The sequence below is a fragment of the Budorcas taxicolor genome, chromosome 7 (genome assembly GCF_023091745.1).
Source record: "Budorcas taxicolor isolate Tak-1 chromosome 7, Takin1.1, whole genome shotgun sequence".
In the NCBI taxonomy this organism is placed as follows: domain Eukaryota; kingdom Metazoa; phylum Chordata; class Mammalia; order Artiodactyla; family Bovidae; genus Budorcas; species Budorcas taxicolor.
This window is the reverse complement of record NC_068916.1, coordinates 40,649,909-40,794,087: the sequence shown is the minus strand read 5'-3', so window position 1 is coordinate 40,794,087 and position 144,179 is coordinate 40,649,909. Positions and strand designations below refer to the sequence as shown.

General features: G+C 39.4%; 5 protein-coding genes across 5 annotated transcripts; 2 read left to right on the top strand and 3 right to left on the bottom strand.

Annotated features, from left to right (window-relative positions):
- Positions 1–15,274: 15,274 nt before the first annotated feature.
- On the bottom strand, positions 15,275–16,228 carry LOC128050982 (putative olfactory receptor 2W6). The gene has a single exon (XM_052643493.1). It carries the CDS (start codon positions 16,226–16,228, stop codon positions 15,275–15,277), a length of 954 nt encoding a protein of 317 aa, XP_052499453.1.
- A 16,167-nt stretch (positions 16,229–32,395) lies between these two features.
- Positions 32,396–33,343, bottom strand: LOC128050380 (putative olfactory receptor 2W6). Its single transcript, XM_052642620.1, has one exon. It carries the CDS (start codon positions 33,338–33,340, stop codon positions 32,396–32,398), a length of 945 nt encoding a protein of 314 aa, XP_052498580.1. The 5' UTR covers positions 33,341–33,343.
- Positions 33,344–61,506: 28,163 nt separating this feature from the next.
- Positions 61,507–62,463, top strand: LOC128051162 (olfactory receptor 2B11). Its single transcript, XM_052643656.1, has one exon. It carries the CDS (start codon positions 61,507–61,509, stop codon positions 62,461–62,463), a length of 957 nt encoding a protein of 318 aa, XP_052499616.1.
- Positions 62,464–90,391: 27,928 nt separating this feature from the next.
- LOC128051101 (olfactory receptor 2H1-like) lies at positions 90,392–91,330 on the top strand. Its single transcript, XM_052643589.1, has one exon. It carries the CDS (start codon positions 90,461–90,463, stop codon positions 91,328–91,330), a length of 870 nt encoding a protein of 289 aa, XP_052499549.1. The 5' UTR covers positions 90,392–90,460.
- A 7,766-nt stretch (positions 91,331–99,096) lies between these two features.
- On the bottom strand, positions 99,097–143,083 carry NLRP3 (NLR family pyrin domain containing 3). The gene is made up of 9 exons (XM_052644024.1): positions 142,801–143,083; positions 139,098–139,202; positions 136,837–138,592; positions 131,062–131,229; positions 125,078–125,248; positions 123,875–124,045; positions 102,716–102,886; positions 102,075–102,245; positions 99,097–99,196 (listed from the first exon to the last, which is right to left on the bottom strand). Exons 1-9 carry the CDS (start codon positions 143,081–143,083, stop codon positions 99,097–99,099), a joined length of 3,096 nt encoding a protein of 1,031 aa, XP_052499984.1.
- Between the last annotated feature and the right edge of the window lie 1,096 nt (positions 143,084–144,179).

Genomic DNA, 144,179 nt, shown 5'->3' with positions numbered 1-144,179 from the left:
CTCCCACAGAGTCCAAAAGACTGTTCTATACATCTGTGTCTCTTTTGCTGTCTCACATACAGGGTTATTGTTACCATCTTTTTAAATTCCATATATATGCATTAGTATACTGTATTGGTGTTTTTCTTTCTGGCTTACTTCACTCTGTATAATCGGCTCCAGTTTCATCCACCTCATTAGAACTGATTCAAATATATTCTTTTTAATGGCTGAGTAATACTCCATTGTGTATATGTACCACAGCTTTCTTAGCCATTCATCTGCTGATGGACATCTGCATGTATAATATCATATAAGAAACGAATTGCCAGTCTAGGTTCGATGCAGGGTGCAAGATGCTTGGGGCTGGTGCACTGGGATGACCCAGAGGGATGGTGTGGGCGGGGGTAGGCAGGGAGGTTGGAGGGGTGTTTGGGATTGGGAACACGTGTACACCCATGGCAGATTCATGTTGATGTGTGGCAAAACCAATACACTATTGTAAAGTAAAAAAAAAAGAAAAAAGAAACAAAGAAAATTACATGCTGTTATCACTGATGAACATAGATGCAAAAATCCTCAACAAAATAGTAGAAGAATCCAACAACACAATAAAAAAATCATATACCATGATCAAGTGGGATATATCCCAGGGATGTAAAGATTCTTCAATATAAAAACCAATACAATATTGTGAAGTAATTAACCTCCAATTAAAATAAATAAATTTATATTTTAAAAAAAGAAAGGTATCTTGGGATATAGGGCATGAAAGGAGTTATTGAAGATTGAGGGCCATTTAAAAAAAATCAACCAATATGATACACCATATAAAAATTAAAGGATTAAAAACTATATGATAATCTCAATAGATACCAAAAAAGCTTTCAACAAAATTAAAAAGCCATTTATGATTAAAAAAAAAAAACTTTCCAGAAAAAGGGCATAGAAGGAACCTCCCTCTACATAACAAAGATCATATATGACCATATATGAAAAACTCACATCAAACATAACTCTTAATGGTGAAAAAATGAAAGCATTTGCTGTAAGATCAGGAATAAGACAAGAGTGTCCACTCTCACCACTATTATTTAACATATTTTTGGAAGTGATAGCCACGGCAATCAGAGAAGAAAAAGATATAAAAGTAATCCAGATTGGAAAAGAAGTAAAACGTCTCTGGTTGCAAATGACATAATACCATACTTAGAAAATCCTAAAGATGCCACCAGAAAATTACTTAACCCAATATAAAAAATCAGAAAGAGAAATTAAAGAAACAACCCTATTCACCATTGCAACAAAAAGAATGAAATACCTAAGAGTGTCTACCTAATGAGAAAAAAAGATCTGTATGCAGAAAATTATAAGACACTGATAAAAGAAATCAAACACGACAGTAACAGAAGGGGAAATGCACTATGTTCCTGAATTCAGTTCAGTTCAGTTGCTCAGTCATGTCCAACTCTTTGAGATTCCGTGTACTGCGGCATGCCAGGCTTCACTGTCCATCACCAACTCCAGGATCTTACACAAACTCACGTCCATCAAATCAGTGATGTCTTCCAACCATATCATCTTCTGTCATCCCCTCCTCCTCTCACCTTCAAACTTTCCCAGCATCAGGGTCTTTTCCAATGAGTCAATTCTTCCCATCAGATGGTCAAAGTATTGGAGCTTCAGCTCCAGCATCAGTCCTTCCAATGAATATTCAGGACCGATTTCCTTTAGGATGGACTGATGGATCTCCTTGCAGTCCAAGGGACTCTCAAGAGTCTTCTCCAACACCACAGTTCAATGGCATCAATTCTTCGGCATTCAGCTTTCCTTATAGTCCAGCTCTCATATCCATACATGACTACTAGAAAAACCATACCTTTGACTAGACAGACCTGTGTCAGCAAAGTGTCTAGATTGGTCATAGATTTTCTTCCAAGGAGCAAGTGTCTTTTAATTTCATGGCTGCAGTCACCATCTGCTGTGATTTTGGAGTCTGCACCCCACTCCCCCTCAAAAAAAAAAAAACTAAAGTCTGTCACTGTTTCCATTGTTTCCCCATCTACTTGCCATGAAGTGATGGGACTAGATGTCATGATCTTAGTTTTCTGAATGTTGAGTTTTAAGCCAACTTTTTCATGCTCCTCTTTCACTTTCATCAAGAGGCTCTTTAGTTCTTCTTCACTTTCTGCCCTAAGGGTGGTGTCATCTGCATATCTGAAGTTATTGATATTTCTCCCAGCGATCTTGATTCCAGCTTGTGCTTCATCCAGCCCAGCATTTCACATGATATGCTCTGTGTATAAGTTAAATAAGCAGGGTGACAATATACAGTCTTGATGTACTCCTTTCCCGATTTGGAACCAGTCTATTGTTCCATGTCCAGTTCTTACTGTTGCTTCCTAACCTGCATACAGATTTCTCAGGAGATGGGTCAGGTGGTCTGGTATTCCCATCTCTCAGAATTTTCCACAGTTTATTGTTATCCACACAGTCAAAGGCTTTGGTATAGTCAATAAAGCAGAAATAGATGTTTTTCTGGAACTCTCTTGCTTTTTCAATGATCCAGCAGATGTTGGCAATTTGACCTCTGGTTCTTCTGCCTTTTCTAAATCCAGCTTGAACATCGGGAAGTTAATGGTTCACATACTGTTGAATCCTGGCTTGGAGAATTTTGAGCATTACTTTGCTAGCGTGTGAGATGAGTGCAATTGTGGGATAGTTTGAACATTCTTTGGCATTGTCTTTCTTTGGAATTGGAATGAAAACTGACCTTTTCCGGTCCTGTGGCCACTGCTGAGTTTTCCAAATTTGCTGGCATATTGTGTGCAACACTTTCACAGCAGCATCTTTCAGGATTCCTGGATTGGAATAATCAATATTTTGAAAATGACTATGCTACTCAAAACAATCTACAGATTCACTGCAATCCCAAGCAAACTGCCAATGGCATTTTTCACAGAACTAGAAAAAAATTTCACAATTTTTGTGGAAACACAAAAGACCCTGAATAACTAGAGCAGTCTTGAAAAGAAAAACAGAGCTGGAGGAATCAGGCTGTCTGACTTCAGATTATACAAAAAAGCTACAGCTTTGTAATCAAAGCTGTTTATTACCAAACAGTAGGGTACTGGTCCAAAAATAGAAACGTAGATTTTTTTTTGAATGATGTAGAAAGCCCTACACACCTATGGCCATCTTATATTTGACAAATTGGGCAAAAATATACATTGGAGAAAAAACAACCTCTTCAATAAGTGGCACTGGAAAAACTGAACCGATATGTATAAAAAATGAAATTAGAACATCTCCTAACTCAATACATAAAAATAACCTCAAAATAGATTAAAATACCTAAATGTGAGGCTAGAATCTATAAATCTCTTAGAAGAAAGCAGGCAGAACACTCTGTGATGTATGACAGCAAGATGCTATTAGATCTGCATCCTAGAGTAACAGAAATAAAAACAAAAATAAACAAATGAGACCTAATTAAACATAAAAGTTTTTGCACAGCAAAGCAAACCATAAACAAGTAGAAAATACAACCCTCAGAATGGGAGAAAATATTTGCAAATGAAGCAACCGAAAAGAATTAATCTCCAAAATATACAAGTAGCTCATGCAGCTCAAAATCAAAAAACAAGCAACCCAATGAAAAACTGGGCCAAAGACCTAAAGAGACATTTCTCCAAAGAAAACATACAGATGACTGACAAACACATGAAAAGATTTCAACATTGTTCATTATTAGAGAAATGCAAATCAAAGCTAAAATGAGTTATCAACTTACACCAATCAGAATGGTAATCATCAAAAAATCTACAAACAGTAAATGCTGGAGAGGATGTAGACAAAAGGAAATCCTCTTGCACTCTTGGTGGAAAGGCAAATGGACACAAACACTATGGAGAATAGTATGGAGAGTCCTTAAAAAATTAAAAATAGAATTACCATATGACAGTAATCCCATTACTGGGCATATACCCTGAGAAAACCATAATTCAAAAAGACACATGCTTATTTAAAGCAATTATCCTTCATTTAAAAAATAAATTTTAAAAAAAGAGACACAGGCACCCCAATGTTCATTGCAGCACTATCTACAATAGTGACGATGTGGTAGCAATCTAGATGTCTATCAATAGAGGAACTGATAAAGAAGTTGTGGCACAAATACATAATGGACTATCACTCAGACATAAATGTAGGAGACAGGAAGAATAGAAGAAAAACAGGCCCCAGCAAGGGCTGCAGAAGGAATTTATAATTAATGATAAACTGGATGCTTTAAGGCATGAGACTCTTGGAACAAGTCCAGAGGGAACAGTTCATAATCTTGAAAACAGGATAGGATCCTGGGGTCAGAAAACAGACCCCAGACTGTTTTCCAACTGGAGTCTCAGAGTCACATTTTTTACATATCTGGAGGAAAATCTATAAATAAGAATATTAGTCTTAGTTACTGATTTGTTATTGATTACTGTTTCTTGGTTACTCAGTGGCTAATGATCACTTTGTTTTTGGCCCTGAAGGCCACAGGAGTTATGGCTTAACTCCCTGCACAATCCTTCCTTCACAGCTGAGAGTAAAATATAGCTGGCATGGATTCAGTTTCAGCACCTTCACCTTGGAGTGGTGATGGTCCCCTGATCCTCATCTTTTACTGGAAAAAGTTGGTTTAAAGCTCAACATTCAGAAAACAAAGATCACGGCATCCAGTCCCATCACTTCATGAGAAATAGATGGAGAAACAGTGGAAACAGTGTCAGACTTTATTTTTTTGGGCTCCAAAATCACTGCAGATGGTGATTGCAGCCATGAAATTAAAAGATGCTTACTCCTTGGAAGAAAAGTTATAACCAACCTAGATTCAAAAGCAGAGACATTACTTTGCCGACTAAGGTCCATCTAGTCAAGGCTATGGTTTTTCCTGTGGTAATGTATGGATGTGAGAGTCGGACTGTGAAGAAGGCTGAATGCCAAAGAATTGATGCATTTGAACTGTGGTGTTGGAGAAGACTCTTCAGAGTCCCTTGGACTGCAAGGAGATCCAACCAATCCATTCTGAAGGAGATCAACCCTAGGATTTCTTTGGAAGGAATGATGCTAAAGCTGAAACTCCAGTACTTTGGCCACCTCATGGGAAGAGTTGACTCACTGGAAAAGACTCTGATGCTGGGAGGGATTGGGGGCAGGAGGAGAAGGGGACGACAGAGGATGAGATGGCTGGATGGCATCACTGACTTGATGGACGTGAGTCTGAGTGAACTCTGGGAGTTGGTGATGCACAGGGAAGCCTGGCGTGCTGCGATTCATGGGGTCGCAAAGAGTCGGACACGACTGAGCGACTGAACTGAACTGAGCTGAACTGTGTCTTGTTTTTCATTCTCCCACCACATCTTACTTTCAGAAACCCTGCTTGTTGAGCCAGACTCAACACATAAAAAGGAACAAAATTTGGTCATTTGTAGATGAACTTAGAATCTGTCATACAGAGTGTGAAGTAAGTCAGGAAGAGAAAAGCAAATACCATATATTCATCTATTCATATATGTATATGGAAACTAAAAAATGGTACTAATGAACCTATTTTAGGACATGAATTGAGATGCAGGCATAGAGAATGGGCTTCTAGACACAATGGGGTAAGGAGAGGGTGGAACAAATTGAGAGGGTAGCATTGACATATATACACTACTATTTGTAAAACAGATAGCTAGAGACAAGCTGTTGTATAGCACAGGGAACTCATGGCGGGGGTGGGGGAGGGAGGCTCAGAATGGAGGGAATATATGTGTAAATACAGCTGGTTCAGGAGAAGGCAATGGCGACCCACTCCAGTACCCTTGCCTGGAAAATCCCATGGGTGGAGGAGCCTGATAGGCTGCAGTCCATGGGGTCGCTAAGAGTCAGACACGACTGAGCGACTTCACTTTCACTCTTCACTTTCATGCATTGGAGAAGGACATGGCAACCCACTCCAGTGTTCTTGCCTGGAGAATCCCAAGGACAGAGGAGCCTGGTGGGCTGCCGTCCCGTCTATGGGTCGCACAGAGTCGGACACGACTGAAGTGACTTAGCAGCAGCATAGCTGGTTCAAGTTGTTGTACAGCAGAAATTAACACAACAGTGTAAAACAATTATACTTCTATTTAAAACAATAAATTTAAAAAAATTTTAAGGTTTTGGTGCAAGGAATAAGACTTTATTCAAAAAACCAACAAAATATGATTATGGCCTAGTGCCCTAAAAAGCCAGCTCAACTCAGAGTAAAATCCAGGCTTCTTCTATGCTATGAGAAATACAGAAGCAGGAGGACCCAAGATTAAAGGGTACAGGTGTATTGCCTCCTGACCTTCAAGGGAAGCATAATCTTTCTTTGTTATTCACAAACCTGAATTTGTTTGTGAATAACAAAGTCTTTGTTGTTCACAAACCTGAATTTAAAAACTCCTGTGACTGAAAGGGAATAGAACCTAAAAAAGAATTTAAATATATATATATAGTATATATATATAATGGGCTCAGTTTGCTATATAGCAGAATCTAACACAGCATTGTAAATCAATTATACTTCAACAGCAAAATAATTTTTAAAAAGACTCCTATGAAACTTCAAGTTATTGGCAGTTATTTTACTTGACCTTCTTATCTCTTGCTATTTGCAAGGTTTCTAGACTAAAAGAGCATTTATCTACAAGAAGTAATGCTGTGTTACGCTTAGTCGTTCAGTCGTGTCCGACTCTTTGTGATCCCAGACTGTGGCCTGCCAGGCTCCTCTGTCCATGGGGATTCCCCAAGGAAGAATACTGGAGTGGGTTGCCATACCCTCCTCCAGGGGATCTTCCCAACTCAGGGATCCAACCCAGGTCTCCCACACTGAAGGCAGATTCTTTATTGTCTGAGGCACCAGGGAAACCCAAAAACACCGGAGTAAGTAGCCTATCCCTTCTCCAGGGGAATCTTCCCAACCCAGGATTTGAACGAGGGTTTCCCCTATTGTGGATGGATTCTTTGACAGCTGAGCTACCAGAGAAGTCCAAATGCATGCACATAGACAAGCAACTGTCAACAAAGAGAGCAAGAATACATGATGTAAAAAGGGCAGTGTTTTAAGTAAACAGTTTGGGGAAAACTGAATATCCACATGCAAAAGAATAAAATTGAAGCCCTAGCTAACACCATACACGTAAATAAACTAAGAATAGATTAAAGACTTACATGTTACTTCTGAAACTCCTAGAAGAAACATGAAGGAAAGCCTTCATGGCATTGGTCTTGGAGATGGGAAGCCCCAAGACATAATAGTCATCACTAAACTGGAACTGAGGTTTGGGAACTTTCTTAAGGAAACTAAATGAGTTATTTGAGTACAAGCAACATTTTTCTAATGTTTAACTCAACATGAAGGGCTAAAGTAAAAGAATACTTAGGTTAAAGAATGAGAAAGGCAATTTCCACACAGTGTTAATTCTTTCTCTGTTACATATGCTTAACAGTGAAGACATCCTCCCAGAACCCAGAGATACAGTTGAAGTGTGATTTTTTGCCTCAGAATGAAGTTAAGACTGAAAGGACACCAGTGATTCTACGCAATTTCTGGCCTCATGTCCAGTAGAAGTGTCACAAACCCACAAATAGAACCATCTGGAGGAAGTGCAGCCAGAGGGATAGTGAGGGAACGTCTTCCTAAATAGAGTGAATTTCTGTCCTATTTGAGAGTAAGTCCTTAAGTTACAGTGAAAAGGAAAAAGATGCTTACATGACCTGTTCGAAACTAGCCACTTATCTTTTTGTATCATGTGCCTTTCCTGCCCAATATATCAGAATCTTCTAGTGGAGACTAGAAGACGACCCTTGTCACCTTTGCACCCTTTTGTAGCAAACAGTTGCACACAGGTTTTGATGCCCTCTCACCCAAGCAAACAGACCCTGAGTCAACCCAAGCTCCCTTTGTGAACTCCCCAGTTTTCCCGCAGGGTCTCCTCACATGCTTAAGCATGCACAGTCTGGAAATGAAGCCACATCTCCCACAGGGATGGAAGCCAGTGGAGATGCTTCCCTTCCATCTATCAGGAAACTGATCTGAGATGCATTTCTGTGTGGGTGTTTTTTTCACATCAACCAGTTCTCTGATGCAAGTTGAATATCCTTACAATTTAATTGACACTATCTGCCAGGAGATAGTGTTAGATTTCACAAGTTAAAGAATAGGTCCCACAAGACTGCACCCTACTTCAGACACCAATTATAAGTCCACTTGTCTAATTATACCAGTTATAAATAGGAGGTTACCATGACTTCCTTCTCAGGTTTGATTAATTTGTTAGAATGGCTCACAGAATTCAGGAGAACACTTTAATCACTGAATTATTCATCCATCCCAAAGGATAATAAAGATTATAAATAAATACTCAGATAAAGAGATATACAAGGTGGAGCCAGATACGTCTCAAACATAGGAACTTCACCCTAATGGAGTTTGGGGTGTTCCACTCTCATAACACATGGATTTATTCTTGTTCACCAACCTGGAAACTCCAAAAAGCCTATACTTCTGAGTTTTTATGGAGGCCTCACAACAAAGGCATTGTTGATTAAATCTATGAACTTTAGTGATTGATTCAACCTCCATCCTCACTGTTCTCCCCTGAGTTCAGGGGGTTGGGTGGAGGATGGGAAGGGCAAAACTAAATTTTTCAATTCTATAATCACTTAGTCGTTTCCTCTGGGAATTAGCCCCAATCTAGTGGTTATTTCCAAAAGCCACCCCATTAACATAAACTCAGGTGTGGCTGAAAGGGGTTATTTTTTATTATTATTAATAGAAAATCACATCCATTTTATCTTTATTGCTCTAAAATCATTTTAGAAACTGGATTCTTTACCAGCTGAGCTACCAGAGAAATCTAGAAATAACTAAATATTATAACAAAAGATGTTTCTATAGGTCTAATAATTTAGGAAATTATAAAAGTTTGGGAAGTTATGTGCCAGTACCTATTATGGACTGGGAATGAAGACTTACACATATATCTCACTTTATATCAAAATATCCACAATTTCATACAGCTACCAGTTCCCTGCTAAATGGAACACTAATACCCTCAGTTCAGTTCAGTTCAGTTCAGTTCAGTAGCTCAGTCGTGTCCAACTCTGTGACCCCATGAATAGCAGCACGCCAGGCCTCCCTGTACCCATCACCAACTCCTGGAGTTCACTCAAACTCACGTCCATTGAGTCGGTGATGCCATCCAGCCATCTCATCTTCTGTCGTCCCCTTCTCCTCCTGCCCCCAATCCCTCCCAGCATCAGAGTCTTTTCCAATGAGTCAACTCCTCACATGAGGTGGCCAAAATACTGGAGTTTCAGCTTTAGCATCATTCTTTCCAAAGAACACCCAGGACTGATTTCCTTTAGGATGGACTGGTTGGATCTCCTTGCAGTCCAAGGGACTCTCAAGAGTCTTCTCCAACACCACAGTTCAAAAGCATCAGTTCTTCTGCACTCAGCTTTCTTCACAGTCCAACTCTCACATCCATACATGACCTCTGTGGTCATGTATGGATGTGAGAGTTGCCTTGACTAGACAGACCTTTGCTGGTAAAGTAATGTCTCTGCTTTTGAATATCCTATCTAGGTTGGTCATAACTTTCCTTCCAAGGAGTAAGCATCTTTTAATTTCATGGCTGCAGTCACCATCTGTAGTGATTTTGGAGCCCCCCAAATAAAGTCTGACACAGTTTCCACTGTTTCCCCATCTATTTCCCATGAAGTGATGGGACTGGATGCCATGATCTTCATTTTCTATGTTTCACATGTTTATAGACACTTTGAAATTTCCTTTAAGAAACTACCAATTTATTCTCTTACAACAACATGTAGAAAGGCAGAGTCTCACTATTGGATGAATGTTGAGCTTTAAGCCAACTTTTTCACTCTCCTCTTTCACTTTCATCAAGAGGCTTTTTAATTCCTCTTCACTTTCTGCCATAAGGGTGGTGTCATCTGCATATCTGAGGTTATTGATATTTCTCCCAGCAATCTTGATTCCAGCTTGTGCTTCTTCCAGCCCAGTGTTTCTCATGATGTACTCTGCATAGAAGTTAAATAAGCAGGGTGACAATATACAGCCTTGACGTACTCCTTTTCCTACTTGAAACCAGTCTGTTGTTCCATGTCCAGTTCTAACTGTTGCTTCTTGACCTGCATATAGGTTTCTCCTGGTCACGGCCAAACTCACCTCTGCCTTTGCCCTGCTTTCCCTTTAATTGATATTATAAGCCAGATATACTAGGCATCCTCTGTATTGCAGACACAGAGGATAAAGTGATTTCCCCAATCTCAGAAAACTCTACTGTCTTCCACTTGGGTTGGGACAATTGTTAGGACAATTGTTAGGAGCTAGATAGTTGGGTAAATTGTTAGGAGCTAGATAGTATCCAAAATATGAAGGTTAAAACCTGTAAATACACTCAGCATGGCAAGCTGCTTAGTCCAAGACAATAATAAAAGATTTGAGAAATCAACCCAGAATAGTGCAGACTCAGAACTTTCTGGCAAGTTCTTTCACTAAGTATTTTATAGATATTTTTTTTGTCAACATGTACTATGTACATGTATATTCATTTTTGAAGAAAGTGATGTTTCACATGTTTATAGACACTTTGAAATTTCCTTTAAGAAACTACCAATTTATTCTTTTACAACAACATGTAGAAAGGCATACGGTCTCACTATTGGATGGATTATACTAACATTGGATTCTGTAGATCATTTCAGTCTTTGCTTGTCTATCTTACCTGTTTATTTTGCAATATTTGATCATTAGTGAGTTTTAACACCTTTTGAAATGTTTTGGGGGCTATTTGTTCTTTTGCACTAAATTTTTTCCCTTATTTTCATTGTTGTTTTTGTTGTTCTTTTACTTTGCTTATTGATTTAAATGAACATTTTATATATGAATTTATTTCCCTTTGTAATTATAAGTGGTGAATAATTTTTCCAGTTAGATGTTACCTCTTTGGTATTTTTTGTTTATTTGTTTCCTTTATGGAATAAAAGTTTTAAATTTCATGTATTAAATTCCAACAATCATGTATTTATGCTTTCTTAAATTCATTATTTCATTTAATGAAATTAATTATAATTTTAATATGTTTTACACGTATAATCTGTTTTGGGGGGCTGGGGCTGTAAAACAAGGAAATGATGTCATCAATTTCATGACGTGTTCAAGTTTATCAAATAAGCAAGCCAATAGCGAGTATAGATTAGAACAAGACAGGACTAACAATCAAGCAGGATCTGTCTGGAAGACATGACAGAAGGTCTGGAGTTGCCATAACAGTAGAGTTTATACCTCTCTTTTTTGCACACAATTCTTTTATTTCTTTGGAAAATATTTCTTTATCTCACTGTTTACTAGTATTCACAGTAAGATGCACTGTTGTAACAGAAACCAACAATATAGTGACTCAAAGGAGATAAAGTTTATACAGGTGTAAGGTGCATCTCTGCTGTAGAAGATTGGCAACCATCGGTTGAAGAGCAAAGACTACTGACAAACAATAGATTTATTTGTTAACTGGCAATTAACCCTGTATATGAAATATAAACTTAGATGTGATCACCATCAGTTTGCTCTTAGACTCAGAAAGATCACTTGATGCTTGCTTAAATCATATACCCCTACAGCTCATCTAATCTGGAGTTCATGCTCCCATGGGCCAGAGGCTTTCTAAATGCAGAACCCAAAATATGAGATTTGTGCTGTCAAGAAAGAAAAAGAAAAAAATGTGTAGTCTTCATATTTAGAAAGACTGTTAATCAGTGTTAAAATATGATCATCATCATCTTACTCTTCTTCAGCATCTTTGTCATAATCACCATTATCACTAAATCAGACTTTATTTAAGTAAGGTTTCTGAATGGGTAGCTGTTCCCTTCTCCAGGGGATCTTCCCAACCCAGAGATTGAAACTAGGTCTCCCTCATTGCAGGCAGGAAGCCCTTCTGATATTAATAAAAGGGAAACAAAGACAAAAAATGATGGAATTGTATGCAATGAAGTTATTATATGCTTTAGTTAGAATTCTATTTTGAACCACATCTACAAACTGGAATCATATTTAATGGTGAACCTTGTTGACATGAAAGCCTTCATTATGGAAAAATGGCTTAGAGATATGTTTCTCTTTATAAAGGAAAGGGGTGCATTAAAGGAATTCAGCTATTCAAATTCTGTGTCATCATAATGAAGAACAATTTCTGTCTACATATAATTACTTAAACACCTTTAAGGACATCTTGGTAAAATACAGAGGTTTTAATATTTCTCTCCTATAGGTGGATTCTGTTTGCTAGCTTTGTGAAGCTGCGTTTGCTAGAATATATATTAGAGAAAGATGTGTTCACTAAAAATCAAATTATGGTTTTCATAAATCATTGAAAATGCTTGCAATCTTATCCTAATTGACTTTTATCGATCTTGATATACTTAACACTTCAGTTTTATTTTTTTTTTAATAGGTACATTAGAAGTGCTTATCAAGCTGTTTTCTTTCAGAAAAAATGAGCAAATATCATTTTGAATGATTAATTATTCTGTATGATTTATTTCAATATAGCATAAAATCTTGTTCTAAAACTGTTGTTTATATAAAGTGAAGTGAGTGACTGAAAGTCAATCAGTGGTGTCGACTCTTGGCTACCCCATGGACATCCATGGACATCCATGGAATTCTCCAGGCCAGAATACTGAAGTGGGTAGCCTTTCCCTTCTCCAGAGGACCTTCCCAAACCAGGGATCCACCCAGGTCTCCTGCATTGCAGGTGGGTTCTTTGCCAGCTGAGCCACTAAGGAAGCCCAAGAATACTGGAGTGGGTAGCCTATCACTTCTCCAGCGGATCTTCCCAACCCAGGAATTGAACCAGAGTCTCTTGCATTGCAGGTGGATTCTTTACCAACTGAGCTATCAGGGAAGCCCTGTTGTTTATACAGGCCCACACTAAATGCATTTGATGTACCAAAAGCTACCAAGAGATGGTATACAAAGCCTGGAATATACAAGTATAAATGTATCAAAACATTAGACAAAACAGTGAAAAAAATTCAGAGACTTTACAAGAGACACAAAAAAAGAAAAATTGAAACAAACTTCCTTTTACTTGGAGAAATCAAAAAATAAAAATAGTACTTTAGATGTAGGCTCACTTGTCCTCTTTATTTTCTGCAGTACCCAGTTAACTTCTGACAATTCAAAGAGAAAATCTGAGCAAAAAAAAAAAAAAAAAAGACAAATTTTATTTTGTCTGAGGAAACAACTATTTGAATATGTGGGAAAAACAAGAAATTGAGTATAAACCTAAAGAATTGAGGGTTTAAAAGTTAGATAAAGCTTATGCAAAGGTTAATTGAGACATATTTAATTTTATATAAGATTTTTGGAAAGTACTGATAGAGACTGTATTAGTCAGGGTTCTCAGAGAAAGAGAGCCAATAGGATATGTAGAGGTAGGGAGATTTATAGATCTTCAGATAGACAGATATTTAGAGAGGGGGTGAGAGAGAAAGAGAGATTATATATGTACATAAGAAAGAGAAATTAGGAATTGGCTCATGGGGTATAGGGGGCTGGCAAGTTTGAAATCTATAGAGCTAGCTGAAAACCCAGGAAAGAGGTGATGTTGTAACTAGAGTGCAAAGGCATTTTGGGAGCATAATTCCCTCTTCCTCTTCCTCTGGTGACCTCTTTCTAAGACCTTCAAGTGATCAGATAAGACCTATTCTATTTTAGGTACTATGACCTAGTCAAGTGGACACTTGTTAACACAAGTTAACCATCATAAAGACTAACTAGTTCCTGGAAATAGTTGACATTTTAATATTTTAAAACTTATTCAAAGTTTCTTATTTTCACTTTACACTGTCAAGTCTAGGAAAAAACAATGTGAAGCGAACTATGACTTGCCGTTAAATCTTGAATCACTTTTACTTCAGAAATGTCAAAAGTGAAAATGCATGAGTTGACAAAACACAGCTCTATTTTCATAATAATTAGTTTCATTGTCAGCATTGTCATCATCATCATCATAATTTGTCCTGGAAAATTCTTTTATATCAAGCAGTTGTGTTTCCCTTGTTTCCCAGACTCCTCCTGTCCATGTGCTAGCACACCACTATTCCCCTTCAATGACCCTCTGTTTTTGAATTATTGAAACTTGTATCCCTAATGCTTTCTCCAGTGAAGACATATGGCTTGCTTAGGAGCTTTTTCCAATAAAGACTCTTTAAGGAGGTGACTTTCAGACTTTTTTGTCCATGGTTCACAGTAAGACACATATTTAACAGACATACACACTCACACAATTGATTCACCTTACTCTGTGTGATCCTCTGAAATTTTCTAATCTATTTTATGTTAACTCACTTTTAAATGCTTGTTAAAATTCATTGAATTGATTTCATGATCAGTAAGGGACATATGACCTAATATTAAAAGAAATACTGCTCTAACTGAAGCAGCTACAAATTGCTTACACAAGACAGAAGAAGGCAAGCAATGGCCTGAAGAATCAACAGTATCATATCCATGGGGGTCAGAAAAATTCAGAAATAAAGGGTATATGAAATAGAACAAGTGTACCCCTAAATAGAACAAGTATACCCCTAAAAAAAGGAAAAGAAAGGGATGACAGGAAATGAGATGGTTGGATGACATCACCGATTCAATGGACATGAGTTTGAGCAAACTCCAAGAGATGGTGAAGGACAGGGAAGCCTGGTGAGCTACAATCCATGGGGTCTCAAAGACACACATGACTTGGTGACTGAACAACAACAAACACAAAATAATGGTCATTCTCTCTCACATACACACACACACAATCATATATGTCGTCATCACACATGTATTGTTCTGACATGATGCCTCCTTTCCTGTGTATCTGACCTGAAATTGACATTACAAATCTCTGGAATCAGAGTCACAAGTTAGCTGCAAAGAAACAATTACCTCCCTGTAAAACTCCACTGAGTAGTACATTATCCTTTGTGATTAGCTGGCATGTTATCTTTTGTAACTATAATAACTCTGTCATTTTGCAGAAAATAGAGGGTCTGTACATCTGCAAGCAAGGAAACAAGTTATTGAGTAAAGGGCCCCTGAAAGAGAGAAGACCCTGCTTTATAACATTTCAGCATTATACAAGGAATTGTGCATTGTTATTGTCCTGGAAAAGAGCAGTTTTCATGGGTGAAAGAACCTCAGGATGAGTACTGCCTGCCTACATCAGTGCCCTCCTGCATCCAACGGGCTGCAGTCTTTCCCAAGAACCTTCCGCATGGCCCACTTCACATCCTTGTTTCTCAGCGTGTAGATGAAGGGATTCAGAGTGGGGGTCACTAGGCAGTAGAAGAGGGTGAGAAACTTACCCTGGTCCTGGCTCGCTATATTCCCAGGTTGCATATACATGTAGATAATGCTGCTGTAGAAAAGAGATACCACAACCATGTGGGAGGAGCAGGTGTTAAAGGCCTTTTGCCTCCCTGCTGCAGACTGGATCCGCAGCACCGCAGCTGCAATATAACTGTAGGAGACAAGTATCATTGTGAGAGGCACAAGAACGATGGGAATGGCCAGGAAGAAAGCCAAGCCTTCAACCCAACTGGTGTCCACACAGGAGATTCGAATGATAGCAGGCATCTCACACACAAAGTGGTTGATGCGGCGGTGACCACACCTCCCCAGGGACATCGTCAGTGGGGACATCAAGATGGAGTTGGCAATCCCACTAAGCCATGCGAAGGCTGCCAGCTGCAGGCACAGCTGCGGGTGCATGATGGTCGTGTACTGAAGCGGCTTGCACACAGCCGCAAAGCGGTCATAGGCCATGACAGAGAGTAGAATGCATTCAATGCCCCCCACAGAGAGGAAGGCAAAGAGCTGGATGACACAACCCACATAGGTGATGGTTTTGTATGGGCCCCAGAGGTTGACCAACATCTGGGGAATGCTGCTGGTTGTGTAGCAGAGATCCAGGAGAGACAGGTTGCTGAGGAAGAAGTACAGAGGGGTATGCAGTTGAGGGTCCACCAGGGAGAGAAAGATGATCGTGGAGTTGCCAGCAACAGCCAGAAAGTAAAAGATCATGTTGACAGAAAACAGGACCATCTCCAGCTTCGGCCGGTCAGAGAACCCAAGCAAAATGAAATTTCCTCCAGAGCTCTCATTGTTTCTCTCCATCACCTTTGGCTTGATAAACCTATTTTAATATGTTTTCTATTATCCATACAGAAAAGGTGCATCTTATTTTATCCCCACAGTAAGAACGCTTTTTATTTTGATACCCACACTATTTAAATGGACTGTATTTCCAGCTGATTACTGGGAATTTCAGGGCAAGGCATTAAGTAAAGATGCGTGCGTGCATGCTAAGTCACTTCAGTCATGTCCGACTCTTTGTGACCCTATAAAGCTGACCATGCTTCCTTGTCCATGGGATTCTCCAGGCAAGAATACTGGAGTGGGTTGCCATGCCCTCCTCCAGGGGATCTTCCAGACCCAGGGATCGAACCCACATCTCCTGTGGCTCCTGCAATGCTGGCAGATTCTCTACCACTGAGCTACCAGGGAAGCCCTTAAACAAAGACATTTGGCTGTAAAGGAATGGAAGTTATAACTTTTGCTTCAGTAGCCTCTAATATGGTCAAGTGAGTTAAGTGAATAAATCTTTTAAATATATATATATATTGATATAATCAGAAATAAAGTAATTCAAGGGGCAGCAAGCATACTTTTGTCAGACTCTGCTAACACTGAGCCCATTTCCTCTTTACTAACTGATAAATTCCCCCCTCAAATTTATGGACAATAGCTTCAATTAATATTATCAGTGCTCATATTTTCATAACTATATTTAAAATCAAATTTTAAAATGTATTTGTGACTGACCATGGGCCAGATGCTGCACTGTAAGCTACAAGTATAGCTGATACTCAGACACAGTACCTATTTACAAGATACTCACAATACCAATACATTGTAAGGGAAGTAACAATATGGGGGTGGGGGGGTCGACAGAGACTTGAAATAGGAGAGCCCCAAATTTACTTGCTTCTGAATTGTTCATAATTTGGTCCAATCTCTTGAACCAGTGATTACAGTGACATTATCCATGAGACCAAAAGCAGCTTTGTTTGTGCAAAGGTAAGGGGTTTTGTTTGTTTTTTTTCCCTGCCAAGCGTGTTCACAAAATGGGCTGAAAGATGAGACATGTTCTTGTTTAGAGATGCATATTAAAGTATGAAACAGAAATGATCTAATGTCTAAGAGTTTGTTTCCAAATACTCCAGGAAATGAATAAAAGAAATGGATAAAGGGAAACAAGTGAGAGGTGTCCTTCTGTGCATTCCAGCTCAATATAATACTATGCACAGAGATCAATTAAAAGGAAAAATCGGGATAATTGTGCAAGGTTACTTTTGCAGTAGGTTTGTTTTCTGACCTGCATTGGTAGAGTGAGAGTTAACTGAATGCTTACTTTGTCAAATAGACACCAGTCAAGTGTTTGGCCTGGAAATATAGAACTCCCCTAAGATTTAGAAATTAATAGGAAAAAATGTCTCCATGTCAACCATTAAATGTTAGCTGTATGGATATAATTTTCTACATCAGCACATTTGGAGTTGACAAGGACCCAGTGGCTACAGAAACTGGGATACAGTTTAAATGGAGAGTAAATGCATCACTGTGGTCTTCCACAGCTCTGCTGTCCACATGTGGAGAGTGTTCACTTGTGGTTCAATCAGAAATGGCTGTAGCCTCAGAAAAGAATTATCGTCTGAAATGAATCTATTTGCAAAGAACAATTAGAGTCAGAGTTTTTAAAAAAATTAACCTGAAAATTGTAGCAAACCAACCTAAGGGATGGTCTATTATGAGTGCATCATATTCACAGACCTCCTAGTGAGTATACATACTGAGAGTGAAACTAGGTCAGCACAAATTGCAAGCTTGAAAATTGTAACATGGACAGGACAAAATTTTTTTCTAGTAGAAGAATCATTAACTGCATTTCAAAAAAAAAAAACCCACTTTGTAAGGAAACTTGTGATTTGTAAACACTGTATATAAAAGAGCAACATTTCTTTTTCTTTCTTATTTTTGACTGAAGAATGATGCCCTGCAGGCAAGGGCCTTTTAGTTCATTTCTTAATTACTTGAAAACAATCCTTATCATAAGAACAATATGTGTTTGTTACAGAAAAACAAGAAAGCAAAGACGATTGAAGAAAATAAATTCCATAATCCCATTCACTCATAGACAATTATAGCTAATTATTTCATGTGTATACTTGTATACTTTTTTCCCTACTTTATTATTCCAGATTTGTTTAATACATACGTGTATTATATGTATAATCATATATAGTGCAGCTGCTATGGAAAATATATAAAGGATCCTCCAAAAATTAAGAATACAAATTTAATATGATTGAGCAATTGCACTTTTGAGACTATATCCACAGAAGATGAAAAGAATAACCCTGATGGAGACATATATATATATACTGCCACAATTATTGCAGCATTATTTACAAGAAAAAAGATGTAGAAATAACCAAAGTGCCCATCAATGGATGAAAGAATAATGAAGTTGTCAATATTATTCAGTCATAAAACGAGGAAGTCCTACCATTTGTGACAACATGGATGGACCTCAAAGGCACTGAGCTAAGTGAAATAAGTCACAGAGAAAGACATATACTCTATGATCTACTTGCATGGGGAATTAAACAAACAAACACATGCATAGAAAAAGAGATCAGGCTTGTGGTTACCAGAGGTGGAATGTAGTAGGAGACAAAATTGGAGGAAGGTGGTCAAAACATATAAACTTCCACTTACAAAATAAATAATAAGTACTAGGGATATAAGTTTCAACATGAAGACTATAGCTAACACTGCTATATGATATACAGGTAAGTTGTTAAGAGAATAAATCCTGAGTGTTCTCATCACAAGGAGGTTATTTTTTTTCTCTTATTTTTTTCTTCCTTTTTTAATTTTAATTGTACCTGTATGAGAAAATAGATGTTTTCTGAGCCTATCTTGATAATCAATTCACAACATATATAAATCAAACTTGTATGCCTTAAAAATGCTGTATGCCTTAAAGTTACCCTGTGATATATGTCAATTATTTCTCAGCAAAACTGGAAGAAGATGAAAATAAAACAGGGTGGGAGAACTAAATGTGGGAAAAGGACCATTGTGACTCAGGAGAAATATGGTATCTGGAAGGGAGATAATCTACACATTTCTCAGATGACAGCGTGCTTCCTAAGAAGGAGCCCCTATTGTCAGATATTTGTTATGATGCTTTAGGCACTGGAAATGGAACTGAGCGTCTAAGTCACCTGGGACAATTTACCATATCTTAGAGATCACGGCTGTTTAAACAAGTTTCTTTGCTGCTGCTGCTGCTGCTGCTAAGTCGCTTCAGTCGTGTCCGACTCTGTGCGACCCCATAGATGGCAGCCCAGTAGGCTCCCCCATCCCTGGGATTCTCCAGGCAAGAACACTGGAGTGGGTTGCCATTTCCTTTTCCAATGCATGAAAGTGAAAAGTGAAAGTGAAGCCGCTCAGTCGTGTCCGACTCTCAGCAACCCCATGGACTGCAGCCTACCAGGCTCCTCCGTCCATGGGATTTTCCAGGCAAGAGTACTGGAGTGGGGTGCCATTGCCTTCTCCGCAGAAGGACTGCCGCTGCTGTTGGTGCTAAGTCGCTTCAGTCGTGTCCGACTCTGTGCGACCCCATAGACGGCAGCCCACCAGGCTCCTCCATCCATGGGGTTTTCCAGGCAAGAGTGCTGGAGTGGGGCACCATTGCCTTCTCCGGAAGTTTCTTTGAGTGAATTTTAATTCTTTGCAGCTACATTTCCTTCACCAAGGAACAGAATTAATAAGACCAGATTTGCATTTTGTCAGGGCTTTCTGATTACTATGTTACTTTGCACTGATTTCTAATCAGGTGAGTTTTCTGGGACCTATGTTCAAACAGAGACTATTAAATGTTGAGAAAAGTATGTAGAAAGCTAGAAAGCTTATTCTGAAAAAAATATTCTTTTCTAACCATAGAGCTCCCTCATTATCCATTATAGTGATAACTTACTAGTCAGATCTATGAGACTGCAATAGGGCTTGAAGCCGTTTATCCTAGGATCTGAAATGTACATCCACACAGCCCAAGACCTGAGTATAATCATGAGAGTTAATTTAATCATACAAGAAAATATTAATGATTGTATCACAGTGTTTTTCAAAGCAGTCTCTGAAATACTGCTATTGAAAAACACTCAAATGTTTTCATGAACCTAGATGTCCATCAACAGATGAATAGATAAAGATGTGTGACATATATACAATGAAATATTACTCAGCCATAAAGAGGAACAAATTTGAGTCAGTTCTACTGAGGTGGATGAACCTAGAACCTGTTATACAGCGTGAAGTAAGTCAGAAAGAAAAAAGCAAATATTGTATAAAAATGGTAGTGATGAACCTATTCATAGCAGCAATGAGGATGTAAACTTGAGTACAGATTTGTGGACAAAGTGGAGGAAGGAAAGGGTGGGACGAATTGAGAGAGTAACAATGGAAACATATATATTACCGTATGTAAAATAGATAGCCAGTGGGAATTTGCTGTATGATACAGGTGCTCAACCTAGTGCTCTGTGACAGTCCAGAGAAGTGGGATAGGATGGGAGGAAGGAGGGGGTTTTAAGGCAGAGGGGATATATGCATACCTATGGCTGATTCATGTTGATGTACAGCAGAAACCAATACAACATTGCAAAGTTGATAGTAATAAAAGGGAAACAAAGTCAAAGAATGATGGAGTTGTATGAAATAAAGTTATTACATGCTTTAGTTAGAATTCTATTTGAAACCACATCTACAAATTGGAATCATATTTAATGATAAAACTTGTTGACATAAAGGCCTTTGTTATGGAAAAATGGCTTTGAGATCTCTTTCTCTTTATAAAGAAAGGGCTACATTTAGGGAATTCAACTATTCAGCTATTCTAATTCTATATCTTATCATAATGAATTTCTGTCAAAATTCTCACAAATTTATAATTTCTGACTATATGTAATTACTGAAAAATCTTTAAGTACTTTTTGGTAAAATACAAAATATATTTTGGTAAAATAATATTTATCTCCTAAAGCTAGACTGCATGTTAGCTATGGGAAGCATTTGTTAGAATATTTATTAGAGAAAGTTGTAGCCACTAAAAGTCAAATTATGGTTTTTGTAAGTCACGGAAAATAGTAGGAGGGTTATCCTCCAATTAAAAATAAATGCAACTTTGTAAATGTTTTGATGAAAATCAGAACATATATTAAGAAAAATAGCAATATAATTTCCAAATTATGTTTAAAAGATTCAAAACTTGCAACAGCATCAGTATTCTGGGACTTTGTTCTGGGACCCCATGATCTCACATTGCATACATCTGCCAGCGAGTCTTTGGGGGAAATATTCTGTCATCACTGCAGCAAAATCATACATTTATGCTGATCTTCATGAAGTTCTCAGAAAAAAAATAACAAGTAGGTATGGATTCAGAGATGGTCCTTGGGTTGTTGAAATAGCTTCCCAGAGTTATCCTCCTGTATTAGGGGGCAGGTGGTAGACCTAGGGAACCAGGGCATTTCTCTAAGAATTTTCAAGGTACAGCACATGCTCAGCGCTCACAGCTCTTGATTGCCCTTATCCTCATCAAGATCTTGTAAAAGAATTTCAACTATTAATAAGTTCATGTGTTACAAAAGCCAGCAGCTGATTTCTTGCTCATCCTGTTATGTTGGCAGACCAAGAACAGCTTGCTACTTGCTGGCATACATCAAAACAAAGCAAAAAGCAAAAAAGAGGCATTTTGATTAAGGTAGATTTTTAAGTCCTCTAACTAGAGATGGTCAAAAGAAACATAAGCCATAGCGCTGATGGAGGTAATGCTTTGATCAATCCTTGTCTTAGGAAAAACAAACTGCAAAATCATTTAAAATAAGATGTTTGTAATACTTTGCACATTGTACAAAGCACAGCTCTTCGAAAAATTGCCACACAAATAAAATTAAAGGATTCAATATGTTGCTAGTGGTATAAACACATATACGGATCATTTTTATAGCAGTATTTAGTGTAACCTGAGAGAATGTACTCAGCAGTTCATGCTGAAGTTAATGAGTTTGGGGAAGAATGGGTGGGTAAATCTGGGAAACAAGAAAATAGAGATAAGAAGGTTTTCTGAAACAATGATTGCATATTAACAGGGAAGCCTAATTTTATAGTTAAAATAACAAATGTCTAGGGATTTAAAATGCAAATGGACAAACTATTTGCATGATCAAATTGTTTGAGCAATTCAGTACTGGCATAGGCTTTAATATTACCTTCCAAATACAGCCTAAAAATGAAGAGAGAAAATAAAATTAACTTTCTCTGAAACATAGAACCAGAGGAAGAAGTAAGTATGTAGGTGTTCAACAAGCTCAGTTACAAAGGGATTATGAGCTCATAATACTTACTGAAATGGGGTGACGAAATTCTATCACTCTGGAAAATATCATCTCTCCACTTGCTCCCTAGACTGGGGACTCACTGACAGTAATCTTCCACCCCCATCCCAGAGTTCCTTTCACATATTACACTGGAAGGTATTTTAAAACTTCTCGAGTTGTCAGGAAACTATCATTAAACCCCTGTAGATTTATTAGTACCAAATTATGCTTATGCTATTAAATTGCCTGAGTTCTTAGGTCTCCTTCTTTTCCCTAGAGATTCAAGAAATGTCTCCCTAGAGATTCAAGGGAAAGAGATCTCGTGACTTTTTTTGGTGGGTACAGAAGAAGGCAAATAGCATAAGCAATAATTTTATTTCAAATCAATCACTAAAATGACTCAAATTTAAAGATGAGGGAGAAATAATTTCTCTTAGTTCAGTTCAGTTCAGTCGCTCAGTCATGTCCGACTCTTTGCAACCCAGTGAATCGCAGCATGCCAGGCCTCCCTGTCCATCACCATCTCCCGGAGTTCACTCAGACTCACGTCCATCGAGTCCGTGATGATATCCAGACATCTCATCCTGGGTCGTCCCCTTCTCCTCCTGCCCCAAATCCCTCCCAGCATCAGGGTCTTTTCCAATGAGTCAACTCTTCGCATGAGGTGGCCAAAGTACTGGAGCTTCAGCTTTAGCATCATTCCTTCCAAAGAAATCCCAGGGTTGATCTCCTTCAGAATGGACTGGTTGGATCTCCTTGCAGTCCAAGGGACTCTCAAGAGTCTTCTCCAACACCACAGTTCAAAAGCATCAATTCTTCAGCGCTCAGCCTTTTTCACAGTCCAACTCTCACATCCATACATGACTACTGGAAAAACCATAGCCTTGACTAGACGGACCTTAGTCGGCAAAGTAATGTCTCTGCTTTTGAATATGCTATCTAGGTTGGTCATAACTTTTCTTCCAAGGAGTAAGCTTCTTTTAATTTCATGGCTGCAGTCACCATCTGCAGTGATTTTGGAGCCCCAAAAAATAAAGTCTGACACTGTTTCCACTGTTTTCCCATCTATTTCCCATGAAGTGATGGGACCGGATGCCATGATCTTCGTTTTCTGAATGTTGAGCTTTAAGCCAGCTTTTTCCCTCTCCTCTTTTACTCTCATCAAGAGGCTTTTGAGTTCCTCTTCACTTTCTGCCATAAGGGTGGTGTCATCTGCATATCTGAGATTATTGATATTTCTCCCGGCAATCTTGATTTCACCTTGCATTTCTTCCAGTCCAGCATTTCTCATGATGTATTCTGCATATAAGTTAAATAAGCAGGGTGACAATATACAGCCTTGACGTACTCCTTTTCCTATTTGGAACCAGTCTGTTGTTCCACGTTCAGTTCTAACTTTTGCTTCCTGACCTGCATACAGATTTCTCAAGAGGCAGGTTAGGTGGTCTGGTATTCCCATCTCTTTAGGAGAAAAGGAAAGATATAAGCATCTGAATGCACAGTTCCAGAGAATAGCAAGAAGAGATAAGAAAGCCTTCTTCAGCAATCAATGCAAAGAAATAGAGGAAAACAATAGAATGGGAAAGACTAGAGATCTCTTCAAGAATATTAGAGATACCAAGGGAGCATTCCATGCAAAGATGGGCTCGATAAAGGACAAAAATGGTATGGACCTAACAGAAGCAGAAGATATTAAGAGGAGGTGGCAAGAATACACAGAAGAACTGTACAAAAAAGATCTTCATGACCCAGACAATCACGATGATGTGATCACTCATCTAGAGCCAGACATCTTGGAATGAGAAGTCAAGTGGGCCTTAGAAAGCATCACTACGAACAAAGCTAGTGGAGGTGATGGAATTCCAGTGGAGCTGTTTCAAATCCTGAAAGATGATGCTGTGAAAGTGCTGCACTCAATATGCCAACAAATTGGGAAAACTCAGCAGTGGCCACAGGACTGGAAAAGGTCAGTTTTCATTCCAATCCCAAAGAAAGGCAATGCCCAAGATTGCTCAAACTACCGCACAATTGCACTCATCTCACACACTAGTAAAGTAATGCTCAAAATTCTCCAAGCCAGGCTTCAGCAATACATGAACCATGAACTCCCTGATGTTCAAGCTGGTTTTAGAAAAGGCAGAGGAACCAGAGATCAAATTGCCAACATCCGCTGGATCATGGAAAAAGCAAGAGAGTTCCAGAAAAACATCTATTTCTGCTTTATTGACTATGCCAAAGCCTTTGACTGTGTGGATCACAATTTCTCTTAAGTACTGGTTAATTACAAAAGACTGATTGAACACTTATTCATCCAGAGTTACAAAATAATTTGGCTAACGTTGCCATTGCATTTGTACTTGAATTCTGTTGTATTTGAAAATGCTACATTGTGTTTACAGGGAGAATAAAAAAGTACTGAATCTTTAAATTAGCAAGCCTTAATCTTGACCCAATACTCAACACTTAGGAAAGGAGCAATGACCCCACAATAGACTGACCCAGACTTGCCCGTGAGTGTCCAGGAGTCTCTGGCAGAAGTGAGGCTCGTCTGTGGCCTCCTGCAGGGTCAGGGGCACAGGGTGCTATATAGGACCTTTTGAAAGAGATCGCCATAATCTTCATTACCTCCAGGATAGTTTGGCCTCAGGTCAAACAACAGGTAGGGAACACAGCCCCTCCCATCAACAGAAAATTGAATAAAAGATTTACTGCAAAATGGTGGTCTGGGGAGGCCTTTCAAATAGCTGTGAAAAGAAGAGAGGTGAAAAGCAAAGGAGAAAAGGAAAGATATAAGCATCTGAATGCAGAGTTCCAAAGAATAGCAAGAAGAGATAAGAAAGCCTTCTTCAGCTATCAATGCAAAGAAATAGAGGAAAACAACAGAATGGGAAAGACTAGAGATCTCTTCAAGAAAATTAGAGATACCAAGGGAACATTTCATGCAAAGATGAGCTCAATAAAGGACAGACATGGTAGGGACCTAACAGAAGCAGAAGATATTAAGAAGGGATGGCAAGAATACTCAGAAGAACTATACAAAAAAGATCTTCACGACCCAGATAATCACGATGGTGTGATCACTCATCTAGAGTCAGACATCCTGGAATGTGAAGTCAAGTGGGCCTTAGAAAGCATCACTACGAACAAAGCTAATGGAGATGATGGAATTCCAGTGGAGCTATTTCAAATCGTGAAAGATGATGCTGTGAAAGTGCTGCACTCAATATGCCAGCAAATTGGGAAAACTCAGCAGTGGCCACAGGACTGGAAAAGGTCAGTTTTCATTCCAATCCCAAAGAAAGGCAATGCCAAAGAATGCTCAAAGTACCGCACAATAGCACTCATCTCACACACTAGTAAAGTAATGCTCAAAATTCTCCAAGCCAGGCTTCAGTAATACATGAACCGTGAACTTCCTGATGTTCAAGCTGGTTTTAGAAAAGGCAGAGGAACCAGAGATCAAATTGCCAACATCCGCTGGATCATGGAAAAAGCAAGAGAGTTCCAGAAAAACATCTATTTCTGCTTTATTGACTATGCCAAAGCCTTTGACTGTGTGGATCACAATAAACTGTGGAAAATTCTGAAAGAGATGGGAATACCAGACCACCTAACCTGCCTCTTGAGAAATCTGTATGCAGGTCAGGAAGCAACAGTTGGAACTGGACATGGAACAACAGACTGGTTCCAAATAGGAAAAGGAGTACGTCAAGGCTGTATATTGTCACCCTGCTTATTTAACTAATATGCAGAGTACATCATGAGAAACGCTGGGCTGGAAGAAGCACAAGCTGGAATCAAGATTGCCAGGAGAAATATCAATAACCTCAGATATGCAGATGACACCACCCTTATGGCAGAAAGTGAAGAGGAACTCAAAAGCCTCTTGATGAAAGTAAAAGAGGAGAGGGAAAAAGCTGGCTTAAAGCTCAACATTCAGAAAACGAAGATCATGGCATCCGGTCCCATCACTTCATGGGAAATAGATGGGAAAACAGTGGAAACAGTGTCAGACTTTATTTTTTGGGGCTCCAAAATCACTGCAGATGGTGACTGCAGCCATGAAATTAAAAGAAGCTTACTCCTTGGAAGAAAAGTTATGACCAACCTAGATAGCATATTCAAAAGCAGAGACATTACTTTGCCGACTAAGGTCCGTCTAGTCAAGGCTATGGTTTTTCCAGTAGTCATGTATGGATGTGAGAGTTGGACTGTGAAAAAGGCTGAGCGCTGAAGAATTGATGCTTTTGAACTGTGGTGTTGGAGAAGACTCTTGAGAGTCCCTTGGACTGCAAGGAGATCCAACCAGTCCATTCTGAAGGAGATCAACCCTGGGATTTCTTTGGAAGGAATGATGCTAAAGCTGAAGCTCCAGTACTTTGGCCACCTCATGCGAAGAGTTGACTCATTGGAAAAGACCCTGATGCTGGGAGGGATTTGGGGCAGGAGGAGAAGGGGACGACCCAGGATGAGATGTCTGGATATCATCACGGACTCGATGGACGTGAGTCTGAGTGAACTCCGGGAGATGGTGATGGACAGGGAGGCCTGGCGTGCTGCAATTCATGGGGTTGCAAAGAGTCGGACACGACTGAGCAACTGAACTGAACTGGGCAGAGGAGCCTAGCAGGCTACAGTCCATAGCATCACAACTTAGCATAGCACATCGTTATGCTCTCAGATTTCAGTCACTTGCATCTGATTCTGTGTGATCTCACAGGAATTCAGGGCAGGAACCAGAGCAAAAACAGTCCTTTTCATGAGAAAAAGAACTTGTAAAAACACAAGATACTTCTCACATAAGATGCTTTTCTATTAATGTTTCTCCTTCCCTACTGGCTGGTTTCCTTTACTTATTCCTCTGGCTCACCCAAGTACCATCCTAACAAATACATATCCCATGTTGCTAATCTCACTCTTATCTCTGATTGACTTTTTTCTGCATCATAATGTGTCTGCTTCAGCACTTATTCACTGCTATATTAGTTCCTCAAATTCTTAATTCTAAATGTACATGAAAATAGTAAGAATGTTTAAGCTCAGATCATTTTTCAGGCCACATCATATTTCCAAGAGGCTGCTAGCTAGGAGTTCATCAATCTAAACCTGGGTTCATGTTCATTCTTTGTTCAGAGCTGTGAGTAAAGCCCTGTGGTGCTAGGATAAAGAACCCAGCTGCCAATGCAGGAGACATAAGATATGTGTATTTGATCCCTAGGCCAGGAAGATCCCCTGAAGGGGGCATGACAACCCCGTATTTATGCATGGAGAACGCCATGGGCAGAGGAGCCTAGCAGGCCACAGTATATAGGGTCGCAAAGAGTCGGACATGACTAAAGCAGCTTAGCACTCAACTTAGTAAAGCATGAAAGCAGCTCAGAGTCAAGCGCATGAACTCGAGCTAGATACTCTGGAACATGGCCCTGGCTCCAGATTTTACAAGCTGTGTGACCTATGCTGAGACTCAGCATAGGTCTCCTTCTCTTCTCCATGTCTTCTCAAGGTAGTTTTAAGGATCTAAGTGAGGAATAGAAGGCAAAATGTTTGAGTGCCTGGCAAATAGTAAACACTAGTCAGGTGTTAGATATTGTTCATTGTCAGAGACTGATCATTTTAAATCAAATTCCTGTTATTTGCTTTACGTGTTGACCAAGCCACTCTCTGATAATTTTGCTTCGTCATTTAACTTCCCAAAAGGAATAAAATCTACACTGGAAAAGACCCTGATGCTGGGAAAAATTGAGGGCAGGAGGAAAAGGAGGAGACAGAGGATGAGCTGGTTGCAAGGCATCACTGACTCAGCGGACATGAACTTGAGCAAACCCTGTGACATAGTGGAGGACAGGGAAGTCCAGCATGCTGCAGTCCATGGGGATACAAAGAGTTGGACATGACTTAGCAACTGAAAAACAAAAACAAAGTGGCAGGAAAGACTGGTAACATTGAAAGAGAGTTTTCTCTCATCATTAAGCAGCACACTGATATTCTGGTATGATATACTAAGGCTTTTATTAAGTTGATAGAAGTGATCGAAGTGAATCTGCATCTCTGAGCCTGCATAGTGTCATAGACTACAAGTCACTATGGAGGTCCAAAGGGTATTCTGTAAGGTGGGATCTCAGTCCTTAAATCACAGCACACTCCAATGCAAATCCAAACATGTGGTGTACTAGCTGCTGCCAAGAGAGTTTTCCTCCAGCAAAAGTTTATCTTACTAATATCTTTTTTTTTAACCTGAAAACTTTGTATCCATGATTTAGGACTATTTACAGGCAATCTTACTCTACCTGTACTGCCATAAAGAAACTCTCTCTCAGGGGAAATGTCTATTTCCATATGCTACTAACTTTTTTCTGCTCTTTCCAAATATTTTTTACAGATTTTCAGAATCCTACAATTTCTAGCTATTCTAATTCAACTCTCGGGTCAAACATTTTATCACTATTTGATTTCCTCTCTTCTTCATTTTATTTTTTTTATATTTTCTTATATTAGTAGTTTATTCCAATTTATTTCCAAATGATGTCATTTTGGCTGAACATCTCTGTGACAACCTAGAGGGGTGAAATAGGAGGGTGAGAGGGAGGGGATATATGTATACATATGGCTGATTCGTGATGTAGTACAGCAGAAACTAATGCAACCTTACAAAGCAATTACATCCCAACAACAACAACAACAACAAAGAATCAGTTTCCTAAGTCCCTAAAGAGACAGTACAGAAATCACAGGCCAATTTATGGATGGACTAATTGATTTCCCACTCCATCTCCTGAAACTTCCTTTCACCATTAACTATATATAAGAATGAGGTTTTGTTGAAACAGAATCTTTCCACTGCTGCAGTGTCAATGCCAGGACAAATGTCACATTTCTGAGTGGAGTTATACCCAAAGAGGTGTGAATGAATGGGCTTCCTACAACTGTATCATTTTATTTGATTTCCTTAAAATTTCTGGAGTATATATGTGTGTGTGTTTATAAAGTACTTGCTGACCCACTGAAATTTATCACAGTAATATTATGACTACAGGAGGTTTTAGGCAAAAGAATAAACCCTTTTGGGAAATGATGTTCACAGCTGTTGCCAGAGCCCCAGTTGAGATAAACAGGAAATACACTCATTTTATCTGTGTGTGTTAGGGGAAGCACACTGACTGAAACCACCCAGCCTGGCCAGGCACCATAGTCACCATTTGTATGAGTTGTTTTACCACAGAAGGTCCTGGTAAGGAACACGGAACTAATAAGCCACCACCAACTGGAAGAGTTCAGGACAGGTCAAAAGGAAACACCACGTGTCTGACTACCTCCCAGAATCCTTCTCGCTGGCATCCATCTTGGCTGAACAAGGCGTGCACCACCAGAACTCTGAGTCAGAATGATTGGCTAAAGACAACCTGGAAACTAATCCCATCCCTGTAAAACCCGAGACTGTGAGGCACATGGCAGAGCAGTTCTCCTGGGTTCCCTTACCCTCCTGCTCTCCACCCGGGCACCCTTTCCAGTAAAATCTCTTGCTTTGTCAGCACGTGTCTCCTTGGACAATTCATTCCAAGGGTTAGACAAGAGCCCAGTTTCGGGCCCTGGAAGGGGTCCCCCTTCCTGCAACATATGGATGATTGGTTTGTGGTTGTAATATCACAGAGATGCAACAAGGAGAAGAAGAAAAAAGAAAAGAACTGGCATTGGGGGAAATAAACCAAACTTCTTCAACACTTTATTTCCAAGACAATGTGCCCTGTGGGTGATTTCTTAATCTTAAAATGAAAACTTAAATATTCTGTTTTAGCAAATAGGCCACATTTGGCTACTAGATAGTCAAAATTTTAACTTTGTAGAACCCAGATTCACAGGAGGGAAATTATGAAATGGAAAAACTCAATGGGAAATGGAAAATGCTTAACAGATATTAAGTACTAATTTGGGTACTCTTTTGCCTTGTAATTCTAAGCAAATTCCTTAGCTTCTCTGTGTTTTGTCATGTAATTTGCTTCCATATGTCTGTGATCATTTACATAATACAGGAAGATTACAGAAGCAAATAAGTTTTACTTTGTTCCTAATATCTCCTAGATGTATATTTGAATAACTTGGAAATAGTTTTTCCATTTCCATCTGGATATTTTGTTATCGCAGATTTGACTTCTTTCATAGTCTATGAATCCACTCTCACCATAATCCCAACAGCCTGAACTTGTATTATCCATTAACAATATAGAATCATAACACTTATCCTGAGTCTTCACCCTGAGACCTCACATTTAGCACTAGGGTGCTAACTTATACAGCAAAGTTCTCTGAGAGTTTATAAAGGACCCTATTTACTTAATATAAAAGAAGCAAGCAAGGGGTGTTTCCTATAACTAAAAGAAAGCATTTTTTACCTTGCAGATATTCACTGAAAATACTAAAGTCAGTTTTTACTAAAAAAAAAAATTATAAATAACAAAATTGAATCTATTCCAAAAGGAATAGATTCCCAATGACTGCAAATATTATTGAGAGGCTGTTTACCTCACATTTGTCATCTCTAACCTTATTTAATCTCTATTGTTCTTAGTCACTCAGTCATGTCCAACTCTTTGTGGCTCCATGGACGGTAGCCCACCAAGCTCCTCTGCCCACCAGGCTCCTCTGTCCATGACATTTCCCAGGCAGGAATACTGTAGTGGGTTGCCATTTCCCTCTCCATTAACCTCTGCTACAATCTTGTAAAATTAGGATTATTTACCCTATATGATACAGATGAAAAACCCTAGACTCCAAGATATAACTGGTAAGAGGATAAACCAGTTCCAAGCACAGATATGGGTGATATCATCTCCTGTATCTGCTTTGTAGCATCATTCATGCCCAGTGAAGGTGGCCAAACATTCAAAATGCTCTAGGAGGATTTCTGGTTGATGTAAGAAGTTGGATTTAGGGTATTTCTAAATAACAATGATTTCCAAATTTGGCTGTCATCAGTAACATCTAGAGAACTTTTTAATAACAGAAATGCCTAGACCCCACACTTGGAGTTTCAACTACAAGAAATCTAATGAGTTCTTACAAAACCAAGTGTGGTAATACTGCTCTTAGTAACTTCCAGCCCCAATAACTTTGGCCACCAAAAAAATTTTTTGAGGTGGCAATAATCAATCTGACTATAAAACAGCTTTTTTAAAAAAGAAATATTTGCAACTGTTTAAAGTAGCCTGCTAAAGATTCCAAAGTGTTTCATTCTAATAGTTTCCTCTTGCTCTATTCTCTACAAAGTCTTGAATGCCTAAATCTACTCAACTATCTTGTAAATGCTTTGGCTATGAGATAAGGTCAAGGAAAAGTACAAATGACCACCAAAAAAAAAAAAAAAAAATACTTCCTTCCTTTTCAAAAAGCAAATCAAAGAACACTCCTTAGTTGTAGAGAACTAACATATATCTAAGACAGCATACTATGATTTTACTGATGCTGACTCAACCCTCTCTGAAAAAACACTGTCATCATAAATAAAGGAGCTTCCAGAGGAAGCCATTCATGTTGTCTCCTTTTTATTTGACATCTCATGACATCGTCTGCAGACTGTGTGATCTGAATTCATTCTACATATCCCCTGCAGTTCTAAATAAAGCCCAAAGATGGATAAAATGCAAATGCACTAAAGATCTTCTAAAGTAGACACCTTTAAACAGAAGAAAGGCACTTCACATCCAGAGAGCAGAGCATGGGGTCAAACTCAAAAGCCCATTGTGCCTATCCATGTTCCCTTCACTCTTTACATATTAGCTTTCCACACAGTTAAGATATATGTAAGACAGCAGAACACCAAAGTATTATTCCAAAATTTCTCTTAGGTTTCCTTATTCTCTTTCTCCCACCCCAAGAGTTTCCTCATTGCCCCTTTCACATCTTTGTTCCTTAAAGTATAGATGAGAGGGTTGACACTGGGAGTGACAATGGTATAGAAGAGAGTGAGGAACTTGCCCTGATCTTGGGAGTAGCTGTTGGCTGGCTGCAGGTACATGTAAATGATGGTTCCATAGAAGAGAATGACCACAGTTAGGTGAGATGAGCAGGTGTTGAAAGCCTTCTTGCGCCCTGCTGCTGACTTGATCCTCAGCACAGCAGCAGTGATCATGCCATAGGAGATGAGGATCAGAGAAAGGGGTACCAGGAGAAGAGCAACCCCCAGGACAAAGGCAAATGCTTCCACCAGCATTGTATCTTCACAGGACATGGCAATAAGAGCAGGCATCTCACACAGAAAGTGGTCCACTTCGCGATGCCCACATCGGGACAGGTGCATCGTCTGGGGACACATAACAAAGGAGTTTAGAAAGCCACAGCACCAGGCCACAGTCACCAGTTGCAGGCAGAGATGTGAGTGCATGACCGCGGTGTAGTGCAGTGGCCGGCAGACAGCCACGTAGCGGTCGTAAGACATGACAGCTAGGAGAACACACTCAGTTGAGCCCAACACCATATAGATATAGAGTTGGGCCACACAGCCATGGTAGGTGATGGTCTTCTCTGGACCCCAAAGGTTCCATAGCAGCTGGGGAACAATGCTCGTTGTAAAGCAGAGGTCCAAGAAAGATAGGTTCCCAAGAAAGAAGTACATGGGTGTGTGGAGCCTGGAGTCCACGATAGACAAAAGAATGATGGCTGTGTTGCCCACTAAAGTCAGGATGTAGAAGATTAAGATAAACACAAAGAGAATTATTTCCAGTTGAGGCCGGTCAGAAAAGCCCACCAAGATGAATGCCTGAAGGTAGCTGTCATTGTCCCTTCCCATAATCTTCACCAGTTGTTATGGAGACACAGAGAAAAGAACTAGGTAAGATAGCAGGTGAAGACTACCCAACACTCTCCAATTTCCACTTATGGGTCTGTGAATTTTGGAAGGTCATTTGCCCTTCCATTACTTTTTTAGCATACACTTATGTATTTATTTCTTATGCAAAGCAGTGTGCTTGATACTGCTGAAGATTAAAGGGTGAATTGACTTGGGAGTTGTTCTCCCTAGTGAATAATATATGCAAATAATGACAAAGAAAGGACAAAAGTGGAAGTTCTCTAAAAGAAAACTTGTTTAAAAGCTGAGTGCTTTGCAAGTTATTTCCAATTGATCAGGAAAGAACTTATAGAAGTGTGTATATTACAAGAAGGGCTTCCCAGTTGGCGCAGTGGTAAAGAATTGGCCTGCCAATGCAGGAGATGCAAGAGACACAGGGTTGATCCCTGGGTCAGGAACAAGCCTTGGAGTAGGAAGTGAAAACCACTCCAGTATTCTTACCTGGAAAATTCCATGTACAGAGGAGCCTGGCAGGCTGGAATCCATAGAGTCACAAAGAGTCAAACAAAACTAAGCACACATACACATTGCAAGAAACTGTTTTACCTGAGAGGTTCTCGTTTTTGGCTGTTTTTCAAATAACAAATAAGAATTTTACATGTGGTAGATTGAACAATATGTTTCAAGGAGAGAAAGTAGTACATAGAAAGGTCCAAAGGTCTAAATTCATGGATGATGTTCAGGATACCCATGAATGTACATGTCAGGCAACTTCTGAATGACATGGAATTTTATTGAGATTAAACACAATACCTTTGACTCTAAAAGGAGGAGTTGAGATAGATTGGATTCTGCCTCAAGTCTGCAAATGTGTGGCCTAATATCTGACTTCTTTCTCTGTATCTTGGCTTTTCTTTGTGCAAGAGAGGGGCTAGATCCTTTCTACATCTCCATCCAGACATCACATGTTTTCATGATTCATGACATCAGGTATATTCCATGAACATTTTTAACTTCTCATGGTTTCTACAGTCAATCCCAAGGGATTTGTTGGGGCTCTGCCTTATAGGAGAGCACTAGCATTCACCCAAGCTTGTGTCAACTGCGGTAATAGAAAATGGCATCATTGCAACACACAAGAAAGAAGCAGTAAGAACTAGAGTACAAAACCTTTTTGAAAGGTGAGTGCCTCCATAAGGTTGCTGTCACTGCTGTTTCGAGCCTGATAGTGAAAAAGTTATGAACTCTCTCCAGTTGAAGCTGCAGGTAGAAATTCTGTAAGTTCCCATTCAGTTCAGGCATAGGACTGAATCTAAGTTCCCATTTCCATAAAGGCACAAGAAGCGCAGCAAAATCCCATGAAGAGATTGAAGGGTGCAGGGAATGATCAGAAATAACCAGGCAAGTACCAAAGACTTTACTAGGTCAACTGAGTATTCAAAAAGGAGACTTTCCTACCCAAACACGCTGCTGGCATTGGTTGTGAAAAACAACTTGCACTGTTTTTCCCACAGACCTGTCACAGCTCTCACTCAAGTTTAAGAGAATCAATAAACAGATCCTGTGAGTGACAATTACAATGTACACAAACTGCTTAGCTATATATATCACTTAGGACATGACTCCTCAGCCAAATTGCAAACATCACATTTATTTATAACTTACATTTATTTATAACTTACCTATTCTAAAGGACAGTTTATGAATGTGTTATTCTTTCATTCCAAGATGCCCTAATGCTCAGGCCTCTGTCCCCTACCAGAGACTCACCCTGTTTCAAGTATAATGTACTTGATTTTTCATGCTTTTCTTTTTTTAACTCATTCTTAGTTCAGAATCATGAAATTGCAAGGAATAAAGCTGTTGCAAATGGAAATTGAAAAGAATTAAGTTGTTCAAACACCAGGAGTAGTATAATTAGCATTGTTGTTCAGTTGCTCAGTTGTGTCCGACTCTTTGCAACACCATGGACTGCAGCATGCCAGGCTCCGCTGTCCCTCACTATCTCCCAGAGTTTGCTCAAACTCATGTCCATCGAGTTGATGACGCCAACCAACCATCTCATCCTCTGTTTCCCTCTTCTCCTCCTTCCCTCAATCTTTCCTAGCATCAGGGTCTTAAAACTATAAACTTGTACTAATTTTGAAAACTTTGGCCTAAAAATCTGGACAGATGAATTGGACTTGATTCTCTGACTAAGGATTATACCCAAACTTGTACCACCAACTCATAAAGGAAGACTACCTGAATGGGATTTAACAATACCAAGTAGTGGAGCTATCTTTATCTGCTTCAGGTGTAAACATATCCTAAACAATCATCACTCTTTTCACAATTACAATACATTACATGTTTTGAAGAGCTTTTACACCTATGCTTGCCCACCATCCTCACAACAACTCTGTGATGTGGGCAAGCCAAGCATTAGGATCTCCATTTCGGAGATGAACAATCTCAATGACAGAAGGGTCAAAAGACTAGCCAACACTTGCAATTTCGTATCATAGCAGGAACCATAAAGCCGCATGTGTGTGAAGTTGCTTCAGTAGTGCTGACTCTTTGCCGCCCTATGGATTGCAGCCCACCAGGCTCCTCTGTCCATGTAATTCTTCAGGCAAGAATACTGGAGTGGGTTGCCATGCCTTCCTCCAGGAGATCTTCCTGACCCAGGGATCAAACCCATCTCTTACGTTTCCTGCATTGGCAAGGCCATTCTTTACCATTAGCTCCACCTGGTAAGTCCATAATCCTACTCATTAGCACAAAGTTTAATTTGCTCTGCCTCCTCCCCTATTCTTATCTAGTTACACTTGTTTAAAGATGATCTTTTATTACTACTCCCCCATGAATCTGCACCTACAGATCTAACTATTATATTCTGAATACTTGCTGGGGTGAAATTTGTGATCATTCTCAACATTACCAGAGAAGGTTTGCAATGCTTGATTTGCCACTGTGACAAAACAAGACAGCAGCAGAGGTTTTCTGCTCAAATTGGCTGTTATTTCAAGAGGAGATTAAAAAGGATAATTTGATATGTGTAAATCTAAGGTGACAGGAGGCCCTTGGATTGTCTCAGCTATGAATGAGGAAACAAGTAGAATGTAATTTATCCTAATCTACCTGTCTTGGATCCACTTTATTAAAATGTGATGCATTCTGTTTTTTAACTGGACACAGTTGCTATATTCCAAGATGAAATTAAAGTGTGAGTTGGCTTTGAGAACTTTGTTACTCTGTCACCCTAACAGATAGAAACCCTACTATAATCATCACAAACATAATCATAAATCCTTCAAATGACCAAAGGTACAGAAATAAGATTCATTTCTATAGCAAAGCACATATCAAAATCTTCACTGTCTTCCTCCCAGAAAATAGAAGACCTAACAGTCTGTCAGCCCTCCTTACTTTGATTCCAGAGAGTTTTCTCAGGGATAAGGCAGCTAATTCTGCTCCCTTTTAGTTTCTGGATCTTCTGAAGGAAGGAAACTCCAACAAAAACTGATGGGGGATTGAGCACAAAAATAATTTATGGCCCATTAATGCCTTAAAGTGAAACTTTAAGTATCACAGCTTGAAAAAGAAATAGTTAACTGTAGGCAAAAGTTATCAGGAATGGGCACAGATGGTATCTCTTCTTAGCTAAATGGATGAGGTGGCATGGTGCCACATTTCAAATCTGTATGTTTTATGTTACTCCTATATAAATAGGCACCCTAGGATTAAGGAGATAGTAGATGTTCCCCAGGGATGAAGGGAAGCACACATCACTAAGAACTTGAATACATATGATGTTATTTCATTTTTGCATAATAAGGGGATGGGAGGACAACTTCAATGTCATGTCACCTTGGGGAATTGAAATAATCTAGGGGCCTGAAGATAGATATCAGTTTGTTTACAGAGTTAAGACCTTAGGGACTGATGCTCTCATCTAGAGATCAACTCAGGTCCCCACACATGAAGGCAGAACTCACAAGGGAGGTATCAAGGGAAATTCCAAAGTATGGGAGTCAGATTTTCTTGAAGAGAGAATGAATACTGAGTTTTACATAAAAATTAAGTTGGATCAATTTATTTTGATCCTGGACGCACAAAATTAAAACCATGTAATTGTGGGGAGTCAAGAAACTCCAAAGAGCTGAATCCACACCTTCTAACATGGGGGAAAATGGGGTAAGGGAGACCAGATATTATAGAGAGTGCTTTGGTCTCCTGATATATTGAGAAGTCAAGAGAAAAGTCGTTTCTTCCTTCTACTCCACCCAATGTGTCTTCATCTTGTATGGATAGTGCCAGAACTTGAGGCTGGTGTTCAGCCAGTCCAATCTATTTCAAGTGACTAGATAGTGTCTCTGCCCCTCTGCTTTCCACATTTACTGTTCATATGACTTTCCAGGGGCCAAGGCTGCCTTGTCTTGCCTCTTGCAGACCCACCAAACACAAACATGGGAAGGGGATATCAGTATTCCACATACTAGTAAAAATAATTTTATTATAATGCTTCATTTTATTTTTTCTTAGGCTTCAAAATCCCTGCAGATGGTGACTGAAGCTATGAAATAAAAAGGCATTTGATCCTTGGAAGTAAAGCTATGACAAAACTAGACAGCATATTAAAAAGCAGAGACATAACTTGGCCAACAAATGTCTATATAGTCAAAGCTATGGCTTTCCATTCTTCATGTATGGATGTGATAGCTGGACCATAAAGAAGGTTGAGCACTAAAAAATTGATTCTTTTGAACTGTGGTGTTGGAGAAGACTCTTGAGAGTCCCTTGGACTGCAAGGAGATCCAATCAGTCCATCCTAAAGGAAATCAGTCCTGAATATACTTTGCAAGGACTGATGCTGAAGCTGAAACTCCAATACTTTAGCCACCTTATGTGAAGAGCTGACCAATTATAAAAGACCCTGATTCTGGGAAAGATTGAAGGCAGGAGGAAAAGGGGACAATAGAGGACAAGATGATTGGATGGCATCACCGACTCAATGGACATGAGTTTGAGCAAGCTCCAGGAGATGGTCAAGGACAGGGAAGCCTGGTGTGCTACAGTTCATGGGATTGCAAAGAGTAGAACATGAATCAGTGACTAAACAACAACAACAACAAAACAGTGTTTTATTTAGCTCTTTAAATTGGTGTTGGCACTACCTCTTGCAATAAGATAAGAATTTATTTGAGAAGTTGTAGAAAACAGAACATATCTGATTTTCTTGGAGCACAGCTGGTCACACTTCATTAATTTAAAGAATACAATCCTACATACAGTTTGAAATTATTCTAACTTTATATATAAAGAAATTAATTTCCAGACACGTGGTGAACTCAAAGTTAGGTTGCTAATGGCCAGTGGCTGCCAAACAGGACAAGCTCTCAGACCTTCTTAACACACAACCTTTCCATGAAATCAGATAAAATGCAATGCTACTTATTGAAGTAAGAGATAATTAGTAATAAGATTCAAACTATGCTGTTAAGGCTACAAGTTTAAGCTTTTGTTTTTATAGAATAAAAATATGTGCTCACTGCACAGGATTCTATCTTTTCTTGGACTTTGAAAATAGGAAGGCTTATGGAAAATTGGAGAGAATTTTTATATTGGGGCCTAAATATAACACTTTTTCTCTTCTGTAGTATGGCAGCAAGACTTTGAGGATCACTTATCACCTAATACCTGTCAGAATGGCTATCATCAAAAAGACCACAAATAAGGACTTCTCTGGTCATATGGTAGTTAAGAATCCTCCTTGAAATCTAGGGGACACACATTTAATTCCTAAGTTGGGGAACTAAGATCCCACATGCCATGGAGCAACTAAGCCCATGCACCACAACTGAGCTCTCATGCTCCAGTGCATTACACTGGAGAGTATTACAACTAGAGAGCCCGCATGCCACAGCTAAACAGTTGGTACACCACAATGAAAGATCCTGCATGATGCAATGAAGATCCCGCATGATGCAATGAAGACCCAACTCAGTCAAAGAAATAAATAAATAATTCTTTAAAAAGAACACCTTGGGGAAAAAAAAAAAAAAAGGCCACAAATAATAGATGTCTGTGAGAATGTGTGGAGAAAAGTGACCCCTTGTATACCATTGGTGGAAATGTAAATTGCACAGTCACTGTGGAAAACAGTATGGAGGTTTTTCAAAAAACTAAAACTGGTACTGCCATGCTGCTGCTGCTAAGTCACTTCCGTCATGTCCAACTCTGTGCGACGCGATAGATGGCAGCCCCCTAGGCTTCTCTGTCCCTGGGATTCTCCAGGCAAGAATATTGAGGTGGGTTTCCATTTCTTTCTCCAATTCATGAAAGTGAAAATTGAAAGTGAAGTCGCTCAGTTGTGACTGACTCTTAGCGACCCCATGGACTGCAGCCTACCAGGCTCCTCTGTCCATGGGATTTTCCAGGCAAGATTACTGGAGTGAGTTGCCATTGCCTTTTCTGGGTACTGCCATATGACCCAACAATTCCTGGGATTCCCTAAAAAACTGGTAATAGAACTGCCATATGACCCAACAGTCCCAATGCTGGGCATATACCCCTAAGAAAACAAAATTAAAAGAGACACATGTACCCCAATGTTCATTGCAGTACTATTTACAATAGCTAGGACATGGAAGCTACCTAGATGTCCACTGGCAGATGAATAGATAAGAACATTGTGGTACATGTATACAATGGAATATTATTCAGCTATAAAAAGTAATGCATTTGAGTCAGTTCTAATGAAATGGATGAATCTGGAGCCTATTATACAGAGTAAAGTAAGTCAGAAAAAGAAACACAAATATTGTATATTAACACATATGTAAGGATTTTAGAAAGACGGTACTGATGATCCCACATGCACGGCATCAAAGGAGACACAGATGTAAAGAACAGACTTTTGAGCTCAGTGGGAGAAAGCGAGGATGGGATGATTTGAGAGAAAAACACTGAAACATGTACATTACCATATGTAAAACAGATGACCAGTGCAAGTTTGATGCATGAAGCAGGGCACCTAAAGCTGATGTTCTGGAACAACCCAGAGGGATAGAGTGGAGAAGAAGGTGGGAGGGGGCTCAGGATGGGAGGACATGTGTATACATTTGGCAAATGTTGATATATGGCAAAAATCATCACAAAATCGTAAAGCAATTACCCTCCAATTAAAATTAATTAATTAATTTTTTAAAAATTCCACTCCTGGATATTTATCCAAACAATATCAAAACACTAATTCAAAAAGATACAATGCACCCCAGTGCTATGTTCATAGCAACATTATTTACAATTGACAAGATATGAAAGCCACCTAAGTGTCTACCAACAGATAAATGGATAAAGAAGAGATGTGTTATGGTGGGGAGAGGACCTCTAAGATGACAGAGGAGTAAGACATGGCGATTACCTTCCACCCCCACAAATACATCAAAAATACATCTGTATTTGAAACAACTACATAATGTCAACTGAAAACTGGCAGAAGACCACAGACTTCCAAAAAGGTCAGTTGATTTCCCCATAATGGAGTAGGGCAAAAGAAGTAATGAAAAAGAGCAAGAGAGAGAAAGGAATCATGATGGGACCTGTGCTTCTGGGAAGAAGCTGTAAAGGAGGAAAGTTTTCCATACATTCAGACACCCCCTCACTTGTGGAGACAGTAGGGAGCTTCAGAGCCTCAGAGAAGAGGGCAGCAGCAGGTGTGCAGAGGGAAAAGTATAGAGAATTCCACACAGAGATTGGTACCAACCAGCATCCCCCAACCTGAGATGTTTGTCTGCATGCCTGCTGAGGCAGCTGGAGACTGGGTGTTGAGGCTTAGGCTTTGGAGGTCTGACCCCAGGGAGAGGACTGGGGTTGACTGCCATGAAGACAGTCTGTGGGGGCTAATATGACATAGCCAAGGAAATCCAGGGAAAAGCTTCTGCTTGCCAAAGAGGCAAGAGATCCCTGTCATGGGGTATACAAGAAGGGCAGGCCTCCCAAAGACCCTCTAACTCCATAAATCACGGATGGCAGAGCACCCACATCATGAGTTCCAGAGGCAGTGCAAGCTGTGGCTTCTATCTCTGACCCCAGATGTGGCCACAACAGCCACCACTGATGCCACTAAGCTGTGAGCAAGTACAGGTCACTGCCCACACCATCCCAGAAGATTGTGCAGCCTGGCAATGCCAAGGGACCCAGGGCCAACTCCCCAAGGAGAACGCATGGCCCCCCTCAGGCTGTAGCAACAACCTGAAGGTCTCTACCACCACAGGCACATTCCAGTTGTAACTGCTGGATCCCTCACTCTGGCCAAACTGAGCAAGTGAGCCCTAATTAGCCACTGCTTTTGCCCCCCCTTCTGTCAGGGCAGGGAACTGGAGAGCAGCATATAAACAGAGGTGGGGCCAAAGCTAAAGCTAAGCACAGTGGCTGTGTGACTAAAGAAGAGGACAACTGTGGACACTGAAAGCAAGTACAAGCTGGAGTAAAGCCAGATTAGAATCTGAACTGGCCCCACAGTGCTCATAGCAGGTCCAAACTCCTTCCTAGAAATATTAAATGACGTCTTGAGTAGGCAGATTGGCTGGAGCTCACTGTGGGGGGCAAGAGCACTGACAGCTGAGGCCACAAGAAAATAGTCTTCTTACTACTACTCTCTCTATATTTAATTTTCTTCTGTTCTTTTCTGTTTTGTTCTATTGTTATTTTTATTATTCTTTAAATTTTTATTTTTCACTTACTTTTTAATGCTTTCATTTTTAAATAAGTTTATTTTATTTTATTTTGTTTCCTATTTCTACTGCACTCCTTTATTATATTGCATTTTTCTGGACTTAGAAAAGGCAGAAGAACCAGAGATCAAATTGCCAACATTCATTGGATCATAGTAAAAGTAAGAGAACTCCAAAAAAACATCTACTTCTGTTTCATTGACTATGCTAAAACCTTGACTCTGTGGATCACAACAAACTGGAAAATTCTTCAAGAGACGGGAATACCAGATCACCTTACCTGTCTCCTGAGAAACCTGTATGCAGGTCAAGAAGCAACAGTCAGAACTGGACATGAAACAAAAAAACGATTTAAAATTGAGAAAGGAGTACTTCAAGACAAAGGTGTCCACTCTCATAATTATGATTCAATAAGATTTGGAAGTCATAGTCACAGCAGTCAGAGAACATAAAGAAATAAAAGGAGTCTAGATTGGAAAAGAAATAAAACATTCACTGTTTGCAGAAGGCATGATGCTATACACTGAAAACCCTAAAGGTGCCACTAGAAAATTACTAGAGCTAGTAAATAAATTTAGTAAAGTCACAGGATATGAAACTAATACACTGAAATCCTTTCCTTTCCTATACACTAACAAGGAAATATCAGAAATAGAAATTAAGGAAATAATCCCATTCACCTTTGCAACAAAAAATTAAAATATCTAGGAATAAACCCACCTAGAGAGACAAAAGACCTGTATGTACAAAACTATAAGATACTGATAAAAGAACTCAAAGACAATACAAACAGATGGAGAGATATATCATGTTCTTAGATTGGAAGAATCAATGGTGTGAAAACTACTATACTACCCAAAGCAATCTACAGATTCAATGCAATCTCTATCAAATTACCAATGGCATTTTTCACAGAACTAGAACAAAAAATTTCACATTTTGTACAAAAACATAAAAGAGCCCAAATAGCAAAACAAACTTGACAAAGAAAAACTGAGCTGGAAGAATCAACCTGCCTGACTTCAGACTATACTGCAAAGCTACAGTCAACAAGGCAGTATGGTACTGGCACAAAAACAGAAATATAGACCAGTGGAACAAGATAGAAAGCCCAAAAATAAACCTATGCACCTATGAGCACTTTATCTTTAACAAAGGAGGCAAGAATATATGATGGAGAAGAGATAGCCTCTTCAATAAGTGGTGCTGGGAAAACTGGACAGCTATGTGTAAAAGAATGAAATTAGAACACTTCCTAACATGATACACAAAGATAAACTCAAATTGGATTAAAGACCTAAATGTAAGGCCAGAAACTATAAACCTCTTAGAGGAAAATATAGGCAGAACATTCAATGACATAAATCAGAGCAAGGTCTTCTATGACCCACCTCCTAGAGTAATGGAAATAAAAGCAAAAGTAAACAAGTAGGTACCTAACTAAACTTAAAAGCTTTTGCACAGCAGAGAAAGCTGTAAACAAGGTAAAAAGACAACCCTCAGAATGGGAGAAAATAAAAACAAATGAAACAACTGACAAAGGATTAAGTCCCAAAATATACAAGTAGCTCATACAACTCAATACCAAGAAAACAAACAACCCAATCAAAGAGTGGAAAAAGACCTAAGCAGATATTTTTCCAAAGAAGACATACTTAATGGCTACCAAATACATGAAAAGATGCTCAACATCACTCATTATTAGAGAAATGCAAATCAAAACAACAATGAGATATCACCTCACACCGGTCAGAATGGCCATCATCAAAAAGTCTAAAACAATAAATGCTGGAGAGGATGTGGAGAAAAGGGAAACCTCTTGCACTGTTGGTGGGAATGCAATCTGATACAGCCACTAAGAAGTACGGAGATTCCTTTTAAAAGTAGGAATAAAACCACCATATGACCTAGCAATCACACTCCTAGGCATATGCACTGAGGAAACCAAAATTGAAAAAGACACATGTACCCCAATTGCAGCACTATTTACAATAGCTATAACATGGAAGCAACTTAGATGTCCATCGATAAATGCATGGATAAAGAAGTTGTGGTTCATATACACAGTAAAATACTACTCAGTCATAAAAAGGAATACATTTGAGTCAGTTTTAATGAGGTGGATGAACCTAAAACCTATTATACAAAGTAAGTCAGAAAGAGAAAGATAAATATCATATACTAATGCATATATATGGAATCTAGAAGGATGGTACTGAAGAATTTATTTGCAGGGCAGCAATGGAGAAGTATGGAGACCTAGAGAACAGACTTAAGGACACAGGGAGAAAGGAGCAGAGGGTGAGATGTATGGAGAGTAACATGGAAGCTTACATTACCATATGTAAAATAAATAGCCAATGGGAATTTGCTGTATGTCTTAGGAAACTCAAACAGGGGCTCTGTAACAATCTAGACAGATTGGATAGGGAGGGACGAGGTAGGGAAGTTCAAGAGGGAGGGCACACATATACACCTATGGCTAATTCATGTTGAGGTTTGGCAGAAAACAACAAAATTCTGCAAAACAGTTGTCCTTCAAGAACAAAACCAAGAGCATTAAAAGAAGTAACCAAGAAGGAATCTAGCTTCTCTGTTCAGCTTTAAGTAAAGTCACACATATGACTTCTTTTAAAAGTCATACAGGACTCTTTTCTTCTTTCAGGAGAAAAAAGAGTAGTCATCATAATTTTATGTTTGAAAATTTGAAAGGACATATAAATAAAGATCATTTATTTAAAAAAGAATGAAATTAGAACCCTTTTTAATGCCATACACAAAAATAAATTTAAAATGGATTAAAGACCTAAATATAAGGCCAGAAACTAGAAAACTTAGGGGAAAACATAGACAGAACACACTTTGACCTAAATTGCAGCAAGATTCTCTTTAACACATCTCCTAGAGTAATGGAAATAAAAACAAAAATAAACAAATGTGACCTAATTAAACTTAAAAGCTTTTGCACAGCAAAAGAAACTATAACATGATGAAAAGACAATTCTCAGAATAGGAAAAAATATTTCTCAATGAAGCAACTGACAAAGAATTAATTTCCAAAATATGGGCAGAATATGGGAGGGGATATGTGTATACCTATGGCTGATTCATGTTGAGGTTTGACAGAAAATAGCAAAGTTCTGTAAAGCAATTATCCTTCAATAAAAAATAAATTAATTTTTTAAAAAATTTACAAATAATAAATGCCAAAGAGGATGTGGAGAAAAGGGAACCCTTTTGCACTGTTGGTGGGAATGTAAATTGATATGGCCACTATAGAGAACAACGTGGAGCTTCCTTAAAAAACTAAAAATAAAACTACCATATGACTCAGCATTACCACTTCTGAGCATATAACCTGAGAAAACTATATTTTAAAAAGACACATGTACCCCATTTTTCATTTTAGCACTATTTACAATAGCACAACAGTCTATGAAACACTTTTGCTTATACATTGGGGAAAGTAAGCACTTGTCTGCACGTTTTTAAGTTGCCTTCAGCCAACTATTTTTCATTAAACGGTTGCAAGGGAGTATGCTATGGTGCATTATTTACCACTTGTTTGACTTAAAAATGTTAATCACACTTTGGATTTGTAGGTTTAGTTTATTCACTTCTTTGAAAATGTCTCCCATCTACCTCCATGAACCAGTTCTCAATTTCTAAGGAACCAGTCTATTAGATTTATTATTCATCTGAAAAATCTGAAAATAATAAAACTATTTTTATTAAATGTGTCTTTAAAAATATATCCCTGTGACATTGTTGTCAAGTCTGCATTTTAACCTAGAAACTGACATTAAGAGAGAGATGAGAAACAGAGAAAAAGAAAATTGGCAGAGATAGATCAGTTTGGTTAGATGAGAGGGAGAAGGGAGAAGGGAGAAGGGACTCATCATATTCATCATCGTGGGAAATGAGGCAATTCTGCCTTTAACAGTTCCTACCTAAGCTCTCTTGGGCTCTCTGCTATAAGTGATACTCCTTTAAAAGTGATACTTTAAAAAAAAAATCATCCATTTGTTTTAATTAGCCCCTTGTTTGTAATATAGAGTCATCTACTCAGAAATATTCAGGATGGGTGAAAGAAATACCTGTTCTGCTATATGTGTGTGCATGCGTGCTAAGTCACTTCAGTCACAAAGTGTCTGACTCTTCGCAACCCTATGGACTGTAGCCCACAAGGCCCCTCTGTCCAAGGGATTCTCTAGGCAAGAATACTGCAGTGGGTTGCCAAACCCTCCTCCAGGGGATCTTCCTGACTCAGGGATCAAACTCACATCTCTTCACATCTCCTGCATTGGCAGGCAGGCTCTTTATCACTAGTGCCACCTAGGAAGGCCATACGTGAGCTATATGTGGGAGGAGATTAACTGTGTAAAGGAAGATGGGGAAGGAAAACTAGCAGTCAGCTTCTGGATTCTCAGAGAAGCATTTTGGGGGAAAGAACATGTGAAAGTTGAAGCATACCTCCCATAGTATCTATCAAACATCATCTTTCAGTTTCTTTGTAATAACTCTCATGAAGCCTTTGCGAATTTCAGAAGTTATTTAATTTTATAATGAAAGATTGTACAGGTCAGAAGCTGTTTGGCTCCTGATCCTAGAAATTGTGAAAACAATGTTATCGGGAAGATGAATCTGTACTCAGTAAGAAAATCTTCCCGGTGCTGTGTCCTGAATATCTGAAATATTCCCCAAAGCAGAACAAGGAAGAACAAGGAGCTACAGAGGTGTGGCATCACACAGGGGACCTCAACATTCAGACTCAGAACTGGAATGGTAGTCTAAACAGAGCCTTAACTAAAACCAGATTATAAGAAGTAATATCATACAGGTTTGCTGGTAGCTCATTTCTGTGCTATACAGCAGGTCCTTGTTAGTTATCTATTTTAAATATAGTAGTGTGTACACTTTGTCACACACCTGAAATCAACACAACATTGTTAATCAACTATACTCCAATATAAAATAAAAAGTTAAAAAATATAAAGGTAGACAATTATATAGGTATTTTTATACAATGTACATAATTATGTAATTTATATTATATAGTATCTATATAAATATAATATAAATGAGCATGTATTTTACATATGTATATGCTGAGAATTCTGTGGATGCAGAGACCTATATTGAAGAACACATCAGCACATTCAGGTTGTCAGGGCAATGAAAGACAAAATATTCTGGAAAGAAAAAGAGTAGGCAGAGACAGTGGAAGATAAGTCTGGAAATGTGGATAGCCCTTGATTTTGCTCAGAGCTCTTCCTGCTCCTACTTTTGCCCCTGACAGCATCTCTCATTCATTTCCTGCCTCTCATACTTCTTCAAAGCCACAGCAAGCACATCATAAAAGTAAGGTTTCTTATTTTTCTCACCCATCTGGACAATTTTTCTTATTTTAATTTAATTATCCTTTTTAATTTGAGTCTAAGCAAGAAACATGGCAGACGGTATGGTCCAGTGGTAATGCATCCCAAAGCTGATCTGAAAATAATTACCTGTATTTTTCTTCTCCTGGTCTCCCATAAAGCCTGTAACTATCTCTGCATAGTCTGTTAGCTCTGGACTCTACCATATCACTTGAATAATTACAGCAACTATCTGAAAGCAATTATAAATTAATTATTCCAGAAAAACCTCTACTAGTCATAAGGCATTAGCAAACATAAAGTTTTAATTCAGGGTCATACTCTCAAATGACCTGGAAATGATTTTAACAGTATCAGTTCAGTTCAGTCCAGTCGCTCAGTTGTGTCCAACTCTTTGCGACCCCATGAATCGCAGCATGCCAGGCCTCCCTGTCCATCACCAACTCCCGGAGTTCACTCAGACTCACGTCCATTGAGTCAGTGATGCCATCCAGACATCTAATCCTCTGTCCTGCCCTTCTCCTCCTGTCCCCAATCCTTCCTAGCATCAGAGTCTTTTCCAATGAGTCAGCTCTTCGCATGAGGTGGCCAAACTACTGGAGTTGAACATCCAGGACTGATCTCCTTTAGGATAGACTGGTTGGATCTCCTTGCAGTCCAAGGGACTCTCAAGAGTCTTCTCCAACACCACAGTTCAAAAGCATCAATTCATCGGCGCTCAGCTTTCTTCACAGTCCAGCTCTCACATCCATACATGACCACTGGAAAAACCATAGCCTTGACTAGACAGACCTTTGTTGGCAAAGTAATGTCTCTGCTTTTCAATATGCTATTTAGGTTGGTCATAGCTTTTCTTTCAAGGAGTAAGCGTCTTTTAATTTCATGGCTGCAGTCACCATCTGCAGTGATTTTGGAGCCCGAAAAAATAAAGTCTGACACTGATTCAACTGTTTCCCAATCTATTTCCCATGAAGTGATGGGACCAGATGCAATGATCTTCATTTTCTGAATATTGAGCTTTAAGCCAATTTTTTCACTCTCCACTGTCACTTTCATCAAGAGGCTTTTTAGTTCTGTTTCACAAACACAAATTAAAACCTGTCATGTTGTCTGTAACACTGTCTCTCATAAAGGGTGCTATTTAATCATTGTTGTTCCTTCTTTTCAGTCTTTTATTCTCTTTTTTCTCTTAAAAAAATCTTGGGTTTTTTTTTAATTTTTATTTTTACTTTATTTTACTTTACAATACTGTATTGGTTTGCCATACATTGACATGAATCCACCACGGGTGTACATGCGATCCCGAACATGAACCCCCCTCCTACCTCCCTCCCCACAACATCCCTCTGGGTCATCCCCGTGCACCAGCCCCAAGCATGCTGTAACCTGCATCGGACATAGACTGGTGATTTAAATTTTCTTAATTTTATTTGTTTATTTTTCCCAAATATTATGTCTTTATTTTTTCCCATTTGGTTTTTCCTATTTGGTTAATCTGAAAATACAGTCCTTATACACCAAATTAAATTTTTGAAACATTTTTCCCACAGAAGCAGTCCTTCGTTTTTCTTTCATTAATAGTGGTGGTGGTGGTGGTTTAGTCGCTAAGTCGCATCTGACTCTTGCGACCCCACGGACTGTAGCCTGCCAGGCTCCTCTGTCCATGGGATTCTCTAAGCAAGAATACTGGAATGGGTTGCCATTTCCCTCTCCAGTGGATCTTCCCAACCCAGGAATCAAACCCAGGTGTCCTGCATTGCAGGTAGATCCTTTACCAGCTGAGCCGTGATTCATACCCACATGATTGACATAAAGTTGTCTGAAATTGGTTATTAATTTATGGACAATATATGATGACTTTAGTATACTTAACATAGCTTTTATTGTGACACAAATAAATTTTGATGATCTGAAAGGAAACCTTGCTTTTCTTTTTTTTCATTTTAATTGGTTGGAATAGATGCCAAAGAGACCAAATCATGGATGTTAATAAATAATGATCTTATCATCTTCTATTTATTTCTGAGCATAGGTCTTATTCCATATAACTAGTAAAGGTCTTATTATACCAATCAGTGAACCATTTGACATGGATACTGTGGACATTGCCATTCAATAGGGCAGGTCGAAGGTACTGAAGTGCAATAATTATCCATGCCTGCATCACATGGATTGTATGTTCTGCTCAGAGACAGGTCAATTCCAACATCTTTATAGGTTTAAGACAGATATAACTCAGAAGTGTGATTATGTGTCATCTCAGTCAGGGTTTGCTAACGAACATCCCTGAAGATCGAAAACCCAGGGCTCCTGCATTGCAGGCAGATTCTTTACAGTCTGAGCCACCAGGGAAACCCAAGAATACTGGAATGGGTAGCCTATCCCTTCTCCAGGAGAGCTTCCTGACCCAGGAATTGAACGGGGGTCTCCTGCACGGCAAGCGGATTCTTTATCAGCTGAGCTACCAGGGAAGCCCAAGTGTAAACTACTATTTATTAAATTATATACCATGAATACTAAGAAATTTACATTTATTATTTCAGTTTTTCTCATAACAACCCAGGGCTCAGATATTACTATTTCTATTTTACAGATAAATAGACTGGGTCTCAGAAAACTTTTGCAACTCATTCAAGGTCCAATAGTGAATAAATGGGTGCTGGGATCAGAATTCAGTTCATTTGATTACAAAAGTCTATTTTTCACCACCAATTTTTACTGATTTCATGTTCAATAAATATGGGTCTGGAGATGTTTCTTGTGGTTATCAGGTACAAATATTTTTCTCCTTTAATTTTAACCATACCTGAAATAACATGAAATTCCAGAAATATAGGCAATCTGTATTCTACGCTCTCCCTCCACAAGAGAACCTTCCAGTTCATTCCAAGGAGAAGAGACATCTCTCTTCTCCACTAACTATAGCCACATTAAGTATTTTTATCACACTTGATCATTAAACTGATCATTCATTTGTTCACTATTAATTCAATTATTAATCTGTTTAATCCATATCAAGACAGACTGCTTCAGGTTATATTCTCCCAGAGTTTGGGAGATTGTTGGAAATACTGATATCAATACCTTTTTAATAGCCTATAATATAAAAATTTTAAGAAAGAAATTTCAGAAAATCTTGAAAGGTCTGTCATAATTAGGTTCAGCTTTCTAAACATAAAACCAAATTGGTGCTAAAAACAAAGTGGAAAACTCTCTCTCATATCACAGATGCTAGAAGTCAACAGCTCATGGCACTTCCGTGATCATCAGGGACTCTGGCTTATCTGAATGCTCCATCATTCTTAGTGTGCAGCTTTCATCTTTAAGTTTGCCTCAAGGAGAAATATGGCTGTTAGAATTCCAGCCATCAGGTCTAAACTGGACACCAAAAAAATGGAGAAAAGAGGATTGACGTACATTTCTATGAGATTTCCCAGCATCTCATTCATCTCATTACAGTCTTCTATCAAAGAAAGTGAAAAATATAACTCCTTCACAAGGTTCCTTACAGTCTAGAGTAAAAAGGACTGCCAAAAACAAGAGTGGCACAACAGATATTTGAAGTGTGGAAGTTTTTCATTAGTATAAAGAGACTCTGTCTCAGTTTTGACAGTTTCTATTTCTACCAGCATTTTCTTATCACAAAATTCTAAACTTCATCTATTTTTTCCAACTTCACATATATTTAAGCCTCTATATCTTTGGAAATCATCCCATCTGAACATCAAGACAGTTCCCAAGAATTCCTACATCCCACATCTGGCTCACCATGAAAGAGAGCGCATGTGAAATGAATTGGAATTAGGGAATTGTCCCTCCTTATCAATGTCAAAGCGGAGAAGGCAATGGCACCCCACTCCAGTACTCTTGCCTGGAAAATCCCATGGATGGAGGAGCCTGGTAGACTGCAGTCCATGGGGTCGCTAAGAGTCGGACACGACTGAGCGACTTCCCTTTCACTTTTCACTTTCATGCACTGGAGAAGGAAATGGCAACCGACTCCAGTGTTCTTGCCTGGAGAATCCCAGGGACGGGGGAGCCTGGTGGGCTGCCATCTATGGGGTCGCACAGAGTCACACACGACTGAAGTGACTTAGCAGCAGCAGCAGCATCAGTGTCAAAGAACGTTCAATCTACTCTACAGTCATACTCATTTCACATACTAGCAAGGTTATATTCAAAATCCCTCAAGCTAGGCTACCACAGTACTTGAACCAAGAACTCCCAGATGTAAAATCTGGGTTTTGAAGAGGCAGATCATATCACCAACTTTCACTGGATCACAGAGAAAAAGAAGTTCCAGAAAAATATCTGCTTTGGCTTTGTTAACTACACTGAAGCCTCTGACTGTGTGAATCACAGCAAATTGTGGAAAATTGTTAAAGAGGTGAGAGTACCAGATCACCTTACTTGTCTCCTGAGAAACCTGTATGCAGGTCAAGAAGCAACAGTTAGAACCAGGCATGGAACAGTGGACTGGTTCAAACTTGGGAAAGGAGTACAAGGCTGTATATTATCACCCTGCCTATTTAACTTATATGCAGAATACATCATGTGAAATGCCAGGCTGGATGGAATCAGAAGTTGGAATCAAGATTGCAAGGGGAATGTAGGGACTCTTGGGAACTGTCTTGTTGTTCAGATGGGATGATTTCCATTGCTGGGGGAAATGTCAACAACACCAGATATGCAGATAATATCTCCCTAATGGCAGAAAGTGAAGAGGAACTAAAGAGCTTCTTGATGACCGTGAAAGAGGAGAGTGAAAAAGCTGGCTTGAAACTCAACATTCCAAAAACTAAGATCGTGTTATCCGCTCTCATAACTTCATAGCAAGTAGATGGGAAAAAAGTAAAAACAGTGACAGATTTACTTTTCTTGGACTCCAGAATCACTGTGGACAGTGACTACAGTCATGAAACTAAAAGACGCTTGCTTCTTGGAAGGAAAGCTATGACAAACCTAGACAATGAATTAAAAATGCAGAGACATCACTTTGCCAACAAAGGTCCACATAGTTACTCAAAGTTATAGTTTTTCCAGTAGTCATGTACAGATGTGAGAATTCAACCATAAAAAAGGCTGAGCGCCAAAGAATTGATGCTTTTGAATTGTGGTGTGGGAGAGGACTCTTGAGAGTCCCTTGGATTGCAAGGGAGATCAAACCAGTCAATTGTAAGGGAAGTCAGTCTGAATATTCATTGGCAGGACTGATGCTGAAGCTGAAGCTCCAATACTTTGACCACTGGATGCAAAGAGTCAGTTCACTGGAAAAGACCCTGATGCTGGGAAAGATTGAGGTCAGATGGAGAGGAGGGAAACAGGATGAGATAGTTGGATGACATCACTGACTCAGTGAACAGGAAGTTGAGCTAACTCCAGGAGATAGCGGAGGACAGAGGAGCCAGGCATGCTGCAGTCGATGAGATCACAGAGTTGAACATGACTTAATGGCTGAACAACAAAAACCCACCTCATCACCCAGGCACAATTCATCAACTTTTTGCAGGCAAGCTTTCTCTCCTCATTCTAATCCTAGACAAAATGCTTCCTAAAACTCCAGAGGATAAAAAGAAACCACTGCCATAACCTAATATCATGCCAAATCAAGATATCTAGAACTACAGGCAAAAATAATTATGTTGAAACCTACAGAGTAAAAATAACTCTCCCCAAATGTCACTATCCATGATGTTTTATGGTACACACTAGCTTTTATTTACATGAATTAAAACTTGTACCACTTCACACTGGCTGCCTACCAAAAGATGTTTTTATCCATCCTTTCCATGTGACAAATAGAACAGGCAGTTGAAACCATGTGTAGTAGTCAGAAAAAAAAAAAAATCCAAAGCTATTACTCTGTGCCAGTCACTGTTCTGAGTGCTTTATGCTTTATAAAAATCAACTCATTTTGCACTTATAATAGACTGAATGGTGACAGGAGGGTTTCCTGTAGTTTTCTGATCATGAGTGAGGCACACAGAAGTTAGGCAACTTGCTCAAAAACACACAGACAGTGACTAACTGAGTTTGGTGCTGAAGGCTGTTCAGTGTCCACTTTCAGATTGAACTATGTGCTAAACAGATTAATCTTTCATTCTGATTTTGAAGCAGTCTTGAGCTACCTGAAAAAGTTAAAAATACAGAGTTCTCATTCCTCATTATTGGTCCATTTCCTCTGGTCTTCTGGTCTTCTAGGATTTACCATTAATTGCAAGTACTCCAAACTCTCACACTACATCAATTATCAGATAACCCCTCAGATACTAATTAAATAAAACATCAGGGATAACTTACATCCAGAGGAGAACAAGGTTTTTCTCTCAATGTCTTGGGAGAAAGAACAGAGCCCTTTTAGAAATAAATGTAGACAATAAGGTCAAATTTCATCTGAGGGATAATTTTGAAGTGAGCACAGAGAATGACATAGGAAGGTTTGTCATCTTAGAGTCTTATCCTCAGAGGTAACCTCCACTACATAAGCACATAAGCTTGCTCCACCAAATCAAAATGTCTGCAGGGACTCTGGAGATCAAGACTATAGCAGATCCATGGAGCTCACCCAGAAAGCACTTAGTCTCCGCAGCAATCATATTGTGACGGAAGACAGTCTTTTCTTCTAGACTAAGAATAACCTCTCCACATCTACTCAGAGGGCAAGCTGCAGGTAAGGGTGAAGTCCTAGCAACTTCATGAGAGAAAGCATGTTGTATCTTTCTATAATATAGTGTTTCCAGTGACTTCGTCCCTAAATGTCTCTCCCCAACAAAAAGTACCACATGCTGCTAATAAAGCCTCCATTCCTTAACCAAGCTAGCCCTTAACTCTAGACAAACTAAAACCTGCACTGTGCATAGAGGTGGTCAGTCTGTGGCATCAGGAACACTGGTCTGCAATGGAGACCAAGGTGGTATGGGACAGAGGACAGGCAGATCAATGAAGAGTGGCCAAGCATTAAGCAGCATATATAATACTGTGCACCATAGAACCTAGAAAAGACATCCAGGAACAGAACAGGCTGTCCCTGCCTCTAGGTAGATGAGCTATTCAATATTCACTGGAAGAGTGGATGTTGCTCAGAGTAAATGAGACTCCAATCTCATTTATGCTGCCTCTGAATATTTTTGACAATGTTGAGTCATAGTCACAAAAACAATATTAAACCCTGTATGGCCATGAAAAAAGAGAAACAGAGCAAGTAAAGCCAAACAGTCCCAGAGACAGCAACTTTCCAGCTGCATTTTAGCAGGAAAATGAAATATAAAGAGAACATCAAAAGGCAATGGAAATGGGTGGGGGACCAGCTTTATGCAGGAGAGGCCATCCTGTCTCAGTGGCATGTGTCTGCTTGCAGAAGCTGGTGCCCCTGCTGTGAGGGTTTGTGTCCCTTCTTTCTGGTCCCAGAGACCCATCACTACTGAGTTCCAGCTCCTTCTTCCTTCCTCCCTACCTCGACCCTATCACCACAAGAAAGAATAACCCATGCAGCTCAGCACTCTACATACCATCTGGAATAAGGAGTTATTTGAAGAATGAGACCTTTGGATTTGTGAACACAATCAGTAACCACTTCATAAATTAATTGCATTACTCATGCTAAGTGCTTTGAATGGCACAATGTGTAAGATTTTCATTTTTAGAGAAATTACAATCTCTGCCAAAATTAAAAATTAACATATTGGAAATTATTAACAACATAACACTTATAAGATTTTCCTTTATGCAAGGTCTTCAGTATTTTTCAGAGTATTTAACAAAGATTTGTGAATATAAAAGGGAGTTGTTCATACTTTGGAGGCAATGATGTCCTGGCTCAGCAGTTATGACATCTGGGGGCTTATGAGGAGGTAACTTACCCTCTGGATGAACCAATATCAATGGACTTAAATATTTTACCCCATGGAGTCATACTGCAGCTTCAACCTGAATGAGGAAGATGTTCTTAAGCTTTGTGAACTTCTCTGCTTCCCTGGAGTTATTGAAGTAGGACCTGAAACAGTCCATATATAGTGTCTGGTACACAGACTAAGTGGTGGCACTCATTCAGTACTTCCTATCCTTTCTCATGGTTTGCTAGAAAATGTTTGTTTGTTTGTTTGTTTTATAATCTCTATAAGTAAAACACTTTGAAAAATCATACCTCAGGCTTCTTGTGAGGATATGCTTACCTATGCTCCTCAAACCTCTCTGTCTATGGGATTTTACTGGGGATGACCCATAGTGAGAATGCTTTATGAAAGAAGTAGAGGTTGAGCTATAATGAAATCAAGCATATGATGTAATGTAAAACAGCCCAGATTTGCAGTTGAGGTGTGTGTGTGTGTGTGTGTGTGTGTGTGTGTGTGTGCGCGCGCGCGCGCGCACATGCATGGTCATCCAGAAATGCCTGGTACACTGAACTGGAAATTACAAAAAATCTCTTCCCAGTTCCCTTACCACTCTCCCTCCTGTGACATTACTCTTATCTTTCTGGCATTTTTTTCGTCTTAGTCATTTGCACAAATGATGCTGCTCTCCCAGTCACTAACTGCTTTTACAAAAGCAAAGTTCTAGAAGAAAAAACAACAAAAGCAAAACTAAACAAGTGGGATTACATCAAACTAAATTTCTGCATAGCAAAGGAAATTACCAACAAAATGAAAAAGCAAATTACTGAATAGGAGAAAATATTTGCAAATTATAATAACTGATAAGGGGTTAATATCCAAAATATGTATATAAATTCTCCATCCATGGAATTTTTCCAAGCAAGAGTACTGCTGCTGCTGCTGCTAAGTCGCTTCAGTCGTGTCCGACTCTGTGCGACCCCATAGACGGCAGCCCACCAGGCTCCCCCGTCCCTGGGATTCTCCAGGCAAGAACACTGGAGTGGGTTGCCATTTTCTTCTCCGAAGCATGAAAGTGAAAAGTCAAAGTGAAGTCGCTCAGTCATGTCCAACTCTTCACGACCCCCTGGACTGCAGCCCACCAGGCTCCTCCGTCCATGGGATTCTCCAGGCAAGAGTACCGGAGTAGGGTGCCATTGCCTTCTCCAGGGGATCTTCCTGACCCAGGGATCAAACCTGGGTCTCCCGCATTGTAGGCAGACGCTTTACCATCTGAGTCACCAGGGAAATCAGTTGTGTAAAGCTGTTATTAAAGAATCTCACTCACACTGAGTGTTTAATCAAATAAGATAAAAAATAAAGCCAAGCCAAATCTGAAAAAAAAGAATATCATATAAGAAACGAATCGCCAATCCAGGTTCAATGCAGGATACAGGATGCTTGGGGCTGGTGCACTGAGATGACCCAGAGGGATGGTACTGGGAGGGAGGGGAAGGCGGGTTCAGGATGGGGAACATGTGTATACCAGTAGCAGATTCAAGCTGATGTATGGCAAAACCAATACAATATTGTAAAGTAATTAGCCTCTAATTAAAATAAATAAATTTAAATTAAAAAAATAATAATTTGTATTTATTATTATAATAGCCTGTATCTATTTTTTCTTTCTTCCTCCATACTTTAAAGATTCCTTGGTGACTCAGACCGTAAAGAGTCTGCCTGCAATGTGGGAGACCCAGGTTTGATCTCATGGATGGAGGAGCCTGGTAGGTTACAGTCCATAGGGCCGCAAAGAGTCAGACACTACTGAGTGACTTTACTTATACTTTTATCTTTTTCAATATCCCTGCAACATTTCCCTTTCTTGTATAGTTTAGGTTCTGAGAGGAAACCTTAGAATCAGAAATTAGGAAAAGAAAGCAACATGATCACTTTTCATTTTAAAAAGGGAGCAAACCTGATTTTGCCCTGCTGCAAATGTATCAAAATCTGAGTGCTGATTTCCCATTAGAGATAAAATAATGAAATTCAGTAAGAACTATCCTAGAAGTGCTTTTGATAGAATGGGGCAGGGGGAGAAGTGTAGCAACTGGATGTTCCACAAGAATATTGGAAACTTTATAGGAAATATTATATAGTTCTGCAAAAGCAGAGGAAGAAAGGTAATTTGCATTTATTTATCCATTTCAACCCCACAGTTTGAGTTCTTTTCAAATGTATTAGAGTTCTTTAGAATGTAAGACTGTGGGGGTGGGAGGAAATATGTTTATTACCTCATCTAGACTGAAGAGATCTCTATGAATTTTAAGAGTTTACGTATAAAGCACCAAACATGCAGATGTAGAGAATGGACATGGGGTCAGGGGCAAGGGAGGGTGGGATAAATTGGAAGAATAGGATTGACATATATATATATATATGTCAGTACTGTAATAAATGTATTACAGTACCATGTGTAAAATAAATAGCTAGAGAGAAGCTGCTGTATACACAGGGAGCTCAACTTGGTGCTCTGTGATGACCTAGAAGGGTGGTGGGGAGTGGGGAGGGAAGCTCAAGAGGGAGGGGATATATGTATACATATAGTTTATCCACTTTATTGTTCAACAGAAATTAACACAACATTGTAAAGCAATTATACTCCAATTAAAAATACAATATAATTGGCATTTAAAATATCAATTTTTAATAAAATTGAAGAAGGATTCTAAGGATGAGATGGTTGGATGGCATTGCTGACTCAATGGACATGGGTTTGGGTGGACTCTGGGAGTTGGTGGTGAACAGGGAGGCCTGGCATGCTGTGGTTCATGGGGTCACAAACAGTCGGACATGACTGAGCAACCAAACTGAATTTGGTATAAATAATTTTATTTTATTTTTTTAGTAGTACAGTGTATTTTTCTTTATTCCAATTTTCTTGAAATATTTGACATTTAAACATACGAAAAGAAACTAGTTAAGAAAAACAATAATGGTTGGTTAAAAAATTAGGAAATAGAGATGGGATACAGATTTTTATAAAATAATAAGGATAAGGGTTAGAGAATAACAGTGATTCATCAGGAATTAATTGATTTGGAGTACATTAACATTAAATGGAAATTTTAAAGTTATATTAAAGATAGAAAAATACCAAGGTTGTGGAAAAATATGCCTAAATTCCAAGGCAAGGAAATCATATGAAATATCATATTTTTCCCCAAAAGGATTTTATACAGTTTTGGAATTAAATATCTTTTTTTTTCCTATCTTTTTTTTTCTTTCTTTTTTTTTCTTTCTTTTTTTTTTTTTTTAATTTTAAAATCTTTAATTCTTACATGCGTTCCCAAACATGAACCCCCCTCCCACCTCCCTCCCCATAACATCTCTCTCGGTCATCCCCATGCACCAGCCCCAAGCCTGCTGTATCCTGCGTCAGACATAGACTGGCGATTCAATTCTTACATGATAGTATACATGTTAGAATGCCATTCTCCCAAATCATCCCACCCTCTCCCTCTCCCTCTGAGTCCAAAAGTCCGTTATACACATCTGTGTCTTTTTTCCCTGTCTTGCATTCAGGGTCGTCATTGCCATCTTTCTAAATTCCATATATATGTGTTAGTATACTGTATTGGTGTTTTTCTTTCTGGCTTACTTCACTCTGTATAATCGGCTCCAGTTTCATCCATCTCATCAGAACTGATTCAAATGAATTCTTTTTAACAGCTGAGTAATACTCCATTGTGTATATGTACCACTGCTTTCTTATCCATTCATCTGCTGATGGACATCTAGGTTGTTTCCATGTCCTGGCTATTATAAACAGTGCTGCGATGAACATTGGGGTACATGTGTCTCTTTCAATTCTGGTTTCCTTGGTGTGTATGCCCAGCAGTGGGATTGCTGGGTCATAAGGTAGTTCTATTTGCAATTTTTTAAGGAATCTCCACACTGTTCTCCATAGTGGCTGTACTAGTTTGCATTCCCACCAACAGTGTAGGAGGGTTCCCTTTTCTCCACACCCTCTCCAGCATTTATTGCTTGCAGATTTTTGGATCGCAGCCATTCTGACTGGTGTGAAGTGGTACCTCATTGTGGTTTTGATTTGCATTTCTCTAATAATGAGTGATGTTGAGCATCTTTTCATGTGTTTGTTAGCCATCCGTATGTCTTCTTTGGAGAAATGTCTATTTAGTTCTTTGGCCCATTTTTTGATTGGGTCATTTATTTTTCTGGAATTGAGCTGCAGAAGTTGCTTGTATATTTTTGAGATTAGTTGTTTGTCAGTTGCTTCATTTGTTATTATTTTCTCCCATTCAGAAGGCTGTCTTTTCACCTTGCTTATGTTTTCCTTTGTTGTGCAGAAGCTTTTAATTTTAATTAGATCCCATTTGTTTATTTTTGCTTTTATTTCCAGAATTCTGGGAGGTGGATCATAGAGGATCCTGCTGTGATTTATGTCTGAGAGTGTTTTGCCTATGTTCTCCTCTAGGAGTTTTATAGTTTCTGGTCTTACATTTAGATCTTTAATCCATTTTGAGTTTATTTTTGTGTGCAGTGTTAGAAAGTGATCTAGTTTCATTCTTTTACAAGTGGCTGACCAGTTTTCCCAGCACCACTTGTTAAAGAGATTGTCTTTACTCCATTGTATATTCTTGCCTCCTTTGTCAAAGATAAGGTGTCCATATGTGTGTGGATTTATCTCTGGGCTTTCTATTTTGTTCCATTGATCTATATGTCTGTCTTTGTGCCAGTACCATACTGTTTTGATGACTGTGGCTTAATGAATACTTCATAGGTTACCTGCACACAGGACTCAGTTCCCTTTCAATAGTTTCATGGCTTATATCATCTCCACCAAGAGCTTGAGGGCATACAGTCCTATGGGGAGTGCAGGAGTTTGGAGATTGACACAGCTCAGTAGTAAGACCCCTTGAATCAGCAAATAGCAACCCAGTTGCTTTCTGACAGCAATGGAATCTGGAAATCAAATCAGTTGTGTCTTTCAGCTCCGAGAGAAAACAGCTACTTGGCAAAGAAGTTATAGAGGGAATTCAAATGTCATTCAAACTGTCTGTTTTCTCTAGAGGCAATTGGATCCTTCAGTAGAAAACTTGAGGTGCTGTGTTTCTTCCACTGATAACACTTTTCTCCATTTGCTCAGAATTCTATGTTCTGGGGTCTCTTTAGTTGACATGACTGAGTCAAAGGTGGGCGTGACTTAGCTCCTCCACTCAGAAGATGTTGGACTGTGCTTTTTATTTACTGACAAAGTGAATAATAGTGCTGCTCATGTATGAACCGTCATGGAGGGAGAGACCATCATGGTACACAGGGCCAGGGAGGCAATATAAGCCTTAGGAGGTGAGTAGGATGTGTTCTTATCAATAAATCCCTTATCTGTTTACAAAGCCCTTATTCTTATTTTATACCACCTTTAAGCTCCCTCCCACTACCACCTCCAAAAGGCAAAGCAAGAATGCCTAAGAAAGTGATTAATGCCCTGTTAATGACTATGTAGAGAGAATTCAAACCTTCTGATAGTGATGGGAGCTATAGCAGACTCTGACCAAACTGGAAGAAAATCACTTTCACAAACCTAATGATCCTTTATCATCCTCAAGACTCTAGTTGAAGCAGGTCCTTTCTCCCCACATTACAGATGCGAAATTAAAGTTCAGAAAAATTAAATGGCATAGTCAAGGTCACAGACTAGGAAGGAGAGCAAGACATATATGTAACTCTTCTAACTCGTGGTTCTGATTTTCCCAGTATTTCAGTGTCCCTACAGAGGTAAGGCTTCCCTGGTTGCTTAGGTTGTAAAGAATCCACCTGTAATGCAGGCGACCCCAGTTTGATTCCTGGGTCAGGAAGATTTTCTGGAGAAGGAATAGACTACTTATTTCAGTGTTCTTGGATTTCCCTGATAGTTCAGCTGGCAAAGAATCTGCCTGCAATGTGGGACAGCTGGGTTTGATCCCTGGGTTGAGAAGATCCCCTGGAGTAGCGGATCTTGACTACCCACTCAAGTATTCTTGCCTGGAAAATTTCATGGACTACAGCCCATGAGTCCCAAAAAGTTGGATACAACTGAGTGACTTTCATTTTCACCTTCAAAGAGGTAAGGAAAATCAGATAGGTGGAACCTGTGAAAACAAGAGCAAGCACAGGAATGAGAAAGACAATTTTTCATTTCTTTATTTATTTTATCCCAAATTTCTCAGTTCATCCCAGGTGCTGGAAAATGCCACAGCATGAGAAGTGACAACCAAAGCATTTGGGGGGATCCCCCTAAGAACTTCATCCTTCTGGGTGTTTCTGACAGGCCATGGCTGGAACTCCCTCTCTTTGTGGTCCTTCTAGTGTCCTACGTGCTGGCCATGTTAGGGAACATTTCCATCATCTTGGTGTCCCGCCTGGATCCCCAGCTCCACAGCCCCATGTACATCTTCCTTGGCCACCTCTCCTTCCTGGACCTCTGCTATACCACCACCACTGTTCCTCAGATGCTGGTCAACACGGGCAGCTCCAGCAAGACCATCAGCTACAGTGGATGCACAATACAGTATGCAATTTTCCACTGGCTGGGATGCACTGAGTGTGTTGTTTTGGCGGCCATGGCCCTGGACCGCTACATGGCCATTTGCGAGCCCCTCCAATATACCATTATCATGCACCGCCCTCTCTGCCAGCAGCTAGTGGCTGTCGCCTGGCTCAGTGGCTTTGGCAACTCCCTCGTTCAAGTGGTCCTGACAGTGCAGTTGCCTTTCTGCGGGCGACAGGTGCTAAACAACTTCTTCTGTGAAGTGCCAGCCATGATCAAGCTATCATGTACTGACACAGCTGTGAATGGCACGACACTGGCGGTGCTGGTGGCCTTCTTTGTGCTCGTCCCCCTGGCTCTCATCCTTCTCTCCTATGGCTTCATTGCCCGTGCAGTGCTCAGAATTCAGTCCTCCAAGGGTCGGCACAAAGCCTTTGGGACCTGTTCTTCCCACCTGGTGGTGGTCTCCCTCTTCTACCTACCTGCCATCTACATGTACCTGCAACCTCCTTCCAGCTACTCCCAAGAGCAGGGCAAATTTATCTCCCTCTTCTATTCCATAATCACCCCCACGCTCAATCCCTTCATCTATACCCTGAGGAACAAGGATGTGAAGGGTGCTCTGAGAAGACTTCTGGCAAGGATCTGGAGGTTCTGCATAAGGTAAAGACCTGAGATGTGGTAGTTTCCATTAGTTAGAGAAAACTAGGCAGGTGTGTTGTGTGCTCAGAGTATTTTTCATTAAGGAGTCAATAACGAAACAGTGTACTTGTTTTTGAGAGAGCCCAAAATTCCCTACCCAAAGTATCTCACTTCCTGTGTTCTCACAGTATCTAAAGTCCCACCTTTCCCAAGGATCTTTAATTCTAAGAGGCTATAATTAGGAATCGTTTAAACAGAATTGATGAAAAGACGCTTGCTCCTTGGAAGAAAAGCTATGACCAAGCGAGACAGCATATTAAAAAGCAGAGACATTACTTTGCCAAGGTCTGCCTAGTCAAGGCTATCGTTTTTCCAGTAGTCATGTATGGACATGAGTGTTGGACTATAAAGAAAGCTGAATGCTGAATAATTGATGCTTTTGAACTGTGGCACTGGAGAAGACTTGAGAGTCCCAGGGTCTGCAAGGAGATCCAACCAGTCAATCAAGCCTAAAGAAAATCAGTCCAGAATATTCATTGGAAGGGCTGATGTTGAATCTGAAATTCCTATATTTTGGCCATCTGATGCAAAGAATTGACTCATTTGAAAAGACCCTGATGCTGAGAAAGATTGAAGATGGGAGGAGAAGGGGGCAACAGACGATGAGATGGTTGGATGGCATCACTGACTCAGTGGACATGAGTTTGAGTAAACTCCAGGAGTTGGTGATGGACAGGGAGGCCTGGCATGCTGTGTCCATGGGGTCACAAAGAGTGGGACACGACTGAGCGACTAAACTGAACTGAACTGAATTGATGTCCAGTAAGTGTCAAATTATTTAGCTTCTAATTTCCTGATCTTTTCCCTTTTTCATGTTCCTGTTTTTCTTCTGCTTCTCCCATTTGTCTCTTTCTAAACTTTCTTCCTTTTCCCATTACTTCTAAGCATAAGTAAGGTGAAACTAAGCCAATCTTATACTACTTATAAGAAATTTATGCTCTTCTTCATTTATTTAAATCTTCATAAATTATATGTGCCTTTGAAAAATTTCCAAAACTGAAGTAGATTGTTTCCTTATTCCTGTCTTAAATGGTGCTTTTTTCGAGCTAAAGTTTTTTCTATAGAAAGTTTTTCCACCATTGACTGAGAACTAGTACAAGCATATGTATTGTGAATATATAAGACTCTATATTGGTTCTACGACCAACAAAAAAAAAAAAATGGCATAATCTCTTTTCCAAAAAAGGGAATGCACTCTAATTGAGAACACAGGATATAAATACATCATAATTAATGACAATAAAAATTTTAAATAACAAGTTCAAGTTTATTGCAATAGCTAGTATTTGTAGAAGACTTCCAAAATGTAAGAACTAGATTAGGTGTATTTACACAGACCATTTTGTTTAATCCGCAAATAACTTTATAATATAATCACCATTATGATTCTTCATTGTCATAAAATAAATTGATTATTAGAGAGGTTGCAATAGCTTGGCCAATGTCTTTCCAGTAAATGAAAGAACTGAGACCAGAACTAAACCAGAACTGTGTGGGCCACTTCTCTTAGTAGTAGAACAGATGATAATGTTAGAACTTTATATTTTGTTTTTTCCTGTTCTAGATTTATTTAAATTTAATTTATTCATTTTTATCCCTCTACCATGCATATGCCAAATATGCAAGCATAAGAAATAATGTATAACAATAGTAATATAAATAATGTATAAAAATTAGGAAAAAGCAAAATTGAAGAAGTCCTTCTACAGTAACGACAAAAAAAGGAATATGAATCACAAAGCTAAAGCATTTGATCTAAGAGGAGTGAAAAAGTGAAAAAATCATGACTATTCCTGGTACCAAGATGACAAAGGATTTTTTTCCCCCTGGATGACCATATATCAGCCACTGGGTAATTGTGAACATACATAATGATGCATGAGAGCTTACTCTTCTCATTTTTCCTAATAACACAGATCCAATTCAACAAAGCAGTGTGACATGGAGGAAAGTCAATCCACACATATAGCTATGAAATGAACTGACCTAATTCTAGAACAAATTGACAGTATTAAGTTTCTCAAAAAAGATGCTAGATTAAAGATGATCTCAAAGTCTTTTCTATCTTGCAATGTGAGGTGAAGACTAATTTTCTTTTTAAATAAAGACTGACCTTAGTGACTTGATTGACCACTTGAATGAACTTATGGTTGCTGGGGGAAAGGTAGAGGGGGAAGGATAATTAGGGAATTTGGGATGGACATGTACACAATGCTATATTTAAAATGGATAACCAACAAAGACATAATGTATAGCACAAGGAATTCTGCTCAATGTTATGTGGCAGCCTGGATGGGAGGCGAGTTTGGGGCAGAATGGATACAAGTATGTTTGGCTGAGTCCCTTTCTTGTTCAGGCTTGAAACTATCACAACATTGTTAACTGACTATACGCAATACAAAATAAAGTTTTTTTAAAAAAATAAATAAATAAAGATAAGGTTGTAAGAAAAATCTGGCAGCTTCCAGATAATAATATTCTTTCTGGGTCCCTGAAATCCCTAGGTAAGAAGTCCAGCTACCTTAAGACATCCTTGCTAGGGAAACTGCAGGTAATTCTACTATACAAAACAAACGAGGCTTCCAGCCAGCTGTGCCACACCTGAGTGGAACCATCCTAGACCTGCCCGCTAGTTAAAGACCATCCAGTGACCTTGGTAGACATAATATGGAACAGAGGAGTCTCCCTCCTAGCTGAGCTCTGCTCAAATTCCTAACCCACAAAATGGTGAGACAGAGAAGCCTGGGGGGCTACAGTCCATAGGATTGCAAAGAATTGGACACAACAGAAGTGACTTAGCAATAAAATAGTTGTTACTCTAAGCCACTAAATTTCACCCTGGGTGGGACAGCAGAGGGCAGTGGCAGGCAGCCATAGATAACTAGAATACCAGGGACCCCTAGACTATTCAATATTAGTTATATAAAGCCACAGGTAATCATGGTGAATTTTCCAGAAGCATCAATGTTATGCAACATTTTCGGGGAAAATATTTAAATAACTCAACTAATAAGTAAATTAAAACATGTTTATATTACAATCAACTGACATGATAGATATAAAAATATAGGTAAATTTTTATAATGAAACACAAGACTCTAAATATTTTATATGCTCTTGGTGCTCTGCTTTGTTTTACAGTAAACTTCTTGAAATTCACTTTCCTCTGCCTTTGTAACTACTTTGTAGAAAAATGAGAAAAACTCATGAAAAGGAAATAATAGAATGTGTGTGTTTTTCATGTATTCTTTCAAAAATATCATTTTTCCCAACAAAGATTTGGAAATATGTTGGTTTGTACTGTGAATATAGAGAGACTCGTTAAGAGGTTCTTGGACGTAGTTGTATGTTGCCAATTAAGAGCAAAGCCATGGTCTTCAGTGGTCACATCTTGAATACTTTACTCAAAATGACTCAGTGTCTAACCTGGTGTCTCAAGGCGTCTATCCTGAGTAGACACCCTCTTGAAGTGAACATGAAAGTCAGCAGAATATCAAAATCTTCCTCAAGAAAGCTTGGTAATATATATTCTAAAATTTCACTGCCACCTATAGAAGGTCAGCCTTTGATCGATAAAGGTTTTTCACACACTAAATATGGGGTTTGCAAAATATTCAGGAGTTGTTAACCATATTATCTTGTGGCAGAATCATTAGTTATTGAGATTTGTTACTCTCATTTATTCTGGGGGTGGAGGTGCAGTTAAGCCATCACAGTGTTTCTCTAAGTGCTTATTTTACTGAAAATCACAGACTTGGCATTTTATAATACAATTATGGTGCATGGTTTATATTAATATTTTCAAAGTCATCACATTTGGCCATCTTGAGAACATAGTAACAACCAATGACCTTGAGAGATGTTGAGAATAGATATTACCGCTGGCACATCCTGACAATTTCTTTTTTCATTCCCTTTTACCCCAAGGATATCTGTTCACTATGTTGCTGACTATGTGTCTGACACTTCACAACCCCATTGACCACAGCACGCCAGGCCTCCCTGTCCATCACCAGCTCCCAGAGTTTACTCAAACTCATGTCCATTGAGTCGGTGATGCCATGCAACCATCTCAACCTCTGTCATCCCCTTCTCCTCCTGCCTTCAATCTTTCCCAGCATCAGGGTCTTTTCAAATGAGTCAGCTTTTCACATCAGGTGGCCGAAATATTGGAGTTTCAGCTTCAACATCAGTCCTTCCAATGAACACCCAGGACTGATCTCCTTTATGATGGACTGATTGGATTCCCATGCAGTCCAAGGGACTCTCAAGAGTCTTCTCCAACACCATAGTTTATTTTACTGAAAATGACAGACCTGGCATTTTATTATACAATTATGGTGCATGGTTTATATTAATATTTTCAAATTCATCATATTTGGCCATCTCAAGAACATAGTAACAACCAATGACCTTGAGAGATGTTGAGAATAGATGATATTACTGCTGGCATATCCTGACAATTTCTTTTTTCATTCCCTTTTACCCCAGGGATATCTGTTCACTATGTTGCTGAACTCAGGTTTGGCTGCTCACTGCTCAAAAGTCATGAAAGAGGCCAGGTTGGTGGAAATGAAAACCTGCTTTGTTTCAGAGACTGGCAACCGGTTGGAGGTGGAGGAAGTGGATGCCTGTCCAAAGGCCAACTCCCCTTGGCAGAAACAGCACAGTCAGCTCAGGCAGTCATCTTGAAATTGGTCATTGGTAGTCCAACCAGCATCATCTTAATTGTTTTTGTTTGTTTGCTTGCTTTATTATTTTATATTGAGATATAGCTGATTAACAAACAATGCTGTGACAGTTTCAGGTGAACAGTGAAGGACTCAGCCATACATATGCATGTATCCATTCTTCCACAAACTCCCCTCCCTTCCAAGGTGCCACATAACATTGAGCAGAGTTCCATGTACTATACAGTAAGTCCTCGTTGGTTATCCATTTTAAATATAGAAGTGTGTACATGTCTATCTCAAACTCTCTGACTGTCCCTTCCCCCCTTACCTTGATTATTTTAAGTACAGTTGATCTTCGGTTCCAGGGTCAGTTTGTTCCCATTTCCTTGAGGCCAGTTATCAGAATTCTGGCAGGTTATGTCACCGCTACAGTCTGGTCATCATGTAATTAACTTGTCCACAGGGTAGATGTTTCAATATCTATAAGAGAGCTCACAGGACATGACTCAGAATATTATCTACAGCCTCTGAGAAGGAACCAAAGGGCCTTGACTATGCTTAATGACTAAACTATTATTATTTAGTCTCCTTTGTCTGCTTTCCTTTGTTTCTATATGTACTCATTTCTCTGATGAAACTTATTATTTGCCTAATGTTTTTCCACAGAGAAAGGCAAGCTGAGAACATGGTGGAGGTGGGGGCAAGTGCCCTAGGGTCTTGCTGTTTCAATTATATAATGTGTGAAACGCACACCACGAAAATTAGAATCATGATCTTACCCTAAGTATACTGAGATTTATCATTTTCTTCCTTTGAACCTCAATATCATCTATTTTAGGAAATCTTACTTGCTGAGCTAAAAGAAACACACCAAAAATTCCTCTAGTCCCATTTCCTCAGCCCCAACTCCTGAAACCTCCCTTGGTCATCTCTTGGCACACATACTCAATTCTCATGTTCACTTTTTATTCTGGCTCTAAAGCTATTGCCTCTCAACGTCAAGTTGACTCCTTTGCATTCCTCTTTGCAGAACTGGGACTCTGAGTAAAAGGCTTCTTACTGGTTGGCGGCTTCCTGTAAATTCTTCCAGTTAGAAGCATGGTAGTCAGGCTACAGGAGACAGAATTACTATTTCATCCTGCTTTCTTATATGTCTCAAATTCATCTCAAATTTACCTCAGCTGCAGCAGCATATTCCAGAGGCAGCAGCTGCCCCAGTATGCAACACATGAAGAACCAGACCTTCATATCCCTCCGGAACACCAACATCAACCCAGCAGCTCTCCTTTCTCAGAGGCTGAGATTCAACCCCATGGGACCCTCTTCCAAAGATCCAATAAATCCAACTTACCTGCTGACTGAAGTTGCTTCCCCCATGAAACTTTTGTCTTTTTCTCTCTTGTCAAGTGGACAATCACTAATCTAACCATTACTCATGTTCAATTTTCTCTGTTAAAACAACTGGTCTGGTTTCTTTCATGACTGTAGTCAAAGAGGGCAAAGACAATACAGAGAGTGCATAGGATCAGTGTAGAAAAAAGTGAAACCAATGTTAGTGGAGTGTAGACTTCATAATATGTCAAGGTTGGACATAGAAGCAAGTCAGCGGAGTAACTAAAAATGCATCCTTGTTAATGCATTTCAGATCATTGCCTGCATGCCCATGAATATAATTCATTGTCATCCTCATCCATACTCAGTGTCAGCCATGCCACAGAGGAATATCATCCCACCACTGTGTCCACCAGGAAAGGCAGTAGTTTGAAGCAGTCTCTCCACCTGGAAAAATATTGCAGTCAATAGTTTACTACATAACATCTATTCTTTTAAGGATAAAAATCTAAGTTTTAAAAAATCCTCTATAGTGAGAGAAAATGTCAAAGGGCTAAATCTTCAGGAAAAACAGGTAGCAAAATAACCCTCTGAGATATATTTCTTTTAGGTTTAAAGCCAATGGTTTTATTGAGGTGTTACTTCATATCACACAATTCATTCATTTATAATGTACAATTCAATATGATACCTAAAGCACAAGCTACAAAATTTTAAAAATAAACAAGTGAAACTGAAAATGTTCTGAACAGCAAAAGAAACCATCAGTGAAATGAAAAGACAACCTAAGGAATAGGAAAAAATATTTGCAAACAATATATCTAATACAGGGTTGATATTCAAAACATGTAGAGAACTTGTACAACTTAATAATAAAAAAAATAACCCAATTAAAAATTGGCAAGAACTTGAGTAGAGTACATGAAAGGCAAAAATGTACATGGAAAGATACTCGACATCACTAGTCATTAGGGAAATGCAAATCAAAGTCACAGTAAGCTATCACTTCACATCTGTTACAATAGCCATCATCAAAAAGACAAGGGCTAAACGCTGGCATGAATGTGGAGAAAAGGGAAGATTTGTGAACTATTGGTGGGATAGTAAATTTTTTCAGCCACTACTGAGGTTCTTCAAAAACATAAAAATAAAACTACCATATGATCCAGAAACTCCACTTCTGGGATAGGAATGTATCCAAGAAATAAAAACACTAACTCAAAAACATATTTGCAGTTATGTTTATAGCAGCATTAGTTACAATAGCTATGACTTCGAAACAGTCTAAGGGCCTGTCAATGGAAGAATGAATAAAGAATTTGTGACATAGATATAAGTGTAGATAGAGATAATGAAATATTATTCAGCCATAAATAATGAGAAAGCCCTGCCAATTGTGATCAGGATGGACCTTGAAGGCATTATGCTAAGTGAAATAAATCAGACCAAAATAGACAAACATTATATAATCTTATTTATGTGTAGAATCTAAATAAAAATAAAACCTCATAGAAAAAAAGAGGTAAGACTTGTGTCTGATGAGGAAGAAGGAGGTGAGAGAGGGAACTAGAGAAAGGGGGCCAGAAGATCAAAGTTCCAGTTATAAGATAAATAAGTAATAAGAATGCAATGTACAGTGGGATGATTTGAGAGAATAGCATTGAAACATGTATATTACCATATGTGAAATAGATTGCCAGTCTGGGTTCAATGCATGGGACAGGGAGCTCCAGGCTGGTGCGTTGGGATGACCCTGAGGGATGGGATAGGGAGGGAGGTGGGAGGGGTTTCAGAATGGGGAACACATGTACACCCATGGCTGATTCATGTCAATGTATGGCAAAAACCACTACAATATTATAATTAGCCTCCAATTTAAATAATTTTTTTAAAAAAAGAATGCAATGCACAACATGAGACTATAGCTAACATGGCTGTATGCTATATAGGAAAGTTACTAATAAAGTAGACCTTAGAGTTTTCAACACAATGATATTTTTTTCCTTCTTCTTCCTTCTTTTTTATTGTTTCTATATGAGAAGATGGATGTTATTGAATCTATTGTGGTAATCATTTCACACGTATATAAATCAAACCATCAAGCTGTACACCTTAAACTTGTATAGTGAATATGTCAACTATTTTCAATAAAACTGGAAAAATGGAAAATTCAATGGCTTTTAGTATATTCACAGATTTGTAAACTCATCACAATTTTAGATTTCTTTACTTCAGAGAATGCTCACTCTCCTTAGTCATCACACTGCAAAAGTTCATTCCAGCACACCCCTAGTCCTAGGCAACCATCTACTTTCTGTCTCTATGGATTTGCCTATTTAGGACATTCCTCTGAAATATTTGAGGTGCATTTTTTCTTCCCAGTGATTCCTGGTACCCTAGAGTTTCCCCACTGAGGCTGAAGCACCTGCTGTTTCAGTGGTGTAAAGAAACCATTCTTAACCTTGACATTTATCTTTAAAAACCTAAGGGAAAACAACTGTGAAAATTCATTGGAAGGACTGATGATGAAGCTGAAGCTCCAATACTTTGGCCACCTGATGCAAAGAGCTGACTCACTGGAAAAGATCCTGATGCTGGGCAAGATCGAAGGCAAAAGGAGAAGAGGGTGGCAGAGAATGAGATAGTTAGATAGCATCACCGACTGAATGGACATGAATTTGAGCAAACTGCGGGAGATAGTGAAGGACAGGGAAGCTTGGAATGCTGTAGGCCATGTCGTTGCAAAGAGTCAGACACGACTTAGTGACTGAACTACAAAATTCAGTTTCTCAACAAAATTTCCTGGAAATTGTTCTATCCTTTCCATATGGAATAGTTTCGGTACTCTTGTCAAAAGTAACTTGAACCTATATGTGTGGTTTTATTTCTACATTCAATATTTTATTTCATTGGTTTATATAACATAATTTCTATATATATGGAATAATTACTTGATAATCATGATTAAAACTTTAAGAACCATAGAGTCTATGTAAAAGAAAAAAAGCTAAATGGAAAATGTGGCCATGATTATTTGAGGGTCAGGAATTTAGGCAGGACTCTACTGAATGGTTCTTCATTGACATCGGCATGGTCCCAAAGAATCAGAGTTAGGAGCTCTGGCTTGGTGTGATGTTCCATAAGAGATAATAGGGAAAAGATACACGTTCAAACTTTTCAAACTTAAGACTACAGAAGCAGGGACTTCCTGATTATGTGGCTAAGACTCCATGCTCCCAATGCAGGGGAATTACTAAGTTACTAAGATCAATCCTGGGTTTGATCCCTGGTCAAGGAATTAGATACCACATGCTGCAACTAAGAGTTCGCATGCTGCAACTAAAGATTCTGCACACCACAAGGAAGATTAAAGATCCCCATGCAGTCAAATAAATTAATTAATTAAAGTAACATACACTTTTTTTTAAAAAAGAACGACAGAAGCAGAAGTCAAAACTCAATAAGAAATGACCATTTTCCACCTTTTCCCCCCACATATAGTCATGCACTCCCTCATTCACTTCATTACCTGCAAGGTGTTTGTCTTTGTCCTTCTTACTTTCTTCTCAGTCTCTCTGTGTAGTTTCCCAGCTAAACAACTTCAACCTGAGAAGAGAATGCAATGTAACCAAGCACTTTGGTGGTTGTGTTCTAGGATGTTGGTCTCTCTGCTGGTCACGTTCACTCCCCAGCCTTCCTCTCTAATCTACCTCCTAACCCACCCTGTGGCAGATGGCCTGACAATTTAGTGCATGAGAAGAGTTTTTCCTAGTACCTCAGACCTACATATTTTTACAGAACCAAATGAAGGAGATGAAAATGGGTAGGCAGCAACCAGAAACAGCTATGTTGATAACTTCTCAGTTCTTCCTATAGATATATAAACCCTGGTTTCACAATGGTACCAAAATATGCATTCACTATTCAGACATGTTTTTATTTCAAGCATTGGCATTTGAATTATGTAAGTCATTGTTATTAGTAATTACTTGATAGTGTAGCCATAACAAAATCTAAGTGGCAAAGGGAAGGTGCAGGCATCCTCTAGTCCAAGGCCACAGTATTAAGGAAGAGGAAATAGAGTGCCCCAAAAGTAAGGTAATATTCACAGGCTTCTAAATGATAACTAACTGATAACTGACCTGAGATGGAAACTTAGGAAACATGTTTGTACTTTTTAGAAACATGGCACTTCCCCTCTAGCATTTTGTGGGTTTTGGTTTTTGTAAAATTTTTTGTACTTTTTGCTATGAAGTGAGAGAAAAAGAAAACCTACAGATAGATCTTTCCCCCTTGATGTTTTTCAGCCTATCATTTTGTCTCTACCATAGGAAAAAAAGAAACTTCTCTTCTGTGTAGCTCAGTCAGTAAAGCATCTACCTGCAATGCAGGAAACCTGGGTTCAATTCCTGTGTCGGGAAGATCCCCTGGAGAAGGAAATGGCACTCCACTCCACTATTCTTGCCTGGAGAATCCCATGGACAGAGGAGCCTGGTAGGCTACAGTCAATGGGATCACAAGAGCTGGACACAACTTAGCGCTATCTTTCTTAGGAGAAAAAATATGTATATAGTTGGCTTTGCATTTGTCCTTATATACATACATAAAACTATGATGGTGACTACTGCAGGAAAACAGAATGGAGTTAGAATGAGAAAGTTTAATGCTTCTTTTTACATAAACTCAGTATTCATGACGGGGCTTCCCAGGTGGCACTAGTAGTAAAGACCCCTCCTGCCAATGCAAATGATGTGGGTTCAGTCCCTGGGTCGGGAAGATCCCCTTCTCCCCCCTGGGAGAAGGACATGGTAACCCACTCCAGTATTCTTGCCTGGAGAATCCCACGAACAGAGGAGCCTGGCAGGCTACAGTCTGTAGGGTCCCAAGAATAGGACACAGCTGAAGCAACTTAGCACACACGCACACAATACGTGAATTTTCTTCTATAAGGACATATATAATTTATTTGTGCATGTGTTCAACTGCTTTTCACATTTTTCAGTTTCCATATCAAAAATTTTAACTTACACTTATAAACAATTTTTAGTTGCAAAAAATAAAAATAAAATGAAAATAAAAATACTTGGTTGGCCAAAAAGTTATTTGAGTTTTTCCTTAACATCTTACAGAAAATCTAAACAAACTTTTTGGCCACAGTAGCACTTTTCAGCTGACAGAATTTTTAAAAATATTTGGGTCAGTATTATAAACACAAAGATGACCCACCAGTTGAAGGATACATATAATTTAGAATATATATATATATATATATATATATATATATATATATATATATATAAATACTTTCTCCTGAATCCCAAAATCTTTTCTGAGTATCTTCACATTTTTGTCTATGAGGAAGAAATCACCAGATTCTGAATCCAAACACCAGGCTAGGGAAAGCATGAGAATGGGACCCAAACTGAGAAGGCCCCAAGGTCAATAGGATTTATTGAGTTTTCTGCTTACTGAATGGTTTAAAAACAGTAAAATCTAACTTAGGTGAATGGAAAGACAGGGGGAGATTCCCTTAAGGTGGATACCTATAAATTTTCCATCTCTAATAACTAGGAGCAGATATGGTTAGGTCCCAAGGTGATGGAGAGAACTCACCATAGGAGACATTCAGACACAAAGCTGATTTTCTTCTGGGAAGGGAGTCCCAGTTGCCTCATCAGTCTCAGCAAGCTGAGACTTCTTGAAATAGGCAGAAAATTTCCACAGCACTAGTACTGTCATCTCTTCATGATTCTGTGCCCAGGATGCTAATAAAGACAGGTCTCTAATTTCAACCCTTCTTCAATGACCGTGGTGTCCTGGAGGTAAGTCATTTATACCCTTGCTCAGGCTGTGATCAAACTTGGGCTGAAATACTATAAAATGCACATGAGAAGGGAAAAGGAACATATATGATGCCTTTGGGAATGGCTATGATTAGGTACATCGAAGGGAAAAGTAAACCTATTCCTTGCACAAAGAACAATATGAGCAAATCACACTGGTAAAAATAAAAATAAGAAAACCAGAACTGTCTTATGAAGTTTGAGGATGTGAAGTTCAAACACGATAGGATATTATTGAGCTATGAGAAAGAAGGAAATCCTACCATTTGCAACAACATAGATAAAACATAAGGGCATTCAGTTCAGTTCAGTTCAGGCGCTCAGTCGTGTCCGACTCTTTGCGACCCCATGAATCGCAGCACGCCAGGCCGCATTATGTTAAATGAAATGTCAAGAAAAATAGGTAAATACTATATGATATCACATGTGCGGAATCTATAAAAACTGAACTCACAGAAACAGAGTAGAGTGGGGGTTGCCATGAGCTGATGGGTGCAGAAATTAGGGAGATGATGATCAAAAGGTACAAACTTACAGTTAGAAGGTAAATGACATCTAGGAATCTAATTTATAGCACAATTATAGTTAAAAGTATCATATATGTACTTGTAAGTTACTAAGTCTGTAGATCTTAAATGTTCTCACTAAAACAAAAACAAAAATTAATTATGTGACATCAGTTCAGTTCAGTCACTCTGTCATGTCCGACTCATTGTGACCCCACGAATCGCAGCACGCCAGGCCTCCCTGTCCATCACCAACTCCCGGAGTTCACTCAGACTCACGTCCATCGAGTCAGTGATGCCATCCAGACATCTCATCCTCTGTCGTCCCCTTCTTCTCCTGCCCCCAATCCCTCCCAGCATCAGAGACTTTTCCAATGAGTCAACTGTTCGCATGAGGTGGCCAAAATACTAGAGTTTCAGCTTTAGCATCATTCCTTCCAAAGAAATCCCAGGGCTGATCTCCTTCAGAATGGACTGGTTGGATCTCCTTGCAGTCCAGGGACTCTCAAGAGTCTTCTCGAACACCACAGTTCAAAAGCATCAATTCTTCAGTGCTCAGCTTTCTTCACAGTCCAACTCTCAGATCCATACATGACCACTGGAAAAACCATAGCCTTGACTAGACAGAACTTTGTTGGCAAAGTAATGTCTCTGATGTAATGGACCTATTATTGATGCTTTGGTGGTAACCATTTGCAATATATAAGCATACCAAATCAACACATTGTACACTTTAAACTTCTGCAATGTTATATGTCAATTAAATCTCAATAAAGCTGGAGGGGCAGGGAAAAGAAGCAACTTCATCTGAAAAAAAATTATGCCCAGAGTACTTGAAGGTGCAACAATGAGTCAAAGGATAAAAGCAAGATTTCTCTTTCTAAAAGACTGATTAACCTGCATTTAACAGGAGAAGGCAATGACAACCCACTCCAGTACTCTTGCCTGGAAAATCCCATGGAGAGAGGAGCCTGGTGGGCTGCCGTCTATGGGGTCACACACAGTCGGACACGACTGAAGTGACGCAGCAGCAGCAGCAGCAGCAGCAGCAACTGAATGAAACCCAATGAGAATGATTACCATTTTTTGTGTGTGGAAGATATCAGCATACAAATATTTGGGGGGATGCTATTTTTTAATTAATAAAATTCATTGTCAGAGAAATTTTAGGTTCACAGCAAAATTGAGGGTAAAAAATTCCCATATATTCACTCCCCCTATACATGAATGATCTCCCCACTATCAACATCCCACACAACAGTGGCATGTTTGCTACAACTGATGAATCTACATTGATAAATCATTATCATCCAAACCCATAGTTTACCTTGAATTCACTCTTGGGGTTGTACATTCTATAGATTTTCATAAATGTATAATGATGCATATCCACCATTATAGTATTGTACTATAATTCCACTGCCCTAAATATCCAATATGCTCTGCCTGAGAAAAATGATCTTTGTTTGAAAATTCTGTCAGTGATTTGTCTATCTTTTCCTGGATTTATGAAGTGAGGAAAACATACAAACCAAAATTTTCTATAATCATTTTGGACATTTTTACTACCAATTAGCTTGTGTTATAACCAGAAGTTTATCACAATAGATACAGTTTATCTGTGCTTCACAGCATTATGATTTTTGTGTAATGCTTTGTATTCATTTTACATTAAATTATTTTCCAAATAAGTAGTATAGATAGATGTGAATTCACCAAGGATGAGCCCAGTTCCACTCAAACCAATAGGTTTTAAGATCGATGCTTTTGCATTGCAGTATTCTGACAATTCTCCCCAGATGATCAGCTCTACTGGTCATGCAGAGTATGTGGGCCAGGATGGGTGAATTTCTCAAAACCAAAAAGGGCTAAGGAGAGTCCATGGAGAATGGCAAAAAGAGGGGCTTCCAGGCTGCTAGGACATGGCAACTGAGAACCAGAAAGGTGATAAAGTCAATCGACATTTTCCACCTCCTAGGATCTGTTATTGCCCCTCACTCTCTATAATCTCTGCCCCGGTACATGCCAGCTTTCACATCAATGATGTCATTACATAACGGGAATACTTTATGGCAAGTGGATCTACGTTTGTTCACTCAAGAGTGCTCTGGAAAAAACATAGGTGCTGGTAAGAACAAAACAAGGAAAAGAAGTTTCCACAAATTCTTGGGTTCTCAAGGATTTGCACTAACCAGCATTGGGAAGATTGACTTGAATAGCTGGATCTTTTCTTAGAAGGGTCACAACAGCTGTGAAAATAAAGAGTTTCAGCAGTTTATCAGTGATAGTCTAAACATTGTATGACTGAAGATTTGCCATTATAGAACAGGATGCTGCAACACAGATAACGGATGATCGTTTCTGAGATTCAAGTACAAGGACCAGGGTTTCTAGAACAATATAATCCTAGACCTGGAAATATTATATTCCATTTTTATAAATTATTAAATTAGAGTCTGCAGATAAAGTGAATATATTTCAAATAAACACATAGTAAGTAAGTGTTAGTCCCTCAGTCATGTCCGACTCTTTGAGATCCCGGGGACTGTCACCCACCAGGCTCCTCTGTCCATGGGATTTCCCAGGCCAGAATACTGGAGTAGATAGTCATTCCTTGCTCCAGGGGATCTTCCCAACCAAGGGATTGAACTAGGTCTCCTGAATTACAGGCAGATTCTTTACTGTCTGAGCCACTAGGGAAGCCTCAAAATAAATAAACCACAAATAAACACAGAGTGGTGAACAAAATAAACTCCTCATGGAGCCATTAAGTGATAGCTGAGTACTCCCCTAGAAGATAAAGTAGGATTACCGCACAAAGCTCATGACACCTAACATTAGAGGCTTCCCCTATCAGGAGTGCAGAGCATTTATCAATAGCATGTTATGTTGGAAAAGAGAAACTTGGAGCTGCAAGGGAACAGAGATCATTTAGATGAATATATATATATAACTAAGGAGTCAAGGAATATGGAAAACGGAAGGCAGAATTCACCAGAAGGAAACTCAATCTACCTTTGCCACATCCCTACTATAGCATGGCCCAGAAACTACCTCTTCCCTTCATACATTTCCATAGTGCGATGTTAAGCTAGCACATTCCAGATTCAGCTTCCAGCTCCAAGGAGGTATCTCCTGCCTGAATTGATCACAGGCTGGAGGGTGATTAGAAAGTAAATGAAATATAAATTCCTCCTTGAAGATAATGATATTGATACAAAATAAATGCATCATAAGGATTGTTTGGGGGTAAATGATATCAGTTAGAAAGTAAATAAATGTAGTCACAAATATAGAACAATAAGTAATATCGGCATTATTACTGAAAAGTATTAATGAGAAACAGATACTGTTATGATGTCTGCTTTGAAAACCAATGGCCAGAAATGGATTGTTCTCCTAAGTGTTAAAAAATGGGCAAAAAAAAAAAGAAAGAAATGGCACTGTTCTAACTGAAGTTGCAAAGTGATAAATATGTAGTGAATGCTTCACTTTGAAAATCCCTTAGAGGGATGCTGAAATGAATTGAGTAAAGTTGTTGTCTCAGTACAGTTCAGTCGCTCAGTCGTGTCTGATTTTTATTCATCTACTTTCATACTAATTTCAAATAATGCATTTTTTAAAATTATCAACTATTAATGTAAAAGAACTACAGTAGGAGTGCTTAGGTGATACAAACTGAAATTGTCAGCAATCCAAGTATTTAAGATTTAGACCAGGATAGAAATGTGAATATATTAAAGTCTTTGATAGCAACCAGGGGAACATCTTCCTAGATTCCAAGTAGCTGAAATAAAAATAATCTCCATTTGGCCTCAGAGGTGGCAGGCACCATGATGATATGATCATCAGAGTAGCCAGAGGGCATCGGAAAGAAGCTCGCTGCACTTGTACAAGGACAGGTTCAGCATGATGTCAGCTAATGGCAGGGCTGTGGGGAGGTATCAGAAGATGTGAAATAATCAGAGATCCCTAGCAGGGTGAAGAGGGGACCTAGTTATGACTGTTCATCTACTTAATTAAATTTATCTATGGGAAAGTGAAGATCCTAAGCAGATGGAAGAGGAGGAGGAGGATAGAACAGCTATTTCCCAGAGGACTGTGTGAGAAGTTCAGGACTTGCTGCAGCATCCTAGCATGAGGGAAGCTAGACCTGCACTGCTAGTAGTGAGTAATGAAGAGGAAAGGGCCAGGGAGCACTGCCAGTAACACAAGGGAAAGTTTGGGCATGCACTTAACTTATGTGTTTAGCAGGGAGTGGCAAAGAGGGTGCTCTCAGCTTCATTATTTCTCCTATGCCATGCTTCATATCATTATATTATATCCAACTCAGAAACACTTTATGATTCCCCAAAATATGCACAAAGTCCAGGTGAGACATTGCCCTTCCATCAGCGACTATCTCTTTTGTTGTTAGTTTTCTCTTTTATGTTTTCCTGGAGTATAGGAGCATATACATGGATTCTCTATTCTTCTCCACCACCTGTAACTATGACTTCCTTTAGTTTAGACCCTGAATAGGGTTTTCATGAATTATCAAGACTAGACAAGTAGAAAGACAGGGGAGGAAAGGCAAGTTAGAGACCAGCATCTTGAGGAGGAACCACAAAGCCAGCACCTCAGGGTTTTGGCAGAGGTTACATACCAAGTGCAGCCCATTAGACCACCCAGTGCTGGTTACAGAGGAAAGACCTGCAGTGAAGAGTAGGATGTCCTTACCCTTTTTCTAACCCACATCCCACAAGCAAAGCCATCAGTAAAATCAATGTAATAATAGTAATAATGCCTCATACCTGTAGAAATTCTCACACAGGGTCACAGGACACCAATGGAATTTTCAAAATCATCAGGGTCATATGGGCAGTTTGAAACTGTCCCTGAGTCAATTTTGATATTTATTGCTTAAGTTTTGAGAAACATCAGTTTAGTTCAGTTCAGTTCAGTCATTCAGTCATGTCCGACTCTTTGCAACCACATGAATTTAAGCACACCAGGCCTCCCTGTCCATCACCAACTTCCGGAGTTCACCCAAACTCATGTCCATCAAGTCGGTGATGCCATCCAGCCATCTCATCCTCTGTTGTCCCCTTCTCCTCCTGCCCCCAATCCCTCCCAGCATCAGAGTGTTTTCCAATGAGTCAACTCTTCACATGAGGTGGCCAAAGTATTGGAGTTTCAGCTTTAGCATCAGTCCTTCCAAAGAACACCCAGGACTGATCTCCTTTAGAATGAGCTGGTTGTATCTCCTTGCAGCCCAAGGGACTCTCAAGAATCTTCTCCAACACCACAGTTCAAAAGCATCAATTCTTTGGCACTCAGGTTTCTTGACAGTCCAACTCTCCCATCCATACATGACCACTGGAAAAACCATAGCCTTGACTAGATGGACCTTAGTTGGCAAAGTAATGTTTCTGCTTTTGAATATGCTATCTAAGTTGGTTGTAACTTTCCTTCCAAAGAATAAGCATCTTTTAATTTCATAGCTGCACATAGACATGTATTATTAGGAAAAAATCACAGGCGGCTCCATGGAGTTGGGGGTAAAATGGGACAAACATATCTTATAAGCTAAAATGTTTTGGAAGGAAGATCAGCTAGCCAAGGCTTTTCCAGATGTGGGAAGAGAGTATCTTAAGAGGCTGCTTGTTGCCTGAGCACTTGCGCACACATTGACAAAAAGTACCTATCAGCTCACAAAATCTCGGTGGCTTCGTTACTGCTTGATAGAAATGCCATTCAGTGACACAACATTAGATGCTGAATTCTGCTCACTAGCAAAGAGGTAGATATGCCTCAGGATGAGTACAGAAATGGATTGCTTTTGGGGGCGGGGAGTGGTACAGGGAGTGGCAAGGGGGCAGAGTTGCAGTTAGAGTAAACAAATTTTAACCAAAATCACTTACATAGAAGCTAAAGGGCAGCCTTGATTCCAAAGAAGAGATTAGAAGAATCACTTAATGCTACTACCGAAGGATGGCAAGGGTTGAGGTGTTTTGTGGAGGCTTTATTGAAGTTTTACTGAGTTATAGTTAACATATATCACTGTGTGTTTGACAGACATACATTATAAAATGATTACATGCTTCATCTCATGTGGATATTATAGAAAGAAAAAGGGAGAAAAAAGTCCTATCCTTGTGATAAGAACTCTTAGGATCTGTTATTAGTAACTTTCATGTACATCATAAAGTGAGAGTCTAAGTTGCTCAGTCATGTCCTACTCTTTGCAACCCTATCGACTATAGCCCACCAAGCTGCTCTGTCCAAGGAATTCTCCAGGGAGTGGATAGCTATTCCCTTCTCCAGGGGATCTTCCAGACCCAGGGACTGAACCCGGGTCTTTTGCGTCGCAGGCAGATTCTTTACCATCTGAGCCACCAAGGAAGCCCATCATAAAACAATGTTAACTATACTTATCATGTTGTATTATATCCCTTACTATTCATTTATCTTATACTGGAAGTTGGTACATTTTGACAACCTTATTCCAATTCTTATTCCCCCAACCTCCACCTCTGATAACAACAAATCTGATCTCTTTTTATAGGAGCTGTGTTTTGTTCTTTTTGCATTCCACATTTAAATGATATCATACTGTATTTGTCTTTCTCTGTCTGACTTATTTCACTTAGCATAATGTCCTCAAAATACAATGACATTGCTGCAAATGGTAAGATTTCCTCACTTTTTTTTTTGCTGAATAATGTTACTATACATATATGTATATATATGTATGTATATGTATATGTGTGTGTATATATGTATATATGTATATATATGTGTATATATGTGTATATATATATATATATATATCACAGTTTCTTTATCCATTCATTCAACAGAGAGGTTGTTTCTAGGTCTTGGCTATCGTAAACTCTGCTACTATTAACATAGGAATGTAGATATCTTTTTGAGTTATTGCTTTCATTTCCTTTGGCTCTATTTACAGAAGTGGATTTGCTGGATCATACGGTAGTTCTAATCTTAATTTTTTGACGATCTTATATATGTTTTCCATTACGTCTGCACCAGTTTACAATCACACCAACTGTGCACAAATGTTCCCGTTTCTCTATATCCTTATCAGCATTTTTTATCACTTGTCTTTTTGTGATGGTCATTCTAATTGATGTAAGGGGATATATCATTGTAATTTTGATTTATATTTCCCTAATAGCTTGTGATGTTTAGCATTTTCTTGTGTTCCTATTGGCTTTTTGTATATCTTCTTTGAAAATATCTATTCAGGTTCATTACCTATTTTAAATTGGATTATTTGGTGTCTTTTTTTGTTTGATTGCTTGGTTGGGATTTTGAGGGGGTGGGTTTTTTTTTTTTTTTTTTTGCTACTGAGTAGTATGAGTTCTTTATATATTTTGGATATTAACTTCTTATCAGATAAAGGACTTGCAAGTATTTTCTCCCATTTTGTTGGTTCTCTTTTCATTTTGTTGAATATTTCTTTTTGCTGTGGTGAAGTATTTTAGTTTTATGTAGTCACATTTATGTTTTATTTTGCTGTTTATGCTTTAGGTGTCATATTTTTAATATTGCAAAGACCTATGCCAAGGTGTTTTCTTCCCTATGTTTTCCTCCAGGAGTTTTATGTTTCAAGTCTTACACTAAAGTCTTTAATCTATTTTGGATCAAGCTTTGTGAGCTGTATAAAAAAGTTTCATTCTTTTTACATGTGAATATTCAATTTTCCTAGCACCATTTATTGAGCTCTCTTATTGTTGGCTCTCTTGGCAAATGTTAGTTAAAAGTATGTACTAAGTTTATTTCTGGGCTCTATGTTCTGTTCCAATTATTCATTAGTCTGGTTTTTTGCCAGTGTCATACTGTTTAATTTCCTAATTTTATACTGTAGTTTGAAACGGAAGTGTGCCACCTCTCACTTTGTTCTTTTTCATCAAAATGAAAATGAAAGTGATAGTTGCTCAGTTGTGTCCATACATTAACTTTGTATCCTGAAACTTTAATGACTTTGTTAATTTGATTGAATAGTTTTTAGATGGAGTTTTTAGGATTTTCTATACATAAAATTCCCCTTCATGGATCACTGTCTTGTTGTAGCAAAGGAGCTGGCATAACTCAATGAAGCTAAGAACCATGCCGTCATGCAGGGTCATTAGGATGGGTCAAGATGGATGGGTCATAGTGGAGAGTTCTGACAAAATATGATCCTCTGGAGGAGGGAATGGCAAACCACTCCATTATACTTGCTGTGAGAACTCCATGAACTGTATAAAAAGGCAAAAAGTTATTTTTGTAGCCAAAGAGCCCAGGAAACAAACTCACTCAGAAGGACAGTGGAGATAGTGGAGTGCAGTTTATTACACCAGCAGGTCCAAGGTAGAGGTTCCTCTTTAGCCAGGGACACTGACAATTTTTTGTGTCTACCTTTTATATCTAGTGTGTATGTACCCAAGCCTACATTCCCAATTTTCTCAAGTCTGCTCTGGAAAATGTTACAAGGAGATATAATTAACTTACAGTCATGTTTCACATTCTGAAAACCAACTAGCCATGCAGTGTAGCCCACATCAATAAGTACCATTAAGATTACAGAAGGTATTTGATAACATAGTGAGTTATCATTTTCTTCTTCTCCTAAGAAGTCTAGGTATGAGGTCAGCCTGGTCTGGTGTTAATCCATCCGGGAGGTCTGCTCAGCCACTGGTATGTTATCTCCATGGTTACCAGATATGTAGTCCAGAGTTCACAAAAAGTATAAGGTGGAGTTAGTTCAGTCTGAGCCATCTGCTTCTTCCCTTCTTCAATATGATACCAAAGGATGAGCCCTCCAGGTCAAAAGATGTCCAATATGCTACTGGGGAAGAATGGAGGACAAATACTGATAGCTCCAGAAAGAAGCGGCTGGGCCAAACTGGAAACGACACTCAGTTGTGGATGTGCCTGGTGATGAAAGTAAAATCCAATGCTGTAAAGAACAGCATTGCAAAGGAACTTGGAATGTTCGGTCCATGAATCAAGGTAAACTGGACGTGGTCCAGCAGGAAATGGCAAGAGTAAAATGACATCTTAGAAATTAGTTAACTAAAATGGATGGGAATGGGTGAATTTAATTCAGATGACCATTATATCAACTACTGTGGGCATGAATCCCATAGAAGAAATGGAGTAGCAAGAATCTGAAATGAAGTGCTTGGGTGCAACCTCAAAAATGACAGAATGATCTTGTTTTGTTTCCAAGGCAAGCCATTCCACATTACAGTAATTCAAGTCTATGCCCGAACCACTGATGCTAAAAAAGCTGAAGTTGATCAGTTCTATGAAGACCTTGGGCTTCCCTGATAGCTCAGTTGGTAAAGAATCCACCTGTAATGCAGGAGACCCTGGTTTGATACCTGAGTCAGGAAGATCTGCTGGATAGGGGATAGGTTACCAACTCAAGTATTCTTGGGCTTCCTTAGTGGCTCAGCTGGTAAAGAATCTGCCTGCAATGTGGGAGACCTGGGTTCTATCCTTGGATTGGGAAGATCCCCCAGAGAAGGGAAAGACTTACCCACACCAGTATTCTGGCCTAGAGAATTCCATGGACTGCATAGTCCATAGGGTTGCAAAGAGTCAGACACGACTGAGTGACTTTCACTTCACTTCATGAAGACCTAGAAGACCTCCGTTAACAGCAAAAAAAAAAAATGTCTTATTCATCATAGAGGATTGGAATGAAAAAGTAGGAAGTCAAGAGATACCTGGAGTAACGGGTAAGCGTGGCCTTGGAGTACAAAATTAAGCAGGGCAAAGGCTAACAGAATTCTGCCAAGAGAATGCACTGGTCATACCAAACACCATTTTTCAACAACAGAAGAGACGACTTTACACATGGACATCACCAAATGGTCAATACCAAAATCAGATCAATTACATTCTTTGTAGCCGAACATGGAGAAGCTTTATACAGTCAGCAAAAACAAGACCGGAAGCTGACTATGGCTCAGATCATGAACTCCTTATTGCCAAATTCAGACTTAAATTGAAGAAAGTAGGGAAAACCACTAGACCATTCAGGTATAACCTAAATCAAATCCCTTACAATTATACAGTGGAAGTGACAAATAGATTCAAGGTATTAGATCTGATAAACAGAGTGCCTGAAGAACTATAGACAGAGGTTCATAATATCATACAGGAGGCAGTGAACAAAGCTACCCCAAAGGAAAAGAAAAGCAAGAAGACAAAGTGGTTGTCTGAGGAGTCTTTACAAATAGCTGAAGAAAGAAGATAAATGAAAAGCAAGGGGAAAAGGGAAAATACACCCAACTAAATGCAGAGTTTCAGAGAACAGCAAGGAGAGACAAGAAGGCCTTCCTCGATGAATAATGCAAAGAAATAGAGGAAAACAACAGAAGGAGAAAGACTAGAGACCTTTTTAAGAAAACTGGAAATATCAAAGGAATATTTCATCCAAAGATGGGCACAATAAGGGACAGAAAAGGTAAAGTCCTAATAGAAGAAGAAAAGATAAAGAAGAGATGGAAAGAATACACAGAAAAACTGTACAAAAAAAAACTTAATGACCTGGATAACCACGATGGTCTGGTCACTCACCCAGAACCAGACTTTCTGGAGTGTGAAGTCAAGTGAGCCTTAGGACACACTGCTGTCAATAAAGTTAGTGGAGGTGATGGAATTCCAGCAGAGCTATTTAAAATCCTAAAAGATGGTGCTATCAAAGTGTTCCTCTCAATATGTCAGCAAATTTGGAAAACCTGGCAGTAGTCACGGAACTGGAAAAGAAAAATCTTCATCCCAGTTCCAAGAAGAGCAGTATTAAAGAATATTCAAACCACCAGACAGTTGCACTCATCTTCCATGCTTGTAAGGTTATACTCAAAATCCTTCATGCTAAGCTTCAGCATTGCATGAACTGAGAACGTCCAGATATTCAAGCTGGGTTTATTTTTTTTCGCCATATATTTAAGGTTTCTTTATTTAAAAACACATAGGGGAGGCAAATAAGAAGATATACTTTGAATCTAAGCTTGCAGATTACACCTTTTCTTTAATAGCCTGATTTGCCGAAAAAATATATGATAAATTGCTGAAAATGAAATGTGTTTTTTCAGTAGTTACTGAGTTTTAAGGTTTCCCTGGTGATGGTAAATAATCTGCCTGCAATTCAGGAGACCCAGGTTTTATCCCTGGGTGGGGAAAGATTCCATGGAAAGGAAATGGCTATGCACTCCAGTATTTTTGTTTGGAGAATTCTATGGCCAGAGGAGCCTGGTGGGCTGCAGTCCACGGAGTCGCACAGAGCTGGACATGACTGAGCAAACATACTTTTACTTTTTCACTGAGTTTTAAATTCTAAGACAGATATTAACACCTCATATACATACATACACATACATACACATACATACACATACATATATATATGATATTAAAATAACAATTGATTCAGACTCATCAGATTCATACATACATATATTAAAATAACGTGATTCAGTATATATATATTTATTAAAATAGCAATTGATTAAAATAACAATAGCTTAGACTCATTAAAACAACTTTCTTGTTAAGTAATAATTATTTTTCTTCCCTCACACATTCATTTCTCATCTAGATTTTTCCAAAGAAGGCTATGTTATTGTCACAGACCCTTCTGTTATTAGAACTTAGGAGGTCATTTCTTACAGAGCAAAATATCTGATACTTACATGGAGATTTCCAAAGATTTAGCATCTTTATTAGTTCTTAAAATCTACTATGATATCATTGCACAGAAAGTCAACTTCTAGTCAACAGTTTTAAAATAATCTGACTCTGGATGTTCAGAACTTTCGTTAGCTCTCATTTGCTATAACTGTGGATTTTTTTTACTCCTCTCTTGAAAATACATATCAATAAAACCAGAAAGCAACAATCATTCATTATCAAGTAAATAGCTGCCACATTGTATATGTTTTATTTAGAACACCAATGTTTCGGTCATTAAATGGAGGCAAAATGATTTGTAAATACTAAGTGTCCAGCAAACAGGTATTAGCATCTATGAATTTTGCATGCCACTTGGACTAGTCTGTTAAGCTGGATTTAGAAAAAGCAAAGGATCCAGAGATTAAATTGCCAATATTTGTTGGAACATAGAGAAAGCAAGGGAATTCCAGAAAGACATCTACCTTTCTTTCATTGACTACGCTAAAGCCTTTGTCTGTGTGGATCATAACAAACCGTGGAAAACACTTAAAGAAACAGGAATACCAGAACATCTTACCTGTCTCCTGAGAAACCTAAATATGGGTCAAGAAAACAACAGTTAGAACTTTGTATGGTGCAACTGACTGGTTTAGAATTAAGAAAGTAGTACAACAAGGTTGTTTATTGTCACCCTGTCATTTAACTTATACGCAGAGCACACTGTGCAAAATGCTGGGATGAATGAAACACAAGATGGAATCAAGATTGCTCAGAGAAATATCAACAACCTTAGATATGTAGATTATACCACTTTAAAGTCAGAAAATGAAAAGGAACTAAAGAACCTCTTGATGAGGATGAAGGAGGAGAGTGAAAAAGCAAACTTAAAACTCAATATTAAAAAAGCCAAAGCCAGGACATGGAAACAACCTAGATGTCCATTAGCAGATGAATGGATAAGAAAGCTGTGGTTCATATACACAATGGAGTATTACTCAGCCATCAAAAAAAATACATTTGAATCAGTTCTAATGAGGTGGATGAAACTGGAGCCTATTATACAGAGTGAAGTAAGCCAGAAAGAAAAACACCAGTACAGTATGCTAACACATATATATGGAATTTAGAAAGATGGTAATGATAACCCTGTACGCGAGACAGCAAAAGAGACACAGATGTATAGAACGGACTTTTGGACTCTGTGGGAGAGGGAGAGGGTGGGATGATTTGGGAGAACGGCATTGAAACATGTATACTATCATGTAAGAAATGAATCGCCAGTCTATGTTTGATACAGGATGAATGCAAGTCTGAGTGAACTCCGGGAGTTGGTGATGGACAGGGAAGCCTGGCGTGCTGTGATTCATGGGGTTGCAAAGAGTCGGACACAACTGAGTGACTGAACTGAACTGAACTGAACTGACAGGATGCTTGGGGCTGGTGCACGGGGATGATCCAGAGAGATGATATGGGGTGGAAGGTGGGAGGGGGATTCAGGATTGGGAACTCATGTACACCCATGGCAGATTCGTGTCAATGTATGGCAAAACCAATACAGTATTGTAAAGCAAAATAAAGTAAAAATAAAAATTTTTTTTAAAAAAAGGCCAAGATCATGACTAGAGAAGGAAATGGCAACCCACTCCAGTATTCTTGCCTAGAGAACTCCATGGACAAAAGAACCTGGTGGGATACAGTCCACGGGGTCACAAAGAGTTGGACACAACTGAGCAACTAACACTGAAGATCATGACATCCAGTCCCATCTCTTCATAGAAAATAGAAGGGGAAAGAGTAGAAGCAGTGCCAGATGTCCTCTTCCTGGGCTCTAAAATCACGGCAGATGGTGAGTGTAGCCATGAAATTAAACATGATTGATCCTTGGGAAAAAAGCTATGACAAAACTAGATAGTATGTTAAAAGCAAAGACATCACTTTGTCAACAAAGGTCTATATAATCCGGGCAATAGTCTTTCTAGTAGTCATGTATGGATGTGAGAGCTGGACCATAAAGAAAGCAGAGCACCAAAGAATTGATGGTTTTGAATTGTATGTTGGACAAGACTCTTGAGAGTCCCTTGGACAGAAAGGAGAACAAATGAGTCAATCCTAAATAAAATCAACCCTGAATACTCATCGGAAAGACTGATGCTGAAGCTGAAACTGCAATACTTTGGCCATGTGATGTGAAAAGCCAACTCTCTGGAAAAGACTCTGATACTGGGAAAGATTGAAGACAAGAGAAGAGGACGACAGAGGATGAGATGGTTGGAAGGCATCACTGATTCAATAGACATGAATTTGAGCAGCCTCCAAGAGATGGTGAGGGACAGGGAAGCTTGGCATGCTGCAGTCCATGGGGTTGTGAAGAGTCAGATATGACTTAGCAAATGAACAGCAACACAGAATTAAATCATCTGCAAATTGGAATCCTTTCCAATTCTATTGCCTTTTGTATATCTTTCATGCCTGATTCCTCTGGCTAGGACTTATAGAACTATGAGTGGTAAGTGAGTGAACCCTTGTATTATTCCTGATCTTAGAGAAAAAGCTTTCAAACTTTTCACCATTGAGTATGATGTTAGCTGTGGACTTGGCATATATGGCCTTTATTATGCTGAAATAGGCTTCCCTGGTAGCTCGCTGGTAACCAATCCACCTGCAATACAGGAAAAGACCCTGGCTCAATCTTCCTTGGGTCAGGAAGATCCCCTGGAAAAGGGATAGGCTACCCACTCCAGTATTCATAGGCTTCTCTGGTGGCTCAGATGGTAAAAACTCTGCCTGCAGTGTGGGAGACCTGGGTTCGATCCCTGGGTTGGGAAGACCCCCTGGAGGAGGACCTGACAACCTACTCCAGTGTTCTTGCCTGGAGAACTCCCGTGGACAGAGGGGCCTGGCAGGCTACAGTCCCTAGGGTTTCAAAGAGTTGGAAATGGCTGAGTGACTAAACACAGCACAGCATGCTGAGATACTTTCCTTCTATACCTAATTTGCTAAAAAGTTTTATCATGAACAGATGTTGAATTCTATCAAATGATTTTCTGTATCTATTGAGATTGTCATATGATTTATCATTTCATTTTATTAATGTGGTGTATCACACTGATTGATGTACCTATGTTGAATTATCCTTGCATCCCAAAGCCAAATTCCTTTTCATCATGGTGCATGATTCTTTAATGTGCTGCTAAATTTGATTTACCAGCATTTTATTAAGAAATTTTTCACCTATAGGTATCAAGGATATTGGTTTTCGTTTTCTCTTCTGATAGCATATCTGAAATCTAACTTTGGTATCAGGGTAATGCTGGCCTCATAAAATGAGCATGGGAGTTTTCCTTCACCTTTGATTTTTTGGAAGAGTTTGAGAAGGTTTGGCATTATTTGTTCTTCAGGTATTTGATAAGATTCACCAGTGAAGCCATCTAATCTTCGGTATTTCTTAGTTGGGAAATTTTTGATTACTCATTCAATCTCCTGACTAGTAATTGGTCTATTTTGATTTTCCATTTCTTCCTGATTCAGTCTTGGTTGTTTGTATATTTCTAAGAATTTTTCCATTTCTTGTAGGTTCTCCAGTTTTTAGCATGTAGTTGATCACAATGGCAAGGGTTAATTTTGAACATTCACTTACCATATTCTTGGCTTCTAGGAAAATGCTAGAATTATCCAAGTTTGAAGAAAGGAACAGATGAAAATATCCAAAAATTAACAGGATGAAAAAAAAGTCAGCAAAACACCAGAAAAATTATTAATATAAGATAATAGAGACAGTTTTCTAAAATTACAAATCACTTTTCTCTGCCACTTCTAGGTGATATTCTAATTGATGTCTTGCTTCTTGCAGTCCCAGGTGGGCACTAGACAGACATGTCAATGGCACCATCCCAGATGACTTCATCCTTTTGGGTTTTTCAGATAACCCCAGCCTTGAAATGACCCTTTTTGTGACTGTGTCTGTCTCTTACATGATCACCCTAGTGGGCAACACCACAATCATACTTCTGTTCCACCTAAACCCTCACCTCCGCACCCCCATGTACTTCTTCCTCACCAACCTCTCCATCCTGGACCTCTGTTTCACCACCAGCTGCATTCCCCAGATGCTAGTCCATCTCGGGGGCCCAGACAAGACCATCAGCTACCTGGGATGTGCAGTCCAGCTCTATATCTTCTTGGGACTGGGAGCTGCTGAGTGTGTGCTGCTGCTGGTCATGGCCTTCGACAGATATGTGGCAGTATGCCGACCCCTACACTACACAGTCATCATGCAGCCTCACGTGTGTCACAAGCTAGCATTTTTGGTCTGGTCAAGTGGCATATTTGGCACCTTGGTGCAGTCACCCACCACCATGAAGCTCCCCTTCTGCCATCATCACCGGGTGGACGACTTTGTCTGTGAAGTCCCTGCACTGATCCGTCTGGCCTGTGGGGATACACACTCCAATGAGCTCCAGATTTCTGTTATTGGCTCTGTTTTCCTTATGGTGCCACTCCTGCTCATCCTTATCTCCTATGGTCACATTGCCCGGACAGTGCTGGCCATCCAGTCCCATGAAGGGAGGAGGAAGGCCTTCCAAACCTGTTCCTCTCACCTGGTGGTTGTTTTCCTCTTCTACTGCACAGTCACTGCTGTCTACATCCAGCCCCGAAGCCATTTTTCCCAGAAGGGAGGAAAGTTTCTAACTCTTTTCTACACTGTGGTGACCCCCACTCTCAATCCTCTCATCTATACCTTGAGGAACAAGGACATAAAGGGGGCTCTCAAGAGGCTATTTGGGAAAGACAGAACATCCAATGTGTAGTAAGCAAATCAGCTCAGATTCATGAGCTAATTTGTCAGCCTTTGTCCAGTTCAGTTGCTCACAACATTAAATATGTGGTATTTCTTTTGTGGGAACTCTCAATTATCAACAAGAATGTGAAAGGTCAAAAGCCTGATTTGTCCAGACAAAAGATCTGTCAATACTAAAATCTGATGCATCCTGCAATGTTGTTCTTAAATTTAAATGAAAGTGCAACATTGTTCCCATCAGGCTATCAGCACATAATAGACACCATATTTTTTTTTTCAATTTTTATTGGAGTATAGTTGCTTTACAATGTTGTTAGTTTCTGCCATACAGCAAAGTGAATCTGTTATATATAGACATATACCCCTCATTTTTAGTTTTCCTTCCCATTTAGATCACCACAGAACATTGTGTAGAGTTCCCTGTACTATAGAGTAGCTTCTTATTAGTTATCTATTTTATATATAGTGGTGTATGTATGTTAATCCCGATCTTCCAATTCATCCCATTCCCTTCCTCCTTGGTATCCATAAGTTCGTTCTCTATGTCTGTGTCTCTATTAAAAGAGAGAACTTATTATAAGGAATTATTAACTAGCTATTGAAGGAGGGAAAGGCAAAAGGAAGTAGCTACAACCCCTAGCACTGAGGGAACACAAGAAAATGACTGAAATAGCTAAATCTGACTATTGAGAAGAGCAACCTTAAGATGCCGCCAAGCAACAAGCAAGGTCACCTGGACAGGCTTTTTCTACCTGCAAAGGTTTTCTTTCAGTGGAGACCAGTTAGACCAACTCCCGCTCATTGTCAGCACCATTGGGTTTACCTTCTGTGCTGTTTCTTTCACTAGTACCTGGTTGGGAGACTGCCTTGGAAGGGATAGTATCTATAATAGTAAGTGGAATTCTTGACCAATTTTCACAGCTAATGACATCACCTCAGTTTTGGCCCTAAAATAGATCAGGCTGCATCAATTCTGGCTGATAGGTCTCTGGGCCAGATATTCCAGGACTAGGAACAATTTGAACAACAGGAATTAAGAAGGGAAAAACTTATTAAGTTATGTCACCCAGTTTGGCCACAATATCAGTTAGGAAATTGAAAGTGGAGTGAAGTACACTGTGTTCAAATTTTCATGGCCTTGCATTTAGGTAATAGAACCCAAAAAGAATTTAAGGCATGTGTAACTTGGAGGGATAAATCCAGGAATTACTTAGAGGACATTTTAATAGATCCACCCTACAGGACCACTCAGTATACTTAGTAGGGAATGAGGCCATCCATGAGGAAAACCCACAATGGAATTACTTGGTGATTTCAATTGATAGAAATAGATGGGACCACATGATTACCTTTTTAATAGAAGGTATGAAGAAACTTACAGTAAAACTTGTTAAATATGAAAAGGCAAAAGAGGTCCAATAGGAGTAGGATGAAAATCCTGTGGTATTCCAAAGGAGACAAGTGGAGATTTTAAAAGTATTCAAACAGATTCCTCCTCTCCTGAAGGACAGGCCCTTTTGGATTCCATAGGCCAGTCTTCCCCAGACCTCAGGCACAAAACTCAGAAAGTGATTTCTGAATCACTTCAATGAATGAGTTGTTCCAATTAGCTTATTCAGTTTCAATAATAACCATATGGCCTTAAATGCTGAATGCACCCAGAAAAATATTTTAAAGGCCCAAATGTTGGCAGTGGCTTTTTCTGCTCAGAGAGCCACAAAAGGGAAGCTGATTTTTCTGATCCAATCTGGCCCTGGAAGACCAGTCGGCATACAGGTACCCAGGCAGGACTAGTGTACTCCATGCAGACAAAAAGGGCACTGGAGGAAGGATTGCGATCAAGGTGCCCCTGGCAAACAAGCAGCACATTGGAAGAAAGAATGCCCCAGATGCCAGAGAGTGATGGGTGGCCCCTGGGCCATTGATAGTTTTGCAAACAGAAGACTGAAGGAATCAAAAAGTGGCTCTGACTAAAGATACCACCTACCTAAGTAATGTCAAGCCTTGGGTAGTCTTTGATGTGATGGACCGCCTGATAGAATTCCCTATAGATTCTGGAGCAACCTCTCAGAATTAACCCAAAGAACTGGAAACCTTAGTAATCACAATGAATATGTAATGAGGGTGTCAGGGAGAGGCAGGGGCACACTTTCCTGGAACCCTTTTGTGCAGCATCAATGGCTCGTTGTTTCTAAATTTCTTTCTGTTTGTGTCTGGCTCTCCCATCCCTTTAGTGGGATGACACTATATTAGGGGCCACTCTGTTTCTCAAGGGGCAAGGGAACCAACCTCATCACCAAATAGTTCTAACAGAAGATAAAAAGGAACAGACGAAATCTGAAGCTAAAATAGAAGCCTTAATGGACCCTGCAATGTGGAATATCAATGTTCTGGGCTTGGCTGAAGATAGCCAGCCAATGATTGTCAAGTCAAGATGATTATATAGAGTATCTCAATACAAGGTGCAAATTTCTTAAACTTAGAGAAGATCCACAAAAATGTTTGTAAATTGAGTACCAAAATAAGAGGTCACTAGTTTGACTAACAATAGTTGATATTTGGAGCCTGATGGAAGTTTGGAGGGGACGTTTTCTCCCCTAAGCTAAATGAGGGAATGTAAAATCTTACACCATAGGTGAATGGGTGCATCAGTCCTTTGATAATCATTGAAGTGGCTATCTGATTCTTTGAAAAAGGAAAAGAAAAAAAAAAAAAAAACTGTCCTTATTTTACAAATGCAGTGTTTATAGGACCAAAGGTATGGCTTCAAAAATAATCCACAGCCCATCAATCCTTTTACCACTCCCCAAATCTTCCCTATTTATCTTAAGAGGGTTCTAAGCATTAAACAAAAGGGAAATAAAGTAAACCAAGAAGAAATTTGCCTGTACCTTTGAGATGTAAATGTCCTACCTGGTCTTCCCAGGAACCTTTATCTCCAACACCTTTTCAAGACAAATTTTGAAAAGCAAGTAAAATAATTTAGAACTTGACTTGTCAAGGATAAATAGAAATCCTAAGAGTCTTTTCTGTTGTTTAATTGCTAAGTCGTGTCCAACTCTTTTGTGACCCTGGGGACTGTAGCCCTCCAGGCTCCTCTGTCTATGGGATTTCCCAGGCAAAAATACTGGAGTGGGTTGCCATTTCCTCCTGCGACGGATCTTCCTGACCCAGAGATCAAACCCACCTCTCCTGCACTGGCAGGTGGATTCTTTACCACTGTACCATCAAGTAAGCCAGTCTTTTCTGTAAATATTAGTAAAAAGATTTAGCCATCTAGAAAAATGAGTTTGATTTGTTCCATCTGCCAGAAGCCTAATTCCAATCCAACAGTTTGTAACTGATGAGTTTTATGATATTGTACCTGACTCAAGGCTGAAATTTTGTAAGAGGGACTATGAGACCTCTGTGCGTGTGTGATTGTCAAGAATTTGTATGTGTGTTACAGCTGCATGGTATTGCCAAAAATTAATTCAAAAGAGTTCTATTTAATTGGCTTAAAGGAAATTGAGTGCTTATACAAATACTCAGAAACAGAAAATAATCTGGCCAGAATAAATTTCAGGTTCATGTCATCTGGAAAATATTCAGTACTAAACTCATATTTAGTACTAAACGTGGCTTAAGCTTGTTGGATTAATACAGACATGTCTTTAGAATAATCAATGTTAAGTACAGAACTTCTGTTGTACCAATATTTACTAGAGATCAAATAAGACCTTATTCTGTTACAAATTTGTTAACAGGAAAGGTGAACTAAATGTGGAAAAAACTTTTAAAGAAAGTAGAATGTGTGTTTTCAGTAAAGAAGATATAAGGAATCGAATTGTATTTTATTAAGGGAGAAGAAAGTAACTCTGTCTTAAAGCTGACTGTTTCTGAATAGAAAAAAATAAGTGATGTATATAGAAAATGATGGGAAGGTTTTTGGAAAGTGGACCCTGAGAAAAGCGTTTTGTGCATTGTCATGATTGACTGAGTTTGGAATAAATTTAACTGAGTAATGAATTTTAAAAGTAAGCTGATGTAAGACTTGAATGGGCTTCCCTGGTAGCTCAGAGAGTAAAGAATCTGTCTGCAAATGCAGACCAGGGTTCAATCCCTTGGTTGTGAAGATCCCCTGGAGAAGGAAATAGCAACCCACTCCAGTATTCTTGAATGTGGCTTTTCTCTCTGTTAAGAAGAAGGAGACCCAGGTTTGATCCCTAGATCAGGAAGATACCCTGGAGAAGGGAATGACTGCCTACTCCAGTATTCTTGCCTGGAGAATTCCGTGGACAGAGAAGCCTGGTGGGCTATAGTCCATGAGGTCACAAAGAGTCAGTTAGCAACTGAGCATGCACACATACATACATTGTGAAACAATCATCCCAATCAAGCTAATTAACGTATTCATTATCTCACATAGTTGCACTTTTCCTTTTGTGTATATATGTGTATTTGTGTGAGATGAGAACATTTAAAACCTACCCTCTTAGCAAACTTCAAGGATACAATTCAGTATTGTTAACTGTAGTCACATTGTTGTACATATAGCTTTGTTTTTTAAATGTGTTTTCATTATATTTGTAATTTATTTATATTATATAAGGCAGAAATATAATGTTTCTATATACATGGCTGCTTGTCCCAGTCAGATTCATTGACTAGTCTTTGCTTTTCTCAACATTTTTGGTGTCATAAATCATATTTCCATGCATGCCTATGCTTGTGCATGAATTCTATCCTGTCTATATTACATCAATCAGTTATTAATCTCTAGTGTGGCAAGTTCTGCTATGTTGTTGAGTTTCTCCCAGATATGCTTTGATTCTTATTTTTCACATTCATTTAAACATTATCTTGCTCAATTCTGTGGAAATCTCTTGTCAGTATGTTAATAACAATTGCATTGAATTTTAGTTTGAGGGGAGGAATAATGAGCAGTGAATGCTGCTGAATCTTCCCATCCATGAATATGACATATCTCTCAATCTCTCCATTCATTCAGGTCTTCTTTTGTATGATTTTTACATAATTTTTAAGAAATTTATTCCAGGTGAATATTGACTGAAAGAAAAATGTACAAGTTAAATTTTATTCAAGATCTCACTGAGGACTTTAGTCCAGGAGATAGCCTCTCAGATACCTCTGAGGAACTGCTCCAAAGAGGTGGGGAAGAAGTCAGTATACATGAGATAAATCCAAGACAAATTCTTAAAACTGAAGGCCTTAGGGAATGAGTATAGCTAAGAATACATCTTGGTAAAAGATTATTGCTAGTCATAAAGAAAAAATATCTCGTTAATGATTACCATGCTTTTTTATGTAAGGTAAGATGAAAGAAACTGGGCTTATTAAAATTCTTCCTGAGATACATCTAACTAAGAAACCTGTTTGCCCACACGCAAAGCATCTTATAGTCATCTTTAATTTCCTCTGTCTGAATCACAGAGTGCACTGTTGGTCAATGACTACAGTGGATGAATCTTTGTAGATTTGGATGGTGACAAAAATTTCTTTGCTTTTCTTTTGCCTGTACACTTAATAACTTTTATTTCTATGATTAATAGGATTTTGTTATATTTTAAGTTGCAGGTATTTAGAAATACCATTTTTTTAATTATTTAAACTTTTTATTTGGAAATAACATCATATGTACATAAAAGATGCATGAATAAGAACAGTTTAAAGGATAATTTAATAACTCCCTCACTCCAACATCTACCCATTATTAACACTGACATTGACAGTCTTGAAGAATATAGTCTCCTTTCCCTTTTCATAGAACTTCCTCATTTGGAGTTTGTATGGTGTTTGCTAATTAAATTTTGGGTTCTCAACCAGAAACACACAATAGTGATATCAGTTTCTCCTCAAGTCATCTTACCCAAAAGAAGGCATCCGTCTGCCCTCCCTGATATTTGTTTTTAGACTGTCAGGGTACTGTCTAGTTTCTGCTTTTTATATAGTTAGTATTTTTCTTCTGGAACTGATTAGCCAATGTATAAAGATAATTTCAGACTACATAAGAATCCTGCTCATCATTTAAATTTCCTACTAGGTTTTAGCACCCATTGCTGCTTCATGCCTGACCTAATTTTTACTATAATGATTGGAAAGAATGATTTCTTTCCAACTGCTTGTGTTGATGTTTGCATACTGATTTTCTATCCATCATCTTTACTTATTTTTTAGCTCTCCTAGTGAGGAAAACTTCATGGATTTTTCAAGTTAATAGTTATACTGTGGGGTCTTTATTCAGATATTTCTCTTGACCTTTTAGAGGCAAACTCTTAATTCAATTTTGAAATCCTATTGCACAGAAATTTTTCTATCTTTCCAGCTTAGCTGTGTGTTTCTAATTATATTTTATCCTGAATGTCAAGGTATTTTCAGCAGAGAGGCAGTCTGCAATACCTCACTTTACTAAGATGCAAAAATACAAATATTGAGACTAGAGTTACTCAAAAGTGCTGGTCCTACAGAAGACAAAGACAAAGACTTTGCATCAGAATATAAATTACATACTGCTTCCCTATTGAAAGAGTCTTAACATGAAAAAAATTAGCTCATCTGGAAAAGCAGTTTTGATCCCTGTGTCTGAAAGATCCTCTGGAGAAGGAAATGGCAACCCACTCCAGTATTGTTGCCTGGAGAATTTCATAGACAAGGGAGCCTGGAGGTCTATACTCTACGGGGTTGCAAAGAGTTGGACATGATTGAGTGACTAAATTTCACTCTTTTCAGAAATCCATAGGCTACACTTTGACAAGCAAGGTCTAGATGACTCACTTGAAAAAGGAAGTAGTATTCCTATCTTGAACAATTCCATGTGGTTCGAGAGTTTCTCCATGTGTGGAAAAGTAATTAATCAATATGTATTAATGAGTTAATGCTATGTGAAGTGTGATAGATGAAATGCTCTTGTGATGAGATAAATCCAAGACAAATTCTTAAAACTGAAGGCAAAATGCATTTTCTATGTAATACTTATATTTATGAATATAGGCTCCATCTACCCTATAATTTTCCTTTGCAAGATTTTCAACCTCCTGTCTTACCAGAACTGAAATTTCAACCATCAGAATTACAGGGATTTTTTTTCCTCATTCATTACAATTGAATCATTTGGCAAAGAGATTTTTTAAATACATGAAGCAATTTAATTTATCTTTAGTGGTTTAGATAAATAAGTAAAAGGCTTTCTAGGCACCCTCTCTTAAAACCAAGGAAAGGAAAAAATTTAACTCAATAAATACAATGAAGTTTTTTCTATTTTCAAAATTTCCAACCAGCTACAATATAATAAACATCAATTATTTTATTAGAATATATAACAGTTCAAAAAATAAAAATAAATAAGTTGCTGCCACAAAATTGCAGCATAATATATAGTTAACTCATTCTGTTATGGTCAGTTAAGAGAAAGATGGCAGGAAAGATGATATAGTCAAAGAAAAAAAGTGGGAGAGGTACAAAAGAAAGGAGAGTTAGAGTAAAAAGAGAAAAAGAAAGAAAAAGTGTTTTCCTGAATGAGTTAGATACATGAGGTCACCAAGAGGAGAACATCCTCTGACTGAGCCACCGCGGTCAGAACTGTATCATTTGATGATTTTACTGCACTGTGTCTTCAACCTAGGGGTAAAGGAGAGTCTCACATTCACCAGGCAGAAGGACCATCAGCAAGTTTTCACTCTTCCTCACTGGACCAGAAGAATTGCAGAGATGATCTTAATGCTGAAGGAGGAATGCTCACTACCACTTGTCTACATCTGAATGACAGTGTTTCCGCCACTACCGAGAAGGCTCAAAGACAATGGTTAATTCAGGCTTTTCTTCTTGAAGTGTTTCTAGGGCACGTTTTGTATCATAGTTGAAATACATTTCACACAACCTATAAAAGCAAAAAGAGAGCCTTGGATTACACTCTTCAAATGAACACTTTCCGAGTTCATTTTTCCTTTAAAAATCTCGTCTCCTCTCTTAACCTCACACTTCTAAGCTTTCCAGTGCTGCACATCATGCCTAATGTGGTTTCTGTTACATTTTTAACCTTCAAGTTTGGAAATGTTTAAACATGCAAATATAAAGAGAATAGTATAATTAATCCTGCCATCTAACTTTGACAGTTAACAACTCATAGCCAGTCTTGTTTCATCTATTACCCACCCAACTCCTCACATCAGTGGATTATTGTAAGCACAGCAGTTCAAGTATCTATAAATATATCAATGTGTGAAATGAAACAACTTTTAAAAGAGAATTACAATGCAATTATCACACTCAAAACAGTTAACAATAACTTTCACATATCAATATATGTGAAATCAGTGTTTCAATTTCCTCAACGGTCAGATAAAATTTTTATATTATGTTACTTTAATCAGGAGCCATATAAAGCCCACACATTGAGAATTCCTTGATGGTCCAGTGGTTAAGATTTGGTGCTTTCACTCCTGTGGTCTAGGTTCAATTCCTTGTCAGAGAAACAAGTTCCCACAAGCCACAGCCCACCCCTCCACTCTGCCAAAAAAAAAATCCATATATTGTAATTGCTTGGTACACCTATCAATGATATGAGTTCTTCTTCCATCTCTCTTTGTTTTTTTTAATCTCCCTTACAACTTAAACTGTCTTATGCTATTTGTCTTGTATCATTTCTAGCAATCTTGATTTGGGTGTGTTATGGATAGTTTATGTTCCTTCAAAATTCATGTGTTAAAGCCTTAACCCTCAATGTGATGGTATTTGGAAATGGAGCCTTCAGGATGTAATGAGGGTTACATGAGTTCATGGGGATGAGTCCTCACGATGGGATTAGAGCCCTTATAAGAAAAGACACCATAGCACATACTCTCTCTCTCTCTGTCTCTGTCTCGGTCTGTCTTTCTCTCTGTGTACCACATGAGAATACAACAAGCCCAGAAGAAAGCTCTCACCAGAAACCAAATCAGCCAGCACCATGATCTTGGATGTTCCACCCTCCAGAACTATGAGAAATGAATGACTATGATTTGTTTAAGGCATATAGACTATTCTATTCTGTTATGGCAGCCTGAGTTCACAAGGCAGGTTGACTACATCCATGGATTCCCCAGTCTGTGTTGAGCTTGTCCCTCATCTCCAGAGTGTCCTAAAGATATAGATAATAAGTAAACAAGAAAATGATATATGATGCTGCTCAACACAGTGGAGGGAAATAAGCAGAGAAGAGGAAAGGCATTGCTGGGTTGCTATTTTCAGTAGGATGGTTATAGTCAGACTCACAGAAAAGAACTTTGAGCAAATAATTTAAGGATTCACAGGAATAAGACATGTGGACATCAAAGTGTAAGAAGTCCCAGGCAGAGGGAACAGCAAGAGTATAGTGTCAGAGGTGACAGAGATTTTTGAAACAGCAAAGAGAACAGTGTGAATGGAGAAGGAACTAGGGTTAGAAGATGACTATAGAAATAGCAGGATTATGTAGGGCCTTAGACACTGCCATGAGTTTGTGGCTTTTGCTTTGTGAAACAAGCATGTTAGTAGGAGTGATATGCTCTGACTCATGTTTTAGCTATACCCTCCATCTGCAGTGGTAGATGCAGAATAGCCTAGTAGAATGCCACCAGGACAGTCCAGACAAGAGGTGACAATGGCTTGAGCCAGGAAAGGAGATGTGAAGCTGGCAAAAAGTGGTCAATGAGTGGGCATGCTGTGAAAACAGAGTTAAAAGGACATGCCAATGGAAAAAGTGTCAAAGACAACATAAGGCTTTCTGCACCTGAACAGTTCAGACTGAGCTGCCATTGACTGAGATGGGTGAGAAATGGATTTTACACAGAGGGGAACAGCACAGGTTTGGGTTTGGACATGTCAAGTTTGGGTGGCTTATTAGATATCTAAGCAGAAAGGTGAGACAAGCATTTAGACATGGAATTCAGGGAGATATGAACTGGAGGGAGGGGTACAGCACATATGTGGTCAAACCAGAAGACTAGATGATATTAAAAAAAAAAAAAAGCAGAAAGGATAGAGAAGAAAAATTAACTCAGAGATTGAGTTCTGGGTATTCGGCATGCAAAGGTCAGATGATGAAGAGAAACCAGAGGAGACTGAGCAGAAATAGCCAATGTAATAGGAGAAAATTCAGAGCAGAGTATGTTGTCCCTAAAACCAAGTGAAGGAAATGTCTTTACTGAAGGATGTGATTACCAATGCTAGCAGAAGTTACAAAGAGTTAGGAAGCTCTTACTAGAGAGGTAATCAATGAGCGGCTTAGTGGTATCAGTGATGATGGAAGGGAGCAGATGGTCCCAAAACCCTGAAGATAGGCCAGATTTTACGAATTTATGATCTTGATGTTGCTGGAGCACTTTTCAACTAGAAATTCTCATAAACGAGATGCACAACACCCTACTATGCAAGGACTTTTACAATAGACGGGTCTAATTTTACAAAGTACAATACCTTGTATAGAAATATAATTCTATTTAGCTACTTTCATTGGAAATTGTGTTTCTTTCAAGAATATTTCACACCCAACTGAAATTTTATTATTCCAAACATCTGGATGAAGTTGAATATGGAGTTCATGACTCACACACAGTATATATTTTAAAAAAAAATCTGCAGTTGGACAAGGCTCAGCCTTCAGACTGAGCAAATAAACTGAACTGAACTGAACAACCTTGCCCAGAGTGCAAATGAAGCCGTCCTAGATTTTGGAAACTGCAAAAACTTTCTTTAGCACTGTGAGCCCTGCCATACAAATCTCTGCAGGGCACACTTACCTCAGGCTTTTCAGGAGGCAGCCCTGCTGTTTGAGCACTTCACAGAGAAGCATGACCCCCAGATCACCCAGGTCGTTGTTGCCTAGGCTCAGCTTTCGCAGGCTCTGGTTAGAAGTTAGAAGTGTGGAAAGATCCCAGCAGCAGTGTGATGTGAGGCTGCAGTTGTCTAACCTGCAAGAAAGAAGGTGACTTTTTAAAAATGTCCCCATAATTATCCTACACAGGTCTCACAGATCTTAGCCTGTAATGTTTCAAATGTAGGGAAAGCTCAGGATTAACAAGCTTTGAACTGCTTTATATGCCAAGAGTTATTCTCTTCTCTTCAAATGAGAGTATTTTTTCCAATCTACTAGTTATGCAGATCAAATTAGTAAGAGCAGTTTGTGAAACAGTTCTTCCCAAATTCTGTGTCTCCCCACAAATTTTCCTAAAACAAAAGTGCATACCAACCCCAAGGAACTCTAGTATTTACCTTTACACTATCTAAAAGTACAACTCCTCCCAGTACCATAATCCTGTAATAATCCAAACCCTAGGAATACATTATCATTTCTCAGATATAGATTCATCATTCTCCCAAACTACCCCATTCCCTGGGGCCACTATGCATTCCCATCACCATAATAAGCTAAGAGACTTACTCCAACACTTGAAGCTTGCAGTTGTGGTGCAAGAGTCCCTCACAGAGTAGCTTGACCCCCATGTCTCCAAGAGCATTGCCCTGTAGGTAAAGGTGGGTGAGATTCTGATTTGTACTGAGCACTGAGGATAGGGCTGGACAACAACCTGACGTAAGGCCAGAATTCACCAACCTGTGGAAGGAATAAGGAAAAGAAAATTCAGTGTTGGGTGGGGAGGATAAATCAGGAGCTTAGGATAAATATACACACACTACTATATATAAGATGATAACCAACAAGGGCTACATAGCACAAGGAATTCTACTCAATATTCTGTGACAATCTATATGAGAAAAGAATCTAAAAAAGAATGAATATATGTATATGTATAACTGAATCCCTTTGCTGTACACCTGAAGCTAACACATTGTAAATCAACTATATTCCAATAAAAGTAAAATAAATTAAAAAAAAAAAAAAACCAGTCCTCAGTGCCCAACCTTTCTTGGACATCACACAGCTGTCTCAACATAAGAATGTCATCTTATCTGAAAAGTTTTACCCTCAACTTACAGGCCAGAAGCCAGCATCTTGAATATAATCTGTAGACAGTATGACTCCCTATCTCTGGCCTCATAAAAAATACAGATGATGTCTAAGCAGATGCTTTCCTGGGGTCAGTAGAAGAGACAAAGCAAAAGCAAACTGATTCACATTACCTCCACATTTCTCCTTCTTCCTACATATATTCCCTCTGGCTATACATGTGCCTCACAACCACTTCTTCAAGAAAGATATCCCAGATTATCTCTTACTATTAATACTGCTGCTGCTGCTGCTGCTGCTGCTGCTGCTGCTACTGCTGCTGCTAAGTCGCTTCAGTCGTGTCCAACTCTGTGCTACCCCATAGACGGCAGCCCACCAGGCTCTGCTGTCCCTGGGATTCTCCAGGCAAGAACACTGGAGTGGGTTGCCATTTCCTTCTCCAGTGCAGGAAAGTGAAAAGTTAAAGTGAAGTCGCTGAGTCATGTCCAACTCTCAGCGACCCCATGGACTGCTACACCAGGCTCCTCCGTCCATGGGATTTTCCAGGCAAGAGTACTGGAGTGGGGTGCCATTGCCTTCTCCAACTATTCTCATTATTTTTATATTAACAGTGCAGAGACTACCTTATTTGATTTTTCTATCAACCGGGCAAGGGGGCAGTGTAGCTTTAACTATAGAATATTTTTTTACAGATGAGAAAGCTGAAGCTCATCAAATCATGTTCCCCTTAAGGTCAAAGAGAAAGTATTTGGAAGAGAAGGAACCTATACTAACACCTTCTAGAGTCATCCCTGGCTCTGTTGCCCCTTCTATCTACCTCATACTATGTTCTGCACTATAAAGGGCCTCTCAGAGCATAAACCCTAGTTTTGCATTATACTCAGTAAAATTAAGACCATTGATGTACTACTACTCTTGGGTCAAGTTGAGCATACACCATACATTTGTGAAACGTATACCATACGTTTGTGAAAAAGCATTTCATAAGCTGCTCAACTTTATAACTAGATAATGCTAAAATATAGCATTATCACCCAATAACAGCATGAGGGCTCTGAAATAGAGAGCTGTGTCACTCCTGAAAAGCTCAGAGGGTAGTATACAGCATACAGAAAGTCATAGTGTGAGACCTTAAACAAAGCCTTGATTTAAGAGTATCTCATGCAGGCACATTCCCTTCTGCCAGAACCCTTAACCATGATATGTTTTTAAATTCTAAGGTGTCTTGAAATCAGGAAAAATAGAAGGAAGTCATTCAGATAGTATAGCATGAACAGATGACCAAAAGGAAACAGAAGTACTTACCCACCCACTGGTCTCCATCTTCCTAGTCAAGGATGAATCACAACAAAAAGACTGAGCAAGCAAGACAAAGAGGGAAATGAAGCCCGAGAAGGATGAGCAAAAGAAACTGAGTGGTTTATAGCAAGTTTTTATCTCCAGCTAAGAAGAATTTTATCAGAGGATCTTTAGTGAACATGCAGAAGGGTTTTTCAGGACTCCTGGCTGTTAGAATGAATGTTTGTAGCCCCTAACCCCAAATTTCATACGTTGAAATCTTAACTCCCAATGTGATAGTACTAGAATGTGGGGCCTTTGAGATGTGATTAGGTCTTGAGGGTGGAGTCCTCATCATGGGATTAGCACCCTTATAAAAGAGACCCCAGAGATTTGCTTTGCTCCTAATACCATGTGAAAACACAAGAGTGGCTGTATGCAAGGCAGGAACAGAGTTCTTATCAGGAACCAGGTGATCTATAGACCTAACCCTAACCCTAACCCTAACCTTGGATTTCCAACCACCAGAACTGTGAGAAATAAATATTTGTTGTTTGAGCCATCCAGTCTGTAGTATTTTTGTTATTGCAGTCCAAATGGACTAAGATACTGGCAAAGATGAAGAATGCTCCAGAAGTCTAAAGGTAGTCATCAAAAAGGAAAGGAAAAATATTTTGAAAGTTACAGAATAGTAATTTTTACCACTGTTTCCAAAAAAGGGTTGGAAGGTATTATACAACAGATGTCTGAGGAGAAGTACACAATGAAGTTGCAGCAATTACCAGTAGATAGGGTGGTTTTGTTAAGATAAGTCACATCAGGCTTATCAAAACCACTGAGATTGACTGAAGGGTACACAGAGCATATAATGAAATGTTTAGAAAATCAAACCACCAAGACCTACCAAACAATCTATTAGATTTGAGGAATGTAACCAACATCACATATCTCGGTTTCACCCAATCCATTCAACTCAGATCTACATTTACATTTACTGAACATAGATATTTCACCATGTATTATATGGTGATTCATTTTTTTTTAATTAGAAATGATTTTGTGATTTATGTCACAAAAATGTCTCACAAAGAAAACTGAGGAAGAAGGTTTAACATCTACTGAGTATCTACTAAGTGCCTGGCTGTGTGATGATAAATTTAAATAGGATTATTTCATTGAAGTATTACAAAACCAAGATGCAGGTGTTATTTTTAGCTTTAGTTTTAAATAGAAAAATTGAGAATCAGAGAAATTAATGGAAGAATAAGAAGGCATTTTCTAGATGGATGGTGGAAATGGGAGAGTAAGGGTAACCTTTCAGGCAAAAGGAAAATGTTACACAAGGGTGAGGAAGGGTGAAAAAGTGGCCAGGTTCTTAGAATTAAATTTTAATTTAGTATGACTCAAAACAGAGTGAAGAGCCTGGTAGGCAAAAGGGAAGGAAGAGTGATCTAGGGCTGACTTCAAAGAAAAACTTCTGAAGGTTTTTTTGAGCAAAAGTCCAATATTAACCAATTTGCACTTTAGAAAATTCCCTGCAGTGGTATGTAAAAGAAAGATGAAAGGCAGAGGGGATTGAAAGTAAAAACAAAATAAAAATTATCCTCTGTTTACTTGTCAGCCCCTTGGAAAGTCCCACTATTCAACAACATGGAATAGACAGGGCAAGAAGAGGGCAAAGGAGAGGGATGAGAAATAAGTTACAAGAAATAAAGATTTGCAAATGCTTAGTATGTGATGCTTGTGTAACACTGTGGAGGGGGCAGGGGCAATATGCGGTCAGAAAGAAAGGTCTAAAGTTCAAAATAAGAAAACTTGACTGTATCTAACAGAATATAAAATGCCTACGTTTTGCCTTATTAATTCTACTTATAGGTTTCTGTCTAAAAAGAAATATGCTTACATAAAGTATATACAAATATGCTTTTTTCAGAGTTATTTGTAACAGTAAAAAAGAAACTCGTCCAATAGTACATCATTCAGTGAGAAGCTAACTACATTACTGTAATGTAATCTACAGAGCATTACCAAAATCTGTAGATTTGTATATAGCAGCATGGCAATGTGTCCACAATAAATGAAAAAAGCAAATCATGGAAAAGTATCCACATAATGATTCCTGTTTGGACAGACATAGTGTTATGGGTTGAACCATGTCCCCCAAAATTTCATATATTGAAGTCTTATCCCCCAGTACTTCAGAATGTGACCTTATTTAAAAATATGGTTATTGAAGATGTAATTAGTTAAGATGAGGTAATTAAAGTAAGCTCTAGTCCAATAAGACTGATATCATTATAAAAGGGGGATATTCAAACACAGAGACAGACACACATCAGCACAGTTAGAATACCATGTGCTGAAAAAACTAAGGTTGAAGTGATGCACCTACAAGTCAAGGAATGTCAGATTGCCAGCAAACAATGAGAAACTGGAAGAGAAGTATGGGACAGAGTCTTCCTCACAGCCATCAGAAGAAACCAACCCTGACAACACCTTGATCTTGGCCTTTTAGCTTCTGTTATTGAAATAAAATAAACTTTGGTTGGAACTTTTAACAGCAGAATACACATTCATCTCAAGAGCACTTGAAACATTTTCTAGGATAGATCATATGTTAGGCCACAAAACAAATCTTAAAAAATTCAATAAGATTGAAATTATGCCAAGTATCTTCTCTGACCACAGTGGTACAAAACTAGAAATCAATAACAGCAGGGTAACTGAGGAAACTCAAATACATGAAAATTTAAACAAAGCTCCTCTAAACAACCAATGGGTCAAAGGAAAAAATGTTACAGGAAATAAAAAATAGCTTGAGTTAGACAAAAATTAAAACACAATATACCAAAACTTTTAGGATGCAGCAAAATCATTTCTGATAGGGAAGTTTCTAGGTATAAATGCACACATCAAGAAAATTGAGAGTTCTTAATTAAGCAGCTGGACTTCCCTGATGGCTCAGAGCTAAAAAAAATCTACCTGTCAATACAGGAAAAACAGGTTCAATCCCTGGGTCAGGAAGATCTCCTTAGAGAAGGAAATCCCAACCCACTCCAGAATTCTTGCTTGGGAAATCCCATGGACAGAGGAATTCAGCAGGCTACAGTCCATGGGATCCAAAAGAGTCAAACACAACTTCGCTACTAAACAACAGCAACAATTAAACAACTAACTTTACACCTCAAGGAACTAGAAGAAGGGGAATAAAGTAAGCCCCAACGTTAACAAAAGGAAGAAAATAAAAAAGATTATAGGAGAAATAAATAAAATAAAGAACAGGGAAATAATAGGAAAAATATTAGCCAATTAAGTTGGCCATTAGAAAATTTACAAATGTTTAGCTAGGAAAAAAATAAGAAGAATAAAGAGAGAGAGAAACCAATCAATAAAATTATTTTAAAAGGTGAGACATTAAAACTGATACTGCAGAAATACAAAAGATCATAAGAACTGCTGTAAACAACTATAACCATCTGGACAATCTACAAAAAAACTGAAAAATTCTCAGAAACATGCTAAATACCATTGAATCAGAAATAGAAAATCTAAACAGTCTAATCACTAACAAAGAGAATGAAGTAGCACTCAAAAAAAAAACTCACAACAAAGAAAAGCCCAGGACCAGATGACTTCACTGGTGAGTTTTAGCAAACATTTAAAGAAAAATTAATGCCAATTCTCAAATTCTTCCCAAAATCAAAGAGAAAGGACAAATCAGACTCGTTTTATGAGGCCAGTTACCTTGATACCAAAAAGGACACTATAAGAAAAGAAATCTAGAGGCCAATCTCTTCGATGAATATAAATTCTCAACAAAACACTAGTAAACTAAATTCAGCAACACATTATTAGGATCATGCACCATAATCAAGTGGAATTTATCCTCAAATGCAAGGACTGTTCAACATATGCAAATCAGTCAATGTGGTATATCACATTGCTGCTTTTGCTGCTAAGCTGCTTCAGTCCTGTCTGACTCTTTGTGTCCCTATGGACCATAGCCCTCCAGGTTTCTCTGTCTGTGGGATTCTCCAGGCAAGAATATTGGAGTGGATTGCCTTGCCCTCCTCCAGGGGATCTTCCCCACCCAGGGATTGAACCCACATCTCTTAGGTTTCCTGCATTGGCAGGGAGGTTCTTTATAAGTAGCACCACCTAGGAAGCCTGATGTATCACATTAATGAAACAAAATTTAAAAATTAAAACAGACTCGGGAGTTGGTGATGGACAGGGAGGCCTGGCATGCTGCGATTCATGGGGTTGCAGAATCGGACACGACTGAGTGACTGAACTGAACTGAACTGAACTGACGGACACGGTAGAGGGGAGGAAGGAGAGGGTGGGGTATATGGAGAGAGTAACCTGGAAAACATACATTACATATTTAAAATAGATAGCCAACAGGAATTTGTTAGCCAACAGGAATTTGCTAGCCAATGGGAATTTGCTGTGTGACTCAGGGAACTCAAACTGGGGTTCTGTAAAAACCTAAGGGGTGTGATAGGGAGGGAGGTGGCAGGAAAGTTCAAGAGAGAGGGGTCATAGGTATACCTAATGCTGATTCAAAAAGTTTCATTCTTTTACATGTGAATATTCAATTTTCCTAGCACCATTTATTGAGAGACTGTCTCTTCTTCTTGAGTATTATTGGTTCTCTTGGCAAATTTTAGTTGAAAGTATATACTAACTTATTTCTGGGCTCTATATTCTGTTCCAATTATTCATTTGTCTGTTTTTTCTCACCAGTGTCATACTGTTTAATTTCCCTAATTTAATACTATAGATTGAAATGAAGTGTAACTCCTCTCACTTTGTTCTTTTTCCTCAGAATGAAAGTGTAAGTGAAAGTTGCTCATTCATGTCTGACTCTTTGTGACTCCATGGACTATACAGTCCATGGAATTCTCCAGGCCAGAATACTGGAGAGGGTAGCTATTCCCTTCTCCAGGGGATCTTCCCAACCCAGGGATCAAACTTAGGTCTCCTGCATTGCAAGTGGATTCTTTACCAGCTGAGCCACAAGGGAAGCCCCCTAATTTCAAAGTACGTTATAAAATCATAGTAATCAAAACAGTATGGCAATGGCATAAAAACAGACAACAGGTCAATGTAACAGGATCAAGATCCCAGGAATAAATCCATAAATATGCAATCAACAGATATTTGACAAAGAAGCCAAGAATATTCAATGGTGAAGATAATCTCTTCAATAAATGGTGCTGGAGAAATAAGATATTCATAGTAATGAGAATGAAGCTAGACCCCTGTCACACACTACTCCCCAAAATCAACTCAAAATGGATTAAATACTTAAATGTCGGGGTGTCCCTGGACTCAGTGGTAAAGAATCCACCTGCCAATGAAGGACGCAATGTTTTGATCCCTGACCTAGGAAGATCCCACATAACATGGAGCAACTAGATCTGTGTGTCACAACTATTGAGCTTGTGCTCTAGAACCCAGGAGCCACAGCTAGGGAAGCCCGCATGCCCTAGAGGCCGAGCTCCACCACAAGAGGAACTACCACAATGAGAGGCCCATAAACCACAACTAGAGAGCAGCCCCCACTCACAGCAACTGGAGAAGGCCCACACTCAGCAACAAAGACCCAGCACAGCCATAAATTTAAAAAAAAAAAAAAAAAAAAGGATTGAAAGGGACACAGGAGGGAGTTTTTAAAAAAAAAAAGAAAAAAAGAAGAAGTAAATGTATGAAAGCATAGAACTCCTGCAAAACTCCTTGACATGGGATTAGTGGTCATTTTCTTTAATATGACACCTAAAGCACTAGCAACAAAATTTAAAATAAACAAATGGGACCACATAAAACTAAAAGCTTTCACTTAGCAAAAGAGACAATTAACAGTGAAAAGACAACTTACAGAGTGGGAGGAAATATTTGCTAATCATGTATCTGATAAGAGGTTGATAGTTAATATCAAAATGTATAAAGAACTTATACAACTGAATAGATAAAAACAAAACAATCCAATTTAAATATGGGTAAAGGACCTGAATAGATATTTTCCCAAATATATTCAAATAGCCAATGGGTACATGTAAAGTCATTTGGAGAAGGGAATGGCAACCCACTCCAGTATTCTTGCCTAGAAAATTCCATGGACAGAGCAGCCTGGAGGGCTACAGTCTATGGGTTCCTAAAGAGTTGGACTGGAGGAGGAAATGGCAACCCACTCCAGTATTCTTGCCTGGAGAATTCCATGGACAGAGAAGCCTGGCAGGCTGCAGTCTATGGGGTCACAAGAGTCAGACACAACTGAGTGGACTAAGCACACACACACAGATGCAAAGTCATATTGAGATATGACTACTCACCAGGGATATGTAAATTAAACCACAATGAGATATTACCTCATGCCTGTTAAAATAACCATCATCAAATGTGTGTGTGTGTGTGTGTGTGTGTGTGTGTGTGTGTGTGTGTGAAGCCACTCCAGTTGTGTCTGACTCTTTGTGACCCCATGGACTGTTGCCTGCCAGGTTCTTCTGTCCATGGAATTCTCCAAGCAAGAATACTGGAGTGAATTTCCATGCCCTCCTCCAGGCGATCTTCCACATCTCTTATGTGCCCTTCATTGGCTGGCGGGTTCTTTACCACTAGTGCCACCTGGGAAGCCTACCACCAAAGATGAGTGATAAGAAACACTAGGATGACTGTGCAGAAAGGGAACTCTTGCACACTGTTGGGATTGTAAACTGGTATAGCCACTATAGAAAACAGTATGAAAGATCCTAAAAACTTAAAAATAGGACTACCATATGATCCAGCAATTTTACTTCTGAGCATACATCCAAAGGAAATGAAACCACTATCTCTAAGGACTTGAAATTAGTATGTCAAAGAGATATGATAAAAGTATAGATATCTACAATGGAATGCTCATCAGCCATAAAGAAGAAAAAATGGTCACAATTTGCAACAATGTGGATGGATCTTGAGGCATCGTGCTAAGTAAAATAAGTCAGACAGAGGAAGACAAATACTGTATGACCACATTTAAAACAGAATATTTTAGAATTTAAAACAGAAACTAAAACAAAAAACTGAAACAAAATTCATAGCAAAAGAGATCAGATTTGTGATTACCAGAGGCAGGGGAATGCAGGAGGGGCAGGAGGTGGGAACGTATAAGATAAATAAGTACTAGGGATATAATGTACAGCCTGATGACTAAAGGCAATGTTATCTGTATGGTGTATTTGAAAGTTGCTAAGAGAGTAATTCTAAAACATTTTTGTAGCTGAGGTGATAGATATTATCTATATAATCATTTTGTAATATATGTATGTCAAGTCATTATGCTACACACCTTAAACTTACAGTGCTGTACATCAACTATATATCAAAAAACTTGAAAGAAAAAAAGTAAAAACAGAGACTTCTCTGGGAGTTCAGTGGTCAAAACTCCACACTTCCCCTGCAGGGGCTCAGGTTTGATCCCTGATTGTGGAACTAAGATCCCACATGCCTGGCAGCACAGACAAAAAAAAAAAGGTTGTTAATTTTAAAAAGAGAATTTAAAAAACGATGTCTGTTGTTTAAGTCACTCCCTTTGTCATACTTTGTTACAGTAGCCCTAGAAATCTAACACCCACAGTATATTAAAATAGGTGGGTAGATGGACAGATAAATGGATGGGTAATTTCTCATTCATAACAAAATGTCTGGAAGTTTGCTCATCAGCCTGTTGCAAATAGTTCTCTCAGGAAGTGAGCTGAAAAGGAGCTTTCACTTCTTGCTTCACATATCTCTATTATTTAATATTTTACCCTAAGCATGTATTACTTTTGTAATTAAAAACTTTATAAGCAGGACTTTCAGTTTCCACACCAGCATGTAGAAAGCTTAGAAGTTGCTGTTCCATCCTAACAATAAGTTAGAAGCTGAATAAGTTGACAAATCAATTCTTCTTAAATCCACAAGAGAAATGTGGTCACAGCACAACCCACTGACCCTAAAATGACAGAGGCAAATACAAAGAATCACAACTTCCTGGATCAGAAACCAATGAGCTTAAACCTCCATGGGAATCACTGGCCAGGTAGGCTCAAACAGTAAAGAATCTGCTTGTAATGTGGGAAACCTGAGTTTGATTCCTGGCTCAAGAAGATCTCCTGAAGAAGGGAATAGCTACCCACTCCAGTGTTCTTGTCTAGAGAATTCCATGGACACAGGAGACTGGCAGGCTAGTGTCCATGGACTCACAAAGAGTCGGATACAACTGAGCAACTAACCGTTTCACTTTACTTCAAAGGCTAGTTGTGGACAAGTCTGAGAGATTAAAAACATTAGGAGGACCCAGTCATAAAGGGATCTACATACTTCTGTGAGTTTTACTTCCAAGGGTGCTCAACCATGTTCCCACACTAAATATAAGAGAAAAATCCCTCTGTGCTTCAGGGTAGTGGTTGCTGGTTATTTTACTTTGCCTTGCTTTGTTTTACTTTGTTTTATTTTTTAGAGAATGCTCAGTTTATTATTGGAAGGGAGTAGGGGAGAAGGACATGCACATGAGAACCATCTGTGGCTCAGACCTGGGACTCTGGGGGTGGACAGAGTTGTTCAAGGGTCTGTACTCCTGAGCGTCCTCCTGAGTTTGGTCTTCCAGGCAAGACTCTATGGCTCCAAGAATAAAAAGAATGGAGGAGAGAAGCCAGGTGCCCAGCCATAACTGATATGTAGAGCTGAGTGACAGGCACTGAAGGGCTTGGGATGGACTAGAAGCAATACACTTACGATAAATTCCTCCAACTTATTTTTCCTTTTTGGCTATGCCACGTGGCATGTAGGATATTAGTTCCCCAACCAGGGATCACACCTGCACCCCCCGGCAGTGGAAGCACAGTGTCTTAACCACTAGACAGTCAAAGAAATCCCAGGAACCATTTAGAAATACAAACATACTTCAGAGATACTGTGAGTTCAGTTCCAGACTACCATAATAAAGGAAATATCTCAAAAAAGTGAGTCACATGAATTTTTTGGTTTCCCAGTCAGGAAGATCCCCTGGAGGAGGAAATGACAACCTGCTCCAATATTATTGCCTAGGAAATCCCACAGGCAGAGGAACCTGCCAGGCTACAGTCTATGGGGCCACAATGAGTGGAACATGACTGAGCAACTGAGCACAATAGTAAGTGCATGTAAAAGTTTCTTTTACACTATCCTATAGTTAAGTCTGCAATAGCATTATGTCTAAAAAAACAATGTGAACACTTTAATTAAAAACTACTTTATTACTGAAAAATGCTAACCATCATCTGAGCCTTCAGTGAGTCATAATCTTAGCTGGTAGGAGGCCTTGACTTAGTGTTGATGGCTGCTGACTGATCAGGGTAGTGGTTGCTGAGGGTTAGGGTGGCTGTGGCAATTTCCTGAAATAAGACAACAGTGAACAACAAGGTCCTACTCTATAGCACAGGGAACTATATTCAGTATTCTGTGATAAGCCATAATGGTAAAGAATATGAAAAAGAATGCATATATATGTATAACTGAGTCACTTGGCTATATGGCAGAAATTAAGACAACATTGTAATTCATTTATACTTCAATAAAATTTTTATAAAGAGATAACAATGAGGATTGCCACATCAATTGATTCTTTCACATGAACACTAAGAAGAACTGTATGGTTATTAATTGACCAATTTCAATACTGTGTCTCAGGCCTATTGACAGGGAGAGACATGGAAACAACCAGTTACTAGAGCAGTCAGAACACATACATTTATTGATTAAGTTCACTGACTCATACAGATGTAGTCTGTGGTGCTCCCAAAACATTTCTAACAGAAACATCAAAGATCTCTGATCACAGATCACTGTAACAATTATAATAATAAAAAAGTCTGAAATACTGAGAGAATTTCCACAATGTGACACAGAGACACAAAGTGAGGAAATGCTGTTGAAAAATGGTGTGAATAAGACTTGCTCAATACAGGGTTGCCACAAACCTTCAATCTGCAAAAAAATGCAATGTCTGTGAAGCATAATACAGTGGAGATTAAAAAAATAGACGTATGTCTATATACCAGACTACTCTGTTCCTTTCACCTATACTTGTCCTCAGGAGAAACTAGTTACTCAAAGCCTAACCTGCTGGGGTAGTATCAGTCTAATTGATCTTAAGGAAGAGAAATATTCAGCTTCGGCCCTCTCTGGCCATCTTGTTCTGCTGAGAAGGGAGGAAAGAACTGCCATGCAGTTGAAAAACACTGAGAAGTCACAGTCCAGATGTATAAATTCACTAGAACTGAGACCTAAGCACAGGACTGCTTCCCCTCTCCTCAGACTGCATTACCACATTATTGAAGTTCTATTTACAGTAGTTCCCTTTACCAGTACAACATGTTCAGTCTTCAAAATAAGTTACAGGACATTTTAAAAGGCAAAAAAATAAAGTTTGAAGAGACAGAGAAAACATCAGAACAAGAGTCTAAGATGGCAGAAATGTGAAATTATCAGACCAGGAATTTAAAATCATTATGATCAATACCCTAAGAGCTTTAATGGATTAAGTAGACAGTGTGGAAGAACAAACGGGCAAAGTAAGAGGAAAGATGGAAATTCCAAGAAGGAAACAAAAGGAAATACTAGTGATAAAACAAATAGTAAATTTAAAAAAAAAAAAACTGTAACAGAAAAAAGAATGTCTTTAATGGGATTGTTAGTAGTAGTAGACTGGACATAGCTGAGAAAAAAATCTCTGAGTATGAAGATATCTCAATAAACACCTCCAAAACTGAAAAGTAAACGAGAGAAAAAAAAAAGACTAGGAAAAAAAAAAAAACAGAATATCCAAGAACTGTGAAATAACTATAAAAGATGTCATATGAGTATAAGATACACATAATGGGAATACTAGAAGAAGACAAGAAAGGAACAGAAGAATTACTGGCAAGGAGTATGACCAAGAATTTCCCCCAAATCACAGATCCAGGAAGTTTAGAGACACCAAGTAACATAAATACCAAAAAATGGGGAAAGAAAAAATCCTACAGATTGGCATATCATTTTCAGAACACAGAAGATCAAAGGTAAAGGAAAAATCCAGAAAGAAGCCAGAGTAGGGGAAAGTACTTTATCTGTTTAGGAGAAAAGATAAGAATTACAACTGACTTATTATCAGAACTATGTAAACAAGAAAAGAGTGGAATGAAATATTTAGTGTTGAGGGAAAAAAATTTCTAGAATTCTGTACCCTTTGAAATTAGCCATCAAAAATGAAAGAGAAATAGTTTCTCAGACAAACAAAAATTAAGTGAATTTGTTGCCAGTAGAACACCTCACAAGAAATGAAATTTTCGTAAGTTTTTAGAGAGAAGAAACAATACACAAAAGATGTTCAAAAAAAAAAAAAAGAGCACCAAAAAAGAAACAAGTGAAAGTGAAATAAAAATTTACTTTTCTTGTTTTTAACTGATCAAACAGATAGTATCATGTTCAAAATAATAGCAATAATGTATTCAATTATTTATATTTATGTGTATATATACACTCATAAATTGAATGACAGCAATTATTTAAGGATAGAAAGAAGGAATTAAAATTACTTTGTTATTATAAACTAGTTACATTGTAAATGTTGTTTAGGGTCATTTGAAAGTAGATTAGTCCTAGATATGTACTGCAAACTCTGGAGCAACCACTAAGAAAAGTTTTTTAAAAGTAGGATGGAGGGAATTTCCTGGCCTTCCAGTGATTAGGAAGGTGCTTTCACTGCCGTGGGCCAACTTCAATCCCTAGTGAGGGAACTAAGATCCCACAAGCTGGACAGCAAGGCCAAAAAAAAAAAGAGGCAAAATGGAATTATACTAAAGGTTCAGTTAAAGTCACAAAAGGCAGAAAAGGAGATGAAAACAACACTAAGATCAAAGAACAAGAGCAACAAATGGAAAACAGGAACAAATATGAGATATTAGTTCAATTAAGTCAATAATCAACTTGATTATCAATGATCTAAATGAATCAATTAAAAGCATATATCAGAGAGTGAACAAAAAAGTGAGACACAACTGTATATTGTGTATAAGAAATCTACTTTAAAAATAAACACATACAGTTTAAAAGCATAGGAATAGAAAATATTAAGAATAAAATAAACGTAAAGGGATAGAGAAGGATATACCATGCTAACACTAACCAAAAGAAAGCAGGGGGGAACAAAGGAACCAGAGACTATGTGGAGTGTATACACATATATGCAATGTAATATTATTCAGCCTTAAAAAGGAAGAAAATCCTGCCATTTGTGACAGCAGGAATGAACCCAGAGGACATTATGCTAAGTGATAAAAGCCAAAGATCTTAAAAAAAAAAAGTCAGACTCATAGTAAACAGAGTAGAATAGGGGTTACCAGAGAATGAGGGGATGGGGGAAAAGGAAGATTCTGATCAAAGGGGACAAACTTTCAGTCCTAAGATGAGTGAGTGCTGGAGACAATGTACAGCATGGTGACTGTAGTTAATAGGTTGTGTATTTGATATTTGCCAAGAACAGATTCATACTGGGCTTCAGACCCAGGCTGTCCAACTTCAGAGCCCACACTCATAACCACTCTTATTCCAGGGTAAGGGGAGTGTCATCCTTCTTGCCCTAATTTAACAATCCTGAATACTCATTGGAGGGACTGAAGCTGAAGCTGCAATACTTTAGCCACCTGATGCAAAGAGCCAGCTCACTGGAAAAGACCCTGGGAAAGATTGAGGGCAGGAGGAGAAGGGGGAAGCAGAGGATGAGATGGTTAGATAGCATCACCAACTCAACGGACGTGACTTTGAGCAAGCTCCGGGAGATAGTGAAGGACAGGAAAGCCTAGTGTGCTGCAGTCTTTGAGGTTACAAAGAGTTGGACATGACAGAGTGACTGAACAACAGCAACGGACTTCTTCATCCAACAGCAGAGGAACACACATTCTCTTCAGGTTCACGCGTAACATTTACCGAGACAGGCCACATTCTGGATTATAAAATCTATCTTAACAGCTTAAAAAACAGAAATCATACTGCAATCAAATGAAACTAGAAACAAATAACAGAAAAATAGCTGGAAAATTCCAAAACTTGTGGACACTAAACAACACACTTTGAAATAATGTTTTCAATATTTAACACAGCATACAAAACAAAAAGTGAACCTTAATGTAAGCTATGAACTCTGGGTGATTATGATGTGTCAATGTAGGTTCATTAGTTGTAACAAACAGCCATTCTGGTGGGACATGTCGATAATGGGGGAAATTAAGCACATGTGGTGTGGGGGCATATGGGAAATCTCTGCATCTTCCTTTAAATTTTCCTGTGAATCTAAGTTGACTCTAAAAAAAATGTCTATTTAAAAAGAAAAAAGCACAAGAGCAATATCTCAGTTTGATGAGCTTTGTTTTCAAAGCTGAGGCTCATACGAGAATTCCCAAGGAGTATGGAAACATTTAGTGAAAAAGAAAACCAACAGTGAATTCCCCAGACCACAGGAAGAGAAGTCAAGGTGAACCCAGAGAAGCAGAAGCTATAAAATTAGCAGGAAGACTGCTGCTGCTGCTCCGTCAATTCAGTTGTGTCTGACGCTTTGTGACCCCAGAGCCCAGAGCCCATCAGGCTCCTCCGTCCATGGGATTTTCCCAGCAAGAATGCTGGACTGCAAGTTCAATGCATGAAACAGGGCACTCAAAGCCGATGCACTGTGACAACCCTAAGGGATGGGATGGGGAGGAAGGTGGCAGGGGTTTCAGGATGGGGGACACATGTACACCCATGGCTGATTCATGTCAATGTATGGCAAAAATCACCACAATATTGTAAAGTAATTAGCTTCCAATTAAAATAAATTAACTAATTAAAAAAAAAAAAAAGAATACTGGACTGGGTTGCCATGACCCCCACTCCAGGAGATCTTCCCGCCCCAGGGATCAAACCCACGTCTCCACAAGGGAAGTTCTAGGACCTTCCTAAAAATAAGAGCAAAGGATTTCAAGGAGGAGATAAACAGAATTAAAGGCAGCAGGTTTCAACTAGGATTAGGATTGTGAAGGATCTACAAGAGTCAGAAATAGGATCACTGAAGGTCAACTGAGAGTTTATGCGCTGAGCCTCTTCACTTCCATTTGCTTTGTATGGAGTGTTTTCCCCTGGCTTCTTCACGGACCCCATGTCACTTACATGAGAGGCATTTACTGAACACCTGGACAAAGATGTAGCTCTCTCTGCCACTCCAGTTTTTATTATACTATATATAACTGTGCTTGTCTATTGTCTAGTATCTATCATCATTCCATACGAGAATGTTTGTGAAAACAAGGTCTTGGTTTGTTTTAGTCACTGCTGCTGTCAGCACCCATGACTGAGCCCCCAGAGTACCTAGAAAATAAAGCAACCAAACCACATCTGTTGGACAAACCAAGAGTTGCAGAAGCCAAATTGTTGTGGCAGAACAATAATATCAGGGAAGGAAATGAAGGCATTGAATATAGACTCTTTTAGTAAATTGATGTGGCAATATCTAAGGAAGGGCAATGGGGAGAGGCTCAGGGAGGTAACGAGGCTTTGTTTTTATAGATTTTAATTATGGACTAACAGATTATTCCTCAGCAAAGACCTTTTCTGCTCCACTTAGTGATGATCTAGTTTGTATTTATGTCAGTAATGTGAATGAAGACATTTACAGTTTGCTTGTTATATTTCTGGGTAATATTGACAGGATCATGCTTCAAAAATGCCTAGACAATGAGTCAAAAGAAAGATAAGATGAAAATTAGCAGAGCTAAATGGGAGAACCCATATAGTTGGATAGAGCAGGATATAGAAGCCCTTTAGAGAGCCTATTGCTGCTGCTGCTGCTGCTGCTAAGTTGCTTCAGTCGTGTCCGACTCTGTGCGACCCCATAGATGGCAGCCCACCAGGCTCCCCGATCCCTGGGATTCTCCAGACAAGAACACTGGAGTGGGTTGCCATTTCCTTCTCCAATGCATGAAAGTAAAAAGTGAAAGTGAAGTCGCTCAGTCGTGTCTGACACTTAAGTGACCTCATGGACTGCAGCCTACCAGGCTCCTCCATCCATGGGATTTTTCCAGGCAAGAGTACTGGAGTGGGGTGCCATTGCCTTCTCCAGAGAGCCTATTAGCCAACTCATTATGAGGTTTTGCTGGAGTTAAGGGAGGATTTGGTGGGTCACACTGGACTCTGTCTGCATTGGGTTCCACTGCCTTTTATCTGGGTGTCCTTGGACAAAGGTTTTAAACTCTTTGAGCCTCATTTTATCCTCTTTAAATTAGAGATACTGATATCTACTTGTCAGATTTTATGAGGCCAATGGAGAATAAACCATGCAAAAAACATAGAAGGGCAGTGTTACATGGTCAAGTGCATGTAACAGAGGGTATTTCTGTGGTATAATAAGAAATATGTTTGGTCTTTGTCCCTCATTCCTATCTCAGAGGTCCTAAAAACCTTGGAATTTCGTGGGGGCTTCCCTGATAGCTCAGTTGGTAAAGGATCTGCCTGCAATGTGGGAGACCCCGGTTCAATTCCTGGGTCAGGAAGATCCACTGGAGAAGGGATAGGCTACCCTCTCCAGTATTCTTGGCCTTCCCTTGTGGCTCAGCTGGTAAAGAATCTGCCTGCAATGCAGGAGACCTGGGTCAATCCCTGGGTTGGGAAAAGCTCCTGGAGAAGGGAAAAGCTACCCACTCCAGTATTCTGGCCTGGAGAATTTCATGGACTGTATAGTCCATGGGGTCACAAAGAGTCAGACACAACTGGGCAACTTTCACTTTCAGGAGTGTCTATTGCTAATCAAAGGGGCGTCTTTCGATCACATTTGAGTTTACGTTAATGGGGTGACTTAAAGTGGGGCCCTTAGATTGGCTCAAGATAGGGCTAAGCATCAGAAAGGCCAAGTGGTTAGAAAGTTGGAACTTTCAGCCCCACCCACTAACCTCTAGGCAGGAAAGGGAAGGAAGGCTGGAGATTAGGCTCTATAAAATCTCTTGAACAATGAGCTTTGGAGACCTTCTGGGTTGGTGAATCTAACCAACATAGCATCTACATACCAGGAGGATGGAGAACCCCAACTCCATTGAGAGAGAAACTCCCAGGCTCCAGACTCTTCTTTACCTCATCCGATGTGTCTCTTCATCTGTTTGTATACCTTATAACATCTTTTATTTAAAACTGTAAACATAAGTATCTCCCTGATTTCTGTGAGTCAATCTAGCAAAGTTTCACACCTGAATAGGGGGTTGTAGGAATCCCCAATTTGTAACCAAGTCACATAGAACTGTGAGTAATCTTGGGACTCATTACTAAAAATTGATGTCTGGCATTGGCAGGGCTAGGGAGGCAATCTTGTAGGACTGAGCCCTTAGCTATGGGTTTAGTGTCGAAATCTAACTGACTTGCAAGACACCCAGTTCATGTCTGCAGAGAATTGGTTACTGGTATTACAAAATACTCCAGAGTTGTGTGTTACTATTTCCCACAGACTTCCAATAGAACTCATGATCTGATGTGACTGCCAAAAATGTAAGGAAACCTCAGTCCTCACCAACAACACAGTACGCTACCATAAGAGGTAAAAGTTCCACCACACATCATTAGGAGTGTCATGTTCAGATCTGAGTATTGCACTTCAAATAGGGACATTAAAAGACCAACTCTTACCTAGGAGAGCATAACTAAAGAGGTGAAAGTACTAAGCCATGTCCTAGTTAAATATTTAGAGACATCCAAATAAAAGATGAGAACTAGAGTGTGAGTGTTGCCTCTAAGGAATCAAGATCAGCATCTCTTAGCAGACCCTGAGGAGCAGAACAAGGGCCAATGCCCAAAACAATAGAAGGGGCTGTATAGAAATAAGAACTGCAGGCATTGCAGCAATGACTAGCATGCTTAGAAGTTTTCACACATAAAACGGGTGAATGTCTTAGAAGCAAGTGTTCGTTCAATGATGAACTGAACTGTACAATTCCTAAGGTTTCTTTTGACTCTGAGAGTCTCCAGACTCTATATGTAATAGGAAAGAACAAATCTGACTCCATATTAGACCTAGTTCTTTCATTTTAACCGTGGGCCCTGTTGACTGTGCTTAGTCATGCTGGCTCTGCACCCTTGTAAAAGAATGTTTCCTGGGTTTCCCTGGGTGGTCTAATGGTTAAGAATCTGCCTGGCAGTACAGGGGACGGGGGTTTGGTCCCTGGGCCAGGAAGATCTCACATGCCTCAGAGCCACTACTGAAGCCTGAGCACCTAGAGCCCATGCTCTGCAACAAAAGAAGCCACCACAGTGAGAAGTCCATGCACCACAGTGAAGTGCAGCTTCTGCTCCCCAAAGCAGAGAAAGCCCTCACAACAGCGAAGACCAGCACGACCAAAACAAACAAGAATCAGTTAATCCTAGCCATTTGCAGCGACATGGATGGACCTAACAGTGTCATACTGATTGAAGTCAGATAGAGAAGGAAAACATCATATGACATCCCTCATATGTGGAATCTAAAAAGAAGTGATGCAAATGAACTTACTTACAAAATAGAAAGAGACTCACAGACTTAGAAAACAAACTTATGGCTGCCAGGGGAAGGAGAAGCTAGGGACTTTGGGAAGGTCATGTACACACTGCTGCTGCTGCTGCTAAGTCGCTTCAGTCGTGTCCAACTCTGTGCAACCCCATAGACATCAGCCCACCAGGCTCCCCCATCTCTGGGATTCTCCAGGTGAGAATACTGGAGTGGGTTGCCATTTCCTTCTCCAATGCAGGAAAGTGAAAAGTGAAAGTGAAGTTACTCAGTCATGTCTGACTCTGTGCAACCCCATGGACTGCAGCCTACTAGGCTCCTCCATCCATGGTATTTTCCAGGCAAGAGTACTGGAGTAGGTTGCCGTTGCCTTCTCCAAATGTACACACTACTGTATTTAAAATGGATAACCACTAAGGACCCATTGTACAGCACATAGAACTCTGCTCAATGTTATGTGCCAGAATGAATAGAAGAGCGGTTTGGAGGAGAATGGATACATGTATCTGTATGGCTGAGCCCCTTCACTATTCACCTAAAACTACCCCAACATTGTTAATTGATTATACCTTAATACAAAATAAAAAGTTTAAAAAATAACAAAAAATTAATTTTTAAAAATTATTGTTAAAAAATGTTTCCTTTGCCTGAAATATATAGAATAGCCTATTCTCAAGACTCTGATCTTAAAGAGTCATTTGGAGATAAAGAGGTGCAGAACAGAGAATAACGTTTGTCTTAGAGGTTTACAAGAACAGATTTACCTGCCCTGCATGGACAACTGTAAGAACAAAGGATTCTGACACTAAGGAGTTTGCAACAACCAACTGCATCCCTCCCTCAACTTGCTTTTAAAAGTGCTTTGCTGAAACCCTTAATGGAGTGCAGGGTTTTGGAGTGCAAGAGCCACCGATCTCCTTCATGCCCCTGCAATAAATCCTTCTCTGTTCCAAACTCCAACATTTTTATTTGTTTGGCCTCACTGTGCTTTGGGCATAGGAACTTGCATTCAGTAACATGTAGACATAACAATTTGCGGGGGGGGGGGGGATCCAAAATCACTGCAGATGGTGACTGCAGCCATAAAATTAAAAGACGCTTGCTCCTTGGAAGAAAAGTTATGACCAACCTAGATAGCATATTAAAAAGCAAAGACATTACTTTGCCAACAAAGGTCTGTCTAGTCGAGGCTATGGTTTTTACAGTTATGATGTATGTGAGAGCTGGACTATAAAGAAAGCTGAGAGTCAAAGAATTGATGCTTTTGAACTATGGTGTTGGAGAAGACTCTTGAGACACCATTGGACTGCAAGGAGATCCAACCACTCCATCCTAAAGGAAATTAGTCCTGAATATTCATTGGAAGGACTGATGCTGAAGCTGAAACTCCAATACTTTGGCCACCTGATGTGAAGAACTGACTCATTTGAAAAGATCCTGATTCTGGGAAAGATTGAAGGCAGGAGGAGAAGGGGACGACAGAGGATAAGATGGTTGGATGGCATCATTGACTCAATGAACATGAGTTTGAGTATACTCCAGGAGTTGATGATAGACAGGGAGGCCTGGTGTGCTGCAGTCCATGGGGTCACAAAGAGTCAGACACGACTGAGTGACTGAACTGTATCGAGACATAACAAACTTATTAGCAGTAGGTAGTATCTAGTACTTCAAACTACTTCAGATATTGTCTCTTCCATTCTCTACCCTCAACTCCATCTGATTAATCTTTTTTAGAGTAACCCCATTCATATTTTCCAAATAACGTGTCGCTGAAAATAAGTTGCTTTATTGCGGAGACGTTCATGAAGACTTACCCCAGTTTCTGCAAGTTACAGTGTGGATTCTTTACTTTTTCACACAAAATCCCAACTCCTGAGTCTCCCAGAGCATTTTCCCCCAGGTAGAGTCTGGTCAGGGAATGGTTGGTGCTTAGGACGGATGCAAGGTCCTCACAGCATGCCGATGTGAGACAGCAACTGACCAACCTTTTAGAGAGATGGCAGATGGTCACAACACCTCTCTCACCCCAGTCCACACACTGCCGTGAGTCAAGAAAGCACTTGTCCTGTCCTTGCCTATAGTCCAGTCCGCACATGAGAAGAGTATATCCAAGCTCTTTACTAACTTTTTGTTTCTTTTTCTGTTTGGTGTAATAGCAAGAAAACACCCTCAAAGCCCATGCAATGTTACATCTTCCTACACCTCTACATTTATTTTTATTGAGGTAAAATATGTATGGCATAAACTGTACCATTGTAAACATGTGTTTATTTATAAGTGTTACAATTTAGTAGCACTTAAGTACATTCACATAACTGTGCCACCATCACCAGAACTCTTTTCCATATTCCTAAACTGAAATTCTATACTCATTAAACAATAACTCCAAATTCCCTTCCCCCAAAACCCTGGAAATCACCATTCTACCTTTTGTCTCTATGAATTTGACTATTCTAGTTATTACATATAAATGGAATCATACAATATTTTCCCTTTTGCTTCTGGCTTATTTTACTGAATATATAGCCCTGTTGTGTTTTGCTTTTTTATAATAGCCACCCTAATAAGTATAAACTAGCCCTACCATTTTCAAGTGATTTTTTGTCTTCTTCAAAATTCAAGTCTCCCACAAGCATTCAGAGAAGAGCTACATAGACTGTCTAGCGACTGTATTGCTTTAGCCCCATTTTTCCTATTTAATGTGAACCAAGGCCTTATCATCAAGTCCCAAAACTCTTCTAAAGCAAAATACATTGGTTTTATTTTCTTAGCTAGGTTGTAAATACCTTAAAGGCAAGCATAATGTTTCTGATTTTTTTTTAAGTTCCCCTCCAGGGCTGACTATGTGACTTTTCCCACCAAAAACGCTAACTAAATTAATTATTGACAAACATCCAGAGATAAACACAAGGAATCCTCTGAGTAGCCCAAGGCCATTTTCGCATTAAAATTCTGACGCATCATGGCTCGTTAAAGCCACAGCTATTACTTCACGAGGGAAATTAGTTCAGCCTCACCAGAGCTTCTTCAGATTGCAGAACAGATGCCTCAGTCCCACACACAGGAGTCTGATCCCGAAGTCTCCCAGGGCGTTGTGGCTCAGGTCCAGTTCCACCAGCTTCTGATTGTTGCTCAGGACTGAGGAGATGCTGAAGCAGCACTGATGGGAAAGGCAGCACTGTCCCAACCTTCGTTACAAGCACAGAACAGAGAAATCTCAGAGCATAGGCTGCTTTTCTGTCACTGCCTTCTGGTCTCTGCTGGGTTTTAGCACCAGGCAAGGGCAATGTGTTATCATGCTACAGAGAGAATTAAACTCAATTTATAACTAAATTTTCATGAAGGAACATATCATCTTGGGACTTCCCTTGTGGTCCAGTGGGTAAGGGGTCTGTGTTCCCAATGCTGGGGGTCTGGGTTTGATCGCTGGTCAGGAACTAGATCCCACATGCCACTCTGAATATCAAAGATCCTGAGTGCTGTAACTAAGACCTGACGTAGCCAAACACATAAATAAATATTTTTTTTTAAAAAGGAAACTGTCATTTTATCAGAAACTCCTGACTACAGCTCAAGACATATCGGGAAAACAAATTCAAGTCAGTTCTAGAGAAGTGGATGAACCTAGAGATTGTCGTACAGAGTGAGGTAAGTCAGAAAGAGAAAAACAAGTATTGTATATTAACACATATATATATGGAATCTAGAAAAATGGTATTGTTGAACCTATTTGCAGGGAAGGAATGGAGACACAGACATAGAGAGTGGACTTGTGGACACAGTGGGGGAAATAGAGGGTGGGATGAATGGAGAAAGTAGCATTGACATATACACACTCTGTTAAAGTAAATAGCTGGTGGGAAGTTGCTATGCAACACAAGGAGCCCAGCCTGGTGCTCTGTGATGACCTAGAGGGGTGGGTTGAGGGGAGGAGAGGGAGGCTCAAGAAGGAAGTGATATATGCATAATTATGAGTGATTTGCTTTGTAATATGGCAGAAACCAATACATTATAAAGCAATTTTCCTTCAATTAAAAAATAAGTAAAAAAAAAAAAAGAAGAAGAAGAAGGAAACATTTGGGAAGATAGTTCTCAGGCTCTGTGGCTCACAATCTGTGACCGCAGCTGCCAGGGAGTACCCTCTAAATAATGGGCAATTCTCAAGTATTTAAACGGCATGTTTCTGTTTCATAAATGAAAACAATGGTTAGCTGACGAGCTCCACCTCTTTACCACATGTTCCTAACAGCTGAAATTCCCTCAGATGGATACTGTTCTCTCTAGGGCTGTATGCATCTTCCTTTTCTCTTGGACAATCTTGTCCCTGCTGTTTTGTAGGATGTTTTAATCCCAGCCCTCCATCTACACTGAAGGAGTGAGCATCTCTGATTCTTGATTTGCTTTACACAGACACACACCATCACCATCATCACCACCATCAGCACCACCACCAAAACAATTATTGCGCTCCGAGAAGCAAGAACAGTATTCCAGCTCATTTCAAATGTCCTAGGAGCTTGTTGGATTACCTTTTCTGCCTCCATTTCCACACCAACTAGAAGCAAATAGATAACTAAGTCTTTATCTGCAGAACATCTCATTCTCACACGTCTCCCTGTTTGTGTCTCACTTTCTAGAATCACAGAGGGGAATCACATCCACAGGGGTGATGGAGAGAGTGGCATGGTATAGAGAGGAATGTTAAATGTTAAAATCAGCCAGAACCTCAAAGGCAAAAAGAACATTTTATAATTTATCAAAACAGGTAAGAAGAAACTCTTAAGCAAGGAAATGCCATGATCAAAGCATAATTTTTTAAATATTAAGTAACCCTCTGTCTTCTGTACAGAGAATGAATGGTGGGCGGCAAAAGTAGATGCAGGGACACCGAACAGACAACATTCACCTGATACGTATTTTTGAGCACAAACAAATGATAAGAGCTTGTCCAGACATTATAGAGACAATTGCAGGACAAACATGAATCCTGTCATGAGAAGTTAATGGTCTTGGAGGGCATTGCAATATCTAAGCAGATAATTGTGGTTATCGGATCTGGGCTGCTGGAGTTGAGACAGGCTGGGGCCTGGGACCCTTTACTGCAGTGCTTGCACCTGGATGAAAGTCTCCTCGGGCAATAGAATACAAAAGAAACTATAAGAGAGGAATTCCCTGGTGGTCCAGTAGTTAGGACTCCACAATTCTTATGTAGGGGAAGGGGCCTGGCCACACAAGGTAGTGCAAGAAAAGGGATATTAAAAAGAAAGAAAGAAAGAAACTATAAGGGACTAAAAATAAATGCATGCATGCATAGTTGAGGCAAATTATGAAAGAAAGATACAAAAAGGCCAAAATCCAAACTGCCATTTCTGAAGTACCAGGAGCAAAGTAGGGTAACTGCACATGATCCCTGCACACAGTACCACTGAGGGGGTGAGCAGACCACCTAAGCCATTCCTCTGGTCCCACCCACTGATCTGCCCCTACCCTCACTGTGTTTAAGAAACTAACTCACCCCACCTCAGAGAGCCAGCAAGGGTACCTTTACTTGTTTTTGCTCCCTCATGCGGCAGCACTACCCCCAGTAAAGCCATGGCTTTACTTCCTTATTTACTTAACTTAAAGTTTCTTATCTGGCATTTTACTGATTTCTATTGATTAAAGAGTCTATGGGAGAACTTTTCTGGCAGTCAAGTGATTAAGACTCTACACTTCCAATGCAGGGAACATGGGTTCAATTCCTGGTCAGGGAACTAAAATCCCACATGCCCAGTGGTGTAGCCAAACAAAAGGCAAAAAGAGTCTAAGTTAAGAAGACTGGTGATAGGGTGGTTATTAAGAGCAACACAGAAAGGTATGAAAATGTCCTGAGGTGATGGGCTTTAAAACTGGCTGTGAAGTCCAGATTTGTGATGCAGGAGGGTTGAAGGATGGCCCGTACAACTATGTACTTGATTCAGGGCATGTGAGTCTAATTCACAGCGTGGGCTCATCACTTCTGTTTCTCAGTCGTGTCCAACTCTTTGCTTCCCCATGGACTGCAGCACACCAGGCCTCCCTGTTCATCACCAACTCCTGGAGTTTATTCCAACTCATGTCCATCGAGCGGTGATGCCATCTCACCAATCTCATACTCTGTCGTCCCCTTCTCCTCCTGCCTTCAACCTTTCCCAGCATCAGGGTCTTTTCAAATGAGTCAGTTCTTTGCATCGGGTGGCCAAAGTATTGGAGTTTCAGCTTCAGCATCAGTCCTTCCAATGAATATTCAGGACTGATTCCCTTTAGGATGGACTGGTTGAATCTCCTTGCAGTTCAAGGGACACTCAAGAGTCTCCTCCAACACCACAGTTCGAAAGCATTAATTCTTTGCCCCTCCGCTTTCTTTATAGTCCAACTCTCATATCCATACATGACTACTGGAAAAACCATAGCTTGGACTAGACAGACCTTTGTCACAAAGTAATGTCTCTGCTTGTTAATATCCTGTACCGATTGGTCATAGCTTTTCTCCAAGGAGCAAGCGTCTTTTAATTTCATGGCTGCAGTCACCACCTGCATTGATCTTGGAGCCCAAGAAAATAAAATCTGTCATATTTCCATTGTTTCCCCATCTACTTGCCATGAAGTGATGGGATCGGATGCCATGATCTTCAGTTTTTCAATGTTGAGTTTTAAACCAACTTTTTCACTGTCCTCTTTCACTTTCATCAAGAGGCTCTTTAGTTCTTCTTTGCTTTCTGCCGTAAGGGTGGTGTCATCTGTGTATCTAGGGTTATGATATTTCTCCAAACACTCTTGATTCCAGCTTGTGCTTCATCCAGCCCAGCATTTTGCATGATGTACTCTGCCTATAAGTTAAATAAGCAGGATGACAATATATAGCCTTGACTTACTCCTTTCCCAATTTGGAACCAGTCTGTTGTTCCATGTCTGGTTCTAACTACTGCTTCTTGACTTACATACAGATTTCTCAGGAGGTAGGTAAGGTGGTGTGGTATTCCCACCTCTTTAGGAATTTTACACAGTTTGTTGTGATCCATACAGTCAAAGACTTTGGCATAGTCAATAGAGCAGATGTTTTTCTGGAACTCTCTTGCTTTTTCTATGATCCAACAGATGTTTGCAATTTGATCCCTAGTTTCTCTGTCTTTTCTAAATCCAGCTTGAACATCTGTAAGTTCATGGTTTACATACTGTTGAAGCCTGACTTGGAGAATTTTGAGCATTATTTTGCTAGCATGTGAGATGAGCGCAATTGTGCAGTAATTTGAGCATTCTTTGGCATTGCCTTTCTTTGGGATTGGGATGAAAACTGACCTTTTCCAGTCCTGTGGCCACTGCTGAGTTTTCCAAATTTGCTGGTATATTGAGTGCAGCACTTTCACAGCATCATCTTTTAGGATTTGAAATAGCTCAACAGTAATTCCATCACTTCCACTAGCTTTGTTTGTAGTGATGCTTTCTAAGGCCCACTTGACTTCACATTCCAGGATGTCTGGCTCTAGGTGAGTGATCACACCATTGTGATTATCTTGGTCATGAAGATCTTTTTTGTACAGTTCTTCTGTGTATTCTTGCCAGCTCTTCTTAATATCTTCTGCTTCTGTTAGGTCCAGACCATTTCTGTCCTTTATCGAGCCCATCTTTGCATGAAATGTTCCCTTGATATCTCTAATTTTCTTGAAGAGATCTCTAGTCTTTTCCATTCTATTTTTTTCCTCTATTTCTTTGCATTGATCACTGGAGAAGGCTTCTTATCTCTCTTTGCTCTTCTTTAGAACTCTGCATTCAAATGGGTATATCTTTCCTTTTCTCCTTTGCCTTTAGCTTTTCTTCTTTTCTCAGCTATTTGTAAGGTCTCCTCAGACAACCATTTTCCCTTTTTGTGTTTCTTTTTCTTGGGAATGGTCTTGATCACTGCCTCCTGTACAATGTCACAAACCTCTGTCCATAGTTTTTCAGGCACTCTGTCTATCAGACCTAATCCCTTGAATCTATTTCTCATTTCCACTGTATAATCATAAGGGATTTGATTTAGGTCACACCTGAATTGTCTAGTAGTTTTCCCTACTTTATTCAATTTAAGTCTGAATTTGGCAATAAGGAGTTCATGTTCTGAGCCACAGTCAGCTCCTGGTCTTGTTTTTGCTGACTGTATAGTTTCTCCATCTGCGGCTACAAAGAATATAATCAATCTGATTTCAGTGTGGCCATCTGGTGATGTCCATGTGTAGAGTCATTTCTTGTGTTGTTAGGAGAGGGTGTTTGTCACAGTGTGGGCTCATAGCAAGCACTTAATTATAGACCCACAAGACATGCCCTGTGACAATTTAATCCATGCAAAATATTTTGATGGGTTACAGCTCAGGTAGCCATTTCTATATTTCATGAAACTCTTCTATTCTCATCTATAAGTGTGACTAATGAAGATATGGAAGACACTAAAAGTCATGCCCTTTCCTACCACCAACAAATGACTTATTTTCAGTTCCCCTTTATTCTTCCCCATCCGAAACTTCTCAAATAACTGTCCTCCAAACCATTTGGCCTTCCCATCTGTAATAGGCTGAGCTGTGTCCCCCCAAAAAAGTTTATGTTGAAGTCTCAACCCTTAGCACCTTAGAATATAACTAAATTGGATTTTAAAAAGGTAATTAAGTTAAAATGAGGTCATTAGGGCAGGCCTTAACCCAGCATGACTGGTGTCCTTGTATGAGAAGAGATCAGACACACACAGAGACCACGTGAAGACACAGGGAGAGAACAGCGATCTACAGCCAAGGAGAGAAGCAGAAGAAGAAACCAACACTTCTGACAACTTCCTCTTGGACTTCCAGCTCCCACGATTGTGAGAAAGTTAATATCTATATTTAAGTCTCCCACTCTGTGGTGCTTGGTTATGCCAGCCTTAGAAAATTAATAAACTGCTAAAATGGTCCTTCTTCTCCCTTTCTCTCTTTCTCACATACACATACACACATATACACACACAGATTCTTACCACAGTCTACGAATGTTACAGCCAGGTTGTTGGAGTGTTTCACATAACACCTTCATGCCTGGGTCTCCCAGGGTATTGCCACTGAGGTTCAATTCAGTGAGATTCCAGTTATTGCTCAGGACTGAGAAGATGCCCTTGCAAATGCTGGAGGTCAAATAGTTCACCAATCTAGAAATTAGAAGGAAGGAAGAAGAGAAAACAAAGTGAATCTCTAAGAATAGCAAACTGAAGTTGGGGCCAGGAGTGGCTGACACTACTGCAAAGGCATCCTAGGAATTAAGAAATGAGTCACAGAACCAAAGACTGGGCCCCGAGGAATATAAAAGGCCAGAGGAGTCCTGGTAAGGCTGTTCTGCACATTTTATGATTAAAAGAGCCTGTGATACACCGAGGAAACCAGAATTGAAAGAGACACATGTACCCCAATGTTCATAGCAGCACTGTTTACAAAAGCCACGACATGGAAGGAACCTAGCTGCCCACCGGCAGATGAATAGATAAGAAAGCTGTGGTGCATATACACAATGGAGTATTACTCAGTCATTAAAAAGAATGCATTTGAATCAGTTCTAATGAAGTGGATGAAACTGGAACCTATTATACAGAACAAAGTAAGTCAGAAAGAAAAACACCAATACAGTATACTAATGCATATATACAGAATTTAGAAAGATGGTAACAATGACCCTATATGTGAGACAGCAAAAAAGAGACACAGATGTAAAGAACAGCCTTTTTGGGCTCTTTGGGAAAAGGCAAGGGTGGGAAGATTTGAGAGGGCAGCGTTGAAACATGTATATTATCATATGTGAAGCAGATTACCGGTTCAAGTTCGATACATGAGACAGGGTGTTCAGGGCTGGTGCACTGGGAGACCCTGGGGGATGGGATGAGGAGGGAGGTGGGAGGGGGGTTCAGCATGGGGAATACATGTGCACCCATGGCTGATTCATGTCAATGTATGGCGAAAACCACTACAATATTGTAATTAGCCTCCAATTAAAATAAATAAATTAATTTTAAAAAGAAAAAGAGCCTGTGATGAATAGATTAAAAAAAAAGGTGTGATATATACACACACAAACACACACACACAATGGAATACTACTCAGCCATGGAGACACAGACATAGAGAATGGACTTGTGGACACAGCAGGAGGAGAGGGTGGGACAAATTGAGAAAGTAGCATTGACATATCAGTTCAGTTCAGTTCAGTTGCTTAGTCAGTCATGTCCAACTCTTTGTGACCCCATGGCCTGCAGCACACCAGGCTTTCCTGTCCATCACCAACTCCCAGAGCTTTCTTTGACATATATACACTAACACGTGTCAAATAAATAACCAATGGGAAATTGCTATCTAACAGAGGGAGCCCAGCCTGGCACTCTGTGACAACCTAAAGGGTAGGATGGGAGTGAGGAGGCTCAAGAGAGAAGGGATATATATATAGAGAGAGGTATGATTGATTCATGTTGATGTATGGCAGAAACCAACACAACATTGTAAAGCAATTATTTTCCAATTGAAAAATACAAAAATAATGAAAATTTGTCATTTGCAACAACTTGGATGGACTTGAGGGTATTATAGTATATGATATCACTTATATGTAGAATCTAAAAAATAATACAAATAAACTTATTTACAAAACAGAAAAAGACCCACAGACATAGAAAACAAAATTACAGTTATCAAAGGGGAAGGGGGAGGAGGGATAAATTAGGAGATTGAGATTAACATACACATACTACTATATACAGCTTCCCAGGTGGCTCAGTGGTAAAGAAGGCCCCTGTCAAGCAGGAGACATGGGTTCAATCCCTGGGTCAGGAAGATCTCCTGGAGAAGGAACTGCCAACCCACTCCAGTATTCTTGCCTGGAAAATCCCATGGACAGAGGAGGCTGGTGGGCTAAAGTCCATGGAGTCACAAAGATTCAGACACAACAGTAACTAAGCCACCACCACTACTATATATAAAATAGATAACCAACAAGGATCTACTGTATAGCACGGGTATACAGTATTGTTACAATAATAACCTGTAACAACCTATTTGGAAAATAATCTGAAAAAGTATATGTATATATACATATATATAAAACATATATACATATATATATAACTGAATCACTGTGCAATAGATTTAAAACTAATATGACATTGCAAATCTTCAATTTAAAAAGCTAAAATGGGAAAAGGATGAGGGGAGAGAATAATTTGGGAGTTTGAAATGGACATGTGCACACTGTTATATTCAAAATGGATAACCAAGAAGGATCTACTTGCATGGCACATGAAACTCTGCTCAATGCTGTATGAAAGCCTGGATGGGAGGGGAGTTTGGGGGAAAATGGATACATGTATATATATGGCTGAGTCCCTTCTCTTTTCACCTGAAACTATCACAACATTGTTTGTTAATTAGCTATATCTCAATACAAAACAAAAAGTTTAAAAAAGAAGTACAAATTGCTATGTGTAAAATAAATAAAATACAAGAATAAGTTGTACAACACAAGGAATATCCCCAATAGCTATAAACTGAATGTAACCTTTAAAAATTATGAATCACTATATGTAAAATACGTAGCCAATGAGTATTTGCCGTATTACTCAGGGAACTCATACTGGGGGCTCTGTGACAACCTAGAGGGGTGGGATGGGGAGGGAGGTGGGAGGGAGGTTCAAGAGGGAGAGGACACATGTATACCTATGGCTGATTCATGTTGATATATGGCAGAAACCAACACAATATTGTAAAGCAATTATCCTTCCACTTAAATTTTTTTAATTTAAAAAAACAATTTTTAAAAAATTATGAATCACTATGTTATACACTGGAAACATTGTATATCAACTATATCTCAATGAAAAAAACAATAATATTTTTAAAAGTACAAAACAGCCTGTGACTTTGGCTGACTGTAAAGAGCCTCTGGTTCCTCCCTTAGGAATCCTTCTCCTCCTTCACCAATTGGCTGCCCTGCCCATGGCCCTGGACACTCTGCTAAATGACCCAGAGGCTGGTTCTTACATTAGCTGCATAATAGCATCAGTAGTGATCACAAAAATCCCTATGCCAGGCCACATCATAGGAATAAAGCCAGAATCTCTGAGGTAGGACCAAGCATATTGATATTTTTAAGACTTCCAGGTGATTCCAAAGTGCTACTCCTGTTAAAATGAAAATTCTGATTCCGTGGGTCTAGGATCAGGGCTGCAATCCTTCACTTCTAACAGGCACCAGGTGGGTGCTCATGCTGCTAGTCCTTCGAAGGCTCTACAACACACTAAGCAAGCTCCTGTCCTCCGAAGAAGGTAGCTGTCATCTACCATGATGGGCATCACGCTTTTCTTCAAGGTTTTAGTCTGAGTTTCTGCCAGCCTTCTTCACAATCCTGTGATCTTAGTCAGGTCTTGTTTTCTGAGCCTCATTTTTAGTGCCCTAGTGAGATCTTCTCTCAAGACATGGTAGCAGATGGGGCTGTATAGTTTGAAAAAAAAAAAATTAATATGTAAAAAAGCTAGAAGTCTGGGGCCTTAAGGAATTCAGATTGTTCATGTCCAGGTTGTCCTCAGAACTGAGCCCCTGGTGGCACAGCACCAAATCTACCAAGTCTTCTTTCTCTCGACAGGTATCAATTGGTATGCTTCTAAGAATGAGATACTGCCGCAGATCCTTCACTTTCAGCTGCATTAACTGAGAGCACTGAAAGGCCATCTCTTATAATAAGTGACAAGTGGAACATCTACGGAGATCTTATTTATAAGACTGAACAAACTAAGCGAAAATCTTTCTTGCAGTCATAACATACATGCTTCTTTCTAAAGACTGAAAATGAAAGTTCACAGGATTTGCAAACTATATTAGGCTCTTTTGTAGGTGCTGTAGTGCCCCCTGTTCTCGCTCTCTCCCTCTTCCATCTTCTCTCTAGCTATTCTGAATTACTTGCCATTGTTAAAATGTACCCTGCTTTCCCATCCCACTCTGAACCCACAGTCCCCTTGGTCTGGGCTACCCCTTGTGCATCCTTGGCTCTTTCATACTCCATCCTTCAGGATCCAGCTGGTCAAGTGCTCCCCCTGCGTGCTTCAGATGCATTGCACCAATATTCTTGCCAAAGCCCGCCCCCTCTACCAACAGCCCTGGTTTCCTGCCTGGCCTCACAACCCAACTGTAAGTTGTTGTGAACAGAACCTGGGTCTTAGCCACTACTGAAGCCTCAGCAGGTAGTCCTTGATGACCCAACAATAAATAGAAAAGTCATCCCGGTAGCAGTGCCAAGGAAAAGAGAGGGAGCTAAAAGCTTATTGCTGCCAGTGAAAGTGCCAGCTCCTTTTCTCCTTAATTTTGTCCCATGTCAAGTATCCCCTATAGAGGTCAAACCCAAGCCTTCACAGAGCAGACACCTCCCCACAGCCACTGAAGCTGTGGTAGTTTCTGCCCAAAGATTTAGAAGTCAAGGAATTCAACCCTTCCAATGAACACACACAACTGACTTCCAACCCTCTAGCAACTGAGTAAACAGACCTTGAAGTGGGTGCTGTTGACAAATGAAAGTGTTAGTTCTTCAGCCATGTATAACTCTTTGTGATCCCATGGACTGTAGGTCACCAGGCTCCTCTGTCCATGGAACTCTCCTGGCAAGAATAGTGGAGTGGGTTGCCATACCCTTCTTCAGGGGGTCTTTCTGACCCAGGGAACAAACCAGGGTCTCCTGCTTTGCAGACAGATTTTTTGCCATCTGAGCCACCAGGGAAGCCCTAGCTGTTGACAAATGCCTGGCTGCAAGCACAAGGTGAGGGCCTTGGAGCACTCTCTCCTTTCCAGCCCTATTTCCCCTCATTGGTTGTTCCAGTGAAGCCATGTCCCTCCCCATTTTCTCCTACATAAATACTCTTCTTCAGACCACATTCATGTCTCCTTCATATAAGACCCCACTTCCAGGACTTTTCTGGTGATTCAGTGGTGAAGAATCTGCCTGCCATTGCAGGTGACATGAGTTCCATCCCTCTTCCTGAGAGATTCCATCTGTACAGGCCAATTAAGCCCACATGCCACAACTACTGAAGCCTGTATGCCTAGAGCCTGTGCTCTATAATAAGAGAAGCCACCCCAATGAGGAGCCTGTGCACCACAACTAGAGATTGGCCTCTACTTGCAGCAACGAGAGAAACCCCACACACAGCAAGACCTAATGTAGCCAAAAATAAATTAATTATTTTTTAAAAGAGATTGTCTAGGTAATAAAAGATTCCTTTTCCTTCTCTGCCACCCACCTACATTCTCTCAATCTTTCAAGGCAAGTTCAAACTTCACTCCTCCAAGAAATCTCCCCCAAGCATCTCACACTAAGGTCCTCTGTCCTCTGTGTTCCTGGACAGAGTCATACTGGTTGTTCTGCCCCTTAAGTGACAGGCTATTAAGCAATAAAGTCCCAAGTAAATTACAAGCAATTTGAGTTTATGAACATTTTCTTCCATTATTTTTTTCACATAACACATTGTGCTAAATTGGCATCACCAAACATTTGCTTATTGTTTCATTGGGTTTTTTTCCATTTCATTTGTCCACCTACTCTTCCTCTACTAGTCAATATCTGCCAATGAAGGGGTCTGGTAGAAATTAGCAGTGATCGCATTGTTTTGAAGCTGTGGAAACTGCATTCACAAGACTGTTGAAAACAAAGGAGAGAGAGCAAGTGCCAAGAATCAGATGACTAGAAAGTAGAAGACATATAGTACCAATTGCCTGAAGCAAGATCTCCTTACCCCTGAGAATATGCAACCTCAGAATCAGAGAGAACAGAATGGTCCATATGAGAGTGTCTAACTTCCTCCTCTTCTTCTTCCTCCTTGGCCGAGTTATGGAGCAACCTCAGGGAAAGGGATTCCACATGGCGACAGTTCTCAATACAAAAAGAAGAAACCACATGGTCCATTCTGGTGGACAGCTTGATCTCAATTTTGGGGAAATGGCCCATGGCCCTTTGCACAAAGTCCTCCTCCTGCATCTCATACAAACAATAGAACAATTCCAGCTGGCTGGGCTCAATCTGTAGTGTCTTGGCCTTGGCTTTTGCTTCAATCCATTTCAGCAGCTCTAGCCTGATTTTCTGAGAGATCTTACAACTCAGTTTTTTCTCTAAGTAGGAGGTCCTCTCCTGGTTTATAAGGCCAAAGAGGAAACGGACAACAAAAATCAGATATCCCTTTTCGAATTTGCCGTAGTTTTCGAGAAGGACCTTCACATCTCGGTTGGGAAGTTTTGAACAAGCCTGAGGCATGTTCCTCATCTCCCCATGACTATCTTCTTCTAGCAGGTAGTACATGGCAGCAAAGAACTCCTGGAAAGTCATGTGGATGAAGCTGTAGAATTTCTCGCAGTCCACTTCCTTTTGGAACAGGTTCATCCTCAAGAAAGCAGACACATCTGCCTTCTGCAGGCCATGATTTCTGAGATCACACTCCTCAAATAGGATTTTCTGGTTCCAGATTCCATCTGCAGCCAATGAGCAGAGACCCCAGAGGGTAGCAGAGTTGTGGTTCTCCTGGCTCCCTCCCTGAGATTGCAACAAACTGGAGAGGAAGAAGATATACACTGCAGTGGTGGTCTTGGATGTCCGAGCAAGACTCTTGCCACTATCCATCTGCTGTTTCAGCCCAGTGCACACAATCCAGCAAACCAGAGGAATAAAGCACATGGTGAAGAGAATCTCATTCTCCTGAATCAGCCTGAAGGCTTCCCTTGCTTGCTGCTCATCTGAGAAATACTTTAAGAAATATTCCTTCCTCCTGGCCTCTGAGAAACCCAGGATCTCCACATGACGAGCCTGGCCCAGCAAGTGCTGAAGTTTCTCCAGGGCCACAGGTCTTGTGGTGATGAGGAGGGAGGCCTCAGGAAGCAGTCTTTTTCTGATGAGGCTGCTCAGGAGAATGTCTCCCCGCTCCACCTTCTGCCAGTTTGTGCAGAGTGCTTCTGTGTGCTCATCAAAGGCACCTTGCAGCTCGTCAAAGCCGTCCATGAGGAAGAGGATCCTGGAAGACTTGCTTACAATCTTGCCTATGGGTGGGTTTGGGCCAGGGCAGCAGCTGGCGATCAGGTCCCCCAGGCTCCTCTGAGTCCCAAGGCTCACCTCCCGGCAGTGAATGTAAAACAAATAGTCAAATCTATCCTGGTAAAGTTTCCCTGATGCCCAGTCCAACATGATCTTCCTGGCCAGTATTGTTTTCCCAATGCCTGCTGCTCCCTGGAATACCACCGTGTGCACAGGCTCAGAGTGCTGATCCTCAGGATCAAACAGCAATTCCAAGTTCACGGAACTCACGGGGCTATCCTGTATCTTGGCCCAGGTCCTACCAATGGCCAGGAGCTCATGCTCCCTCTCCTGTTGGCTCCTGTGTTCCTTGATGAGACGCAGCCTGGTGAAGCGTTTATTGAGGTTCACGCTCTCACCCAGACGGGCATTCCTGTCTTCAATACACTGGAATTTGCTTCTCACATATTTTCTGTACTTCTTACAGTAATCTATGTCAGAGACAGAAAGTTAGACTTCAGAAGAAGTTTGATCACATCAACAGAGACAAGCTATCATAGGGGCTGGTGGTCTCTAAGGAATGGAAACTGATATTGAAGAATGGGAGTTGCAATTTCTCGCCACTGCCTGGGGTATGGATAGCCCCAGAAAATGTAGGGTGTCAAAATCTTCCTAGACACAGTTGAACAGAAGAACATCAAAGTGCCATATGCATTGGCCCTGGCCAGAAAGTCCTTTTTCATTCAATCTTACTCCTTTACGTAGTCTGCAGCTCATGCCCTATAAAGCCCGAAATATTCAGTTGCCCACCCATGGTTCTGGGACTGCAAGCAGTGAAACATGCATCTATTTCTTAAGCTAAAGTGGATTTCCTAAGACAGATCTTTTCACCCCAAGGAACATGTTAGGATCACCAAGTTATCCACCTTCTGAGCTTCAAGTACCTACAGAACCAGGTCTCTAAACCCAATCACAAGTACCAAAGAGATTGCTTACCTTTTTTTTTTCTACAAATAGAGATTCTGGAAAGGTATCCCAGTAAACCCATCCATTCTTCTTCAAGGCTTTCTTCCTGACTTAGCACAGAAACATTTGTATTCTCTGAGAAATAAAGGAAGAAAATACAAAGTGTTAAAAACCACGACTCCTGATTAAGGTTATGTCATTGACACCCAACGACAAAGGTCCATCTAGTCAAAGATGGTTTTTCCAGTTGCCATGTATGGATGTGAGAGTTGGACCATATAGAAGGCTGAGCACCAAAGAATTGAGGCTCTTGAACTGTGGTATTGGAGAAGACCCTTGAGAGTCTTGTGGACTGCAAGAAGTTCAAACCAGTCAATCCTAAAGGAAATTAACCCTGAATATTCATTGGAAGGACTGATTCTGAAGCTGAAACTCCAATACTTTGGCCACCTGATGCAAAGAGCCAACTCATTAGAAAAGACTCTGATGCTGGGAAAGATTGAAGGCAGGAGGAGAACGGGATGACAGAGGACAAGATGACTGGATGGTATCACAGACTCAATGGACATGAGATTGAGCAAGCTCTGGAAGATGGTGAAGGGCAGGGAAGCCTGGTATGCTACAGTCCATGGGTCTCAGAGTCAGACACAACTGAGCGACTGAACAATAGAAACAATTGAAACCCAATAGCCAACACCTGGCACAGGTCAAAGCCACCTGCCCTGAACATCTCCCAAACCAAAATACAGCTCAGTGGAATGTCCAGTTGGAGGCATTCCTATACTCCTAATTTCAAAGCAATGGATACCAACTAATATTGTGTCCTCATTGTATCCAGTCTTGGAATCTATCTCCCAAGCCTGGAAATCAGAAGGCAAACATCTGAGGCATCAAAGTTTCTCATCCTCATTTAGCTTTGGCAGACTCCCTCACTTGTGCTCTGGTTTTGAGACCATCCCCACGCTGTCAGGTACCCCCAGGATGGCCAAAGGCCAGCAGTATCATCTGCCCTTGAGCCCAAATGCCTGGAATTCATCTGACCCATATTTGGAATCTTCAAGAGCAAGAATAACCCATCTGACATATCTAATTCAGAATTCTGACTAACTTCAGATTCACTTAAAAAGTTTTTAAAGTATTGACTCTAGGACTCTACTCCCAATGATCCTTTTTCAGTTCTCTGAGGTGGAGCCCAGGCACCATTATATTTATCTATTTTTAAAATAATTTTTATTGGAGTACAGTTGATTTACAATACTGTGCTAGTTTTCTGCTGTACAGAAAAGTGAATCATATATATATATATATATATATATATATATATATATATACACATTCATTTTTAGATTCTATTCCCATATAGGTCATTACAGAGTATCAAGTAGAAGGCACCTTTTTATTTTAAAAGCCCCACATGTATCCACAGTTGAGAATTATAGACCTAAACAATCAATAAATAACACATCCAAAAGAGGTATCTTATAGGAGAAACTAGACACAGCAGAACAAGAGATAGGTTACCAGGGCAAATGCACTTATTTCACTTAGTATAATGAAATTGACAACTTATTTGAAAAAGCACAGGCCTCCAGGGGTTCTTGTGAGGAATAAATAAAATCCATAAAATCTGCTTAGTCAACTACTTCTGCAACCACGATTGCAAGTGAAAGTGTCAGTCCCTCAGTCTTGTCTGACTCTTTGTGACCCCCTGAGCTATATAGTCCGCCGTGCTCCTCTGTCCATGGAATTCTCCAAACAAGAATACTGGAGTGGGTTGCCATTCCCTTCTCCAAGCAGTCTTCCCAACCCAGGGATCGAACTCAGGTCTCCCATACTGCAAAAAGATTCTTTACCATCTGAGCCACCAGAGAAGCAACCTTGATTATTACACTTTAAAATGGTTATTGAGAATGTCAGTACTGATACAATTATAATTATGCTATTATACACAATTTGTTTATAACATCACATAAACACACCTTCCTTCATGCCCCTATTTTTTATCTGCCTCATTAGATCCGTATTTCTTCCCCACCTCACTCTGCTTGTGATCTGATGATCTATTTTATATTTGGCAGTACAAATACTTTGTAATTAACTTTAGATATGCCAATGTGGACAAAACAAGGTTAGAAGAAAAAACAGGGTAATCAGAAAATAATTCATTAGAAAACAGAAGTTTAAGTCTATAAAACTGACTTCAAATGGCATAGGTGTACTACATATACACCATCATTTTTGTCAGTTTCAGAAACACTGATTCATTTTTATTACTCTTTTTCACTAGCTCAACATCATCATCTTGTGATTTTCTAGGTTCCTCTGAGCCCTTTCTTGTACCCTTCCCTTGCTCAGAACACCAAGCCAGAAGGAAGAACCTCACCATATGTCCACAGAGATGAAAAGGATTTCTTTCACCAATCCCAATGCCCAAATTAATGGCCATAGGAAAAGCTTTTCTGCAGAAATTACATACTTCTATAAGTTGAGAGATTGCCCCCAAGCCATAGGAAGCAGAGATCCAAGTCTGTTGACCATGCAGGTAGATACTTAGATGCTAGATGAAGACTTGGAGGAAGTCCAGGCCCAGGAGAAATATGAATAAAGTGTAACTAATTAAAGAAGGTTCTTATAGGTATGTGAGCCCTTAAAGGAGTTAGAAAAAAGAAAACTGCTTTCCTCCATCTTCTCATAGCACTATCATGAGAAGAAAAATTAGATGATAAAGCCAAGATAATAAGTGATTAAAAAACAAACATATCAGCTTGGATTAGTCAAAGGATACCATCAACAGAGTGAAAAGACAACCCTCAGAATGGGAGAAAATATTTGCAAATCATATGTTTGATAAGAGCTTAATATCTAGGATATATATATAAAGGACTCCTAAAGGTCAACAGCAAAAGACAAACAACCCATTTAAAACATGGGAAAAGAATTGAATAGACATTTCTCCAAAGATAAGCAAATGACTAACAAGCACATGAGAAGAGGTTCAATATCCCTAGTCAATAGGGAGATACAAATGAGATACCATCTCATGCCCATTAGGATGGCTACTATCAAAAAAAGAAAACATAAATGTTAGTAAGGATGTGAAGAAGTTAGAACCCTTGTGCACTGTTAGTGGAAATGTAAAATGGTGCAACTACTGTGGAAAACATGGCAATTCCTCAAAAAATTAAGCTAGAATTACCATATAAGCCAGTAATTGCACTTCTGGAAATAAACCCAAAAGAATTGCAAGCAAGATCTCAAAGAGATTTGTACAACCATGTTCATAGAAGCATTATTCACAATGGTCAAAAGCTAAAAGCAATTAGAAAGTCCATTGATGGATGAATGAATGAACAACTGTGGAATACACATACCACAAAATATTATTCCACCTTAAAAAAGAATGAAATCCTGCCATATGAGACAATGTGCGTGAAGCTTGAGGAAGTTTATGCTGCTACACAAAAAGACAAATATTCTATGATTTCACTTATAAAAGGTACTAGAATAGTCAAATTCATAGAGACAGAAAGTGGTTGTCAGGGGCTGAGAGGAGGGTAGATTGTTTCTTGGGTACAGAGTTTTGCAAGATGAAAAAGAGTTCTGGAGATTGATTGAATAACTGTGTGAATGAGCTTACCAGCACTGCATCATACACTAAAACTTCTGATTGTAAATTTTATCTTATGTATATTTTATCATGATTTTTAAAAAGTACTGTCTTCATTCCACTCACCCCATTCTGGCTCATCCCTCTTAGCTTTCTCATAAAGGTCTCTCCTGTTGATTGCAGCAAAAATCCACTTGGCCATGGCCCATGCCTTCTCTTCCCCATTGAAATCAATCATCAGGGTGGCTATATCCACGTGATCTGCTTTTTCTGTCTGACCCCGAGGAATTGAGGTGCAGCCCTTCTGACTGGGATAGTCTTCTAAATGCATCTTGAATTTCTTAAAGTCTATGTCTTCCAGGTCCTCCAGGTAACGAGCCAGCTTGCAGCGGACACTTGCCATGATCATCTGCAGACCTGGTCAGAGTCCTTGGGCATAAATCCACACTTGGAATTTAGGTGGTGCAAACAGCATATGGTTAAGATGTCTTTTCAGAAATTTACCCTGAGAGAGAACTAAAGTATCAAAAACCCAGAAAATTGAAAGGAAAAAAATATCACTGGATTCTAACAAGTTGCCATCTTTAGCTTTTAAAAGTGAGTCAAATTCTTACCAGAAAGTTTTCCTATTGGCTCGACCCAGGTGTGTGTCCTGAGCCATGGAAGAAAGGTGCTCCTATGGAGAGAAATAAAACCACCAACACAATCACATTAACAGTGCAATGTAGTCTTAAACTGCTTCCTGATGCTATCTTGATGTATCACCAAGAGAACTTTGATCCCACTGATTACTGGCTATGTATGACCCTGGGCAATCTCTCCACTATTTTTCAACTTCAGGTTCCTCATCTATAAAATGGCAGAGTGGAAAGATTTTTTTACCTTCCTTCCACCTGAAAGACTCTGGTTTCTTGTTTCTGTTTTGAACCAAGGAAAGATGAATGAGGGACAAGAGAAGAAAGGATGCCAGGAATGAGTAATTATGGTGATAACAGAACAGCATATGTCTAGAGAGAAGGAAAGAGAACATAGAAGCATGCAGAGGAAGGCATAATCTGCAACAAACCCTTTATCAACACATTGATTGATTAAAACTGAAATGAGATGGAACTTGGGGTGATAAGGAAGAATGATAAATATATGCATTTCTTTAATGTCTCCTTGCAAAATTCACAATTATAATAATTATTAGAACTCACATTTATTGAGAGCTTCTCATGAGTTAGGTGCTATACTGATGCACAAAACTGAAAAGTTATATTCCTAGTTCCGTGGTATGGAAGTAGAAACTGAGTCTTAGGCTAAGTGACTTGCCCAGACTTTCACAGCCAGGATTTACACTAGGGTCACTGATTTCTGAGTCATGCCCCTAACATTGCATTTTTCTCGGCACTAAAATTGTGAGAACATTTCTTCCACCATTTAAGTAGGTATCTCAGTCAAATAGGAGGAAAAAATGGTTGAAGATGATAACAAAATATAGATGAAAGTGAAAACGTTAGTTG

Excerpts from the sequence above, each read along its gene's own strand:
- LOC128050982 (XM_052643493.1), bottom strand. The coding sequence starts at position 16,228 with ATGGAGAGAAACAATGAGAGCTCTGGAGGAAATTTCATTTTGCTTGGG.
- LOC128050380 (XM_052642620.1), bottom strand. The coding sequence starts at position 33,340 with ATGGGAAGGGACAATGACAGCTACCTTCAGGCATTCATCTTGGTGGGC.
- LOC128051162 (XM_052643656.1), top strand. The coding sequence starts at position 61,507 with ATGAGAAGTGACAACCAAAGCATTTGGGGGGATCCCCCTAAGAACTTC.
- LOC128051101 (XM_052643589.1), top strand. The coding sequence starts at position 90,461 with ATGACCCTTTTTGTGACTGTGTCTGTCTCTTACATGATCACCCTAGTG.
- NLRP3 (XM_052644024.1), bottom strand. The coding sequence starts at position 143,083 with ATGATCATGGCAAGTGTCCGCTGCAAGCTGGCTCGTTACCTGGAGGAC. Across the intron at positions 139,203-142,800 it reads GAGGGATGAGCCAGAATGGG|AGAATACAAATGTTTCTGTG; the intron begins GTGAGTGGAATG and ends TTTATTTCTCAG. Across the intron at positions 102,887-123,874 it reads TGTAACTTGCAGAAACTGGG|GTTGGTGAATTCTGGCCTTA; the intron begins GTAAGTCTTCAT and ends TTCCTTCCACAG.